At 46.7% G+C, this 144,179-nt stretch overlaps 2 protein-coding genes across 2 annotated transcripts; one reads left to right on the top strand and one right to left on the bottom strand.

Moving 5' to 3' along the window:
* Positions 1-9,520: 9,520 nt before the first annotated feature.
* exosc2 (exosome component 2) lies at positions 9,521-32,392 on the bottom strand. The gene is made up of 9 exons (XM_070863705.1): positions 32,249-32,392; positions 26,332-26,433; positions 24,561-24,606; positions 23,238-23,327; positions 22,146-22,211; positions 20,447-20,515; positions 18,499-18,675; positions 17,389-17,517; positions 9,521-15,395 (listed from the first exon to the last, which is right to left on the bottom strand). Exons 1-9 carry the CDS (start codon positions 32,362-32,364, stop codon positions 15,315-15,317), a joined length of 876 nt encoding a protein of 291 aa, XP_070719806.1. The 5' UTR covers positions 32,365-32,392; the 3' UTR covers positions 9,521-15,314.
* A 34,522-nt stretch (positions 32,393-66,914) lies between these two features.
* On the top strand, positions 66,915-137,504 carry ciz1a (cdkn1a interacting zinc finger protein 1a). The gene is made up of 16 exons (XM_070863704.1): positions 66,915-67,199; positions 77,698-77,858; positions 85,868-86,028; positions 92,105-92,231; positions 95,693-95,798; positions 97,279-97,379; positions 99,817-99,881; positions 102,174-102,353; positions 106,335-106,459; positions 108,967-109,054; positions 115,085-115,198; positions 116,635-116,805; positions 117,788-117,839; positions 122,305-122,426; positions 132,156-132,829; positions 135,256-137,504. The coding sequence occupies exons 1-16, from the start codon at positions 67,081-67,083 to the stop codon at positions 135,290-135,292; spliced, it is 2,403 nt and encodes an 800-aa protein (XP_070719805.1). The 5' UTR covers positions 66,915-67,080; the 3' UTR covers positions 135,293-137,504.
* Positions 137,505-144,179: the final 6,675 nt, after the last annotated feature.

Genomic DNA, 144,179 nt, shown 5'->3' with positions numbered 1-144,179 from the left:
ATCGCTCACCCCTCCTGCCCCATGTGAACTATTTTGCAAACATTACCATTCAGACTCGTGATTAAGTTACTGTTTATTTCCCCTCCAGTAACAAAATATGTTGAAACATTTTGATTTTATTTTTTTTAAACACACCAAGCAGGTTCTGCTTGTGGTCACCGGGATAAACTGTTGCTGATTTTTCAAAGGGGGCTCTTTTATATGCAATTGAGTTGGGGAATCGTTCGCCCTTGCTCGCCCAACCCCCTTGGCGAGCCAGTTTCACTGCACATCGCTGAGTCTTCTCAAAGCAACGCGCAATGTAACTATCCCGAGATGGCCATCACCAATGTTTACACACCCGTCGAAAAGACCAACCCAAATGAAAGGATACAGTAGCCATTTGCCAATGTTTACAGGGGCCAGAATAGCAGGAGGTTTGATAATCCACACACCAGATCCTGAGCCAGCAGGCACACTTGGCCTTTGGGCATGACAAAGGTGCAATGTATGCACTAGCTGTGAGTGGCTTAGTCAGTCATGTGATGTTCACAAGACTCAATAAAACCCCAGCCAGTTGGGTTCAGGGGGATCTACGATGAGGCAGGCGGTTGTGAGCCTGGTGGATGAACTGGTAATGTGTAGTCTGATTGTTAAACCTTTGCTAATAAACCAACTGGTTCTTAATAGCAATGTGTTGCTATGAATTCTTAAGCAAAGAACCCATGAAGCAAATACATTACACACGGCACGCCTATAGCTCAAGACAAGTCACCTGTGGGCAGTGCAGGTAACCTCTTTCCCCCACCCCCCCGGCAAAGTTCCTTTGTTGGATCACCTGCGGCGATTTTGATTGTATTATCCTGTATCATTGCTAATCGCCTCGGTTCCATTTATAGTTTAAAAAGAAATGATTTCAGTATTAGTGTTGTCAAGTTCTGACCTTGCTTCACCCTCGCCCTTACCGATTGCTGTGAGTTGGAATTGAAGAACCACAAACAAGTTGTCTTTTTGTTCAGACCAGAATTTGTTCTTTTTTTGCTACGGTACTGTTGTTTTTTTTTTTGTCGGTTTTATTTGGACAGCATATTGTGCCACTATTATCTTTGATCTTTCTCTCGATATTACCAGCATTGTGTAGGGTGATTCATGTATTCCTTTTTACGTGTAAATGTCTTTTTTGTTTCTGTAACATCTATGGTGCAATTTTAATTTTCCTGGTCAAATACAGTTTGTGTTTATGTATTTGTTGATTGAAGTCTTTTAAAAAAATCCACATTATTCAGAATTGAGCATTAGCAGCAAGTGATGCACACCTGAGGCGCTGGAAAACCCCAGTTGGTCCTGCACTCCAGCATTATGTCCTTATTATCATGGACACTTGGAAGCCACCCTCATGGTTTAATTCTTTGATAGGTGTCATCTGTGGCTCATTGGGTAGCACTCTCCACGAGAAGTCAGAAAGTTGTGGGTTCAGGTTCCCACTCCAGAGGCTTGAGCACATAATCCAGGCTGACACTTCCAGTGCAGTACTGAGGGAGCGCCTCACCGTTGGAGGGGCAGTACTGAGGGAGCGCCTCACCGTTGGAGGGGCAGTACTGAGGGAGCACTGCACTGTCGGAGGGGCAGTACTGAGGGAGCACTGCACTGTCGGAGGGGCAGTACTGAGGGAGCGCCTCACCGTTGGAGGGGCAGTACTGAGGGAGCGCCTCACTGTTGGAGGGGCAGTACTGAGGGAGCGCTGCACTGTCGGAGGGGCAGTACTGAGTGAGTGCTGTACTGTCAGAGGGATAGTACTGAGGGAGTGCTGTACTGTCAGAGGGACAGTACTGAGGGAGCACTGTACTGTCAGAGGGACAGTACTGAGGGAGCACTGCACTGTCGGAGGTTCCAGATCTAAGTTGATGCCTCTGTAGTGCTGAGGGAGTGCCGTGTTGTCCAATGTGCGGTTTCTGCTGTGCCATTATTCAAACAGGGAGCAAGAAGACCTCCCTCCATCCAGACCAGCAGTTCCTCCCTCAACCAATATCATCAAATGCCGATTCATTTCACTGCTGTATGTCAGAGATTTTACTGTTTTAAACTGCTCCATTATCTACTTAACAATATTCATTACACCTCAAAGCAGTTAATTGCGCAGGAAGCACTTTGAGACATCTCTGAGAGAGGTGAAAAGGTACTACATAAATATCTTTCAGGATTTGGCTGTATACGGTCACTGGAAGCAACAGTCACCGTCACTTACCAGCCAGTCTGTGGGGGGAGAGGCAGCCCTTTCACATCACACTGCAGCTTTTATATAGAATGACAGGATATGCAGCACAAGAAAATGCCATTCGACCCAACCAGTCCACACGAGCCTCCTCCCATCCTTGCTCCTCTAACTCTATCAGCATAACCCTCTGTTCCCTTCTCCCTCATAGGCTCAAGATTCTATACAAGTTTAGCATAACTTCTCTACGTTCCAAATCTATCCCTCTAGAAATAAAACCTAGTGCTTGGTTTGCTATTTTTATGGCTTTATTAAACTGCATGGCTACTTTTAGTGATTTGTGTATTTGCATTTCCAGATCCCTTTGCTAATCTATTCCATTTAGACTCCTATTTTCCAAGTAATATGTGACCTCCCTATTTTTCTTACCAAAGTGTAATACCTCACATTTATCTGAGTTGAAATTTATTTGCCAGTTACATGGCCTTTTTCCAGTGGGTTTTGCTATACATCAAGATTTGGTGGTAGTAGAGGTATTAGGTGAGCAATTTCAACTGTTGCCACACTGTGCTTATTCACAAAATGAAAATAAAATTGAACAAATTGTTTTATCAATCATGTTTTTTGGGGAAAAAAAGCTGTTGATCTAAGGAATATTCTCACCTGGAAAAGGAAAGTTGCCTCACGCCAAGCCTCAGCCCCAGAGCAAGGTAAGCTTTCAGTGACATGCCCAGAATAACACACACAACCTTTTCCTTATTTTTTTTCTACTGTAATTACTCTAATCCTCCATTGGATCTAATCCTCCTTCCCAACTTCGGTAAGTGGAAGAGCTTCAGGAATACTTTAGGTTTGGACTGGTGAATGAATTTATTCAACTAAGCGGGAATAGGTATCTAATGTATGTATTTAATTGTTTTCGGTCCATGCCACAAACTCCGTTCCCTAGCCACCGACTCCATCCCTCTCCCCAACTCCTGTCTGAGGCTGAAGCAGACTGTTCGCAAACTTGGTGTTATATTTGACCCTGAAATGAGCTTTCGACCACATGTCCGCAGTATAACTAAGACCGCCTATTTCCACATCGCCCGTCTCCGCCCCAGCCTCAGTTCATCTGCTGCTGAAGCCCTCATCAATCTTTTTTTTAACCTCTAGACTTGACTATTCCAACACACTCCTGACTAGCCTCCCACATTCTACCCGACGTAAACTAGAGTTGATCCAAAACTCGGCTGCCCATGTCCTAATTCGCACCAAGTCACGCTCACCCATCACCCCCTGTGCTCGTTGACCTACATTGGCTTAAGCAAATCCTCGATTTCAAAATTCTCATCCTTGTTTTCAAATCCCTCCATGGCCTCGCCCCTCCCTATCTCTGTAATCTCCTCCAGCCCCACAACACTTCCCCCCCCCCCCCCCCCCCGAGATGTCTGCGCTCTTCTAATTCTACCCTCTTGTGCATCCCTGATTATAATCGCTCGACCATTGATGGCTGTGCCTTCCGTTGCCTGGACCCCAAGCTCTGGAATTCCCTTCCTAAACCTCTCCGCCTTTCCTCCTTCAAGACATTCCTTAAAACCTGCCTCTTTGACCAAGCTTTTGGTCACCTGCGCTAATTTTTACTTGTGTGGCTCGGTGCCAACATTTTTTTATCTCCTAACACTCCTGTGAAGCACCTTGGAACGTTTCACTACGTTAAAGGCGCTATATAAATACAAGTTGTTACAGTAGAAATCCTGTCAATCACCTTGAAAGAAAAACAGTGAAGATCATAATCGTAACGATAATAAGCTGTTCTTTTGTAATTAGATGGAGTATTTTTTTGTATTTCTCATCACTGTGGGGGCAGTGCTACTCTGAACTGTGTCTCTTGTAGGATCCATGCTGACTATTGGGCTCGTAGCAGACCAGCTCTTTAAATATCTAAAAACTTCGGCTACCGAGACTTCCTAGATTTGCATTCCTGTCAGTCACGTTTGAAAATAAAATGCTGTCAAACAACACACCATAATACAGGAAAGGTGTGATTGCACTAGAGAGGGTACAGAGGAGATTTTCGAGGATGTGGCCTGGACTGGAGAATTTTAGTTATGAGGGAAGATTCGGTAGGTTGGGATTTTTTCTTTACAACAGCGAAGGTTGAGGGGAGACCTTATTGAGGTGTATAAAATTATGAGGGGCCTAGATAGAGTGGATAGGAAGGACCTATTTCTCCCAGCAGAGAGGTCAACAACCAGGGGACAGAGAGTTAAAATAACTGGTAGGAGGTTTAGAGGGAATTCTTCACCCAGAGGGTGGTGAGGATCTGGAACTCACTGTCTGAAAGGGTGGTAGAGGCAGAAACCCTCATCACATTTAAAAAGTACTTGGATGTGCACTTGAAGTGCTACAAGGCTACGGATCAAGAGCTGAAAAGTGGGATTAGGCTGGATAGCCTTTTCAGCCAGTACAGACACGGTGGGCCGAATGGCCTCCTTCCATGCTGTAAATTTCTGTGATTCTATATAAATGAAATCACACTGTTCAAAAGTATCTCGGATCCTCCCTCCAACTTTAGACAATTGACAAAAGTTACAACGTTACTGAGTTAATCCCAGGACAAGACTCAGCTGTAAGCTCAATATATTTTTTTAACTCCTAATGATGTCCTAGGATGTCAAGGCCTTGGAGAAGATGCAGAGGAGATTTACCAGAGTCATATCGGGGCCGAGGCACTTCTGTTAAGTGGAGAAGCTGGGGTTGTTCTCCTTGGAGCAGAGAAGGTTAACATAAGAATTAGGAGCGCGAGTAGGCCATTTGGCCCTTCGAGCCTACTCCGCCATTCAATGAGATCATAGCTGATCTATTTCAACTCCTGCACTGTCTCTCCCTTGATTCACTTCCCTTTATCCAAAAATCTATCGATCTCTGTCATGAATGTACTCAACGACTGAGCCTCCAAAGATTCACCACCTTCTGAGTTTCTCCTCATCTCAGTCCTAAATGGCCGACCCCTTATCTGAGACTGTGACCCCTGGTTCTAGATTCCCCAGCCCGGGGGAAACATTACCCTGTCAAGCCCTTTAAGTATTTTGCATGTTTCAATGAGATCACCTCTCATTATTCTTAACTCTAGAGAATATAGACCTAGTCTACTCAATCTCTCCTCGTAGGGCAATCCCCCCATCCCAGGAATCAGTCTGGTGAACCTTTGTTGCACTCCCTTAATGGCAAGTATATCCTTTCTTAGGTAAGGAAACCAAAACTATACACAAAACTCCAGGTGCGGTTTCACCAGAGCCCTATATAATGGCAGTAAGATATTGTTACTCAAATCCTCTTGTAATAAAGGCCAACATTCCATTTGCTTTCTGTACCTGCATGTAAGGGGTCATTTAATAGAGGTGTTCAAAATCATGAAGGGTTTTGCTAGAGTAAATAAGGAAAAACTGTTTCCAGTGGCAGGAGGGTCAGTAACCAGAGGGCACAGATTTAAGGTCATTGATAAAAGAACCAGAGGGGGAGATGAGATCTCATCACTTTATGATCTGGAATGCGCTGCCTGAAAGGGTGGTGGAAGCAGATTCAATAGTAACTTTCAAAAGGGAATTGAATAAATAATTTAAAAAAATAAAAAATGTTGCAGGGCTGTGGGGAAAGAGCAGGGGAGTGGGACTAATTGCTGTTTCAAAGAGCAGGCACAGGCACAGTGGGCTGAATGACATTCTCTGTGCTGTAAGATTCCATGATTATTGACTGAGTTAAAGGAACCTCTAAACTGGACAGAACTACTTCATTTTTGTTACCATTCACTGTAGTCCCAGTTACAGGAAACCGTCTTCAGGAACCCAGTCTATTGCCATGAAGCGTTTTTCTGGTCCACCATGCAGTGTTTAGCTTATAATTGATCAGATTCTTTGCATTACCCAATCTGGATTGTTGTCGAGGATGGAATAACTCCAAGTTAAGCTATTGACTGTAATGAAGCTTGCTGCTTTCTCTGTGTCCTTGAGCCTTACTGAGTGACCATTTAATCAGCCATGTTAAGCTAGATTGTCCGATTATGGGGCTGCAAATTAGTTCAAGAAATACCAACTGGCTTAAATCATGCTGCCCGTAGGATGTCTTTAGCTTTAGTCTTGTGCTGTAGGACATAATCTGAACTCCTTGACAAGCAGCTACTGTTCAACATAAAAAGTTCAAACAGCCAAGCCACACAAGGAAAAGATTTTACCCATTCCAGAGACTTGAGCATAAAATCCAGGCTGACATTCCATTGCAGTACTGAGAGAGCGCCGCACTATCGGAGGGGCAGTACTGAGAGAGCGCCGCACTGTCGGAGGGGCAGTACTGACGGAGAGCCGCACTGTCGGAGGGGCAGTACTGAGAGAGCGCTGCACTGTCGGAGGGACAGTACTGAGGGAGCGCCTCACTGTCGGAGGGGCAGTACTGAGGGAGAGCCGCACTGTCGGAGGGGCAGTACTGAGAGAGCGCCGCACTGTCGGAGGGGCAGTACTGGGGGAGCGCCGCACTGTCGGAGGGGCAGTACTGAGGGAGCGCCTCACTGTCGGAGGGGCAGTACTGAGAGTGCGCCGCACTATCGGAGGGGCAGTACTGAGAGAGCGCCGCACTGTCGGAGGGGCAGTACTGAGGGAGCGCCGCACTGTCGGAGGGGCAGTACTGAGAGAGCGCCGCACTGTCGGAGGGGCAGTACTGAGGGAGCGCCGCACTGTCGGAGGGGCAGTACTGAGGGAGAGCCGCACTGTCGGAGGGGCAGTACTGAGAGAGCGCCGCACTGTCGGAGGGGCAGTACTGAGAGAGCGCCGCACTGTCGGAGGGGCAGTACTGAGGGAGAGCCTCACTGTCGGAGGGGCAGTACTGAGGGAGCGCCTCACTGTCGGAGGGGCAGTACTGAGGGAGCACCGCACTGTCGGAGGGGCAGTACTGAGGGAGCGCCTCACTGTTGGAGGGGCAGTACTGAGGGAGCGCCTCACTGTCGGAGGGGCAGTACTGAGGGAGCACCGCACTGTCGGAGGGGCAGTACTGAGGGAGCGCCACACTGTCGGAGTTAATGTCTTTCAGATGAGATGTTGAACTGAGGCCATATCTGCCCTTTGAGGTGGATGTAAAAATCCACAGGCCTCTATCCGAAGAGGAGCAGGGGAGTTCTAACTGCATAATCTGTTCAAATGCACTTTTTAAATGAAATGCACATTAAGTTAAAGGCAATTTAATCTGGCACAATTGAGAATTGATTGGCCCACAGGAGCAATGCCGTGTGTCATGTGCTTCATGGAGCAAAATTCATCATAATTTATTTAACTAAATGCATTTATAAAAACTTTATGCATGTATTGCCTGTCTTGCCCGATACTAGACTCCCAAAACAAGCACTGAGCTACGTCACAGCAGGCAAGCCCCAGGAGGGCAGAAAAAACGCTCTAAGAACAGCCTCAAAGCCTCCTTGAAGAGAAATGTATCACCTTTGCTCAAAGTGAAGGAGAAGCATCCGAGAAGGCGGCAAACATTTCAAGTCCCTTCGTCGGGAGCACGTGGAAGCCAAGTACAAACAGCGGAAGGAGCGTACGACAAATCAAGCCGCCCACCCACCCGTCCCTCCAACCACCATCTGCCCCACCTGTGACAGAGACTGTAGGTCCCGCATTGGTCTCATCAGTCACTTTAGAACTATTTCCGTGTGGAAGCAAGTCATCCGGGACTGCCGAAGAAGATGATATTTCCAATGTCCCAGGGTTCTTCAGCCTGAGCAGCAATTAACCCAGTGTTTACTTAACACCATTTAGACTTCATAGCCTTCAAGGTCTAAATACGCAGTCTTTAGCAAAACGAAGAATATGTTTTTTTTATCTATGTTCTCCTAAGCTGACCTATTGAGACGAGAAAATCGACTTGCTAAAGGTAAATGCAGCCTAAGGTCATTCAGAGGTCAATTGTTGGTTGTTCAACGATCATTGCAGATTGGAATATGCTGGTCAGATTTTAAGATTTCTTTATTATAGAATCCTAGAAATTTACGGCACAGGAGGCCATTCGGCCCAACCTGTCTGTGCCAGTCGAAAAAGCTATCTTTTCCACATTACAACAGGGACTACACTCCAAAAGTACTTCATTGGCTGTAAAGCGCTTTTTAGATGTTAAGTGGTCGTGAAAGGCGCTATATAAATCCAAGTCTTTCTTTTATCCAGCCTAATCTCACTTTCCAGCTCTTGGTCCGTCGCTCTGTAGGTTACAGCACTTCCAAGTGCATATCCAAATACTTCTAAAATACGATGGGGGCTTCTGCCTCTACCACCCTTTCAGGCAGCGAATTCCCCCTCTTGGGTGCCAGGCCACTGGCCCGGCCGAAACCCTCACTGGTGGCCCAGTAGTCCGAAGTTTAAAAATTGCGGATTCTCTCCCCTTTAAGTGAAGGGGAGAGCCGTGGTGATGCGGCGCCGTGATGACATCATCAGCGGTGACTCCGCACTGTCCCCAACTTCCGCCCCTCAGTTGCTGTCACTGCCCGCGTCTTTGCCTCTCAGTTATAGTCATCGCCCCCATTCTGACCGACTTCCAGATCAAAACAAAGAGCCAAATGTCGCGCAAGAGTGACCCGAACCGCAGCTGCGGTAAAAACCATCGAAATGGGGTGGGGGTGCCCCTCTTCAGGCGGGGGACAATTTCTACCCCACTGTTTAATATATATATAGAAATTTAAAGTCACAGATCACAGCCTACCTGTAAGTAACGCCACAGATCCTTAGCGGTATTTTAATAGTATTTGGCAGGATACTCAGTGAGGTTCTGTTTACAGCTGGATACAATGATAATCTACTCAAGCTCTGTGGTTGCTGAGGATACAGATCAGCCACGATCTAACTGAATGGAGGAACAGGCTCGAGAGGCTGAATGGCCTCCTTCTGTTTCTAACGTAATATACAGTAGGACCACAGTAGTTGGGGAATTTAAATTCAGTTAATTAAATAAATCTGGAATTAAAAAGCTAGTGTCTGTAATGGTGACGATGAAACTACCGGATTGTCGTAAAACCCATCTGGTTCACTAATGTTCTTTAGGGAAAGAAATCTGCCGCCCTTACCCGGTCTGGGCCTATATGTGACTCCAGACCCACAGCAATGTGGTTGATTCTTAACTGCCCTCTGAAATGGCCTAGCAAGACATTCAGTTGTATCAAACCGCTACATGACCTTGACCACTCGGATTGCAGCGGTTCAAGAAGGCAGCTCCCACCACCACCTTCTCGAGGGTAATTAGTAATGGGCAGCGACGTCCATATCCCGTGAATGAATTTTTTGTAAGTCTACTGCAGAGATTTCTTCAAACAGAAAGCAAGCTAGCAAGTGCCTGACTTGCATCTCATTTACTGGAAAGTTAATTCACTCCATTCTATAACGCAGTTTTCATGCAATACAGTACACGGGCATAAAATGGTGCAGCAACAAAACATTAATACAGGTTTGGAGAATATTGAGAACAGACGAGGCAAATCTGATTATTTGGAGATGTCACCACTAAAGCATGTGATGTCTAAAAAGACTTGGTTTTATATAGCACCTTTCACAACCACTGGATGTCACAAAGTGCTTTATAGCCAGAAGTACTTTTGAAGTGTAGTTGCTGTTGTAATGTGGGAAACACGGTAGCCATTTTGCACACAGCAAGCTCCCACAAACAGCAATGTGATAATGTCCAGATAATCTTTTTTTTTTATTATGTTGGTTGAGGGACAAATATTGGACAGGACACTGGGAATAACTCCCCTGCTCTTTGAAATAGTGCCATGAAATATTTTACGTTCACTTGAGAGCAGACAGGGCCCCAGTTTAACGTCTCATCTGAAAGACGGCCCCTCCGACAGTGTGGCACTCCCTCAGTACTGCCCCTCCGACAGTGCGGCGCTCCCTCAGTACTGCCCCTCCGACAGTGCGGCGCTCCCTCGGTACTGCCCCTCCGACAGTGCAGTACTCCCTCAGTACTGCACTGAGAGTGTCAGCCGAGACTTTCTGTGCTCAAGTCCCTGAAGTGGAACTTGAACCTGTAAAGTCCTGTCCCCTCAGTACAGATTCACACGAGGCATGTAGTGAAGTCAAGGTCACTCTGGACCTGCACCGTTACTTCACAGCTCTGGAATGCTGCAGTTGCCTGAGACCTGTCCTTATATACCTGTCTCTTGCAAGTGCACCCCTAGTGGTAAGGTATGCTGGTGGTTACAGGTCATATCTTATTACAGTCTTGTATAGCATGTTAGGATACAGTTATATATAATGATGTAAGATACATAACATCCCCGAATTTAACTGCTCCACCATTGGAGGGCATGTTGTCAGCTGCCTGGGCCCTAAGCTCTGGAATTCCCTCCCTAATCCTCTCCGCCTCTAAACCCTCCTCTAAGAGGCTCCTTAAAACCGATCTCTTTGACCTTTAGCTCACCTGTCCTATTATCTCCTTGCGTGTCTCGGTGTCAAATTTTGTTTGATAATCGCGCCTGTGCAGTGCCCTGGGACATTTCACTACATTAAAGGCACGGGATAAATGCAAGTTGTGGTTGCGGCCTTTATTATGCGCCTCGGTGTCGCAGTGAGCGCTGCGGACAATGGATTAATTTGAAAGGCAGGCACTGTGACAGTGTCGGCATTCAAAGCATCAGCTGGGGTCACCAACTCTGGTTGGCTGTATTCATGGAGGATTCATCACATGGAAGGTTGTGACTGGAAGGCTGTTTCCAGTGGGGTTCACAAGGCTCAGTACTCAGTCCCTTGCTTTTTGTGGCATATATCAATGATTTAGACTTGAATGTAGGGGGTATGATTAATACGTTTGCAGATTATACTAAAATCGGCCATGTGGTTGATAATGAAGAAGAAAGATGTCGACTGCAAGAAGATATCAATAAACTGGTCAGGTGGGCAGAGCGGTGGCAAATGGAATTCAATCTGGAGAAGTGTGAGATAATGCATTTGGGGATGGCTAACAAGGAAAGGGAATACACATTAAATGGTAGGACACGGAGAAGTGTAGAGGAACACTGCGCTCCTCTAATTCTACCCTCAAGCATCCCTGATTATAATCGTTGAACCATCGGTGGCCGTGCCTTCTGTTGTCTGGGCCACAAGCTCTGGAACTCCCTCCCTAAACCTCGCCGCCTCTCTTCATCTCTTTCCTCCTTTAAGACACTCCTTCAAATTTTTTATGGCATAATACTCCTGTGAAGCACCTTGGAAGGTTTCCCTACATTAAAGGCACCATAGAAATACAAGTTGTTGTTGCTAGACATACCCGACCCATCAGCCGGAGGTGAGTGCTTGAAACATCCATCATTGGGAGGAGATATCCATTAAATAAAACTGACGGGATTCATACTATGAATGTAATATGTTAGTAAATTCCTTGAAATGGAATTTACTGTGGGCAAAGTTGAAAGAAACCTTGGTGCGTTAGTGTCAGCCGTGGCTCAGTGGGCAGCACTCTCGCCTCTGAGTCAGAAGGTTGTGGGGTCAAGTCCCACTCTAGGGACTTGAGCACAAAAATCCAGGCCGACACTCCCAGTGCAGTGCTGAGGGAGCACAGTGCTGTCTTTCAGGTAGAACGATCCTACGCCAACCACGTTCCCTCTAGTGCAGTAGCGGAGCTGTCTGCTGGTCCCGCACAGCCTGAGACTGGCTATTCCAAGGTGAAATTTCACATATGCACGAAACTGTGCATGAGCCGCACAGCCAGTTAAATGGACTGAAGAAATTAAGGGAACATTGCATGGCCCTATTTTGAAGAAGAGCAGGGGAGTTATCCCCAGTGTCCTGGGCCAATATTTATCCCTCAATCAACATCACAAACACATTATCTGGTCATTATCACATTACTGTTTGTGGGAGCTTGCTGTGCGCAAATTGGCGGCCACGTTTCCCACATTACAACAGTGACTACACCCAAAGTACTTCATTGGCTGTAAAGCACTTTGGGACGTCCTGAGGTCGGGAAAGGCGCTATGGAAATGCAAGTCTTATAGGGATATGTAAGAAAGCGTAAATCTAGAATACTTTGATATCGGCTGAACTCGGTGACACAGGTTCAGGGTTGTAAAGGCAAGTTTTGTTTAAATATAGAAAATGCCTGGGTTGTTGTGTAGGGTGGTTGAGAACAAGGACACAGCTGGATGGTGCAATGGGAAAACTGTAGGGTTAATCTTCTGGAAGGATGAGTTTGAATGGGCTTCGTTCATCTGAAACCAGTCATTTGTTTTACTCAGCAAGTTATGATCTGGAATGCACTGCTTGAAAGGGCGGTGGAAGCAGATTCAGTAATGACCTTCAAAAGGGAATTGGAGAAATACTTGAAAGTGAAAATTTGCAGGGCTATAAGCATCGTTCCCATTAAGCTACGCTGTGATCTTGCGGGCCCACGCAGGCCGCTCACTGGCTCTTGCATGGAGAAAAACCGCGCATGCGGGGAAATTTAAATGGGCCGCGCAGCCAGTTAAAAGGCCCGCGCCCCAGAAAGACAAAGAAGAGGGAACACTGGCTGTGATAAAGAGCATGGGAGTGGGATTCATTGCTCTGTCAAAGAGCCGGCACCATGGGCCAAATGGTCTCCTTCCGTGCTGTATGATTCTACCATTGTTCCTGGTTGTGGTTTATATTCATTTTTGAAACCAAAAATGTAGGATAGCAATTTTTTTTAAAAAAGGTGTAAACCAGGCGTGACGTCCAGCCTGTGCAAGGTTAAACACACAACAGAAGTTGCAGTGAAATCTCCGAGCAGAAGCCTTTCGGTGAAACGGTTTGTGCTGAAATGTCCCGATGACATCAATGTAAGTAATTGAATGCTGAATAATCAGACATATAGAATTGAAGGGCATTAACGAACAGTTCCTCACCCATCGCCTGGGGGGAGGGGTGTAGAGACAGGCAATGTCGGCCTCTACGCAAGCACCAATATCTCCTCTTGATTTTTGTTCGGCTGCATTACGTGGGATATCTCATTACTGCAACCCACAGGGTAGAGAGGATATCTGCAAAACATATCAGAGCACTTGGAGAAACTGTTTGTGGTTGGAGTCATCCTTTCAATAGTCTAACTGCAATCTGCATTAGAGCATATTAGCCCCAATTGTATAGAAGCTGCACCTTTTCTATACCCTGCCCTTGCAGAGTTGGGTACCCGAGGGTTTAACAATGACTCCACTTGCTCGCTGCTAATTAATAATCTTGGGCATCACTGACAGACTCGTCGAAATAGCATTTACCTCGCCATCTCCCGTGGCCTCTATCACAGACACAGCCATCTCAGAACACTCTCTTGTATCCCTCATTGACCACAGCCCCACATTCTGCATCTGCCTCGGGAATACCTTTCTCCTCCTTCCCCCCACCCCCCAAACTCGCGAGAATCTGGTTCTCCATTTGCCATGATACGTCTGATCTCTCAACTCCCAATATAGCCTGTACTCTCTCGGACCCAGCTGTGGCTCAGTGGGTTCAAGTCCAACTCCAGTGACTTGCACATAAAAATAATCTAGCACTGACACAGGGAGTGTTGCAATGGCGGAGGTGCCATCTTTTGGATGAGACGTTAAATTGAGCCTCTTCTGCCCATTCAAATGGACATAAAAGATCCCACGGCACTACTTTGCAAGGGAGTTATCCCCGGTGTCCTGGCCAATATTTATCCTGCAATCAACACAACAAAAAACAGATTATCTGATCATTATCACACTGATGTTTGTGGGAGCTTGCTTGTGCGCAAATTGGCTGCCGCATTTCCTACAACAGTGACTACAATGCTGTAAGTGGAAGCAGCCTAGCCCAGCAGTCTGTGTGGCCCCCTACCTGCGAGTACCATCGGAGCAGGCCGGGGAGCAGAAGGAGCAGTGTGGGGGCCCACGTGCTGGAGCAGGAGCAACAGCAGTGAAGAGTGATGTTATCAAGGTCCAGGTTGGTGATTGGAGCGTGGGCAGGACGAAGGAGCAGCAAGAGTTCGTAGAGGGACGTGATCAGGGCCCAGGAGAGGCGCGAGTTCGAGGCCCAGAAGATGCGAAAGCACGGGCCAGCCCAAACTGTGATATGCGTGCGCACTAGGTCCATGCAGCAGAGCAGGTCTCCAGTCGTCTTGATTAATCCTTGCTACTGGACCAAGACCTAGCTCTGTCAAGTCCGTGTGGTGGCTGGTGTGCAACGGCCACCCCACGTTAAAAAAAATCCACGCACAGGCATCTTCCACCCTTCAGGATGTAGTTCGGACCTGGAATTTTAGTTCATCGTTGAAACACCCGTGAACTTTTTGACGTGGAAGCAAGTCATCCTCGATTTGAGGGACTGCCTATGACACTTCGAAAGTACTTCATTGGCTGTTGAGCATCAAGACATCCGGTGGTCGTGAAAGGCGCTATAGAAATCAAAGCCTTTCTTCTCATCCTCGTTCCCGCAAGGCTCATCATCAAAGGCGAAATCGAGAAAGACTTGCTTCCACTCAAAGCGAGTTATCAGGTGACTGTATAGTCCAATGTGGGAATTACAGTCTGTGTCACAGGTGGGACAGTGTTCGAAGGAAAGGGTGGGTGGGGTGTCTGGTTTGCTGCACGCTCCTTCTGCTGTCTGCGCTTGGTTTCTGCATGCGCGAGGTGACGAGACTCGAGGTGCTCAGCGCCCTCCCGGATGGTCTTAGGCCAGGGAGTCCCAGGTGTCGGTGGGGATGTTGCACTTTATCAAGGGGGCTTTGAGGGTGTCCTTGAAACGTTTCCTCTGCTCACCTGCCGTGTCGGAGTTCCGAGTAATAGCCATTTATTACATTAAGCACCAATGGGCTTTGCTCTCCTCTGCAAAACCAGATACTATTCCAGAAGCGCAAAGATAACTCCCAGCTTCTTTTCACGACTACCCATTGTCTCCTTAAGACCTACCTCTTTGACCAAGATTTTGGTCATCTGTCCCAATCTCCCTTACGTGGTCCGGTGTCACATTTTGTTTGATAATCACGATGCTAAAGGCGCTATATAAATCCAAGTTGTTGCTGGTTCGTTAGAGGACGGTTACTTACATTTTCTGTGATCCAGAGACAAACCCATTTATTATAAATTTTAATTTGGAATATTTTTACAGGGAAAGTAAAAAAAGGAAGTCTGTGCTTGGCGTTATCCCTCCTGGTCGATGAGGCGCTGTCTGGTCTCCATAACTATCTCTTCCATTAATTCTGGCTTCAGAATGTCTTTAATCTGAAATCAGAACAGAAACAACTTGGGCACATGGGATTCATCATAGGCAGTCCCTCAGAATCAAGGAAGACTTGTTTCCACTCTCAAAATGAGTCCTTAGGTGGCTGAACAGTCCAATACGAAAGCCACAGTCCCTGTCACAGGTCGGACAGACAGTCGTTGAGGGAAGGGGTGGGTGGGACAGGTTTGCCACACACTCCTTCCGCTGCCTGTGTTTGTTTTCTGCACGCTCTCGGCGACGAGACTCGAGGTGCTCAGCGCCCTCCCGGATGCACTTCCTCCACTTAGGGCAGTCTTTGGCCAGGGACTCCCAGGTGTCGGTGGGGATGGTGCACTTTATCAGGGATTCACACCTATCAGACAAACCCTCACCTGCTTCTGTAGGACATTTCCCCCCCCCCCCTCCCAAAATGAACATTTAGTCATTAGGAATGGGGAGGGGGGGGGGGGGGGGAGGGGCGGAGGAAACGAGCGATAGGAGCAAAGCAATGGAAGACAAGAGTGCCCAAACTCTATGGAACTGAATACAACAGGATTAATCACTCTCAGGTACTTCAACGATTCAGAGAAAGCCTTAAAAAAAAAGTACATTATTGACATGTGTAATCCTGCAGTTTCACAGCGAACCATTAAAACGTGACTTTTCCCTTAACAGTTGCTGACTGACCCCCACACACCCAATATAGAAAGAAAGACAGTGGCTGGTCTATTCCTAACTCGCGTTCACCCCTGTGCACGTCGACCTACATTGGCTCCCAGTTAAGCAACACCTCGATTTCAAAATTCTCATCCTCGTTTTTAAATTTCTCCACAGCTCACCTCTCCCTATCTCTGTAATCCCCTCCAGGCCCCACCCCCTATCTCTGTAATCCCCTCCAGGCCCCACCCCCTATCTCTGTAATCCCCTCCAGGCCCCACCCCCTATCTCTGTAATCCCCTCCAGGCCCCACCCCCTATCTCTGTAATCCCCTCCAGGCCCCACCCCCTATCTGTAATCCCCTCCAGGCCCCACCCCCTATCTGTAATCCCCTCCAGGCCCCACCCCCTATCTCTGTAATCCCCTCCAGGCCCCACCCCCTATCTCTGTAATCCCCTCCAGGCCCCACCCCCTATCTCTGTAATCCCCTCCAGGCCCCACCCCCTATCTCTGTAATCTCCTCCAGGCCCCACCCCCTATCTCTGTAATCTCCTCCAGGCCCCACCCCCTATCTCTGTAATCTCCTCCAGGCCCCCCACCTGAGCATTCCTGATTATAATTGCTCGACCATTGGTGACCGTGCCTTCTGTTGCCTGGACCCCAAGCTCTGGAACTCCCTGTCTAATCCTCTCTACTTCTCTTTCCTCCTTCAAGACGCTCCTTAAAACCTATCTCTTGGACCAAGCTTTTGGTCACCTGCCCTAATTTCTCCTTCAGCGGTTCAGTGTCAAATGTTTTGACTCGTAACACTCCAGTGAAGCGCCTTGGGATGTTTCACTACGTTAAAGGCGCTATATAAATACAAGTTGTTTTTAAGATGCTCCTTAAAACTACTTCTTTGACCAAGCTGCCCTAATATATCTCAGGTGGCTTGGTGTCAAATTTTGTGAAGTGCCTTGAGACATTTCACTACGTTAAAGGCGCTATATGAATGCAAGTTGTTGTTGAATAAGTTTCTAAGAGATGCCCATCTGTAAATTACAGTGACCAAGGTGATCGTCCAAGAGCATGTTTGTATCAAATTCCTCCTCCTGCTATTTTAACAAAAGCATTTGTAGTAAACAGGTCAGAACAGCCCTTAAAACAGAGAGGGAGATTTGAAACGAGCGTATTTAGTGTTCAAAGAATGACTATTGCTGAGAGTCATTTTGAGCCTATTAAGAATGAAAGTCACAAATTGTAGCAAAGTGTGACACGATGAGTTAGACACAAACGGAGAATATGCGATGAATGCAAAGACGGAAGACATTTTAACGTTTCAGATCCTGTACAGCCAGCCTGTGAGTGTAATATTACCTGTTGATGCAGCGAAGCCTCGTAGCAATACAGGACACTGGTGTCATAGAGCAGCAACTTGTGGATATTCAGGGCTATGATGCAGTTGCGGAGTCGTGAGATCACCTCTCTGTCCGCTAACGGAACTGGCTGGAATGGGAAGCAAAAGGAAGAGCACGGACATTTTAAGGCGAAGTCGTGTTTATGAACACTTTTACAGTCGAAGCGACATTGCAGTAAATAGGCTCGCTGCCCAGGTTAGGACAAAGAGTCGCTCTAAAACAATTAAGTCTTACTTTAGAAACAAGCCTTCCATAGGTAGATGAAGTTCTGCAATGCGTTACATGGCTACACTGAAATGGAATTCATGACCCAAAGTTGACAAAACACAGAGGAGGCTGAAGACTTTATCTCACAGCCGTGGCTCAGTGGGTAGCACTCTCGCCTCTGCGTCAGAAGGTCATGAGTTTAGGTCTCACCTCCAGACATCCGAGCACAAAACAATCTAGGCTGACACCCCCAGTGCACTACTGAGGGAGCGCTGCACTGTCTTTCAGATGAGTTATTATTTAAATGGAGAAAGATTGCAAAGTGCCGCAAAGGCCCCATCTGCCCTCTCGGGTGGATTTGAAAGATTCCACAGCATCTGTGATGAAGAGCAAGGGGGAGTTATCTCTGGTGTCTGGTCAATATTTATCCCTCAATCAACATCACTAAAACGGATTATCTGGTCATAATCTCACTGCTCTTTGTGGGATCTTGCTGTGCAGAAATTGGCCGCCATGTTTAACGTCTCATCCGAAAGGCGGCACCTCCGACAGTGCTGCACTGGCGTCTCAGCCTAGATTTTTGTTCTTAAGTCTCTGGAGCGGGACTTGAACCCTCGACCTTCTGACTCAGAGGTCAGAGTGCGATCCATTGAGTCACGGCTGACACCTTAAGGAGTGCAAGTTGATCAGAAGTTGTATTGCAAGAAGTTATATCTGGTTTGTTTTCTTGGAGACTCACAGAACTCGCGCTACCTTGAACTCACCCAGCGCTGCTCGGGAGAGTGTCGCCAACTTTTATATGATAAGCCCCCTCCCCCTCCCTCCCTCCACGCCTGCACCAAGAATACACCTGGAGCCTCACCTCAAAATTTGTCACAAATCCTCCTGCCTCGTCCTCCTTTTGTTCAGCGATTGGATAAATCCAGATGTAGCCGTTATTCCCGAGGATGATGGCCGCTCCACAGGGCAGGTTGTGAAAGTGAGTCTTCCGACGTTTTACGAGGGAAGGGGAGACTTGGACCAGTGTCCCCTGTCCCAGCTGACACCAATGGTTGCAAAAAAAGGTTTTTTTTTAAATAAAGGAAAATGGATATAATACCCTTTGCACATGAGGATAACTCCAGTATAAATACATCGTACACCAGACAGGGACAGGGCCACTCATGGATACGGAAGCCCTGAGAGGTGATCTTATTGAAACATAAAAGATTCTGAGGGGACTTGACAGTTAGATGCAGAGAGGATGTTTCCACTCCTGGGGGAATCTAGAACTCGGGGGCATAGTTTCAGAATAATGGATCACCCATTTAGAACCGAGATGAGGAGTTTCTTCTCGGAGGGTCGTAAATCTGTGGAATTCTCTGCCCCAGAGAACAGTGGAGGCTGGGGCATTGAATATATTTAAGGTGGAGATAAACAGATTGCCAACCATTTATCGTTCAACAATCAGTAACTAGTGGGGTGCTGCAGGGATCAGTGCTGGGACCCCAACTATTTACAATCTATATTAACAACTTGGAAGAAGGGACCGAGTGTAACGTAGCCAAGTTTGCTGACGATACAAAGATGGGAGGAAAAGCAATGTGTGAGGAGGGCACAAAAAATCTGCAAAAGGACATAGCCAGGCTAAGTGAATGGGCAAAAAATTGGCAGATGGAGTATAATGTTGGAAAGTGTGAGGTCATGCGCTTTGGCAGAAAAAGAAATCAAAGAGCAAGTTATTATTTAAATGGAGAAAGATTGCAAAGTACAGCGGGACCTGGGGGGTACTTGTGCATGAAACACAAAAAAATAGTATGCAGGTAAGCAAGTGATCAGGAAGGCCTTATTGTAAAGGGGATGGAGTATAAAAGCAGGGAAGTCTTGCTACAGCTATACAAGGTTTTGGTGAGGCCACATCTGGAATACTGCGTGCAGTTTTGGTTTCCATATTTACGAAAGGATATACTTGCTTTGGAGGCAGTTCAAAGAAGGTTCACCAGGTTGATTCTGGGGATGAGAGGGTTGACTTATGAGGAAAGGTTGAGTAGGTTGGGCCTCTACTCATTGGAATTCAGAAGAATGAGAGGTGATCTTATAGAAATGTATAAGATTGTGAGGGGGCTTGATAAGGTGGATGCAGAGGAGGATGTTTCCACTGATGGGGGAGACTAGAATAAGGGACCGCCCATTTAAAACTGAGATGAGGAGAAATTTCTTCTCTCAGAGGGTTGTAAATCTGTGGAATTTGCTGCCTCAGAGCTCTGGAAGCCAGGACATTGAATAAATTTAAGACAGAAATAGACAGTTTCGTAAACGATAAGGGGATAAGGGGTTATGGGGAGCAAGCGGGGAAGTGGAGCCGAGTCCAGATCAGATATGATCTTATTAAATGGTGGAGCAGGCTCGAGGGGCCAAATGGCCGACTCCTGCTCCTATTTCTTATGTAACCATTTTACTTTGTGTTACAAGTTTCAGCCAGCAGCTGATTGACAGCAGCAATCTGTTCCAATTACTTGTCGCGCGCATGGCCAGTAGATTCAGGCAGGCCAGAGCTTTAGGAAATCAGTCAATCGTTCGAATGGAAATTTTGATAAAACAGAAGCACAACAAGACAATCCAAAATCATTCCTGTTCACCCATCACCCCTGCCCTCACTGACCTACATTGGCTCCCGGTCCAGCAATGGCTCAATTTTAAAATTCGCATCCTGGTGTTGAAATCCCTCCCCATCTCTAATGACCTCCAGCCCTACAACTCTCCAAGACCTGTGTGTTAAATTTTAATAAAAAACGTTTTGTCAATACCTGCATCATGACACATTGCCTTACCTTTCCGTACTTCAGGCTCCTGGTGTGCAAGGACAGAGCACCATCCGCAAACACAGCCTGTACCTCTGCCTGAACCTACGATAAGGAAAATCACCAACGAACAGAGAGCAAAAACCGACTGAAGTGAAAAATTTGGCTCGCTGATTTCAAATTACTTCTGTATTTAATAAATAAAATATTCATGGTATGTGACAATCGCCCTATTTACCCAATAATTTACACGAGGACAAAAGAACCAGAGGTGACATGCGGAATAAACAGTTTATGCCGCGAGCTGTTGTGATCTGGGACCCGCTGCCTGAAAGGGCGGTGGAAGCAGATTCAATAGTAACTTGCCAAAGGGAATTGGATAAATACTTGAAAATATCCTGGGCTGTAGGGAAAGATCAGGCGAGTGGGATTAATTGGATTGCTCTCCCAAAGAGCCGGCACAGGCACAATGGGCCAAATGGCCTCCTTCTGTGCTGTGGCATTATATGACGAGTTGCACAGACTAGGCTTGTATTCTCGAGTATAGAATGTTACGGGGTGATCCAATTGGGGTGTTTAAGATGATTAAAAGGATTTTGCAGGGTAGAGAGATAGAGAAAAACTATTTTCTCTGGTGGGCTGGGGAGGTCCACAGCAAGGAGGCGTAATGTTAAAATTTGAGCTAGGCCGTTCAGGGATGACATTAGGAATCATTTCTTCAGTGTGGTGGAAATCTGGAACTCTCTCCCATATAAAAAAGCTGCTGAGGCTGGGGGTTAATTGAAAAATCCAAAACGGAGATCGCTAGGCAAAGGGTATCAAAGGATATGGAACTAAGGCGGGTAGATGGAATTAAGTTAAGGATCAGCCATGATCGAATTGAATGGCGGAACAAGCCCGAGGGACCCACTCCTGTTCCACACACGGTATTGAAGGACTTGAGAGACGCTACATGATTATTCAGTCATACAGCGCTCGCTGATGAAGCCACTTTCACTTGCGTTGAATTGTCACTCTCTCTCTCTTGATTTAGAGTTCTTCCCCCTCCCCCTTCCCCTTCCCCCTCCCCCTCCCCCTCCCCCTCCCCCTCCCCCTCCCCCCCCCCCATCCCCCCTCCCCCCCACCCGCAGACAATGGGTTTCACGTTAGTGGCCCAAATCTGAATGCCAACCTCAACTCAAGATATCCCCCAGTGGCTAATTCATGGCTGGGCAACTGGACGGAGAGAAAGAGAAATAAATTAGCAATGGAGTGCTGGCCTTGCAAGCAGCCTGCCTTCCTGAGGTAGCTTCCCTCCACATGTCTAATTAACGAAGGGAGATCTCAGCTGGGATTGATGGGGGATGAACTAAAGTCACATAGTTTTTAAAACACAAAACTGTTCTCTTTAAAGTGAACTGATTTCATTTGTGTTCAATGCAAGTGGACTCCTTAAATTTCAATACCTTTTCCCATCGATTAGAAGCTCCTTGTACTGCAAGGGTGAATAAAGTCTCATTAAGTGCGCTTAAAATTCCTATTCTCTGCAGAGCGGATAGGGCGTCCCTGGTGAGGAGCGGCGCCGGGGAAATCGTAGCCTGCAGTCCTGACTTGCTGCCTGTTTAAAATCAGTGGGCAGAGAAACAAGGCTCCCAAGCCCACAGTTTACTGGGCAGTGCCACTTCACGTCGGGACTGCCCGATTGAGCAATCAGCCCAAAGAACTCCACGCTGGGCAGTGAAAAGGATACGCTGATCAGGTCTCCCTCTTGCAGGTAGTCCCTCATCATCAGCTCATCCTCAGCAGATCTTCTTCTCTGCAAGGAGATAAAGCATGTATCAGAGGAAGAAGGGTAGCCCCAGAGATATGTCTCATTATTGGGATAACCCGCACACACCATTGGACCAGGAAGCAAGACTGATCCTTCTGTATCCCGGGCCAGGAAGGATGGGAACGGGAACCGGAAGCAGAGTTCCTATAAGATAACTGGAATTAATTGCTCTTTCCTGCAGTGACCTGTATGGTATGCACAGTGCACTCAAATATCCAGTGTGCACAACATACTCCACTCCAGAAACACGAGCACACAATGCACGCCGACATCCCCAGTGCAGTACCGAGGGAGCGCCGCACTGCCGGAGGTGCCATCTTCCAGATAAGAAGTTAAGCCGAGCGCACAATCCACGCCGACATCCCCAGTGCAGTACTGAGGAAGCGCCGCACTGTCGGAGGGGCAGTACTGAGGGAGCGCTGCACTGTCGGAGGGGCAGTACTGAGGGAGCGCTGCACTGTCGGAGGGGCAGTACTGAGGGAGCGCTGCACTGTCGGAGGGGCAGTACTGAGGGAGCGCTGCACTGTCGGAGGTGCTGTCTTTTAGATGAGACGTTAAGCCGAGGCCCCGTCTGCCCTCTCAGGTGGGCATAAAAGATCCCATGGCGCTATTTAAAGAGCAGTGGAGTCCTGGCCAATGCCCTTTTTTTTGGGGAGGTGGTGCACGGTCCCTTTAACGGGCAGCGTGGCCCATTCAAAGTTTCACATGCGAAAAATCTCCCATTCAAAAGCTGGTAAGCGGCCTGCACGAGACCTCCAGACCGCTGTGCCACCGTGCAGCTTAGTAAGAACATTGGTCCCGAGCTAATATTTATCCCTCAACCAAAGTCACTAAAATGGATGATCTGATCATTTTCACATTGCTGTTTGTGGGCTCTTGCTGTGCGTAAATTGGCTGCCGCCTTTCCTACATTATAACAGCTACCACACTTCAAAAGTGGCTGTAAAGTGCTTTTGGACATGCCTAGGTCATGAAAGGCGCTATAGAAATGCAAGTCTTTCTTTTACTCACCAGTTCTCCTCCGGGCAGGTTAACAGACGAGAGAAGCAGTACAGAGTCTAGTCTGGAGTTGGTCTCCAGTTTCCATCGCTTCTGCTGCACCTACAATTATTCAGGAAGCTTCGGTTACATTTTTGAGAGACTCAAGCCGAGCCTTTTTACTCCCCAGGTCAGGGTTTTCTGACCCTGTGCCCAAGGGCGGGAGGGTGAATTGTACCCCAAAAGGTGGCCAACTAAATGAACATCAAACAGTTCTGCAGCAGCAGCATGCATGCATCCATGTTGAGAGAGAGAGATACCCGAGTACTTTACAGGATGATGTTAAAAAAGGGGACATCAATTGGAGTGGGGTGGGGAAAGCACAGTAAAAGGAATTAGGATTTTGAAGCCAGGAAAGAGGATGACAAGGTGGATTACCCAGGATATACGGCACAGATACAGGCCACTCAGCCCAAGCCGGCGTTTATGCCCCACTCGAGCCTCCTCCCGTCTTTCCTCATCTAAATCTATCAGCATAACCCTCGATTCCCTTCTCCTGCTTATGCTTGTCTAGCCTCCCCTTAAATGCATCGATACTATTCGTTTCAACCACTCCCTGTGGCAGTGAGTCCCACATTCTCACCACTCTTTGAATAAAGAAGTTTCTTCTGAATTCCCGATTAGATTTCTTGGTGACTATCTTATATTGACGGCCTCTAGTTATGCTCTTCCCCACAAGTGGAAACATTTTAGCCATCGAGCCTATGCGGACATTAGCTCTTCAATTGGTGTCAGCTGTGGCTCAGTAGGTAGCACACTTGCCTCAGAGTCATAAGGTTGTGGGTTCAAGTCCCACTCCAGGAACTGGAGTACAAAAAAAATCTAGGTTGACACTCCAGTACAGTGCTGAGGGAGCGCCGCACTGTCGGAGGTGCCAACTTTCGGTTGAAACGTTAAACTCAGGCCCTGTCTGCCCTCTCGAGTGGCACTATTTAGAAAAAGAGCAGAGGAGTTATCGCCTGTATCTTGGCCAATATTTATCCCTCAATCAACACAACAAAAACAGATTATTTGGTCATTATCACATTGCTGTTTGTGGGAGCTTGCTGTGCGCAAATTGGCTGCCGCGTTTTCCACATTACAACAGTGACTACATTCTCAAAGTACTTCATTGGCTGTAAAGCGTTTTGAGACGTCCGGTGTTTATGAAAAACACAATAGAAATGCAAATCTCGCTTTCTTTCTTTACTTATCCTCCCAAGATGTATTTAGACCGTCCAAAACGGATAGTGAATTTACAAGGAATAACTTCAAAGTTGAAAGGTCATCAAGCTCTGCCCAGCAGTTTTAATTTACCTCTGTGATTCTGCCCACGACAACATCTCCAACTTCTCCATTATATCTAGAGAAATAAAAGTTCAGATTAGCAGCATTAATCACACCGTGCTCGCAGACCGACATTGGCTCCCGGTCCAGCAATAGCTCAGTTTTAAAACTCACATCCTAGAGTTCAAATCCCTCGTCCCCTTCCCCATCGCTAAACTCCTCCAGCCCTCCGAGAACTCTGCACTGCTCCAAATCTGACCTCTTGCGTAACCCCCATTCCCTTCGTCCCACCATTGGCGGCCGTGCCTCTAGGCTTTGGAATTCCCTCCCTACACCTCTCCTCCTTTAAGATGCTGCTTAAAACCTACCTTTTTGAACAAGCATTTGGTCACCTGCCCTAATGTCTTCCATTGGCTCAGTGTCAAACTTTGTCCGATTACACTCCTGTGAAGCACCTTGGGACATTTTACTAAGTTGTTGTTGATTATCTTTAGAACTTAACATAAGAATTAGGAGCAGGAGTCGGCCATTCGGCCCCTCGAGCCTGCTCCGCCATTCAACGAGATCACGGCTGATCTTCTACCTCAACTCCACTTTCCCTCCCGATCCCCATAACTTTGATACCCATAGATCTATCTATCTCTGTCTTGAATATACTCAAAAGACTGAGCCTCCACAGCCCTCTGAGGTAGAGAATTCCAAAGATTCACCACCCTCTGAGTGAAGAAGTTTCTCCTCATCTCAGTCCTAAATGGCCGACCCCTTATTCTGAGACTGTGACCCCTGGTTCTAGACTCCCCAGCCTAGGAAACATACTGCCTGCATCTACCCTGTCAAGCCCCGTAAGAATTTTGTATGTTTCAATGAGATCACCTCTCATTCTTCTAAACTCGAGAGAAGATAGGCCTAGTCAATCTCTCTCCCCCCCCCCCCTCCCACCATCCCAGGAGTCAGTCTGGTGAACCTTCGTTGCACTCCCTCATTGACAAGTATATCCTTCCTTTTATGTTCCTTTCGATCACAATTGTTTCATTTTTCAAGTTTAAATGCAAGCTCATCCTTTAACTCATTCACATGGCCACAGCTTTCTGGTTTTAATGGCAATATGGATGGAATCGCAAGGCACAATCTCCAAACCACCAGTAAAACCCCGGAACCCCAACTATTAAAAACAGAATTTGACGTATGCAGTCATCATAAACCAATGACCTGATCAGCAGTCATCTATAGACCATTGTCCCTGAAGAGTATTAACACTGTCAGCTTGGCTTGTGGTCGCAGGGTCACATCTGGGTCAGAAGATGGTGGGTTCAAGTCCCACTCCCTGACTTCAGTGCATAATCTGTGCCAACACTCCAGCGCAGTTCTGAGGGAGTGCTGCATTGCTGGAGGTGCTGTCTTTTGGCTCCAAAGCTAATCCGGGTACCCCGCTTGCCTGTTCAAGTGGACAGAAAAGAATCCATGACAGTTTGAAGAAGAGTAGGGGTGTAGGCGAGGGGCTGAAAGATCAGAGATGCTCTTTCCATGGAGTTAAGTCACATTACAAAGGGAATTTACAACACAAATTTTAAAAAGACCTCAATATGACCCACAGGAAATGAGCGGGGGAGTGGGACTAATAGGATGGCTCTTTCAAAAGAGCCAGCACAGGCACAATGGTCCGAATGGCTTTCTACTGTGATGTAAGATTGTAATACAGCCACTGGTCATGAAATTGAAACAAAACTTCTTTAATTAAATGGTTCTGCCCTTTACCCGGTGACGACACGCACACCAATGATGATAAGTGTTAAAGGCCTGCCTTGTTTGAAGTGGCTTGACGCATATCAACTTGTTCACTCTTTCCACAGCTCCAGCGACTGAAGCAATAAGCTTCTCGTTTTCCATGTACGTACCATGGCCTCTGGAAAAAAAAGATTTAGACAGTGATAGGAGTCTGCACAAAGATCCAGCACAATTACACACTCGGGAAACATAAGATCACAAGAATTAGGAGTAGGAGTCGGCCATTCAACCCCTCGAGCCTGCTTCACCATTCAATAAGATCATGGCTGATCTTTGGCCTCAGCTCCACCTTCCTCTGCACTCTCCCCATATCCCTTGATATTCAAAAATCTATCAATCTCTGTCTTGAATATACTCAACGACTGAGCCTCCACAGCCCTCTGGGGTAGAGAATTCCAGAGATTCACCGCCCTGAGTGAAAACGTTTCTCCTCATCTCAGTCCCAAATGGCCAACCCCTTATTCTGAGACTGTGACGCCTGGTTCTAGACTCCCCAGCCAGGGGAAACATTCTCCCTGCATCTGCCCTGTAAGAATTTTGTATATTTCAATAAGATCACCTCTCATCCTTCTAAACTCTAGAGAACATAGGCCTAGTCTACTCAATCTCTCCTCATAGGACGATCCCCCAATCCCAGGAATCAGTCTGGTGAACCTTTATTGCACTCCCTCTGTGGCAAGTACATATTTCCTTGGGTAAGGAGACCAAAACTGTGCACAATACTCCAGGTGCGGTCTCACCAGGGCCCTATATAATGGCAGTAAGAAGTCTTTACTCTTATACTCAAATCCTCTTGTAATAAAGGCCAACATACCATTTGCTTTCTGAAGAGCCCATTTCAGTTGCTAGTATCCTCCCCCAATTAAGGTTCCCAACCCTCCAGGATTGCCCAGGAATTAAAGATTAATGTCCCGGATACTGCTGCAAGCTTCCCCAGAGAAAAAAATCATTGGAGCATCAGGAAAGTAAACTGTGTGCTGACGGAAGGTCATCGACCTGAAACGTTAACTCTGTTTCTCTCTCCACAGATGCTGCCTGACCTGCTCAGTGTTTCCAGCATTTGCTGTTTTTAATTAAAGAAAATTGTGTGCTTATTTTTCATTTTCTTAGTATAAAAATACTGGAACTGGGAGGAAAAAACAGGTGGTTTGATTAGAAGTCATAAATCATCCAATCGGGTAAAGAAGAGGATGTTCCCTTCCCAATTAAGAAAAAAAGACTTGCATTTAGATAGCGCCTTTCCTGACATCCCAAAACATTTTACAGGCAATTAATTACTTTTTGAAGTGTAGTCACTGGTTAATTTTAAATTGAAGATTGCTAGATTTTTGTTAACCAAAGGTATTAAGGAATATGGAGAAATGCAAGTGTATGGAATTAGGTCACAGATCTGCCGGGATCTGATTGAATGTCAGACCAGGCTTTTCTTTGGCAGCATCTCCCAAACCCACGATCTCCACCACCGAGAAGGACAAGGGCAGCAGGCGCACGAGAACACCACCACCACCTCCAAGTCACACACCATCCAGACTTGGAAATATATCGGCTGTTCCTTCATCGTCGCTGGGTCACAATCCTGGAACTCCCTCCCTAACAGCACCTTCACCCCACGGACTGCAGCGGTTCACCACCACCTTCTCAAGGGGCAATTAGGGATGGGCAATAAATGCCGGCCTTGCCAGCGACGCCCATGAACAAATAAAATAAACAGGCTCGAAGGGCTAAATGGCCTACTACTGTTCCTATGCCCCCAAAATTCAACGCATGTCAGTCTGAACTGCCCTACAAAACGTGTCGTTGGCTTTGACTATGATTTTAATAAGTTTTGACATTGTCAACCATGATTAATCCAAGAATTACCATAGCAAGGTGGCAGCCCTGATACCGGGGATAAGAGGGTTAAATTACGAGGCTTGTATCCCCTCGAGTATAGAAGAGTAAGAGGTGATCTTATCGAGGTGTTTAAGATGATTAAAGGAGTTGACAGGTTAGATCGAGAGAAACTATTTCCTCTGGTGGGGGGAGTCCAGAACAAGGGGGCATAATCTTAGAATTAGAGCCAGGCCATTCAGGGGGTGTTGTCAGGAAGCACTTCTTCACACAAAGGGCGGTGGGAATCTGGAACTCTCTTCCCTCTTCCCCCACCATAAAAAACTGTTGAAGCTGGGGGTCAATTGAAAATTTGAAAACTGAGATCGACACATTTTTGTCAGGAACATAGGAACAGGAGTAGACTATTCAGCCCTTGGAGTCTGTTCCGTCATTTAGCTCGATCACGGCTAACCTGCATCTTAACTTCATTCACCTGCCTTAGCTCCATATCCTTTTATACCCTTGGCTAACAAAAATCTATCGATCTCAGATTTCAATGTAATAATTGAGCGATCATCTACTGCTTTTCGTGTTTCCTAACTTCTCTTCTGAATGATTCCCCCACCAGCGGAAAGTGTATTAAGGGTTACGGAACCAAGCTAGGTAGATGGAATCAAGATACAGATCAGTCATGATCTAGTTGAATGGCGTGACAGGCTCCAGGGGCTAAATTACCTCCACTTGTTCCTATTTTCAGATGATCCTATGTCCCAAAGCCAGGTGTTACCAGGGAGTTGCACAGAATGTACAACACAAAAGCAGGCCTTTCAGCCCAACTGGTTCAATGGCTTCATCATAGGCAGTCCCTCGAAATTGAGGAAAACTTGCTTCCACTCTAAAAGTGAGTTCTCAAGTGACTGAACAGTCTAATACGAGAATTACAGTCTCTGTCACAGGTGGGGCAGACAGTGGTTGAAGGAAAGGGTGGGTGGGTGGGGAGTCTGGTTTAGAAACATAGAAAATAGGTGCAGGAGCCTGCACCACCATTCAATATGATCATGGCTGATCATGCAACTTCAGTATCCTATTCCTGCTTTCTCTCCATACCCCTTGATCCTTTTAGCCGTAAGGGCCGTAAAGCCCTTCCCGCTGTCTGCGCTTGATTTCTGCATGCTCTCGGCGACAAGACTCGAGGTGGTTTATGCTCCACACTGAGCCTCCAGCACCCCTCTTCATCTCACCCCATCAGCATAACCTTCTAATCCTTTCTCCCTCGTGTGTTTATCTAACTTGCCCTTAAAATGATCCCCGGTGTCCAGGGCCAATATTTATCCCTCAATCAACCTCACTAAAAATCAGATTATCTGGTCATCATCACATTGCTGTATGTGGGAGCTTGCTGTGTGCAAATTGACTGCCGTGTTTCCCACATTACAACAGTGACTACACTTCAAAAAGTACTTCATTGGCTGTAAAGCACATTGGGATGTCTGGTGGTCGTGAAAGGCAAGCCTTCCTCTGTCAGCTCACCCCTCAGTCTTATCTCTTCTTGAGAAAAGAGCCCCAGCCTGTTCAGCCTTTCCCGATAGGTATAACCTCTTAGTTCTGGTATCATTCGAGTAAATCTTGTTTTTTCACCTTCCCCAGTCCCTCAATATCCTTTTTTTAATAATATGGAGACCAGAACTGTTGACAATATTCCACGTGCATCACTGTCAAGGGCTCAAGTGGACAGTGTGGTAAGTTCCTGCCATCCATTAATTGACTTTTATTTCCAACACACCTCTGGCTGGCCTCCCAAATTCTACCCTATGTAAACTAGAGGTGATCCAAAACTCGGCTGCCCATGTCCTAACTCGCACCAAGTCCCGCTCACCCATCACCTGTGCTCGCTGACCTACGTTGGCTTCTGGTTAAGTAACGCCTCGATTTCAAAATTCCCAGCCTTGTTTACAAATCCCTCCACATCTCTGTAATCTCCTCCAGCCAACCCCCCCCCCGCCCCGAGATATCTGCGCTCCTCTAATACTGCCCTCCTGAGCATCACTGATTATAATCACTCAACCATCGGTGGCCATGCCTTCTGTTGCTTAGACCCCAAGCACTGGAACTCCCTGCCTAAACCTCTGGACCTTAAAACCTACCTCTGTGTCCAAGCTTTTGGTCACCGACGTTAATTTCTACTTATGCAGCTCAGTGTAAAATTTTTTTGTCTCATAATACTCCTGTGGAGGGCCTTGGGATGTTTCATTACAACAGTGACTACACTTCAAAAGTACTTCATTGGCTACAAAGCGCTTTGAGAAGTCCGGTGGTCGTGAAAGGCGCTATATAAATGCAAGTCTTTCTTTTACGTTAAAGGTGCTATATAAATGCAAGTTGTTGTCGTATTAGATCAAACCCCTCAGTTTTATCTTTTCTTGAAGAAAAGAGCCCGTGCCTGTTTAGCTTTTCCTGGTGGGTATAACCGCTCAGTTCTGGTATCACCCTTGTATACCTTGTTTGTGCACCTTCTCCAGTCCCTCGATATCCTGTTTTTTTTTTAATAATATGACCAGAACTGTTGACAATATTCCACGTGTGGTAGATCCCACATGGATCATGGATCAAGTGGCCAGTGTGTCCAGTTCTTGCCCATCCATTGATTGCCTTTTATTTGACTTAAGGCAGAGTTTGGGAAATATCCCCAGCTGCCTGAATGCAGAGTTTGGGAAATATCCAGAGAGGAAAACAAAAAGGAGACAAAAGCAAAAGACAGAAAGGGGATGAGGAAAAGTGGAGGGCAGAGAAACCCAAGGCAAAGAACAAAAAGGGCCACTGTATAGCAAAATTCTAAAAGGACAAAGGGTGTTAAAAAAACAAGCCTGAAGGTTTTGTGTCTTAATGCAAGGAGTATCCGTAATAAGGTGGATGAATTAACTGTGCAAATAGATGTTAACAAATATGATGTGATTGGGATTACAGAGACGTGGCTCCAGGATGATCAGGGCTGGGAACTCAACATCCATGGGTATTCAACATTCAGGAAGGATAGAATAAAAGGAAAAGGAGGTGGGGTAGCATTGCTGGTTAAAGAGGAGATTAATACAATAGTTCGGAAGGACATTAGCTTGGATGATGTGGAATCTATATGGGTAGAGCTGCAGAACACCAAAGGGCAAAAAATGTTAGTGGGAGTTGTGTACAGACCTCCAAACAGTAGTAGTGATGTTGGGGAGGGCATCAAACAGGAAATTAGGAGTGCATGCAATAAAGGTGCAGCAGTTATAATGGGTGACTTTAATATGCATATAGATTGGGCGAGCCAAACTGGAAGCAATACGGTGGAGGAGGATTTCCTGGAATGCATAAGGGATGGTTTTCTAGACCAATATGTCGAGGAACCAACTAGGGGGGAGGCCATCTTAGACTGTGTGTTGTGTAATGAGAGAGGATTAATTAGCAATCTCGTTGTGCGAGGCCCCTTGGGGAAGAGTGACCATAATATGGTGGAATTCTGCATTAGGCTGGAGAATGAAACAGTAAATTCAGAGACCATGGTCCAGAACTTAAAGAAGGGTAACTTTGAAGGTACGAGGCGTGAATTGGCTAGGATAGATTGGCGAATGATACTGAAGGGGTTGACTGTGGATGGGCAATGGCAGACATTTAGAGACCGCATGGATGAACTACAACGACTGTACATTCCCGAGGAGAAACTTCTTCACCCAGAGAGTGGTGAACCTGTGGAATTCTCTACCACAGAAAGTTGTTGAGGCCAATTCACTAAATATATTCAAAAGGGAGTTAGATGAAGTCCTTACTACTCGGGGGATCAAGGGGTATGGTGAGAAAGCAGGAATGGGGTACTGAAGTTGAATGTTCAGCCATGAACTCATTGAATGGCGGTGCAGGCTCGAAGGGCCGAATGGCCTACTCCTGCACCTATTTTCTATGCCTGAATGCAGAGTTTGGGGATATCCCCAGCTGCCTGAATGCAGAGTTTGGGAAGTATCTCCCGCCCGCGGCCCACACACACAGGCCGACAGAGCGCGCCGTGCACGCGCCTCGATTTTCCCCGCCTCTCGGTTCACCGCCACCTTTTTACACCGCGCTTTAGCTCAGTTTTTATCCAGTTTTACCTCATGAAGCCGGTGTCGGTGGTGATCGTGTCTCCCGGCGACACCAGATGTTTATTCACCTCCGCCGCTAAAGAGACGCGCTTTCGCGCCGTTGCCAATCGGATGTCCACCGCCATCTTTACTACTGGCGAACCAACTTCAGCCCCTACGTATAAACTACATTCGCCATCTTTACTACTGGCGAACCAGCTTCAGCCCCTACGTATAAACTACATTCGCCATCTTTACTACTGGCGAACCAGCTTCAGCCCCTACGTATAAACTACATTCGCCATCTTTACTACTGGCGAACCATCTTCAGCCCCTACGTATAAACTACATTCGCCATCTTTACTACTGGCGAACCATCTTCAGCCCCTACGTATAAACTACATTCGCCATCTTTACTACTGGCGAACCATCCTCAGCCCCTACTTATAAACTACATTCGCCATCTTTACTACTGGCGAACCAGCTTCAGCCCCTACGTATAAACTACATTCGCCATCTTTACTGCTGGCGAACCAGCTTCAGCCCCTACGTTTAAACTACATTCGCCATCTTTACTACTGGCGAACCAGCTTCAGCCCATACGTATAAACTACATTCGCCATCTTTACTGCTGGCGAACCAGCTTCAGCCCATACGTATAAACTACATTCGCCATCTTTACTGCTGGCGAACCATCTTCAGCTCATACCCTGTGACTGCTTTTCGCCATCTTTCATGCTGGCAACCCGCCATCGCCTGCCTGCGACCACAGCGGCCATGTTCTCTGTTGGCAAACCGCCTTTCGCCTGACTTCAGCCCCGTTATCCCTGGGAGACGATTGGTTCCTTCTCACCGCCGCCATGTTACTTGCTGGCAACCGGCTTTTCTTTGCCCGCTTTTGCCGGCCGGCCGGTCGGCGCCATTTTGTTTTATTATTTGACACGACCGTGGTGTTTGGGGACCGGGAGGGAGGCTGCTCCACGCTCCGTACCTCCAGGCAGTGCAAAGAATCGCTGCTCTTTATTTCAACAGGTTTTCTACTCTTGGTTCATGACAATAATGTCTGAGGTAATCCGGGAGCGGGTTCCCCCCGCCCCCCTGGAAATGATGGAGGGCGCCACCATTCTGAGTTTTGTGTGTCCAGACAATCCAACAACAAACTCTTCGGTTCTGACTTTCCTTTCCGGCGACACACGCTTCTGGCAGTCAGACCCCATAAAGTATCACAAAAAAAAAATCACAACAATGCTGGAAATCTCAGTGTGGGGGGGGGGGTCAGGCCGGCAGCTGTGGGGAGAAACAAAGAAAGACCTGGATTTGTATAGCGCCGGTCTCGAAACACTTTACAGCCAATGAGGCACACTTCTTGGAGCGTCGTCACTGTTGTCATCCGCGAAGCCAGGCAGGCGCCTTGCGCGCACAGCAAGCTCCCACAACAGCAGTGCGACGACTGAGCAGATCACCTGTCTTCGTGGTGTTTGGTTGCGGGACAAATGTTTGGCCAAGGACACCGGGGATAACTTCCCCCCCCCTGCTCTTCCTCAAAATACTGTGGTGGGAGCTTTTTACATCCACCGGAGAGAGAGCAGCCGGCGCCGGGGGCGGGGGCGGGGGCGGCCTCGGTTTAACATCATCCACAAGATGGAACTTTCGATAGTGCGGCATTCCCTCAGCACTGCACTGTAACGTAATGAGGGAGGATTCATTCGCAATCTCGCTGTGCGAGGCCCCACCCCCCCCCCCCCCCCATGGGGGAAGAGTGACCATAATATGGTGGAATTCTGCATTAGGATGGAGAATGAATCATTTAATTCCGAGACCGTGGTCCAGCACTTAAAGAAGGGTAACTTTGAAGGTACGAGGCGTGAATTGGCTGGGATAGATTGGCGCATGATACTCGAGGGGTTGACTGTAGATGGGCAATGGCAGACATTTAGAGACCGCATGGGTGAACTACAACGACTGTACGTTCCCGAGGAGAAACTTCTTCACCCAGAGAGTGGTGAACCTGCGGAATTCTCCACCACAGAAAGTTGTTGAGGCCAATTCACTAAATATATTCAAAAGGGAGTTAGATGAGGTCCTTACTACTCGGGGGATCAAGGGGTATGGCGAGAAAGCAGGAATGGGGTACTGAAGTTGCATGTTCGGTACTGAAGTTGCATGTTCAGCCATGAACTCATTGAATGACGGTGCAGGCTAGAAGGGCTGAATGGCCTACTCCTGCACCTATTTTCTATGTCAGCCAAATTTTTTTGCGCTCAAGTCCCTGAAGTGGGATTTGAACCCCCCCCAACCTTCTGGCTGAGAGGCACAAGTGCTACTACCCATTGAGCCACAGCTGACACTCCAGAAATGCTGCAATAAATTGGAATCTTCGTCTCCTGCAACTATGTAGAAAAACATATTGGGCTGGAAATTCGGTTCCGGACATTTGTTGCGGTGTTATTCATGTGGGGGTGGTAAATATAGTGCCCTCTAAAAGTTTACGCCTCCAACCAGGAAATTTGTTGGAAACGCAGCTTGATTGAAAGGGGGCTCTAAATCAGGCATTCCACACCTGTGCTCGGCCGCACCAACCGAAAACCTCGATGCAAAAAAAGCACGATGAAATGCGCATGCACGGAGGCCCGCAATAGATCCCGGGCCCAGCCAAATCTTAAAGGCGCGGCACTATAAGTATGCGCATGCGCAGTTCCACCGGTACACTTTGAGCAGAGCGGGAAAATGGAGGAGCAAGAAGGGCCGCCATCGTGCACGCCGCTTCTCTGCCACAGCCGCTAAAGCATTGATAGAGGCTGTAGAGAGGGGGTGGCGTGTCTTGCGTCTTCCTGGATGAAGGAGGCCCATTCCAGGAGTTTCTCGGAGGTTTTGGAGGGAGGTGGCACAGGGCATCGCCGCTAACTGCGACACACAATGTCACAAGAAGTTTTAACGACCTCACGAGGGTCGTCGGGGTGAGTACCCTTTATATTAATGCACTAATGCCATGATTTCAAACTCACTGTCTCACACAAGGTAAAGCCTTTGCAGAACGTGCTGCTGCTCTATGTGTTCCAGACCATGGTCTTGGTGGGTGAAGCCACCTGAAAAGGTGAAGGCTCAGATCACCAGCCATGCCCTGTGCATGCAATCGTCGCGCACCCTCTTGTTCCCTAATCAATCTCACCCCTCCCCTTATGTTCTTATGTACCCTTTGATTCTGGATATGCATTTGCCAAACGCCACCCTGGGCCGCAATCCTAGGTGGCTCTCACATCATCCCAACCTTCCTACATGCCCTGACCGCAGCCACGCAGATTATAATGGACATCTTTATACTTCCAGACAGTAGCAGCTACTCTACTATGGAAGCTTACACGTGCCTCACAATGAGCTGCACACTCACTCACACCTTTTTATTATTATAGGCAAAATTGGCGTATAATCGGCGGGAGCAGCAGGGCACCGGAGGTGGGGAGCCTGATCTACAGGAGCTCACTGAGGTCGAGCAGCGAGCGTCAGCCCTCGGCACCCCCAGTTGGTGCAGTGCTGGCCGGAGAGGTGCTACCTACTCAAATCCCAGTCCCATCTGCTCCCGTACATTTATATATTTAGAAAAAAATACTCAATTCAGTTTTAAGTGATTACAACCAATGTTGTACTTTTTAAAGTGCAGTAATGTAGCCATCCTGTTTGGCTCTGTCAAACAGCTATATCAATCCAGCTTTGATTCCATCGATATTCCTGCCCAGTGGCTCAGGCTTAGGCCAGCTATATATAACCTATTTTTACAACCCGCCTCACCTCCCCTCTATTTATTTTTCTCTCTTTCCCACGGCGGCTGGTGGTGATTCCACCATTCACACCCCATCTCGACTCATCTGCTGCTTCCTAACTTGTGCCATTACCATCTCATTTTTGCCGATCATCCCTTTTGTCATTCAATCACTCCTGCCCTCCACCCTATCACAGGCCTGCCCTTTTGTTCTCTACCCCTTCCCCCTTTCAGTGCCCTGCATCTCCTTAAGAATCTGTTACATCTCAAACTTTCCCAGTTCTGACGAAGGGTCCCAATGTGCCACGGGATCTTTTACATCCGCTTGAGAGAGCAGACGGGGCCTCGGTTTAACGGATGGCACCTCCGACAGTGCAGCGGCCGGTGAGGCAGAGCCCCTGTATGGATAGTGACGGTATGTGAATGGCGCTTGTGACTTATGTGAGTCCCGTGACCCCGATATCAAGTCGCCTACCCCCTTTACATATAGATGTCCAATAGCCACCTTCCTCTGATCTCCCTGCCCCCCTCTCCTGCTGCTAACCACACGTCTGTTGCTTTGTGCTTGCAGATGATCAGCCAGAAGCACGGAAGCCTGCCCCCGGACCGTCAACATCGGGCGACGACGAAGGAGGGGACGACAGTTTGATAACTGAGCAGGTCACTCCCATCAGTCCCATCGAGTGGGGACACCACATCGGTGGAGGAGCCTGAGTTCGCGGGGTTTGAAGAGCCTGAGGCACCTGGCCCCAGTGGCCTACAGCAACGCCCAGCGGGAGGGGAGTTGCCCCAGGAGTCCTGTTGAGAGGCAGTCAAACATTGTCAGACATAGACAACTACTTATCATCGGTGGAAAGCCCATTGCTCATACGTAGTCAGTGAGAGTTCGCATGGATTTGTGAAGGGTCGGTATTCTCTGACTAATCTAATAACCTTTTGGAGATGATCACTAACATGGACAAGGGACTATCCATGGATGTTATCTATGTGGACTTCCAGAGCGTTAAATTATGAGGACAGATTGCATAGACCAGGCGTGTATTCCCTCGAGGACAGAATATTAAACAATGATATAATTGAGGCGTTTTAAGATGGCAGAACAAGAGGGCGTGACCTTAAAATTAGAGCTAGCCTGGTCAGGGGTGATAGCAGGAAACACTTCTTTACCCAGAGGCAAGTGGAAATGTGGAACTCTCTCCCCCTAAATATATTGAGGCTGGGGGTCAATTGAAAACTTTAAAAATGAGATTGGTCGATTTTTGTTAGGCAATACTATTAAGGAATGTGGAACCAAGATGAAAAATTGGATAGGCTGGGTTTGTTTTCTTTTAAACAGAGGAGGTTAAGGGGAGACCTTATTGAGGTATATAAAATTATGAGGGGCTGAGATAGATAGCAGAGGGGTCAACAACCAGGGGGCATAGATTTAAAGTAATTGATAGGAGGTTTAGAGGGGATTTGAGGGGAAATTTCTTCACGCAGAGGGTGGTGGGGGTCTGGAACTCACTGCCTGAAAGGGCGGTAGAGGCAGAAACCCTCACCACATTTAAAAAGTGCTTGGATGTGCACTTGTGCTGTAACCTACAGGGCTACGGACCAAGAGCATAGTGGGATTGTCAGCCGGCACGGACACGATGGGCCGAAATGACCTCCTTCCATGCTGTAAATTTCTATGATTCTAAGGCGGGTAAATAGAGCTAACATACAGGTCAGCCATGGTCTAGCGAAACAAGTCTTTGTAACCTCAGTGATGCCCAGAGGTTTTTTTTACCAAATATGGTATCAAGGTGAGGCCCCTTTAACTGGACGGGTAGCAGTGTGACATCACAGGGCAAGCCTGAGCCTCGTGTTGCGCATCACAGTGAGATCAGACATGACGATGGGTATATAAACCAGAAAGGGAGGTGGGACTGGGACAAACTGGCAGGTATGTCTCAGAATGAATGTGATCGGCTTGAAGATTGAACAGGTTTGAACCGGTTCATCTTATCGTTGGTCGGAGAGGAGTTTCCCAGATTTATTTTTCCCAAATTGGCCTGTGTTTTTATGTCTGGTTTTAAATAAAGCAGTAATTAATATGAACAAACGCACTGTGTTTCCTGATTTGTGCACGCATCGATCGCAGCAAGGAGCAGAAAGGGGAAGAGATGATTTCTCCGATGGGGTATTGCAGACGTGTAAGATAAAACTTTCCTGCATGTTGTGATAGTGTTTTAATAATGCTGAGCTAACCCATGGTAAAAGCTGAGAAGCAAAGCAATATGGTACTGTGTAATGAGGCAGGATTAATAAGTGATCTCGCAATAAAAAATCCTCTTGGAATGAGTGACCATAATATGATTGAATTTCAAATTCAGTTGGAAGGAGAGAAAGTTGGTTCTCAAACCAGTTTCCTAAGCTTAAATAAGGGAGGGTATCAAATTGAAAACAAAGGCACACAATGTGGCCAAGATTAGTGGAAGCCAGAGGATTGGGAAACTTTTAAAAGCCAGCAAAGAACGACTAAAATATGATTGAGAGTGAAGATAGATTATGAAAGTAAACTAGCACAAAATATAAAAACAGTAAGAGTTTCTACAGCTACATAAAAAGGAAAAGAGTGGCTAAAGTAAATGTTGGTCCCCTGGAAGATGAGACTGGGAAATAATGGAGAACAAGGAAATGGCAGAGACGTTGAATAAATATTTTGTATCGGTCTTAGACACTAAAAACATCCCAATAGTGGATAATCAAGCGGCTATAGAGAGGGAGGAACTTAATACTATCACTGTCACTAATGAGGTAGTACTAGGTAAAATAATGGGACTAAAGACAGACAAGTCCCCTGGACCTGATGGCTTACATCCGAGGGTCTTAAGAGAAGTGGCAGCAGAGATAGTGGATGCATTGGTTGTAATCTACCAAAATTCCCTGGATTCTGGGGCGGTCCCAGCGGATTGGAAAATCGCAAATGTAACGCCCCTATTTAAAAAAGGAAGCAGACAAAAAGCAGGAAACTATAGATCAGTTCGCCTAACATCTGTCGTTGGGAAATTCTGGAGTCCATTATTAAGGAAGCAGTAGTGGGACATTTGGAAAAGCATGATTCAATCAAGGAGAGTCAGCATGATTTTATGAAAGGGAAATCGTGTTTGACAAATTTGCTGGAGAAACAGTGGATGTGGTGTATTTGGATTTCCAGAAGGCATTCGATAAGGTGTCACATAAGAGGTTACTGCACAAGATAAAAGCTCACGGTGTTGGGGGGGTGATAGAGTATTCAAACAGGCTCATTTAGACAGACTGAAAATTCACAGACCCCCAAGTCAAGGCTGCTACATGCAGTTCGGCATGTTGCATTAACTCATCAATCAACTTGACATTTTCGGACCTTGGGTAGCGAGCCAATAAAACGTTAAAAGACTTTCAATTGAGCCAATAAGGTCAAAGAAGGCGAGTTATTTTCTGTAAATTGATCCAGGCATAAATACAGCCATTTTGACTATGTGTCTCAGTAAGAACAAAGACCTGGCTTGAAGCCAAGAAGTTTGTTACTCTCTGCCAAGATTAAAAAGTTAAAACTACAATCGGAGTTCGTATTTCATTGGAAATTAAGAGATCTAACAATTTTGGCGCTGCGAACAGGATCGCTGAATTTTGGACATCGGACCTACATATTGAGGTAAGGACGCCTCTTTTTTTTTAAAAAGTCCTCGGTCAAAAGTCTAAATTCGCCTCTCCTACGCGATTCCGAAAGCCTCCGGTTTGCGAACCCTCCGGTTGGTAGTCGGCTCGAGGTCCCATAGACGTCTAAACTTCGGCGGTGTGTTAGTTAATTAATCACCAACCTATTGATCGGCTAGCAAGCCTACGACTCGAGACCCCAGTAAAGAACTCAGTAAAGAAATGGCGGCAGGAGACAAGAACAAAGAATTGCCTACAACTGTTAAAGGTGGGCAGGCACCACCTCAAGTTTCGCTAGATTTAATTCTCGAACAGTTGAAAGAATACATAGAGCAACAATTCAACTTATCTAAAACCTGTATTAAGATCGAACAAAAGTACGGAACCTCCAAAGGACAATGGTCCTTGGACGAGATTAAAAGGGTCTGGGGAAAAACTACCCGTATGAAAAATAAAGAGCGAACTAGATGGTCCCTAGCGGTTATGGGCCAGATCCGAAACTGGAATGAAATTATAATGCATTCCCAACATGATCGAGAACTGACCAGTACAAAGGATCAATTGCAAGCTGTTTGTGCACAGCTGTGACAGAAAAAGCTTGAACTTGAAAAGCTGGAAGCGGAAGTTAAAGATCTTAAAGGTAAAATTAAAGAATGGAAAAAATCATTAGGTCAAGAGACAGTAATAGGAAAAGGAAAATGTATTGATCAATTCCCAGGGTACCCATGTTTGGATAAATTAAAAGAGCAAACCCGAAGACACGACCGAGGAATAGATACGGTTTCTGAATCCTCCGACAATATAGTGTCGGAGGATGATGAAGAATTAGGGGTGCGCTTTGCCCCGTTTAAAAAAAGACGAGTTGTAGTCAAATCAGAAGAGACTGCGGATGAGGGCGGAACCAAAAAAACAAAGAGAAGGGTGTATGCAGAATACTTAGTTCATGCTCCGGCAGACCCAGAGAAAATTGATAAAAGGTCCAAGGAGTTGCCCAATCCAAAGAAAGGGGGAGTGAAAACGTGGGACCAATTGGACCGCTTAAGAAATATATATCAACTTCATCCCTGGGACGGAGTGCAAATTTTGACCATAATGGTGCCAAAAACACAGGGAAGAAAATTGCACGACAAGGTAGATGAAGCTTTGGAGCAGAAGGAGCAAGAATTAGACGCAGGATGGAAGGCAATTAAACACTGGCTGCAAGCCTTCAGTCCAGCTAAGACAGACTGGGGAAAAATTGCAGCCTGCCAACAGAAAGGAACAGAGGAGGTCCTGGAGTATGACGAGCGGTTTAGATGCACGTGGCTAGAACATTCGGGTATGAATAATACGGATGAGGAAATGGATGAACAAGTGTTTGGACCCCTGAAAGCAGCTTTCGTGGCAGGTCTAAAGCCAGAACTGTCCAAAATGCTTAAGGTAGTGTTACCGGACTGGGAAGGTAGAGGAACTACCTTTGCAGCATTGGTGGATCAATGTAACCAATTAGATCGGGATATGGGAGCTAAAGTCCGAGCTGTACAGGCTATGGGATGGAAATCCCAAGATTCCGATAAACAGTCATTCGGAAAATTACCCGGAAAATGTCATTATTGTGGGAAAGAAGGTCACTGGGCCAAGACGTGCAGGGCCAAACAGCAAGGTCGTGGCTGGGGAAGAGGACGCAGCCAGGGATACAATTCAGCCAACAAGCCAGGCTTGTCACAAGATAACGACCTCATAGAAGCATTTAAGCGACTGACAATACAACAACAGAAGGAGTTACTTGGGATAGCAAAAAACGATTGGAGCCCACCCTGGCCCCCCTCCTCGCACTAATACAACAAAGGGGAGATGGGCTATATATAACTGTGAGGATGGGCGATAAGGATGTGGACTGTCTTTTAGACACAGGGGCGGAATTAATATGCTTACCCCTTCAATATGGAGACTTTTTGCCGTTGGATGGTAGGGCACGTACAGCCTATGGAGTTGGGGGCCATAAAATGGAAATTAAAAGGACACCACTGGTACTTATAGGGCTGGATCCACATGAACTAACCACACCGGTCTGGATAGGCCCAGTAGATCAACCCCTTTGGGAATGGACGTTCTAATCCAAATAGATTCATCGTTGCATTTCGAGGATGGTCGGGTGACATGGTCAATTAGAACTTTGAAGAAAGAATTGAAGGAACACCCGATATGGGCTAAAGATAAGAACGATTGTGGCCTACTCCAGATGGAGCCTGCGTCATTTACAGGGACCAAGCCTCCATGCACTAAACAGTATCCCATCAGTCCAACTGCCATCGCGGGAATCTTACCGGTTATTCAGCAATTGGAGAAACAAGGGGTGCTTATTAAAACGCATAGCAGCTCCAATAGCCCCGTGTGACCAGTACAGAAATCTAATGAGACTTGGCGTTTGACTGTCGATTATAGGAAAGCTAACCAGTGTATTGATCAAAAAGCTCCTTTGGTCGCAGATCCCTCCACCATTTTTAATGCCCTCAAACCGGAACATGAATATTTCTCGGTTATAGATATGGCCAACGGATTTTGGTCGGTGCCTCTGGCACCGGAGGTTCGACAGTGGTTTGCTTTCATGGTCCATGGACAACAGTATACTTGGACCCGGTTACCGCAGGGTTTCCACAACAGCCCTACAGTATTCCACATGGCTTTACAAAGCCATTTGTGAGAATTACCTCCCCTGTCATCCACAGTCATCCAATATGTAGACAATATATTCAAACATGGAAGAACAGCATGAACAAGATTTACGAACTTTGCTGGATCACCTTCGGCTGAAAGGACATAAAGCCAGCATCGACAAAGCACAAATATCCCAAGAAGAGGTCAAAAGGTTTCACAAGGAAAGAGAGAACTTACCCAGGATAGAACTGCAGCCATTCGGGCTGCTAAAAAACCCACCACTATTCAGGAACTAAGGTCTTTTTTGGGATTGTGTAACTTTAACAGCAATTGGATTGACTCCTTCACACAGCTTGCTCAGCCACTGAATGATATTTTAAAGGGGAAACGTGCCTCTAAAGAAGCCATCACCCTCACTAATGAACATCAAGAGGCCTTCCTGAGTTTGAAAAAGGCTTTGTATTCGGCACCAGCTCTGGGAATCCCCGAAAGTGGTAAGCCATTTACCCTGTTTGTCCATGAGAAAGAAGGATATATGACAGCTATACTGACACAAGAACATGGGGATCGGCAAAGACCTATTGGCTATTATTCGGCAAAACTGGATGCGGTAGCCCGCGGATGGGGAAGTTGCCTAAGGGCCATGGAAGCTACATGTCGAGCGGTAATAACCACTGCGGGTCTAGTCCTCGACCAAAAGCTGATTGTCAAGTGTCCCCACACCGTACACGCTTTGCTGTCTATGAATAGAATGTCTCAGGTGACGGCAGCAAGATGGACCCGCTGGACAGCAGTTTTGGAAGCTCCTAATCTCCATATCGTCCGGGCCAGCCCGGTTAATCCCGCAACTATGCTCCCGATGTCAGAATCGAGGGAGCAAGAGGGGGGAGAATGTGAAGAGCATGACTGCGTGGAGATTTTAAAAGAAACAGAAGAAGCAGCCTTAGCAGCAGAGGAGCCTCTGCACAACCCAGACCTCATCCTGTTTACAGATGGTTCCTCCTTTGTTGACAATGGTACCAGAAAAGCAGGATGGGCAGTTACACCCTTATGAGGTAGTGGCAAAAGGATGTTTACCCTCAGGAACGTCAGCACAACAGGCCGAGTTACGGGCTCTGTCAGAAGCATGTCGAATAGCAGAAGGACAGACAGCTAATGTCTACACAGATTCGCGTTATGCTTTTGGAGTCGCTCACGACTTTGGTATGTTATGGCGGAAAAGAGGATTCCTCACTGCTGCTGGTACACCTATCCAAAATGGAAAAGAAGTCCGAGACTTACTGGAGGCCATACAATTACCTCAGGAAGTGTCCATCCTGAAGTGTAAGGACCATACCAAGGAAAATACCACAGAAGCACAGGGAAATGCCCTAGCCGAACAGGCAGCTAAAGATGCCGCCTCACAGGGCGTTCCTCCAGAAGAACCAACACAGATGTGCAGATTGAAAGCACTCAGGACTCTGACACGAGACCTTCAAACAATGCAAGGCGAGTGCTCCCGAGAGGAAAAATGGACATGGATTGAGGCAGGAATTAAGCTATGTGAAGATGGTGTCTGGAGACAAAGAGTTACCGACAAGCCAGTCGCGCCACAAGCGCTTATGCCTTTTTTAGCCCAACAGATCCACTCGTGGGGACACTTGGCCTCACAACAGATGACGGCACGATTCCAGAAAAGCTGGTGGGGTCGGGGATTTAAAAAACATGCCCAGCTGGTAACAGACCGCTGTGTGATCTGCCAGAAAAATAATTCTGGACCCATCACGGTAATGCCCCAACTGAGGCCCCCTGCCCCTGTCGGACCATTCCAGCATCTGCAGGTTGATTATATATCTCTTCCTTCATGCCAAGGATACACTAACATTCTTGTCATGGTCGACAGATTCTCTAGATGGGTAGAAGCTGTCCCAACTAAAAGAGCCACAGCCAATCACACTGCAAAGGTCTTGTGTAAGGATTACATTCCCCGATCGGGAGTTCCGAGTAGCATTGACTCAGATTAGGGAACACACTTCACAGGTGCTGTCTGCCAAGAAGTTTGCAGGTTACTGAACATTACGTGGGATTTATCATCCACAATCATCAGGACAAGTAGAACGAATGAATCAAACTCTGAAACAACGGCTTGCCAAATATCACCAAGAAGGAACACCATGGCCCCAGGCACTACCAATAGTGCTATATATCATTAGGGCAACCCCGAACAGAAGTACTGGTCTAAGCCCATTTGAAATTATAACAGGAAGACCCATGTCGCTGCCTGGAACTATCGATTTACAGAAAGCTGATGTTCACTTAATGAGTGACACTTTGTTATCATACTGTCAGAACTTAACCAATGCTATTAGTTCTGTTTCCCGACAGGTATCGGCAGCTTGGGGTAATCCACCCGAAGGAGGACACGACATCATCCCGGGAGTCTGGGTGTATGTGAAAAAGTTGCATAAAGAACCTTTGGGTGCCAAGTGGGAGGGACCTTATCGAGTGTTATTGACCACCCAGGCAGCTGTTAAAGTCCAAGGAAAGAAAACCTGGATCCACGCTTCACACGTTAAACGAGCACCCGTAACTGAAGCTGAAATCTAATAAGGACAATTACTTTTCGCGAAAATGTATAAATTTACTGTAGTATTGATTGTAGGTATTCTAGGCATAGGCCTACTTCTTACTAGCCGACCCTCTGCACCAAAGGGATAGTAGGGTAGCAAGGGAATTACATGTAAATACCTTTTACTTTGATATTGTTTGTTTATGTTGATTAAATGTTGTTGCGACCAGGCGGCTGTAGCTGCTGTCCCGCAGGTGAGACACCTTGCAGGTCCCAGCAGACCACCTGTACGTGGCACAGGGGTATGTTATGCTTAAGGAAAGGTTGTTTACTGGTTGAATTAAGATATTGATTTGGATTAAATTGGAATAAGGTTAATTAACCTACTAAAACCAGACTTCCATTGTGGCCACGATGGAACTCGGGTTGGTGTAAATTTGTGTGGAAGCTACTAGTCCGGATATGTGGCAAAACACACCAACAAATTTTAGAAGGAAACTCTATTAACATGTATGAAATTATTTTATAGAATGTTTAACCAGTGATACCTGATGTTTTATGATTCAGTTTGTGAAAGAATCAAAGGGGGGATTGATAGAGTATTCAAACAGGCTCATTTAGACAGACCCCCAAGTCAAGGCTGCTACATGCAGTTCGGCATGTTGCATTAACTCATCAATCAACTTGACATTTTCGGACCTTGGGCAGCGAGCCAATAAAACGTTAAAAGACTTTCAATTGAGCCAATAAGGTCAAAGAAGGCGAGTTCTTTCCTGTAAATTGATCCAGGCATAAATACAGCCATTTTGACCATGTGTCTCAGTAAGAACAAAGACCTGGCTTGAAGCCAAGAAGTTTGTTACTCTCTGCCAAGATTAAAAAGTTAAAACTACAATCGGAGTTCGTATTTCATTGGAAATTAAGAGATCTAACAGGGGGAATATATTAGCTTGGAGAAAGGAGATTGGCTAACTAACAGAAAACAGAGAGTCGGGATAAATGGGTCATTTTCTGATTGGCAAACAGTAACTAGTGGGCTGCCACAGGAATCGGTGCTGGGTCCTCAACTATTTACAATCTATATTAATGACTTGGATGAAGGGACCGAGTGTAATGTAGCCAAGTTTGCTGATGATACAAAGATGGGAGGGAAAGCAGATTGTGAGGAGGACACAAAAAATTTGCAAAGGGATATAGACAGGCTAAGTGAGTGGGCAAAAATTTGGCAGATGGAATATAATGTGGGAAAATGTGAGGTTATCCACTTTGGCAGAAATAATAGAAAAGCAAATTGTAATTTCAATGGAGAAAAATTGCAAAGTGCTGCAGTACAGAGGGACCTGGGGGTACTTGTGCATGAAACACAAAAAGTTAGTTTGCAGGTACAGCAAGTAATCAGGAAGGCAAATGGAACGTTGGCCTTTATGGCAAGGGAAATAGAGTATAAAAGCAGAGAAGTCCTGTTACAACTGTACCGGTATGAAGCCACACCTGGAGTACTGCATACATTTTTGGTCTCCATATTTAAGGAAGGATATACTTGCATTGGAGGCTATTCAGAGAAAGTTCACTAGGTTGATTCCGGAGATGAGGGGGATGAAGATAGGTTGAGTAGGTTGGGCCTATACTCATTGGAGTTCAGAAGAATGAGAGGTGATCTTATTGAAACTTATAAGATAATGAGGGGCTCGTCAAGGTGGATGCAGAGAGGATATTTCCACTCAGGGGAAACTAAAACTAGGGGAGAAAGTCTTAGAATAAGGCTCTGCCCATTTAAAACTGAGATGAGGAGAAATTTCTTCTCTCAGAGGGTTGTAAATCTGTGGAATTCTCTGCCCCAAAGAACTGTGGAGGCTGGGTCATTGAATATATTTAAGGCAGAGGTAGACAGATTTTTGAGCGAAAAGGGAGTAAAAGGTTATGGGGGGGGCGGGCAGGGAAGTGGAGCTGAGTCCATGATCAGGTCAGCCATGATCTTATCAAATGGCGGAGCAGGCTCGAGGGGCTAAAAAGCTCCTATTTCTCTTGTAAATTGAGCCAATGTTATGTTAACCATTGTAGCTGCTGAAGTAGCGTTATGTTAGAGCCAGGATGGTCAGGGTCAGAACATTAATTAGCCATGAAATAAAACATAGGTCCACAACGCATTTCTTATCGCTAAAGCTACAGACCCAAACTTGTTTATATCGAAGTGCTGCAAAATACCAGATAAGGTGTTGAAGATCGAAAGCTAGAAATTAATAGCAAGAGTTGAAACCCAGGCAGCTGCAAGCTGTGTGTGCGCGCGGGGAGAAAAGATACAAGGAAAGCAGCTATTGAACCCTGAAGGCAGCGCAAACACAGAGGAAGACTGGAAGAGAGACCTACAGTCAACAGAACACAGCAAGAGACCACGCTGCAGTTGCCCGGGATGGGCTTCCACTGAGGTTTCAAGGAAACTGTCGCCTATCACCTTGTTAAAAGTATTATTTCTTTGTACTGGAAGTAAACCACTTTATAAAATCTGTTGTGCTTATAAACAATATTCCTGTACCCAGCGTGATTTGTTGTGGTCACATTTGTTTATGTCAAATCTTACAGACTGGGGATTGCCCCCTGGGCTCAGCTACTGACTGTGGGTGAATGAGACTCTGAGACACATGCCACTGCTCCCTGTAGCTGGCAATATCCTCTCAGGAACTTGTCAAGTTCCCCTTTAAAGAACTGGAATGACTCCCGTGGGAGCACAAGCCGGCATTTCTGAACGCTTTGCTTCGGCTGCGGTCTGGAAATATCGAAAGGGTTAAAAGTTAGAAGATTCAAGATTGGATCGAAAGAGGCTGCTCGACGATATGGTGCCTTTTAGCCACTGAAATGTTAAGTATTTGGGTGTAACTTGTTACTATGCCAACTCATGACATTGTATGTTAAGTATTTGAGTACCTTGTTACTATGTGAATAATAGTAATTCATGACATATCTGTATTTGAGTGTACCTTGTTACTATTTGATGACATCATCCTATATTAAACGATGTTAATTATTTGAGTGCACCTTGTTACTATAATAGTAATTCATGACATTGTCTGTATTTGAGTACCTTGTTACTATTTGATGACATCTGTATGTTAAATAATCTGTTTTGTGTCAAGTAATTCAGAAAGCAGTTAGCCGTGATTGTCTAAATGCAAAGAAATAAGAGTTCAAAGGCCTTTTACACACACACACACACACGGACACCAGTGACACTGGAATCTCGAAAGCTGTGTCACTGCCTGGAGAGCTGCATTTGCATGCAGAGAGTTTGTTTAGTATGAATGTCTAAATAAAAGACCCAATCCTGCCTTTACTGCAACTGAGTCTGTGCGTAATTCGACATTTAAAGCAACGAAGCGAAAAGAGCGAGACAGCCTTACAACAACCCCCAGCCTCACCACACGTTGCACACGCTTGTTCATACAGCACAGGAGGAGGCCATTCTGCCCATCGTGTTTGCTCTTTGAATGAGCGATCCAATTTGTCCCACTCTCCTGCTCTTTCCCCATAGCCCTACAAATGTTTCCCTTTTCAAGTATTTACCCAATTCCCTCTGAAAGTTACAGTGGATGGAACTATAAGTGAATGGAATTCTGCCATGTGATCCCAAAGTTCCTGTAACTAAATCCCCAAATCCCCTGTCAGTAAAAACTGGATTTGGCTTATTCAGTCACCAGTGGCACTTTCAATGTCCCAGATCACGTCACGGAACCCCTCCAATGTACGATTGAACAACAAGGTTGTGAATTGGTACAAAAGAATACTAGTGGGGAGGGGGGATGAAGAATTGAGTGGGTGAAACAAGACATGACAAGACTGGCATCCTTACCCAACCATTTTCTTTTAAACACTTTCGATTATGTCTCAATCAGCAAAGCAGCATGGTCTGCAGCAGCTCGGATTCCTCTCAATACAGGCCCCACTTCTGGTTTCAGGTTCGGAGAGTTCGGGACGGAGGTTTAGGGCTGGACTTTCCACTTTGCTGTCTATCGCCCCAAAAAATGGCCGATGGACCAGCGATGTACCATGTCTCAGCCTCACTGATCGCTGGGACATAAGCCTATTTTTTGGATATCGATTTTCCACTCGGCGATAGGCCAGTGATGTGAAATGGGCGATGCGAAAGGTCAGCGATATGACGTTCACCCATCGAACAGCCAGAGACGTGGAAGGCCAAAGTTTTCCTAGCAACAGCCTACCTACTGCGCATGCGATTTATAAAAAAACCTTTTTCTTGACTGGTTTTCCCGCGTTTCGGGAGGTCAGGGGTCATCCACACATGCGCAGAAGGCACAGGGACGGGCAGAGAGAGAGAGAGAGGAGAGACAGAAGGTACTGGAGCAGCGAAGAGCAGAGAGTAGCAGAAAAGAGAACAGAGCAGGCTTGAAATCATAATTTAAACTTTATATAAAACGTTATAATAGTTTAAAGTAATGTCTGAAATGCATCATGATGCTGAGGGGGTGGCGGGGGGAGAGGAAGAGGGCAAAGCCCTTTAGTGACGAGACGAATGAGGCCCTAGTAAATGAGGTGCATTCCCAGTGGGGCGAACTGACTAGGGGTGTGCACGGGACACCCCCACCCCCAGTTTATAGAAAAATTTGGGCAGCGATTGCTGCGGTGGTATCCTCCACATCCCTGAGGGCAAGGGGGTCGGACCAGTGCTGGAAACGCTGGAACAGCTTGGTAGCTGCAGCAAGAGTAAGTTGCATTTTATATTGTACTGATGCAAATTTTAATTATAATAGGAAACAGCAGATGAGTCGAGATGGGACGTGATTGGTGGAATCATCACCAGCCGCCATGGGAAAGAGAGAAAAATAAATAGAGAGGGGAGGTGGGTTGTAAAAATAGGTTATATATATAGCTGGCCTAAGCTTGAGCTACTGAGCAGGAAGATCCTATTGTGCCATTACTGTTATGTCTCAAATAAAGCAATGTGACTGAGTACTGTAGACTTGAGTAAGTGTGACCTTAGTCTCTTTATTCTGACTCCAGAGTGCCGGCACAGCATGGGAGGCCTGCTTATATATCGTGCTCCCAAGGGATGCTGGGATCCATTGGGACTCCAAAAGATGCGCCCTCTGGTGGCGGTAGAATGCTGGTTACAAGGTGTTGCATACATAACAATTACCATCTAATTTTTGCCGATCGTCCCTTTTGTCATTCAATCACTCCTGCCCTCCACCCTATCACAGGCCTGCCCTTTTGTTCTCTACCCACCCCCCCTTCCCCCTTTCAGTGCCCTGCACCTCCTTAAGAATCTGTTACATCTCAAACTTTCCCAGTTCTGATGAAGGGTCCCAATGTGCCACGGGATCTTTTACGTCCGCTTGAGAGAGCAGACGGGGCCTCGGTTTAATGGATGGCACCTCCGACAGTGCAGCGTCCAGTGAGGCAGAGCCCCTGTATGGATAGTGACGGTATGTGAATGGCGTTTGTGACTTATGTGAGTTCCGTGACCCCGATATCAAGTCGCCTATCCCCTTTACATATAGATGTCCAATAGCCATCTTCCTCTGATCTCACTGCCTCCCTCTCCTGCTGCTAACCACACGTCTGTTGCTTTGTGCTTGCAGATGATCAGCCAGAAGCACGGAAGCCTGCCCCCGGACCGTCAACATCGGGCGACGGGGGAGATGACAAGGAAGGGGACGACAGTTTGATAACTGAGCGGGACACTTCCATCAGTCCCACCGAGGGGTTTGAAGAGCCTGAGGCAGCTAACCCCAGTAGCATACAGCAACGCCCAGCAGGAGGGAAAGCTCGGAGGCCAGCTCCCCAGAGGGTGATTTGGCCCAGGAGTCCCGTTGAGAGGCAATCAGACATTGTCAGATGTAGACAACTACTTATCATTGGTGGACCACCCATGCCATTGCTCATACATCAGTCAGTGAGAGTTGGCATGGAATTGTGAAGGGTCGGTCATGTCTGCCTTATCTAATAACCTTTTGGAGGAGGTCACCAACATGGACAAGGGAGTGTCTATGGATGTTATCTATGTGGACTTCCAGGGGGTTAAATTATCAGGACAGATTGCATAGACCAGGCTTGTGTTCCCTCGAGTATAGAATAATAAACGGTGAAATAATTAAGGCTTTTAAGATGGCAGGGGAAGTCCAGAACAAGAGGGCATGACTGTGCAAGTGGAGTAATTGATATAAAAACTCGACTACTCTTTGACCTGGAATCAGCAGGCGAACACCTCGGATAAGTAAGAACATGAACTTTATTCAAGCCGGCAGGGGAATCATCTCACTTCTCAGACTTCTGAGAACGGATCTTCGATGTGCAATACATTTCGCACACGTTTTATACTGTTTTACCCGATAAGTACATAATTACTGTTGATTAGTTTCCCATCACGCATATGCATCATGCTCAACTGCCATTGGTTGTTTCCTATAATGTGTTGCAGCTGTCTTTGCACAATTTCTGTTTTTACAAAGGTTATCTGATCAAGGGGGTTTGCTTGTTAATGTGGTTTAAAACTTAACAATGTCCAATGTATTACAAGACCTCGCAGTACATTAGCATTTATATCTGAACTTTAAAGAGGTTAAAACATAACATTGTCCATGTTATGTATGTAATAACTCGATAGACTGAACACTGTAAACTAACACAAGTACAAACCTGGCTCTGCTTTATTAGGGCCAAAAGTGATTACATTACATGATGGCGTGCCTTTTATACCTGGGGCCGCACACACGTGCTACAGCCCAATGACCTCCGGCAGTGGCATCATCTGGTGGCTAATAACCCCAAGCATGCATACATGACAGTCCAAGGAGTCACAAACCTCTCAGTACATTACTATATTCATTCCCGTGTTATTTATTTTCTCCATATTCAATTTTATTCTAACAATCCCTCCTTTTGGCCCCTGGCAAACTTGACCCAAGGTAGGCCAATATTCCTGGAATGGCGAGTTGTTGGTCCATCGGTTTCAGGTGGCCAATCTGTACTTCAGCACCATCAGTCAAGCCCCCATTCCTAGACTAGGTGTTTAGGTGGTTCAGATTTGTCTTTAATTAAAGATTGGTTTAGCCGTCTGTTCCTGCGGTGTCTACATCTCTTACAACCTTCTATCAGCAAAACCATCATTACGAGCACCTGCACAGCTACCACTACATGTGATATTATTCTTATCCAGGGATGGATTTGAACATGAGTTCCCCAGTTCCATATCCGTAAGTACCTTGGTATACTAGCCAGGGTATTCTTTGTCTTCTCTTGTGTTGGTCGATTTCCTTCATCAATTTCACATATCGCACTTGTTGCTCTGCTATGTCCTTGCCTAGTGAGGTCAAATTCTCCTCGACATCAGGGCTAGGTTTCTCCTGGGGCTCTTCGAAACCGCTATAACTGTTCTTCAAGTCATTGTTGGTGGTACCGCTGAGTGTCTCCCTCTTCAGCCTGGGATGGAGGGTATATCCGTCTAATGTGGTCCTCACGCTCACGCTCATGCAGAAATTGAATGTGGATACATTACATCGAGTGCCTTCTGTCAGTGTCATATGTTGGGTGGTTGTGCTCACACACCATTCTCCGGACCCTCGTCTGGCCAGTGTTGTAGGTACATCGATTGTGAGTGGTGTGACCCTCACTACGCATCCTCCGGTTCTTCCAATTCCGCATTCAGCTTGGTTTCCTGGCTTCGTATCCGGGCACAAAATAACGTTATTACCTTTATAACAATTCGGGATTAGTACACCCGTGGTAGAGTTACCCTCTTTTATCACATACATTGGTGTACCCTGGTAGTGCATTCTTGTATTATTTCTTATCTCTCCTATGTTATTCACATAATATAAATCATATCCCTGTTGAAAGTCATATTGTGGTACAACTAATAAAAATCCCAGTATGGTATCATGTGACACCACACATTTCTTCTGTGATGTCCATACATGACTATTTTTTCTATATTCACAAGCATCGGTTTCATTTTTACTCATGGTCCAATCCTTAAAAAACCTTGTTAGTTATACAATCAGGTATTTGACCATTCTCTATCTGTCCTAAATTGTATGTTGTGGTGGATAGCAACCAGGCTCCATAATCACTCCACACAAGTTGTGTCTCCATGGTTTTACTTATATTGACCAAATTGAACATTTTCGCAAGGTTTTCTAGTATGCGAGAGATGGTAAGCAGCTCTTCTCCAGTTCTAATCCCTCGGCTAGTCAGTTCCTTGGTGGCTTGCTCGCCTTCCAACAATAGTTTCTTCATGGTTTCTCGTAACTCCTGCACCCCTTGTGATACCCCTTCTATATCTATCGTATTTACCGTAGCCATCCCTGCTGCATACCCTGTTCCAAATGTTTCTACTATTCCCCGTTTCCGCCATGTACGCATTTTACTAGCTTTCGTATTTACCTGAAACTTCAATGTTTTAGAGTCTGATCCTTCAAGCAATCTCTGTGTCAAATTTTTATAGGGGTTTATGTGCCTCTGTCTGCATTGATAAGGGAGCGTTAAATCAGACAAATTAAGGAATACTTTAATGATCTTGTGATCCACTCCAAAGTATATTTTTTGTTCTACCCTTTCCATCACCAGACCACCTATTGCTCCCAGGGTTACCTTAGGGCATGATGGCGGTGCAGGGGTTGTGGTTGTAGTGGCTGGGGTTGTGGTCGGCTTCCCTGCAGCATTTGGTAGTCCCCCTCAGGACTGGCGCAACAGCACCCTTCAGTATACCTCCCAATCTGCTGTTGGTGTCTAGGTACTTCCCAAACGTGGGAGTCTCCACACTTAATGGTTACCCCTGATACATCATGCCTCAGAACCATCATCAGTTAGTTTTAAGTAATATAGGTGAGTCCAGGTTGCTAACACGGTTTTCATATCCCGGTTGGAGTAGCTGTCATCAGTATCCCAAATCTCCATTCCTAATTGGGACCCGCCAGAGTCTGTACAGGTTAACTGGTTGATTTCGGTGTAAATTATGAAGTCCATTCCACACTCAACGCTGGGTACCACTTTCAAAATGATGCCTTTCCTTGGTTCAGTCCATCTTCCCGTTTTATCAAAAGCTGCATCGATGCTTTGGTCGGGAATCGTTAATATTCTCGAAATGAGCCAACATCTGTAAAATATATAAATTCCCGTCATCACCGATTCATTAGGCATCTTATCATGTGTATCGCTTAAACTGTGACCAATGTTTCCACTTCCATCTCGAGTATCTACACAGGCACATGCATCGCTTATCATTATTACCTCATGCGGTCCTTTCCATCGGGGTGACATACCTGGTTTTTCTGGGTTTATTTTTACCATAACTTTATCTCCTATTGTTGGGATATTTATCCCTTGTTTTTGGTATTGGGCTTCCCAGTCCTTTATTAATTGTTGGTCTCTCGTTTGTCCCTTTAGATCATGTAGTTGAGTACATAGTCTCGAAATGTATCTCCTAATTTTATCTCTATAAGGCCCTATGTTTTCACTTCCGGTCACAAACACTTCTGGCAGTCGTATTGCTCATCCAGTCATTAGTTCGAAAGGAGTCAGTCCAGTGATACAGTTAGTGTTATATCTGAAATAAAGCAATGTGACTGGGTACTGTAGACTTGAGTAAGTGTGGCCTTAGCCTCTTTATTCTGACTCTAGAGTGCTCGCACAGCATGGGAGGCCTGCTTATATGCAGTGCTCCCAAAGGATGCTGGGATCCTTTGGGACTCCAACAGATGCGCCCTCTGGTAGCGGTGGAATACTGGTTACAAGGTGTTGCATACATAACATCACTCCCTCCCAAAGTCAATAGTACACTTATTTACAGGGTGAGACGATCTGGGGCTTTCCGCTCCCTAGTCGATCATCTCGGTGCAAACACAGGTGCAGGTGAGTTGTTTGGGCCTTCGCTGGGCTGCTGCGCAGCCGGCTTTGCTGGGCTGCTGGTGATGATGAGTTCAGCTTCGTGGTCAACCGTGATGTCGGTTGCCACTTGTGTGTGTATCAGAGGGTCGAAGTTGGTGGTGTCCTCTTCAGGTTGCTGGTGGCTGTCTGTGAATCACAGTTTGGTTTGGTCCAAATGCTTTCTGCAAGTTAATCCATTTGCAAGTGTGACCTCAAACACCCTACTCCCTTCTTTGGCTACGACAGTGCCAGCAAGCCATTTGGGACCATGTCCATAGTTGAGTACAAATACAGGGTCATTGACTTCAATATTGTGTGAAAAGTTTGCGCGATCATGGTACATGCTTTGTTGATGCCGCCTGCCCTCGACGTGATCATGGAGATCAGGGTGGACAGGAGAAAGCCCTGTTTTGAGCGCCCTTTTCACGAGCAGCTCGGCTGGAGGAACCCCGGTGAGTGAGTGGGGTCTGGTGCAACAGCTGAGCAGGACTCGGGACAGGCGGGTCTGCAGGGAGCCTGGTGATACACATTTCAAGCTTTGCTTGGTGGTTTGGACTGCCCGTTCTGCCTGGCTGATGGATGCGGGCATGAACGGGGCAGATGTGACGTGCTTGATCCCATTGCGGGTCATGAATTCCTTGAATTCAGCACTGGTGAAACACGGCCCATTGTCACTGACAAGGACATCTGGCAGGCCGTGTGTGGCAAACATGGCTCGTAGGCTTTCGATGGATGTGCTGACAGACATTATTACACACTCAATCCAATTTGAATAAGCATCCACAACAACCAAGAACATTTTGCCTAGAAATGGGCCCACAAAGTCAACGTGGATCCTAGACCACGGTTTGGAGGTCCATGATCACAAACTTAGCGGTGCCTCTCTGGGTGCATTGCTCAGTTGAGAGCAAGTGTTGCATTGACGCACGCATGACTCGAAGGCTGAGTCGATGCTGAACCACCACACATGGGATCTGGCTATGGCTTTCAGCATTACTGAGCCTGGGTGGGTACTGTGTAGGTCGCGTATGAACATTTCCCTGCCTGTCTTAGGCAAAACCACGTGATTACCCCACAAAAGACAGTCCGTCTATATGGACATTTTGTCTTTGCGCCTCTGGAACAGCTTGACCTTTTCCTGCATCTCCGCTGGGACGCTGGACCAGCTCCCATGGAGGACACAGTTTTTTTTACCAGGGACAGTAAAGGATCCAGGTCCTGATCTAGCGGGCTGTAACAGGTGACTTTTCATTTTCGAATGCATCCATCACCAAGAGCATGTCTGCAGGCCGTGCCATTTCCACCCTGGTGGTGGGCAATGATAGCCGACTGAGGGCATCAGCGCAGTTCTCTGTGCCTGGTCTGTGGCGGATTACATAGTTGTATGTTGACAGCATGAGTGCCCATCTTTGGATGTGGGCAGAGACATTGGTGTTAATCCCTTTGCTCTCTGAGAATAGTAATATGAGCGGCTTATGGTCAGTTTCTAGCTCAAACTTGAGACCAAACTGATGCATTTTTTTTACTCTGTAAACGCATGCCAGAGCTTCTTTTTCAATCATGCTGTAGGCCCTTTCGGCCTTGGACAAACTCCTGGATGCACAGGCGACCGGTTGCAATGTTCCCGATTCGTTAGCCTGTTGTACACACACCCGACCCCGTATGACGACGCATTGCAAGCGAGCACTAAACATTTACATGGGTTATACAGAACAAACAGTTTGTTGGAACATAACAGATTTCTGGCTTTCTCAAAAGCAGCCTCTTGTGATTTCCCCCATACCCAGTCATCTCCCTTGCGCAGTAGCACATGTTGGGGTTCTAGCAAGGTGCTTAAACCGGGTAGGAAATTACCGAAATAGTTGAGGAATCCCAGGAACGACCTCAGCTCCGTCTCGTTCTGTGGTCTCGGCGCGTTCTTGATGGACTCCATCTTGGCGTCGGTGGGTCTGATGCCGTCTGCCACGATTCTTCTTCCTAAGAACTCGACTTCTGGCGTCAGGAAAACACACTTCGAGCATTTCAACCCGAGTCCCATGCGATCTAGCCGACTTAGAACCTCTTCCAGATTCTTCAAGTGTTCGATGGTGTCCCGACCTGTGACCAGTATGTCATCCTGGAAAACCAACTTTAGCAGGCTCTCCATGTTCCGTTGGAAAATTGCCGCGGCTGAATGAATCCCAAATGAGCATCTGTTGTAGATGAACAGACCTTTGTGCGTGTTGATGCAGGTGAAGCCTTTCGAAGATTCCTCCAGCTCAATTTTCACTTTCTCTCGCATCATGTACGGTACCGCCCATTGTCTTGTGATGGATGGGCCGTGTACCGGAAACCAAGTGGATCTGCACCTTCGTCCCTGAGAAACTTCCAACGCCTGGCTCAAACAACGACGGGAATCTGCTCAGAACCTGGGCACATCGTTGAGGGACGAAAACGCTCAGATGTCATCCCAGTTCCAGCGGATTTTTCCCAACCAGCTTCTGCCGAACAGTGTGGGGCCATCCCCTGGCACAATCCATAGTGGGAGTTCGTGCACTGCTCCATCATAGGAGACTTTGACTTCTACACTGCCAATAACAGGGATGAGCTCTTTGGTGTATGTTCTTAGCTTGGTGTGAATGGGGCTAAGCTTGGGCCTGTGTTCCTTGTTACTCCACAGCCTGCCGAAGGCCTTTTTGCTCATTATAGACTGACTCGCACCCGTGTCCAGTTCCATGGATACTGGAATTCCGTTCAGTTCAACTTTTAACATGATCGGTGGACATTTCGTGGTGAAGGTGTGTACCCCGTACACTTCTGCCTCCTCGATTCGAGTCTCTAGTTCAGCCTGATCCGCCATGGATCGATCTTCCTCTGCAACGTGGTGGTTTGCAGGTTTGCAGCTCGTCTACACATTCGCTGGAGGTGTCCCATTGCCCTACAGCCTTTGCACACATAGTGTTTAAAGCGGCATTGATGGGCCCAATGATCACCTCCACAGCGCCAACAAGGTATTAACTGCTTCGCATTAACGGTTGATGGCGGACTCTGGGTCAACTGAGGTCTTGCAGCTGCCAGCGTGTACGTTCTGCCATATGCATTCCTGCTTGAAAACGACGTTACTTTGTGTACAGTATTAGCCGAAACCTCTTTATGCTGCGAAATTTGTTTGGTGTTATCGATAGTGGACATAAGTGCCTGGGCTATCATTATGGCTTTGCTCAGATTCGGTGTATCAACAGCCAATAGTTTGCGAAGGATAACCTCATGGCCAATGCCAAGCTCAAAAAAGTCTCTTAGCATTTGTTCAAGGAATCCATCGAATTCGCAATGTCCTGCAAAGCGCCTTAGTTAGGCAACGTAGCTCGCCACTTCCTGGCCTTCCAACCGTTGATACGTGTAGAACTGATACCTCGCCATCAAAACGCTTTCCTTCGGATGTAGGTGCTCCCGGACCAGCGTACACAGTTCTTCATAGAATTTGGTTGTTGGTTTCACCAGAGCTAGGAGATTCATCATGTGGCCATGGGTTGTTGCCCCTCAGACGTTAAGGAGGATCACCCTTCGTTTTGCAGCCTTCCCCTTCTTGTCCCCTTCCAGCTCGTTGGCCACGAAGTATTGGTCGAGTCACTCCACGATGGCCTCCCAATCGTCCCCTTCTGAGAATTTCTCCATACCAACAGTTCTTTGCATTTTTGCGTGGTTCGTTATCTCGTCGCCAATTGTTATGCTCATAATAAAGTGATAAAACTGAGTACTGTATGCAATGAGTAAGTGTGACCTTAGCTCCTTTAATTGAACTCCCGAATGCTGGTACAGCATGGGAGGCCTGCTTACATTCAGTGCTCCCAAGGGATGCTGGGATCCCTTGGGACTCCAATAGGTAGGCCCTCTGGTGGTGGTGTGATACAGGTTGCTAAGGGTTACATACATAACAGTCAGGAAACACATCTTCACCCAAAGGCTCGTGGAAATGTGGAACCAAGATGAAAAATTGGATAGGCTAGGTTTGTTTTCTTTGGAACAGAGGAGGCTGAGGGGAGACCTTATTGAGGTATATAAAATTATGAGGGGTTGAGATAGGGTGGATAGAAAGGACCTATTTCCCTTAGCAGAGGCGTCAACAACCGGGGGGCATAGATTTAAAGTAATTGATAGGAGGTTTAGAGGGGGTTTGAGGGGAAATTTCTTCACCCAGTGAGGGTGATGGAGGTCTGGAACTCACTGCCTGAAAGGGTGATAGAGACAGAAACCCTCACCACATTTAAAAAGTACTTGGTTGTGCACTTGAAGTGCTGTAACCTACTCTGCTATGGACCAAGAGTATAGTGGGATTGTCAGCTGGCGCGGACATGATGGGCCGAAATGGCCTCCTTCCATGCTGTAAATTTCTATGATTCTAAGGCGGGTAAATGGAGCTAACATACAGGTCAGCCATGGCCTAGCGAAACAAGTCTTTGTAACCTCAGTGATGCCCAAAGGTTTGTTTTTACCAAATGTGGTATCAAGGTGAGGCCCCTTTAACTGGACGGGTAGCAGTGTGACATCACAGGGCAAGCCTGAGCCTCGTGTTGCGCATCACAGTGAGATCAGACATGACGATGGGTATATAAACCGGAAAGGGAGGTGGGACTGGGACAAACTGGCAGGTATGTCTCAGAATGAATGTGGATCGGCTTGACGATTGAACAGGTATGCACCGGTTCATCTTATCTTTGGTCGGAGAGGAGTTTCCCAGATTTATTTTTCCCAAATTGGCCTGAGTTTTTATGTCTGGTTTTAAATAAAGGAGTAATTAATATGAACAAACGCACTGTGTTTCCTGATTTGTGCACGCATCGATCGCAGCAAGGAGCAGAAAGGGGAAGAGATGATTTCTCCGATGGGGTATTGCAGACGTGTAAGATAAAACTTTCCTGCATGTTGTGATAGTGTTTTAATAATGCTGAGCTAACCCATGGTAAAAGCTGAGAAGCAAAGCAATATGGTACTGTGTAATGAGGCAGGATTAATAAGTGATCTCGCAATAAAAAATCCTCTTGGAATGAGTGACCATAATATGGTTGAATTTCAAATTCAGTTTGAGGGAGAGAAAGTTGGTTCTCAAACCAGTGTCCTAAGTGTTAAGTATGGAAGAACTCCACAAGACAGAGTACTGTGAGCTAAAACTGATGTGACCTTAATCTCTTTAATACAACTCCAGAGTGCCTAAGCAGCATGGCAGACAACCTTTTCTACTCCCTTGCCTTCAACAGTTGCGCCCTCTGGTGGCAAGTCTTACAGTTACAATGTTTACATACATAACATCACTCCCCCTCCCAAAGTCTTTGATACAAATTATTTACAAGTTGAGACGATCCGGGGTCCTACGCCCCCTGGTTGATCATCTGATTTCAAACTCTGGCATGGGTGAGTTGATCGGACTATTACTGCACTGCGGCACGGCTGGTCTGACAGGACTGTTGGGAATGGTGGGTTCATCCTCTTGATTGACAGCGAGGTCGATTGCTGGTTGGGTGTGTGTTGATGGATCGACCAGGTTGTTCCTGGTTGTCGGTGAACCGCAGTTTGGTCTGATTCAAATGCCTTCTGCACGTTTGTCCATTCAATAGTTTGACTATAAACACTCTATTCCCCTCCTTGGCCAAGACAGTGCCAGTGACCCATTTAGGACCATGACCGTAATTAAGGACAAACACATGATCATTAACATCAATATCACGCGATACAGCCGCGCGATCGTGGTACATGTTTTGCCGGTGACGCCAGGTTTCCACATGATCATTTCGATCCGGGTGGACTAGGGAGAGTCTGGTTTTGAATGCTCTCTTCATTAACAATTCTGCAAAGTGAACCCCAGTGAGCGAGTGAGGTTGCGTCTGGTAGCTGAGCAGAACCCAAGATAAGCGGGTCTGCAAGGAGCCTTCTGTCACGCGTTTCTAGCTCTGCTTGATAGTTTGGACTGCCCGTTCCGTTTGACCGTTGGATGCGGGCTTAAACAGGGCAGCCCTGACATGCTTGATGCCATGCAGGTCATAAACTCATTGAATTCCAAGCTGGTGAAACACAGTCTATTGTCACTGACAAGGACGTCAGGCAAGCCATGGGTGGCGAACATAGCCCGGAGGCTTTCAATGGTGGCAGTGGACGTGCTGGATGACATGATTACGCATTCAATCCATTTAGAGTAAGCGTCCACTACAACTAAAAACATCTTTCTGAGAAAGAGGCCAGCAAAATCTACGTGGGTCCTGGACCACGATTTGGAGGGCCATGACCACAGACTCAGTGGAGCCTCCTTTGGTGCAATGCTCAATTGTGAGCATGTGTTGCACTGGTGTATGCATGACTCTAAGTCCGAGTCAATGCCAGGCCACCAAACATGCGACCTGGCTATAGCCTTCATCATGACTATGCCTGGGTGGGTATTGTGTAGGTCGCATATAAATGTTTCCCTGCCTTTTTTGGCAAAACCACGCGATTATCCCATGAGACAATCCGACTGGATGGACATTTCATCTTTGCATCGGTGAAACGGCTTAATTTCATCTTGTATTTCCCCGGGAACGGCCGACCAGCTTCCATTGAGGACGCAACTTTTTACAAGTGATCGCACAGGATCTTGATCTGGCGAGCAGTGACCGGTGACCCCTCGCTCTCAAAAGCATCCATGACCAGAAGCAAGTCTGCGGGCTGCGCCATTTCCACCCCGGTAGTGGGCAACGGTAGCCGACTGAGGGCATCAGCACAGTTTTCCGTGACTGGTCTGTGGTGCATAACATAGTCATAGGCAGACAATGTTAGTGCCCATTTTTGGATGCGGGATGAAGCATTGGTGTTTATATCTTTGCTTTCTGAAAACAGCGAAATGAACATTTTGTGGTTGGTTTCAAGCTCAAACCGAAGTCCAAATGGGTATTGGTGCATTTTCTTAACCCCATATACATATGCTGATGCCTCTTTCTCAACCATATTGTAGGCTCTTTCAGCCTTAGACAGACTTCTAAACGCGTGTGCAACCGGTTGAAGTTTGCCCGATACATTGGTTTGCTGTAACACACAGCCAAACCAATACGAAGATGCATCACAAGCTAGTACTAATCGTTTACACAGGTCATACAGTACAAGTAACTTATTAGAACAAAGTAGGTTTCTGGCCTTCTCAAAGGCTGTCTCTTGAGATTTACCCCAAACCCAGTCATCACCCTTACGTAGCAACATGTGCAATGGTTCCAGCAAAGTGCTTAACCCGGGTAGAAAGTTACCAAAATAGTTGAGGAGTCCCAGGAACGCAGCTCCGTCACATTCTGTGGTCTGGGTGCATTCTTGATGGCCTCTGTCTTTGAGTCCATGGGTCTGATGCTGTCTGCCGCAATCTTTCTCCCCAAAAATTTGACCTCTGGCACCAGGAAAACACACTTGGAGCGTTTCAGGCTGAGTCCCTCTCTGTCCAGTCGACTTAGAACCTCTTCCAGGTTGTGCAGGTGCTCGGTGGTGTCACGACTGGTGATCAGGATGTCGTCTTGAAACACAACGGTGCGCGGAACCGATTTCAGCAGACTCTACATGTTCCTCTGGAAGATGGCAGCAGCCGAGCGAATCCCAAAAGGGCACCTGTGGTATATAAACAGTCCTTTGTGTGTGTTGATGCACGTCAATCTTTTTGAAGATTCAGCCAGCTCCTGTGTCATGTAGACGGAGGTTAGGTCCAACTTGGTGAACGACTTCCCTCCCGCTAATGTTGCGAACAGGTCATCCGCCTTGGGTAGCGGGTACTGGTCTTGTAACAAGACTCGGTTGATCGTTACCTTGTAATCTGCACAGATTCTGACCGTGCCATCGCTTTTCAACACCGGAACAATCTGCTGACCTACTCATTGAACTTGACTGGCGATATGATTCCCTCTCGTTGAAGTCTGTCCAGTTCGATCTCGACTTTCTCCCTCATCATATATGGAACTGCTCAAGCCTTGTGATGAACGGGCCTTGCATCGGGGACTAGATGGATCTGCACCTTGGCACCTGTGAAGTTGCCGATGCCTGGTTCAAATAGCGACGGAAGCTTGCTCAGCATTTGGGTGCACGAGGCATCATCCACTGAAGATAGTGCTTTGATGTCGCCCCAGTTCCATCGAATCTTTCCCAGCCAGCTTCTGCTGAATAGCGTTGGGCCATCGCCTGGTACAATCCACAGTGATAAATCATGCACAGCTCCATCGTACAATACCTTAACTGTCGCACTGCCAATGACTGGTATTGAGCTCTTTGGTGTAGGTGCGCAGCTTTGTCTGAATCGGGCTCAGTTTGGGCCTTTGTGCCTTGTTGCCCCACAGTTTCTCAAAAGCCTTCTGGCTCATAATTGACTGACTCGCCCCGTGTCCAACTCCATTGATACCGGAATACCATTCAATTTGACTTTCAGCATGATAGGAGGGTTCTTGGTGGTGAAGGTGTGTACCCCATACACTTCTTCCTCGGGTTGAGTTGCCTCTCTTGTTTGTTCTGCGTGATCCACGCCGGATCGATCATCCTCTGCCGACTCTGCCACGTGGTGAATCGCAGCACTCTTGCACATTCGCTGGAGGTGCCCCATTGTTTCACAGCCTTTGCACACGTGGTGCTTGAATCGACATTAATGGCCTCGATAATTACCCCTGCAGCGCCAACATGGTGCTAATGGATTTGCATTCACGCCCGTTGGCGGACTCTGAGTCATCCTCGGTCTTGCAGCTGCAGACGTGTAGGCCCTGCCATATGCAGTTCTGCCTGCTAGCGGCGTTATTTTATGCACAGTACTTGGCGGTGAGCTTCGATGCTGGGAAGATATCTGGCTGGTATTATCGCTCGTGGATATGAATGCCTGGGCTATCGTGATGGCCTTGCTCAGGTCTAGGGATTCGGCGGACAGCAGCTTGCGAAGAATGACCTCGTGGCCGATGCCAAGCACAAAAAAGTCACACAGCATTTCCCTCAAAAATCCAGCAAATTCCGACAAGGCGTCTCAGGTTGGCGACATAACTCGCCACGTCCTGGCCCTCGGAGCGGTGGTGCGTGTAGAAGCGATACCTGGCCATTAAGATGCTCTCCTTCGGCTTGAGGTGGTTCTGAACCAGCGCACACAACTCTGTATATGTCTCCTCCGCTGGTTTCTCCGGTGCTAGCAGATTCTTGATGAGGCTGTATATTGTGGACCTACACACGGTGAGAAGAATCGCCCTGCGCTTGATCACTTTATCGTCTCCATCCAGCTCGTTGCCCACAAAGTACTGCTTGAGACGCTCAACAAAGGCTTCCCAATCATTACCCTCTATAAATCTCTCTAAAATACCAACGGCATCCATGACCGCGTGAAAGTTCGTAATCTGTTACTCGTCGCCAATTGTTACGTATGGAAGAACTCCACAAGACTGAGTACTGTGAACTAAAACTGATGTGACCTTAGTCCCTTTAATACAACTCCAGAGTGCCTAAGCAGCATGGCAGACAACCTTTTATACTCCCTTGCACGAGTTGTGCAGGTGACCCTTGAGCCTCCAACAGTTGCGCCCTCTGGTGGCAAGTCTTGCACAGTTACAATGTTTACATACATAACACTAAGCTTCAATAAGGGAGGGTATCAAATTGAAAACAAAGGCATACAATGTGGCCAAGACTAGTGGGAAGCCAGACGATTGTGAAAATTTTAAAAACCAGCAAAGAACGACAAAAAATGATTAAGAGAGGGAAGATAGATTATGAAAGTAAACTAGCACAAAGTATAAAAACAGTAAGAGTTTCTACAGGTACATAAAAAGAAAAAGAGTGGCTAAAATAAATGTTGGTCCCCTGGAGGATGAGACTGGGGAATAATGGAGAACAGGGAAATGGCAGAGATGTTGAACAAATATTTTGTATTGGTCTTCACGGTAGAAGACACTAAAAACATCCCAATAGGGGATAATGAAGCGGCTATCGGGAGGGAGGTACTTAATACTATCACTATCACTAATGAAGTAGTACTAGGTAAAATAATGGGACTAAAGACGGACAAGTCCCCTGGACCTGATGGCTTACATCAGAGGGTCTTAAGAGAAGTGGATGCATTGGTTGTAATCTACCAAAATTCCCTGGATTCTGGGGCGGTCCCAGCGGATTGGAAAACTGCAAATGTAACGCTCCTATTTAAAAAAGGAAGCAGACAAAAAGCAGGAAATTATAGACCAGTTAGCCTAACATCTGTCGTTGGGAAAATGCAGGAGTCCATTACTAAGGAAGCAGTAATGGGACATTTGGAAAAGCATGATTCAATCAAGCAGAGTCAACATGGTTTTATGAAAGGGAAATCGTGTTTGACAAATTTGCTGGAGTTCTTTGAGGATGTAACGAGCAGGTTGGATAAGGGGGAGCCAGTGGATGTGGTGTATTTGGATTTCCAGAAGGCATTCGATAAGGTGCCACATAAGAGGTTACTGCACAAGATAAAAGCTCACGGGGTTGGGGGGAATATATTAGCAAGGATAGAGGAGATTGGCTAACTAACAGAAAACAGAGAATCGGGATAAATGGATCATTTTCTGATTGGCAAACAGTGACTGGTGGGATGCCGCAGGGATCAGTGCTGGGTCCTCAACTATTTACAATCTATATTAATGACTTGGATGAAGGGACTGAGTGTAATGTAGCCAAGTTTGCTGATGATACAAAGATGAGTGAGAAAGCAAATTGTGAGGAGGACACAAAAAATCTGTAAAGGAATATCGACAGACTAAGTGAGTGGGCAAAAATTTGGCAGATGGAGTTTGTGCATGAAACACAAAAAGTTAGTATGCAGGTACAGCAAGTAATCAGGAAGGCAAATGGAACGTTAGCCTTTATTGCAAGGGGGATAGAGTATAAAAGCAGAGAAGTAGCGGGTATTGGTGAGGCCACACCTGGAGTATTGCGTACAGTTTTGGTCTCCGTATTTAAGGAATGATATACTTGCATTGGAGGCTGTTCACAGAAGGTTCACTAGGTTGATTTCGGAGATGAGGGGGTTGACTTATGAAGATAGGTTGAGTAGGTTGGGTCTATACTCATTGGAGTTCAAAAGAATGAGAGGTGATCTTATTGAAACGTATAAGATTCTGAGGGGGCACAAGGTGGATGCAGAGAGGATATTTCCACTCATAGGAGAAACTTAAACCAGAGGGCATAGTCTCAGAATAAGGGGCCACCCATTTAAAACTGAGATGAGGAGAAAATTTTTTTCTCAGAGGGTTGTAAATCTGTGGAATTCTCTGCCCCAGAGAACTGTGGAGGCTGGGTCATTGAATGTATTTAAGGCGGGGATAGATTTTTGGGCAATAAGGGAATAACGGGTTATGGGGGGGCGGGCAGGGAAGTGGAGCTGAGTCCATGATCAGATCAGCATGATCTTATTGAATGGCGGAGCAGGCTCCTATTTCTTATGTTCTTATTGTCTTATCGAAACATAAAAGATAATGAGGGGTCGCGACAAGGTGGATGCAGAGAGGATATTTCAACTCATAGGGGAATCTAAAACTAGGGGACATAGTCTCAGAATAAGGGGCCGCCCATTTAGAAACATAGAAAATAGGAGCAGTAGTAGGCCATTCGGCCCATCGAGTCTGCACCGCCATTCAATATGATCATGGCTGATCCTCTATCTCAACACCATATTCCTACTTTTTCCCCATACCCCTTGATGTCTTTTATGTCTAGAAATCTATCTATCTCCCTCTTAAATATATTCAGTGACTTGGCCTCCACAGCCTTCTGTGGTCGAGAATCCCACAGGTTCACCACCCTCTGTGAGTGATTTAAAACTGAGATGAGGAGGAATTTCTTCTCTCAGAGGGTTGTAAATCTGCGGAACTCGCCGCCCCAGAGAGCTGTGGAGGCTGGGTCATTGAATATATATTCATAAGACAGATTTTTGAGCGATAAGGGAGTAAAGGGTTATGGGGAGCGGGCGGGGAAGTGGAGCTGAGTCCATCATCAGATCAGCCGTGGTCGTATTGAATGGCGGAGCAGGCTCGAGGGGCCGGGTGGCCTGCTCCTCATGTTCATCCCCGATAGGAGGGACCGCCTTTGCTGATGATAAGAGCATAAGAAACAGGATTGGAGTTGGCCATTTGCCCCCCTTCCGCACCCCTCCGGAGCCTGCTCCGTGGGTTGCAGGATGCCCTCCCGGCCGCTGGCGGCGCTGTGGCCGGAGGTCTCCCCCCGCCCCCGAGCTGAGCCGCGAGGGACCGGAGCGAGGCGGGCGACGAAATCCTTCTGTCTCTTGTCTCCCGCGAACAAAAAAAAAAGCGAAGCCTTCGCCTCACAAACAACAATAGAATTTATTATTTTAATTATTATTATTTATCATTCAATCATTTAAAACCAAAAAAACAAAAGGCTTTTTTCGGCGCGATGTTCCCTCAGCAGCAGCAGCATTTCCAGCAGCAGCTGCTCCAGCTCCAGCAGCTCATCCACCAGCAGCGGCAGCAGCACCACCCCCCCCCGCACCCGCATCCGGCGGGCCCCGGCCGGTAAGTGCGTCAAATCCAGGCCGGGGATGCAGGCTCGGCCCATCTCCCCACGCAGGGTGAAAAGGTGTGGGGGGGGGAGGGAAAGAAGGAGGAAACCCATCCTCGGACAAGAATATATATATGCCGTATAATAAAAGAAAAGTAGAGGCGATAAACAAAAATTTGATCGAAATATATATATATATATAAAAAAAAGAACAGCAGCTTTGTAAAAAAATGTTTAGTTTTATTCAGAATGTGTCTTGCCTGAAAAGCCATTGGTCCCTTTCAATCTAGAAACACTAGATTTTGAAACACAATCAGCCTGTGGAACTGAATGGGAATTCTTGCTTTGACAAACTTGAGCCAATGATAATGAAGGACTTGCATTTATATAGCGCCTTTCCTGACCTCAGGACGTCCCAAAGTGCTTTACAGTTTTGGCCTCCTTATTTAAGGAGGGATGTACTCTTGAGGGTCGTGAATCTCTGGAATTCTCTCCGCCCTGTGGGGGCTGGGTCATTGAATATACTTAAGGCAGAGAGAGACAGATTTTCGAACGATAAGGGAATAAAGGGTTACGGGGAGCGGGCGGGAAATTGGAGTTGAGGCCAAGATCAGATCAGCCATGCTCTTATTGAATGGCGGAGCAGGCTCAAGGGGCGAAATGGCCTACCCCTGCCCCTGCTTCTATTTGTTTTGTTATGTTTACAGAAAATGAAGCACTTTTATGAAGTGCGGTCACTGTTGTCAGTGCCGGCTGTGGCTCAGTGGGCAGCACTCTTGCCTCTGGGTCAGAAAGTTATGGGTTCAAGTCCCCACTCCAGAGACTTGAGCACTCCCAGTGCAGTACTGAGGGAGTGCTGTACTGTCGGAGATGCCGCTTTTCGGATGAGACGTTAAACCGAGGCCCCGTCTGCTCTCTCAAGTGGATGTAAAACATCCCGTGGCACTGTTTCGAAGAAGAGCAGGGGGAGTTATCCCCGGTGTCCTGGCCAATATTTATCCCTCAACCAACATAACAAAAACAGATTATCTGGTCATCATCGCATTGCTGTTTGTGGGAGCTGGCTTGTGTGCAAATTTACTGCCGCGTTTCCTACATTACAACAATGATTACACTCCCAAAAGTACTTCATTGGCTGTAAAGTGCTTTGAAACATCTGGTGGCGTGAAAGGCGTTCTATAAATCTTACGTCCTTTCTTGTAATGTAGGAAATGCGGCAGCTCAATTTGCACACAACAGGCTACCACAAACAGCAATGCAATAATGACCAGATAATCTGTTTTTTAGTGACGTTGATTGAGGGGTAAATATTGGCCCCAGAACACTTCTAAATAGTGCTGTGGGATCTTTTACATCCACCTGAGAGGGGGAGACGGGGCCTCGGTTTAACGTCTCATCCGAAAGATGCCACCTCCAACATTGCGGCGCTCCCTCAGTAGTGCGCTGGGGGTCTCGGCCTAGATTTTTTTTTGTGCTCAAGTCTCTTGAGTGGCTGACTCTGAGGCGAGGGTGCTACCCACTGAGTGCTGCACTGTCGGAGGTGCCGTCCTTCGTTGAGATTTCACACCGAGGCCCCACCTGTCCTCCCGGGTGGACATAAAAGATCCCATGGCCACTATTTTGAAGAAGAACGGTGGAGTTCACCTCGATGTCAAAAGACTACCACAACAACTTGGAAAACATCCCAAGGTGCTGCACAGAAGTGCAATCTGACAAAAACTGGCATCGTGCTAAAGAGAGATATTAGGATGCATGACTAAAAGCTTGGTCAAAGAGGTTATTTTGAAGGGCAGTCTTAAAGGAGGAGAGAGTCGGAGAATTTTAGGGAGGGAATTAGGGCCTAGACAGCTGAAGGCACGGCTACCATTGGTTTGGGCGAAGGGAGTGGGGGATAAGTAAGAGGTCACAGTAGGAGGAACACAGTTCTTGGAGGTTTAGGGCTGGCGGAGGTTGCAGAGAAAGGGAGGGGTGAGGCCATGGAGAGATTTGAACACGAGGTTGAGAATTTAAAAATCAAGGCGTTTGGGGACCAGAATCGAATGTAAGACAGTGAGAATGGGTGACGGGCTATGTATGACCTGCTGCAAAATTGGCTCTGCACTGTATTGGTAACCTTGCATGCAAGCCAGTGTGCTAACAGTTCTGGTCACCACATTACAGGAGAGATGTGATTGCACTAGAGAGGGTACAGAGGAGACTTGTGAGAATGTTGCCTGGACTGGAGAATTTTAGTTGTGAGGAAAGATTGGATAGGCTGGAACAGAGGAGACCTTACTGAGGTGTATAACATTTTGAGGGGCCTTGATAGAGTGAATAGGAAGGACCTATTTCCCTTAGCAGAGGGGGTCAACAACCAGGGGGCATAGATTTAAAGTAATTGGTAGATTTGAGGGGAATTATTTTCAATCAGAGGGTGTTGAGGGTCTGGAACTCACTGCCTGAAAGGGTGGTAGAGGCAGAAACCCTCATCAGATTTAAAAAGTACAGGTACTTGGATATGCACTTGAAGTACCGTAACCTACAGGGCTATGGACCAAGAGCAGAACATGGGATTGGGCTGGATAGCTCTTGGCTGGCCGGCGCGGACACGATGGGCCGAAATGGCCTCCTTCTGTACTGATTCTAGAACAGCTCCTATGTGCATGTGATAAGAGTGCATGCAGCACATGCCAGGGAAGGAAACAGTGGAAATTGTGCACTGAGTGAGCAACTTGAGATAATTGGTGTCCAACACAGCAGCAGTTTCTAAGGGCGGCGGGGGGGGGCAACAGAACTCTGTGTCAATCAGGTGCATTGCAGCTAGGACGCAACAGTCTTTTGGGTTAATGGGCTAACCCCCCCCACCCCCCGACCAGCAGATCAGACCAGCGACAGCAATTAAACAACAGATGACCAGTCCGTGAAACGGACCACAGGCTGGCTGCAAACCCGCATTCGGGGTGCATTTGCTGCTAATGTGCTCCCAAGTACTCGGTATGAATGTATGAAGTTATTTAATCTGCAGAAAGGGATTAAAACATATATCTCCTTGCTTATAAAATGTTGGTACATATTTTGAGATTTTTATCTTGCACCTGAAACAACTTCATGTGAATCGGTAACTGAATGTGAATTAAAGAGCTTTTATTGCCTGTTGGCACAATAAATGATTTAGGGTAACCAAATGTACAAAGCCTTGTGGATTATCCTGAAGTGACTGGCTGGTAGTTTTGAATAACCAAGACCCAACAGAGCACGGAAGATAAATTAGACACTGCAATAATGCCGCAGAGTGCTGTTGAAAGTATTCTAAACATTAGCTATAAACGATTCAAATGCTCTCCTGGCTGGCCTCCTATCTTCCACCCTCCATAAGCTTGAGTTCATCCAAAGCTCTGCTGGCCTCCCAGTCCCTGAAGGCCGTGATTTATAAAAATGTTCATCCTTGTGTTCAAATGGTTCCTCCTCCGATCTCTGCGCTCCTCCAATTCCGGCCTCTTGTGCATTTCCCCGATTTCCTTCGCCCCACCATTGGCGGCCGTGCCTTCAGCTGCTTCGTCCCTGAGCTCTGGAATTCCCTCACTAAACCTCTGCGCGCCTCTTTCCTCCTTCAATATACTCCTTAAAATCTACCTCTTTGACCAAGCTTTTGTCCTAATGTCTCCTTCTATGGCTCGGTGTCTTATTTTGTCTGATTGCACTCCTGTGAAATTTGGGACGCTTGACTACGTTAAAGACGCTTTGGAAATGCAAGTTGATGTTGAAAGATGGAAAGCTTACCTATACAATGCTAATTGCACCCCTGTGCACAGTGTTGTGCTTTTGATTTCTTGGTGTCAGCTGATTGTCCTGGGTCCCATTGATGAGCCACAGGTAGCGCTGCAATTGCAACCTGTCTGGATCGAGACGTTCTGAAAGATCAAACCCAGACAGAAACTTTTCTAGAGCACTGCGAATGGACACCATGTGCTCAAAAGTAACCCCCGGATATCCTTTTGCTGTTTCAGCAGCGTTTGGTATAGATAGACAAGTGTAGGTCTCCGGGATCCCCCCTCTGTCTCGTCATCTTCTGCAAGTGAGATATTCATGATCGGCAGAATCCTGCTTTACATAAGAACATAAGAATTAGGAACAAGAGTAGGCCATCTAGTCCCTCGAGCCTGCTCCGCCATTCAATAAGATCATGGCTGATCTGGCCGTGAACTCAGCTCCACTTACCCGCCCGCTCCCCGTAACCCTTAATTCCCTTATTGGTTAAAAATCTATCTATCTGTGACTTGAATACATTCAATGAGCTTTCTGACTAGTTCCACAATATAACCAATTTCTATCAGCCAGTGGTAGCACTTTCATCTCTCAGTCAAAAAGTTATGGGTTCAAATCCCACTCCAGAAACTTGAGCACAAATATCTAGGCTGACACACCCAGTGCAGTACTGAGGAGCTCTCCGCTGCACTGTCGGAGGGTGCCGTCTTTTGGTCCAGACATTAATCCGAGGCTCCTGTCTGCTCTATCAGGTGTTCGTAAAAGATTCCATGGCGCTATTCGAAGAAGAGCAATGGAGTTCTCCCTGCTGTCCTGGCCTATATTTATCCCTCAACCAACATCACTAAAACAGATGATCTGGTCATTATCACATTGGTGTTTGTGGGAACTTGCTGTGCGCAAATTGTCTGCCGTATTAACCCACATTACAACAGTGACGACAGTTCAAAAAGTAGCTTATTGGTTGTAAAGTGCTTTGGGACATCTGGTGGTCATGAAAGGCGCTATATAGATGAAAGTCTTTCGCTCATAATCCTTTTCAGTTGCGCTTTTATCAATGTAGATACATTTTTACAATATCTGTCATGAACATGAATCACCACCACCCACATCTATGTTTATACAATGCGATGGGATACCCTTTTGGCTGCTCTAGGTGTGTTCGAAGGTCGGGAGAGGGTATCAAATGTCTTGGGGACCCCCATCTTCACCTTTCCACTCGTGACGTACCTCGACTCTGTAATTTGTGTCCCATTTACTTCCATATGTACTTGCATATCACCTTCGTTACGTCTGTGTTTTGAAAACTAGATTTTTAATTTGAAAGGAATTCTATCTGCAGAATGGATTTTCAGTTTTGTACATAAGTTCAGAAGGCAACCTGAAATCCAAACCTCCGGATCGCTGCTCTTTTTAGCGCACTAATGAGCAAGAATTCCTCGGAGTATGAAAGTTTGTTGATGTGCTGAAACATCAAAGTGCGACACTCAGCTGATAAAAGCAACTTGTAGCCAAAGAATCACCTGCAATGGCTTCTCTTCCTTGTGCTTGCTGGCCTACCTCGGTTAAACAACGCCTCGATTTAAAAATTCTCATCTTTGTTTTCATATCCCTCCATGGCCTCACCCTTCCCTATCTCTGTAACCTCCTCCAGCCCTACAATCCTCACAGATCTCTGCACTCCCCCAATTCTGACCTTTTGTGCCTCCCCGATTTTCAGCGCTCCACCATTGGCGGCCGTGCCTTCAGCTACCTAGGCCCTAGGCTCTGGAATTCTCTTCCTAAACCCCTCTGCCTCTCTACACCTCTCTCCTCTCTAACTCTCCTCCTTTAAGACGCTCCTTAAAACCTACCTCTTTGACCAAGCTTTTGGTCATCTGACCTAATTTCTCCTTGTGCGGCTCGGTGTCATTTTGTTTTATAATGCTTCTGTGAAACGACTTGGGTAGATTTACTGCGTTAAAGGCACTATATAAATACGTTGCGACTATGTACAGTAGGCATCTCAAAGTACCATCAACGCTGCCTCTGCAAAATCCTGTAAATTTATTGGCATATTAGGCACACCAACGTCTGCGTTCTCTCTCTGGCCAGCATTGACCACGCTCGACCTGCTCCGATGGACGGGCCACATTGTCCTCATGCCTGATACTGGACTCCCGAAACAAGAACTTTACTGCGAGCTACGTCCCTGCAGGCGAGCCCCAGGAGGACAGAGAAATCACTTCAAGGATGCTCTCAAAGCCTCCTTGGAAAAAATGTAACTCCCTCACTGACTCTTGGGAATCCCTGGCCCAAGACTGCTCAAAGTGGAGGAGGCGCCGAACACCTTGAGTCTCCGCCGGGAGCACGTGGAAACCAACAAACAGCGGAGGAGTGTACAACAAATGAAGCACCCCACCCACCCAACTATCCCTCCAACCACCATCTGCCCCACATTCGACAGAGACTGTAGATCCTGTATTGGTCTCATCTGTCACCTTAAGAGCTCATTTTAGCGCGGAAGCAAGTCACCCTTGACTTCAGGGGACTGCCTAAGAAGAAGATATAAATCAAGTTATTGTTGTGGACTGTTCTTTCACCCTGTTTAACAGTTTGTTTAAGTCCCACTGACTTTTTTTGACATAAGTTGATTCACGGAGAGAAGCCGGGGCTTTATCCCACGGTGCCAACGGGCGATTTTGTTTTAAGTAGTTAACCCCTCCACTCCTCGGTCCATGAAACTTTCCAGGCTAAATTTAATGGATGAGAGGGCAGTATGATGAATTGCTGCCCGAGTTCTGCCGACGGATAACCAACTGCTGTGGTCTGCAGATCAGCAGCCCCGACTGATGTTCCGTTCATTTTAATCTCACTTTCCTTTGCAGAAGTTGCTGTCTTTTTATTAAAAAAATGTTTTTACAGCAAAGGTTTTGAAAGTTTCCATGCGTGGAACACCGGGAAGAACTCCACTGCTCTCCTTAAAAACAGAGCTGTGAGATCTTTTATGTCCCCTTGACGGGGCAGACGAGGCCTAGGGTTAATGTCTCATCCGAAACATGGCACCTCTGACGATGGAGCTCTCCCTCAGCACTGCACTTGAGTATCAACCTTGATTATGGGCACACGTCTGTGGAGTAGGACTTGAACCCACAACCTTCTGATTCAAAAGGCGAGCGTTCTAACCACTGAACCATGGCTGTAACCCATTGACAGGCTCCTGGTTCTAATGTCGAAATGACACCGGAAAGTGGTGCTATGACAACTTTTTATTCATGTATAGAAACATAGACATAGAAAATAGGAGCAGTAGTAGGCCTTCGAATCTGTACCACCATTCAATATGATCATAAGAACATAAGAAATAGGAACAGGAGTAGGCCATACGGCCCCTCAAGCCTGCTCCGCCATTCAATAAGATCATGGCTGATCTGATCATGGACTCAGCTCCACTTCCCCGCCTGCTCCCCATAACTCCTTATCCCCTTATCATTTAAGAAACTGTCTGTCTATTTCTATCTTAAATTTATTCAATGTCCCTGCTTCCACAGCTCTCTGAGGCAGCGAATTCCACAGATTTACAACCCTCTGAGAAGAAATTTCTCCTCATCTCTGTTTTAAATGGGCAGCCCCTTATTCTAAGATCGTGCCCTCTAGTTCTAGTCTCCCCCATCAGTGGAAACATCCACCTTGTCAAGCCCCCTCAATGTTGTACGTTTCGATAAGATCACCTCGCATTCTTCTGAATTCCAATGAGTAGAGGCCCAACCTACTCGACCTTTCCTCATAAGTCAACCCCCTCATCCCCGGAATCAACGTGGTGAACCTTCTCTGAACTGCCTCCAAAGCAAGTATATCCTTTCGTAAATATGGAAACCAAAATTGCACGCAGTATTCCAGGTGTGGCCTCACCAATATCTTATATAGCTGTAGCAAGATTTCCCTGTTCATTTGAGCCAATATCGTTTCTTACTATTGCAGTGATTCCATCCTTTTATCAATAGAGCTACCCCACCTCCTTTTCCTTTCTGTCTGTCCTTCTGGATTGTCAAGTACCCCTGAATATTTAATTCCCAGTCCTGGTCACCTTGCAACCACGTCTCTATAATGGCTATCAGATTATACTCATTTGTCTCAATTTGTGCCATTAACTCATCTATTTTGTTACAAATGCTATGTGCATTTAAAGTGCCCTTCAAACTCACTTTCTTTATTTTTGCTTTCTAATTCCAGCTTTACTCCCCTCGCTACTGAATCTATTTTCAGGTTCCCATCCCTCTGCCAAGCTAGTTTAAACCCCCCCCCCCCCCCCCCCCGCGAGGATATTGGTCCCGGCTCTGTTGAGGTGCAACCCACCCGGCTTGTACAGGTCCCACCTTCCCCAGAAGTGGTCCCAATGCCTCAGGAAACTAAAGCCCACCCGCCTGCATCATCCCTCCAGCCATGTATTCATCTGCTCTATCCTCCTATTTCTGTACTCACTAGCTCATGGCATTGGGAGTAATCCAGAGATTACTACCTTTTTGAGGTCCTGCTTTTTAATCTCTCTCCTAGCTCCCTAAACTCTGCCTGCAGGACCTCATCCCTCTTCCTACATTTCATTGGTACCGATGTGGACCATGACCTCTGGCTGTTCACCCTCTTCCCCCCCAGAATGCCCTGCAGCCACTCAGTGACATCCTTGACCCTGGCATCAGGGAGGCAACATATCGTCCTGGAATCATGTCTGTGGCCTCTGAAACGTCTGTCTGCTCCCCTGACTATTGAATCCCCTACCATTTATAGCTCTTCCATTCTTCCTCCTTCCTCCTCCCCCCCCCCCCCCCCCCCCCAGTGCAGCTGAACCACCCGTGGTGCCGTGGACTTGGCTCTGGCTGCACTCCCCAGAGCCACCATCGCCCCCACCGGTACTCCGAACAGAGTACCGGTTGGAGAGCGAGGTGGACTCGGGGACTGCTACACTACCTGCCTAGTCCTCCTCTCCTGTCTGGTGGTTACCCACTCCCTTTCTGCCTGCACAGTCTTAAGTTGCGGGGTGACCGTCTCTAGAAACGTGCTATCCACGTTACTCTTAGTCTCATGGATGCATCGCAGTGACCTCAGCGGTCACTCAAGCTCTAAAACGCGGAGCTCAAGTTGGTGTAGCTGGAGACACCTCCTGCACACATGGTCACCCCGGCTGCGCAGAGCATCCAGGACTTCCCACATGTCACAGGATGTGCAATCCATGGGACTGAGCTGCCCTGCCATCCTTCTAGTTACACTCACAACTATCGAGTAGAACTAAACTCGAAACCTTAGCATAACGCACCCAGCCGCTACTCAGCAAACAGCCGATTTAATTATCCAACTCTCCTTAGTAAATATATGTGATCTTTATTATCTAACAGCAATGCCAAAGGTTTCCTACTGAAAAGAAAAAGAAAAATACTCCCCAATCCACCAGCCAATCACTTAAACGCTTGGCTGTGACGTCACATTTCAATTTCGATTAAAAAAAAAAACCTTTTTGTCCCTGCACCAGCTGGCTCCTCCCGACACTCGGGCTCCTTTATCTGGGCCTGGAACTTCTGCTCCTGATCCTCTATTTCAACACTATATTCCCGCTTTTTCCCCATACCCCTTGATGCCTTTTGTTTCTAGAAATCTATCTATCTCCCTCTTAAATATATTCAGTGACTTGGCCGCCACAGCCTTCTGTGGTAGAGAATTCCACAGGTTCACCACCCTCTTGAGTGAAAACATTTCTCCTCATCTCGGTCCTAAATTTCCTACCCTGTATCCTGAGAATGTGACCCCTTGTTCTAGACTTCCCAGCCCGGGGAAACATCCTCCCCGCATCCAGTCTGTCCAACCCAGTCAAAATTTTATACGTTTCAATGAGATTCCCTCTCATTCTTCTCAACTCTAGTGAATACAGGCCTAGTTGACCCAATCTCTCCTCATACGACAGTCCTGCCATCCCAGAAATCAGTCTGGTGAACCTTCGCTGCACTGCCTCTATGGCAAGTATATCCTTTCTTAGGTAAGGAGACCAAAACTGTACACAATACTCTAGATATAACAACACAAAAACACACTAGTAAATCAAGTACAGATGAGTACTGAATCCTTGAGTTGCTGTGTTTGCTGCACACAGTATGGACAAAAATCTGACCTTGTGGGCACCAGTTTTGGAAAGCTGTGCTTTAAAACCCTGAAGGATTCACAATGTGGGGAGACTGTGGTCTTGCATGTTAATGGAAGATTGTCAGATTCAGTTCCAGGCGGCATGGGTGGAACGTTAATGATGTGACTTTGCCGTGGGGTTTTGACGCATGATGTGATGACAGGATTGTAGCATGAAAATGTTGTCCTTTGCAAGCGGCGCATCGCAAATGGCGCTGGCTGCTTCCTGTCCCGAAGCACCAACTACTTGTCCACACGTGCACTTACCCGATTTAGTATTTATTTCCAAGCCTTGCTGTCAAACTACCCAAAGGATGCACGTCATATTAAAATGCTCGTCTTCAAATCGGGAAAACCACAAGAATAAATAGGAGCAAAATAAGTCCCATCAGAGAATTGGAATTCGAGATCAATTAGGAGCACATAGACAGATGGTTGGGTAACGCAACACTGCAATGAATTGTTACTGGACTCATTAAAGATTAAAATTGTTGGTGTGCCTTATTATTGTGCATCAGATAACCCATATCTGTTCTATCTTTTACCTCAATCCCATGAATATTTGTGTCTGTTTGGGAAATATTTATCTTATTTTTAATATATGGCTCATTTTCTTTGCAGTGTCTTGCAGCAGCAGCAACATCACCATCCGCAGCAGCAGCAGCAACAACAGCAGCAGCAACAGCAGCAGCAACAGCTAAACCTACGTCCAACCAGTCAACCTTCACTCCTTAATCCTAATCCCATGCTGCAGCGGGCCCTGATCATGCAGCAGATGCAAGGTAGGTTTATGCTATCTGTATCCTTCTTTATTTATTTATTTATTATTTATTATTCTCATCCTTGTTTTTTAATCCCACCATGGCCTCACCCCTCTCTATCTCTGTAATCTCCTCCGGCTCCACAACCCCCCCGAGATGTCTGCGCTCCTCTAATTCTGCCCTCTTGAGCATCCCTGATTTTAATTGCTCAACCATCGGTGGCAGTGCCTTCTGTTGTCTAGGTCCCAAGCTCTGGAACTCCCTGCCTAAACCTCTCCACCCCTCCCCATCTCTCTTTCCTCCTTCAAGATGCTCCTTAAAACCTATCTTTCACCTGCCCTGATTTCTACTTGCGCAGCTCGGTGTCATTGTTTTATCTCATGATATTCCTGTGAAGCGTACTTGGGACATTTCACTATGTTAAAGGCGCTATATAAGTACAAATTGTTGTTGTACGTTAGTAGCAAGTATACAATGCAGTTAGAGGGTAAATTACGTTCTTAATACAGTAATAACTTTTGAAACATTCACATCCTAACATAAGAAATAGGAGAAGGAGTCGGCTATTTGGCCCCTCGAGCTTGCTGTGCCATTTCAATAAGATCATGGCTGATTTTCAACCGCAACTCCACTTTCCCGCCTGATCTCCATATCCCTTGATTCCCCCTAGAGTCCAGAAATCTAGCGTTGAATATACTCAATGACTGCATCTGCAGCTCTTTGGGGTAGAGGATTCCGAAAATTCACAACTTCTGAGTGAGAACATTTCTTCTCATCTCGGAGACTTAAATGGCCGACCCCCCTGTTCTGAAACTATGCCCCAAAGTTCTAGACTCTCCAGCCAGGGGAACCAGCCTCTCAGCATCTACCCTGTCAGTCCCCCCTCAGAATCTTGTATGTTACAATGAAATCACCTCTAACTAAACTCCAGAGAATTTAGGCCCAATCTACTCAATCTCTTGGTAATCTTTTTTGAATCTAATATTGTGAAGTTTACTATTTGTGACATTATTTCAGGAAGAGGCTAAAATAATGCTTAACACTAGGAAGAAAAAGAGGCGCAGGTGCCCTTTTTAATGAGTCTGTCTGCATCTACCCGAAGCCTTGCATGTCTGCAGTATACCTCTGTGTTTATGCTCGTTTTTTGGTTCGTTGCATACATTAATTAAAATAAAAAAATGCCCTGTGTCAGTGAAGCATACACAGACGTTCCAATAACGCTTCCTGAGCAGTTGTTTAAGTGCGCGAAGAGGGCGTTCTGGTAGCTATAGCAATTAGAGTCACGGGCTACTCACCCAGTGTACTGTTGAGTTTAAATCCCAGCCTCAGTCAATGTATGTTGTGGTTCTGCTAGGGCTTTTGCCAATTCTCAGCTGTTGTGTACAGCAGTGAAGTACACTGCTACTTCCAGTTAAGGTTGGTCATCTGTAATGGTATAATAATCATCTCTGCCCTTGCCTCAGCTCATCTGCTGCTGAAGCCCTCATCCATGCCTTTGTTACCTCTAGACTTGACTATTCCAACGCATTCCTGGCTGGCCACCGACATTCTACCCTACATAAACTAGAGGTGATCCAAAACTTGGCTGCCCGTGTGCTAACATGCACCAAGTCCTGCTCACCCATCACCCCTGTGCTCACTGACCTGCATTGCCTCCCGGTCAAATTCTCATCCTTGTTTTCAAATCCCTCCATGGCCTCGCCCCTCCCTATCTCTGTAATCTCCTCCAGCCCCACAACCCCCCCCCCCCCCCCCAAGGATGTCTGTGCCACTCTATTTCTGCCCTCCTGAGCATCCCTGATTATAGTTGCTCAGTCATTGGTGGTCTTGCCTTCTGTTGCCTAGGCCCCAAGCTCTGAAACTCCCTGCCGAAACCTCTCTGCCTCTCTACCTCTGTTTCCTCCTTCAAGACGCTCCTTAAAACATACCTCTTTGACCAAGCTTTTGGTCACTTCCCCTAATTTCTACTTATGCGGCTTGGTGTCAAATTTTTTATTGCATAATACTCCTGTGAAGCACCATGGGACGTTTCACTGCATTAAAGGTGCTATATAAATACAAATTGTTGTTGTGACAAATCTTTTCATATATTAGCACAAGCATGATTTTGCCTCCAGCAGATCGATGATTTTTTTTCCCCCCTCTCTTTAAAATTGTGACGTCTATGGGATTTATGTTTTTAAATCGATCACTGAATTTCATTAAGTTGTATCTTTTTAAGATAGAAACAGCAGGATCATCTGTGTACTGTATAACAACTGTCGTGGTGCAGCACAGTATTGCCTGTGTACTGCAGCTGATATTCCAGTTGATCCTGACACTCGCATTTAAAAGCGTACTGTCTTAAAAGACACGCCGAGCAAATTTATTGATGGAACAATAGGAATTTCTAGATGGAAAAAGACTAAATTCCGTCTCGTTCACCTCTCATCCTGCGAGTCGCGAGACAACGATAATGTTGTTGACTAATCACAGCAATGAATCTACAACAGACCCAGACACTAGGTACAGATACCTCCAAGTGGTGGAGAGCTTTGGGAACCACAAGCACGCGACACTCACCACGCGCCACGTCTCAAATTACTGTGTCCCAAAATGTTATTTCTGAAAGATATCCAGTTTCCATTTGAATGAATCAATACCAACAGCTTCCACCGTCACCCCTAGGGTGATTGTTCCATAGGTTGCCCACTCGCCCACTGAAATATTGTTTCCTCAGCTTAGTTTTGAATTTACCCTGCTTCAAGTGCAGGCTGTGTCCTCTGGTTCTACTGTTCTGCTCCTGGTGAAACAGCTCATAATCATAGAATGATGCAGCACAGAAGGAGGCCATTTGGCTCATGGTGCCTGTGCTGGCTCTTTGATAGAGCTGTCCAACTAGTCCCACTCTGCCACAAACCCTGCAAAATTCCTCACTACGTATTTATCCAATTCCCTTTTGAATGTTACCGTTAAATCTGTTTCCACTGCCATTCCAGATCACAACAACTCGCTGTGTTTTAAAAAAAAATATATATATATTTTCTCACTCCCTCTTTGGTTCTTTTGCCAATCACCTTAAATCTGTGTCGTCCAGTTACTGACCCTTCTGCCACTGGAAATAATTTCTCCTTCTTTACTCTCCTTGTTTACTCTATCAAAGCTGTTCATGATTTTGAACACCTCGATCGTCACAATCTACATTATCCAGTCCCTTTAGAATCCTAAAAACAGCAATCAGATCATCTCTCATCCTTCTCTTTTCTAGTGAGAACATGCCCAATTTACATCATCGCTCCTCATAATTGAATCCCTCCATCTCCTCAATCATTCTGGTTGCTCTCTTCCGTATCCTTTCAATAATAGCAATATTCTTTTTGTGCTGTGGCGACCAGAACTGTACACAGTATTACAAATGCAGTCACACCAATGGTTTATAAAGTGGCAGGGTTACCTCATTATTTCGGCTCAGTAGTAACCGTTGTAATATATCCCAATGTCCTGATGTGCATTACTCGCTGCCACTGCGCGCTGTTTTGATTGCAGCAGATTTAGAAAATGATTCTATTTAGAATCGCTATGCTAGCTTTCTGCCAGCACCAAAGCATGTTATAGCAAAGGTTGCTAGTGAAGCAGGCTCCTGCACCAGCAAAAATACTGGCATAATAACTATTGGGGATTTTTAAGAGCATAACATAAGAATTAGGAACAGGAGTAGGCCATTTGACCCCTCAAGCCTGCTCCGCCACTCAATAAGATCATGTCTGATCTTCTACCTCAACTCCACTTTCCTACACCATCCCCATATCCCTTGATTCCCTTAATATCCAAAATCTATCGATCTCTGTCTTGAATATGCCCAATGACTGAGCCTCCACAGCCCGCTGGGATAGAGAATTCCAAAGATTCACCACCCTCTGAGTGAAGAAATTTCTCCTCATCTCAGTCCTAAATGGCCGACTCCTTATTCTGAGGCTGTGACCCCTGGTTCTAGACTCCCCAGCCCGGGGAAACATCCTCCCTGCATCTACCCTGTCAAGCCTTGTAAGAATTGTGTATGTATCAATGAGATCACCTCTCATTCTTCTAAACGCTAGAGAATATAGGCCTAGTCTGCTCAATCTCTCATAGGACAATCCCCCTATCCCAGGAATCAGTCTGGTGAATCTTTGTTGCACTTCCTCAATGGCAAGTATATCCTTCCTTAGGTAAGGAGACAAAAACTGTACACAATACTCCAAATAACCTAATCAAATTTGTTAAATTTACCAAACCTTACCTCGAGTGCATTGGCTGTATTGAAAGAGATTTTGTGTATTAATTGTCGCATCTCTGTGGACGTTTCAGGGCAGCGTTCCCTTTAAGCTGGGCAGCAGTTCAGGGATCCCGCACTGCTGGCTTTTCAATGTAAAAACCGCGCCCACGTAGTATTTTGAATGGACCCCACAGCTTTTTAAAGCGGCCGCTCGGCGCCAAAAAAATAAGAAGGAACATTGTTCATAAGTACTACACAGCCATTGAGCACTTTTGAAGAGTAGTTACCACTGTTCAGTAGGCAAATGCAACAACCACTTTACACACATCAAGTTCCGCAAACGGTGCTGAGATAAATGACACATTAATTGCTTCATCAACAATTGCATTTCCCAGCGTATCTATTTCAGTGATTACAAATTAGAGATGTGCAATCTAATGTAGTACACAGACTGTAGTCCTCCTGCTGTACTGTGACAATATTGAACTTATCATCATAAGCGGTTCCTCGTAACGAGGATGACTTGCTTCCACGCCAAAACGGGATGAGTTTGCAGATGTTTCAATGAAGGACCCAATATTCCAGATCCCGAACTACATGTTGAAGGGTGGAAGATGCCTGTGTGTGGATTTTTTTAACGTGTGGTGGCCATTGCACACAGCCACCAGAGGGGCTTGACAGAGCGAGGTCTTGGTCCAGTGGCAAGGATTAACCAAGACAACTGGAGACCAGCTCTGCTGCACAGACCTAGTGCGCACACATTTTGTAGTGTGGGCTGGCCTGTGCTGCCCCTGGGCCCTTGAACTTAATGTGCTGTAGCACTTACATAAACTGAAGCCTCGTACATAGTGTTGGTAGGGATGAGGAATAAAACTTGGGAAGAAAATCTATCTCGGCTGCTACCTCCTTTCAGTCAAATAACATGGACATTGGCTGTGGATTGAAACGTGGCTGCTCTCATGGCTGAAGGACAAAATGTGTTGGAAGGAAAGGGTAGTTGGTAAGCCAAGTTCCTGGATGCGAGAAAGAAACCCTATGCCATTGCTGTAGAACTTGATCATTTGTCGAGATATTGCCTGAAAAATATTTTTAAAATAAATAGATTTTCTAAGAACAGGAATCTGCCCAGAGTCTGCTCGAGTTTACCACAGCATGCGCTGTCTCACAACTCTGTTTTTACTTGGAGCCAGTTGCTGTGAGCTGGGACCCTGTGGCTGCAGTCGGACGAACCCTCCAGAATGATAGCTCCAACAGCTAAGCGTCTGTACTCCCTCAGGCCTGCCCACATGACATCCCTGTGTATTTGGTTCCCTGCAGCTGGATGTTTACTTGTGGGGAGGCACCAAGATCCCACCTCGGGTTTGATGGTGGAACACCTCTGGGCAGTTTATTGGCGGGGGGTTCTGTGTTTCGCCTTTGTTTAGTGAATAAGGTGACAGCTTCGACGACCAGCTTTTCTCTCGCATCCTAGTCTTTCCTGGTTTTAGCATGCACGGGGGTGCTAGATAAGTTCAATACATACAAGAAGCTACATAAAGCTCCATGGCCTCACCCCTCCCTAACTCTGTCATCTCTTTCAACCCAAACCCCCCCCCCCGAGATGTCCGAGTTCATCAAATTCTGCCCTCTTGAGCGTCCCCCGCTCAACCATTGGTGGCCATGCCTTCTGTTGCCTAGGCCCCAAGCTCTGGAACTCCCTCCCTAAACCTCTTTGCCTCTCTTTCCTCCTTTAAGACACTCCTTAAAACCTACCTCATCTATCATTTCTTCTTATGTGGCTCAGTGTCAAATTTATTTGTTTTGGCTTATAACTGCTGTGAAGTGCCTTGGACGTTTTACTACGTTACAGGTAACTCTCGTAAATAAAAGTTGTTATAAATAGAAAGAAAGACAGAGAGCCTTTTACGACCACCGGATGTCTCAAAATGCTTTACAACCAATGAAGTACTTTATGGAGTGTAGCCACTGTTGTAATGTGGGAAACACGGTAGCCAATTTACGCACAAACAGCAATGTGATAATGACCAGATAATCTTTTTTTTTTGTTATGTTGATTGAGGGATAAATATTGGCCATAACACCGGGGATAACTCCCCTGCTCCTCTTCGAAATAATGTCATGGGATCTTTTACGTCCACTTGAGAGAGCAGATGGGGCCTTGGTTTAACATTCGAAAGACGGCACCTACAGAATTGCAGCCCTCACTCAACACTGCACTGGGAGTGTCAGCCTAGATTTTTTTGTGCTCAGGTCCCTGGAGTGGGACTTACAAAGGGACGCTAGATAAGTACATGAGGGAGAAAGGAATAGAAGGATATGGTGTTGGGGTGAGATGAAGAAGTGTGGGAGGAGGCTCGTGTGGAGCATAAACTCCGGCACGGACCTGTTGGGCCGAATGGCCTATTTCTGTGCTGGAAGAGTCAATGAAAGGTCTTTGATGTTTTATAGTTGGATTTCTGTTTCAAAAGCAATTTAGAGCATTTTTTTAAAATCGTGGTCTTCGTGGTGTCAGTTATTCAGAACCGCTGCCCCCTGGATCACTGTCTCAAGGGTTATGTGGAGCGGGCAGGGAAGTGGAGCTGAGGCCAAGATCAGATCAACCACGATCTTATTGAATGGTGGAGCAGGCTCGAGGGGCCAAATGGCCTACTCCTGCTCCTGTTTCTTATGTCTCGTATGGTGTCAGTTTGACCAGCTTAGCTTCTCGGCAAAGAATGCAATTTGTGGGCTTTCTCATTTAAATCATTTGTGTTTTTGGTGACACCTATTGCACATCAAGTGTTGACTTTTACAGCCATCAGTCTATGTTTATATCCTTTATGCATTCTCACCAAATTAAAGTTCCTTTAACTTGAATAAAATGATGACGACTCCACTCCAACTTAAATATTTTAGATATATTTTCAATAGAATTATCTTGTTACTATTTCTAATCTACTATCTGATCTCCTGTGGCATTACTCGTAAGATGGGTGTTGTAATGTTTAACTGCTAACCCAACTTGTTCCTCCAATGCCACTGCTCAGATATTTCTGTGGGGAAGTGATCTAATTAGCGCCAAAGTAAATTAGAGGCTAGTTAGTGTTGGATAGCTCTCTAGATTCCCAATTACTTTTCTCCTCCATGTTATCTCAACAACCTGTCCAGATTATCAAGTTCAGAAAGAACCTACTTTAGGATTGTTTACTCGTGATCTTTTGGTGTTTTATGTAAGCGAGTGACTGCTGACAACGAACCAGAATGCTATCAATGAACCGGAATGCTGTCACTGGAACTGCACGTGCGCAAGTAATTCATTTTGTTGGCAGCAGTTGTGTCCTTTATATAAAGTGTGGCATCTGCCGTGTGATGCACTCAACCTTTATAGAGATGCTGATGATTTGCCCAATATGTACATAAATTTAGATCTCTTTTTTTTGTAATACAATATTGTAGTGCACGTCGTTTCATCAAAATGCATTTTCTGAATTCTGAGTTGTAATGGGACTATTTTATTAAACCTTTCTATTCTTGGTGAAACTAACATACCGTTGTTAATGCTGAATGTAAAATGTTGTGTCCACAATTGATGTGTCGCGCAATCCAATATTCCCTCTAAGCTGCGCAGCTCTCTGCCAGTCCCGCGCAGCCAGGGACCGCCTTTTCCGATGTTAAATTTTGCGCATGCTCGAAACTTTCAATGGGCCGCGCAGCCCCTTAAAGGGATCGAGCACCAAAAAAAATGCAGGGGAACATTGCTGGTAACGGATCCCGTCTCCTACATCTCGCTGATTCTCACACGGATTACATTTTGCAGGCAGTTTTCATGGATACAGCATGACTACCCCAGGTCTTCAGCCATTCTTCCCACCAGGATCCAGAGCATCAATTCTGGGCACCCCTCCCATCGGCATCCAGCTGCAGACACCTCGCATCGGATTTGGGAACCAACTCTTCCAGCAGCGGGGATTCAACAAAGTAAGAGGAAAGCTCATTACAATGGGGTTAATCAGACCTTCCTTGTGGGAACACTGTCGTATAGAAATTGAGTTAGCCAATGTGACAAAAATGGTGTGTTAGAGCCAGACAGGTAAATCTTGCTGGCAAATGTGTGAATATCTGTTTTTCACATTGCATAGTTAAGATTTGTAGCCAACTGAACGGCCAAAATATCAACTGGCCTAGATATTTTTAATCTGGAAAGAAGGTTCTCCGACACCAGGTTAGTGTAGGCTACTTGAATTCATTCAGCTAAAAGTAGCGGAAACTATCAATGTCCTCCAGGCAGTCTGTGAGAAATGAGCTAAACTGGGGAAATGTAAGCTGTCGTTCCATTGCTAAGGTTCGACTGTTAAGCCTCTGGAGAGGTACTGTACTGCATCTCTGTGTGAGATAAATGCTTGATGGAAGACCCTTTGGATCTGCTGGGTTTCTGTAAAATATTTTGGAAGACATTTTTGATAGCTCCTCTCAAACCTGCATGCTCCACCACCTAGAAGGACAAGGGCAGCAGGTGCACGGGAACACCACCACCTCCACGTTCCCCTCAGAATGACACACCACCCTGACGTGGACATATAATGCTGTTCCTTCATCGTCGCTGGGTCACAATCCTGGAACTCCCTCCCTAACAGCACTGTGGATGCACCTGCACCCCACGGACTGCAGCGGTTCAAGAAGGCGGCTCACCATCACCTTATATTCAAGCCTGTGGTTTTGTGGATCTTCAGACCTTGTGACCTGTGTAGTCGATGCATTGTTATTTCTCTTGTGGGGAACTTCATTCAGACAAACGCTTAGCATGGAGCATACTTTCCTGAAGTTCTATCTGGCTTTTTTGTTAATTCATTCATGGGATATGGCTGTTGCTGGCAAGGCCGGCATTTATTGCCCATCCCCTAATTTCCCTTGAGAAGGTGGTGGTGAGTCACCTTCTCGAACCGCTGCAGTCCGTGTGGTGAAGGTACTCCCACAGTGCTGTTAGGGAGGAAGTTCCAGGATTTTGCCCAGAGACGATGAAGGAACAGCTGATATATTTCCAAGTCAGGATGATGTGTGACTTGATGGAGGTGGTGGTGTTCCCAAGCACCTGCTGCCCTTGTCCTTCTCGGCAGTAAAGGTCGCGGGTTTGGGAGGTGCTGTCGAAGAAGCCTTGGTGAGTTGCTGTGGTGCATCTTGTAGATGGTACACACTGCAGCCACGGTGTGTGGTGGTGGAGGGAGTGAGTGTTTAAGATGGTGGATGGGGTGCCAATCAAGCACTTGGCCTGGTGATCATGCAGTAACTTTTTAAAAACCAATTAAATTATAATATTTTTATCAGTGACATTGTATTTTTGGTACCGTAACTTGTTGCCAAAATGAACACACTAGACAAGAATTTAAAGTACATTATTGAACGGCGATAGTTTGTTGGGTCACTAGTCAACTTCAGATTGGCATTTAAGATTCTGCCTGAGCAGCTGTAGTCGTCTAGGCTGCTTTTAATCGGCAGTATCTTGATCCTTGTAAACTTCCCTTTCAGCTCCAGTTACATTCTCCCTTGCTCATGTTTTATTTTGCTCTAATTTGTAAATGGGTGCAATAGTCTGATTGGAGGTGTAAGCTGAGGCAGGTGATGACAGAATCGCTTCATTTTAAAAAATATTTATTCGTTCTCGGGATGTGGGCGTCGCTGGCAATGCTGACATTTATTGCCCATCCCTAATTGCCCTTGAGAAGGTGGGGGTGAGCCGCCGCCTTAAACCGCTGCAGTCCTTGTGGTGAAGGTGCTGACTTTGTTGTACAAGTTGAACCTCCCTAATCCAGCACCCTCAGGACCTGACCTGTGCCGGACCAGAGAATTTTCTGGACCATGGGAGGTCACACCGACCCTCGACTTACCGGGTCCTGATGACGGCGCTTGTACCCCTGACTGCCTCTGCCACGTTCCGGCTCCAAAACTCCCGCCTTGCTCCTCTGCGCTGCTTTGTTGAACGTTGCCTGACAAGGTGGCGTCCCGACCCCGAAGCTGGATTTGCGCATGCGCTGCACAGAAGGCTACTGCGCAGCACTTGGTCCAGAATCACTCGTGAGACTGAGGAGGACACAAACAACCTTCCGGATATAAAAGGGATCGGAGGGTCTAGTAAGGAGGAGGAACTGAGGGAAATCCTTATTGGTCGGGAAATTGTGTTGGGGAAATTGATGGGATTGAAGGCCGATAAATCCCCAGGGCCTGATGGACTGCATCCCAGAGTACTTAAGGAGGTGGCCTTGGAAATAGTGGATGCATTGACAGTCATTTTCCAACATTCCATTGACTCTGGATCAGTTCCTATGGAGTGGAGGGTAGCCAATGTAACCCCACTTTTTAAAAAAGGAGGGAGAGAGAAAACAGGGAATTATAGACCGGTCAGCCTGACATCGGTAGTGGGTAAAATGATGGAATCAATTATTAAGGATGTCATAGCAGTGCATTTGGAAAGAGGTAATATGATAGGTCCAAGTCAGCATGGATTTGTGAAAGGGAAATCATGCTTGACAAATCTTCTGGAATTTTTTGAGGATGTTTCCAGTAGAGTGGACAAGGGAGAACCAGTTGATGTGGTATATTTGGACTTTCAGAAGGCTTTCGACAAGGTCCCACACAAGAGATTAATGTGCAAAGTTAAAGCACATGGGGTTGGGGGTAGTGTGCTGACATGGATTGAGAACTGGTTGTCAGACAGGAAGCAAAGAGTAGGAGTAAATGGGGACTTTTCAGAATGGCAGGCAGTGACTAGTGGGGTACCGCAAGGTTCTGTGCTGGGGCCCCAGCTGTTTACACTGTACATTAATGATTTAGACGAGGGGATTAAATGTAGTATCTCCAAATTTGCGGATGACACTAAGTTGGGTGGCAGTGTGAGCTGCGAGGAGGATGCTATGAGGCTGCAGAGCGACTTGGATAGGTTAGGTGAGTGGGCAAATGCATGGCAGATGAAGTTTAAGTGGATAAATGTGAGGTTATCCACTTTGGTGGTAAAAACAGAGAGACAGACTATTATCTGAATGGTGACAGATTAGGAAAAGGGGAGGTGCAACGAGACCTGGGTGTCATGGTACATCAGTCATTGAAGGTTGGCATGCAGGTACAGCAGGCGGTTAAGAAAGCAAATGGCATGTTGGCCTTCATAGCGAGGGGAATTGAGTACAGGGGCAGGGAGGTGTTGCTACAATTGTACAGGGCCTTGGTGAGGCCTACACCTGGAGTATTGTGTACAGTTTTGGTCTCCTAACCTGAGGAAGGACATTCTTGCTATTGAGGGAGTGCAGCGAAGGTTCACCAGACTGATTCCTGGGATGGCGGGACTGACCTATCAAGAAAGACTGGATCAACTGGGCTTGTATTCACTGGAGTTCAGAAGAATGAGAGGGGACCTCATAGAAACGTTTAAAATTCTGATGGGGTTAGACAGGTTAGACGCAAGAAGAATGTTCCCAATGTTGGGGAAGTCCAGAACCAGGGGACACAGTCTAAGGATAAGGGGTAAGCCATTTAGGACCGAGATGAGGAGAAACTTCTTCACCCAGAGAGTGGTGAACCTGTGGAATTCTCTACCACAGAAAGTTGTTGAGGCCAATTCACTAAATATATTCAAAAAGGAGTTAGATGAAGTCATTACTACTAGGGGAATCAAGGGGTATGGTGAGAAAGCAGGAATGGGGTACTGAAGTTGCATGTTCAGCCATGAACTCATTGAATGGCGGTGCAGGCTCGAAGGGCTGAATGGCCTACTCCTGCACCCATTTTCTATGTTTCTATGTTTCTATAATGCATTCATCCGACAATCTTCTGTCCGCTATACCTGTACACATTTCACAGTAAAAGGCAGTCAATTTGTTCTCGTACTGAAACCCCCTTCCTTGTTCCTGTGTTGTTACTCTCCCCTCTCAGCCTTGAGTTCTCATGACGAGTAACTAAATAAAAAAAATCCAAATTTATCAGTACTTTACCAGGTACTGCTGACAATGCTGCTGTCAATAACCAGGCCGCATTCTGCGCATGCACCTCGGTCGGGAATGATGCCGGACCAGGGAGGTTGCTGGACCAAAGAGTGCTGGATTTGAGAGGTTCAATCTGTAGCGGTTTGATATAACTGAGGGGCTTGCTTGGGCCATCCAGAGGGGCTGTTAAGGGTCATTGCTGTGGGTCTGGAGTCAGATATAGGCCAGATCAGGTAAGGACAGCAGAATTCCTTCTCTAAAGGACGTTAGTGAACCACCTGGGATTTTTAACAACAATCCGGTAGTTCCATGGTCACCATTACTGATGCTAGCTTTTTAATTCCAGATTTATTTAATTAACTGAATTTAAATTCCCCAGCTGCCGTGGTGGGATTTGAACTCATGTCTCCGGATCATTAGTCCAGGCCTCTAGATTACTCGTCCATAACATAACCACTATGCTACCGTTCCCTTACAGTTATGCCCATTGTGACAAATTTCAGGTTGAATGTAAACCAAATCTTTGTAAAGGTTTGTACTGCAGCAGGTGTAGTGTGGATGCTCACTTATATTATTTGACTATGTTTAAATAGCAATTTAGATTTCCATAGCATTCATTGTGTACAAAACGACATCTCCAAGTGCTTTACGGGGTGGTGCGTAACGAGTGAGGTTCAGGGGGAAGGCAGTGGGGTCAGGAAGTTTCCGAGAGGGATTTCCAGGAAGCTCCCCAAAACTGTTCTGTCCCTTCCCAGGTGCAGCTCTTCCAACAAAGCGAGCAGGTAGTAAGGAGGTGCATTTTCTCCTTGGAAGTATACATCGGAGAAATTTGGGTCATTGGTAACTTTATGGTTTAGGTGTTTTAAAGCACCATTTTCTACTTCAGTGCTTTCAGCTTCCACCTCCAATCAGACTATTGTACCCATTTACAAATTAGAGTTAAAAAAATCATGAACCAGGGAGAATGTAACCGGAGCTGAAAGGAAAATGGACAAGGATCACGAATGGACCTCGATTGCAGTCATGTGCATTCACTGCTTACGATCAACTCGGCATGACTGGACAACAAGGAGATGAAAGCTTTTAATTTTCACTTCAAAGGATGCAAAGAAGTATCCGAGATAGGCTTGGGTAATACAAGAACAAAACCAGAATCAATTCTCAATGTTCACAAGATGGTTACCGAAAAAACTTGTTTTGGAATGGTTTACTTCGGGGAATCAAAAACAAATTTAGGTCGAAGCTTTAGGTGATCTGTGACAAAAAATGATCATGTGTCCTGTTACGGTCTTGTACAGAAAAGTAAAATGTGCCGTTGAATCTCCAGTGACATTGTTCACTGGTGTTGCCCTTTTTCGACCTGCTGATGGAAAAAGTGAAGAAAAAGCTATTTTGCTATGCCAAATTTCTGCTGTTAATGAAACCTCAATTTTTGCATTCCTGCAGGTTTAATTTGTTAGGATTTCTTTTGATGTTTGACTTCCAGTCGAGCTTTGACAATAGCAACGTTCACACACACACAGTAGACAGTGAGCGATTGGGGATGGTTGGTGGGAATGGGACGAGCTTGCATCCAGACAACAATTAACAATGCGTGATGTATATCCCGTTACGCAGAATCTCTTCACCAAATGTTGTACCAATTCCAGACATTCAGAAGTATGGCCACTGACTTCATTCGCACAGTTGCTGTCATCTGGATATGACGGTTAAAAGCAACATCCCAAGTTTCCCCAAAGAACTCCGAGCTGTCGGACATCTTGGCTTAAAGGCACAGGGTGGGAAATATTAACTGCTAAATGGCTTGGCACCAGTACCACAGTTGTAGTGTGAATGTGCGCTTAGACTAGCACTTCTGGGATTTGGCTTTTAAGGAGATACTCCGCACCATTTACAAGTCTTTTTCTTCAGCCTGCAATTCAGAACCATGCATATGTTGTGAAGAAATGCAGCCAACAACATTGTACCCGGGGGCACCTTTACTACAGCTTCATCTTGCATGTTGAATAATGTGTGATGACTGAGTCAGTGTTTTGATTTTGGTGCATGACATTCCACTGAACACACAATAATGTTGTGACGTGCAGGATTTTAAGAGAATGCAGGATATGAGAAGGGACCGCTACCCTCCTCGGGAGCCATTCCACGCAAAAATGGACGAGAAACGGGATGCCAATAAAACCAGCGCAGAGCCTGTAGCGAAGGAATCAACAGGCAAGTATGCAAAACAAAAAATTTATGTGTTACTACAATCAAAAGCCTTGAAATCTCCTGCAAAGTAATGAAATAGGAAGATGTAATGTGTTTGCTTCATGGGTTCTTTGCTTAAGAATTCATAGCAACATATTGCTATTAAGAACTAGTTGGTTTATTAGCAACTGCTTAGCAATCACACGACACATTACCAGTACATCCACCAGGCTCACAAACCACCTGCCTCATCGTGGACTCCCTGAACCCAACTGGTTGGGGTTTTATTGAGTCTTGTAAACATCACGTGACTGGCTAAGCCACTGCCAACTCAACAGCTCTACAACTCTTTTAGTTGTGAAACAAAATTAAACAGTTAAATCAAGTGCCCCCTGATCTGGGGGACACTCCAAACATTTTTCAAGGCCCAACATCTCTACAAACCTATGAGCATACTCACAGGTGCATACATTACAGAAGGCAAAGCAAATCTTTTTCATGCTGACTGCCTAACCACTTTATTTGCCCCTTCTGTGCTTTGGTTGTGGATATTTACTAATGCCATTTTAAAAATAGCTCTGAGAAAAGTACTCTTTTGAGTAAGAGCTACACCAACCAGGTTTACCGTGGAATTCCGGCAGATCTAGATACGATGGCTCATTTCATGTAGGCATGATTTAACATGGATAAATGGAGCATCATGCACGTGGGCAGGGGCATTGCCAGGTATTTTTAAAAAAGGAGGAGAGAAAACGGGGAATTAGCCTGACTTCGGTAGTGGGGAAAATGCTGGAATCAATTACTAAAGATGTAATAGCAGCACATTTGGAAAGCAGTGACAGGATCGGTCCAAGTCAGCATGGATTTATGAAAGGGAAATCATGCTTGACAAATCTTCTAAAAAAATTTGAGGATGTAATTAGTAGAGTGGACGAGGGAGAACCAGTGGATGTGGTGTATTTGGACTTTAAAAATGCTTTTGACAAGATCCCACACGAGATTAGTGTGCAAAATTAAGGCACGTGGCATTGGGGGTAATGTATTGATGTGGATAGAGAACTGGTTTGCAGACAAGAAGCAAAGAGTGGGAATAAACGGGTCCTTTTCAGAATGGCAGGCAGTGACTAGTGGACTACCGCAAGGTTCAGTGCTGGGATCCCAGCTATTTACAATATAAATGATTTAGACGAATAAATTGAATGTAATATCTCCATGTTTGCAGATGTCACTAAGTTGGGTGGCAGTGTGAGCTGTGAGGAGGATGCTAAGAGGCTGCAGGGTGACTTGGACAGGTTAGGTGAGTGGGCAAATGCATGGCAGATGCAGTATAATGTATATAAGTGTGAGGTTATCCACTTTGGTGGCAAAAACAGGAAGGCAGATTATTATCTGAATGGTGACAAATTAGTAAAAGGTGAGGTGCAACGAGACCTGGGTCATTGAAAGTTGACATGCAGGTACAGCAGGCAGTAAAGAAAGCAAATGGCATATTGGCCTTCATAGTGAGAGAATTTGAGTATAGGAGCAGGGAGGTCTTACTGCAGTTGTACAGGGCCTTGGTGAGACCACATCTTGAGTATTGTGTGCAGTTTTGATCTAATATGAGGAAGGACATTCTTGCTATTGAGGGAGTGCAGTGAAGGTTCACCAGACTGATTGCCGGGATGGCAGGACTAACATATGAAGAAAGACTTGATCAACTAGGCTTATATTCACTAGAATTTAGAAGAATGAGAGGGGATCTCATAGAAACATATAAAATTCTGACGGGATTGGACAAGTTAGATGTAAGAAGAATGTTCCCGATGTTGGGGAAGTCCAGAACCAGGGGTCACACTCTAAGGATAAGGGGTAAGCCATCTAGACCAAGATGAGGAGAAACTTTTTCACCCAGAGAATTGTGAACTTGTGGAATTCTCTACCACAGAAAGTTGTTGAGGCCAGTTCGTTGGACATATTCACAAGGGAGTTAGATGTGGCCCTTACAGCTAAAGGGATCAGGGAGTATAGAGAGAAGGCAGGAGTAGGGTACTGAAGTTGCATGATCAGCCATGGTCATATTGAATGGTGGTGCAGGCTCAAAGGGCCATATTGGCCTGCTCCTACATGTATTTTCTTTGTTTCTATGTATGTGCATCCCACGCTGGAGATTGCACGGCTGGTGAATGGGGATGATGGTGTGTAGGAATTACATCATGACGGTATAGGACAGATTGGATGGATCAGCTGGTCTTTTCCTGTCTGTGTGACGCAAGCAGTTGAACTTGCCAACCACATTGCTCTTCAAACTTCTGCAAGAGTAGCTGCCTGTTTAATTTCCCACTATCAAAAGTCCTTTCCTTGTTAATGCACTTGAGGATTGAACCAGAAATGGGTGATGCAGGCTTGTTGAGCTAAATTGACTTCCTGTTCCTGGATTTTCCATTGATTGCTCTTTTACTCTAGCATTCTGTAACATTACATTGCAACGTCCGGTGACTCCGTGACGTGCAACATTAACACCATAAACCTCTTGCGTGCTGTTCAGCTCAAGTACCATTGAATTGCAATGAGTTGCACTATTTTAGAAGTCAGATGATGAGCTGCTGAGTGTCATTCTTGCAGCTCATGATGTCTTATCACCTCCCTAAACAGTTAGTCTCTAAACACTTCTCATCCTCGCATCGAGACTATTTCAGTATTTACTGAAGAACTTGGATCCTACGAGATATTGTGATTCTTTCGAGCTTATAATTTGTAAAAGATGTTTAGTAGCTAACTCTCGTCCATGTTTTTAAAACCCATAAGTGTTGCACACTATACTCCATGCACACATTAATATTTTATTGTGACTAATTGTTTGTTCCAAGAGACTACTTGTTAATACAAATATTATGTTAGCAAACATTGCTTTAAACACATTATGACTGCTTACTTTCACTTACACAATATTGCTTGCCTCCTGCACTGACACTCAAACAGTTAATTGCTCAGTGGGAAGCACTCCCCTCGGTGAGTCAGAAGGCTGTGGGTTCAAGTCCCACTCTAGAGCCTTGAACACAAAAAACTAGGCTGACACTCCAGTGCAGTGCTAAGGGAGTGTTGCAGTGTCAGAGGTGCCGTCTTTCAGATGAGATGTTAAAACCGAGACCCCGTCTGCTATCAGGTGGATGTAAAAGATCCCATGGCACTATTTCGAAGAAGAGCAGGGGAGTTATCCCCAGTGTCCTGCCCAATATTTATCCCTCAATCAACATCACTAAAAACAGATTATCTGATGATTATCACAAAGCTCTTTGTGGGAGCTTGCTGTGCACAAATTAGCTGTTGCTTTTCCTACATTAGAACCCGTGACTACACTTCAGAAGCACTTCATTGGTTCCAAAAGTAGATGAGCCAAGGAGATTAGTGTAGTTGCCATTTTTTGAGATCAAAATGTTGGGAGAGTAAGCAAGTTTCAATTGTGGCATTTTAAGTAGAATTAATTAAGTTTTATTTTTCCTCAGGTAACACACTTGCTGACACTAAAAAGGCAGCTGATTTTATATCTCTGGAAACTGAAAACACTTCACAAACTGATGAACCAGAAGTAAAAAGGAGAAGGCTTGGGAGGTATTTAGAAGTTTTTTAAAAAATTGCCTCTGCTTTTCCCACCTGTCACTGAGAACATAAGAAATATGAGCAGGAGTAGACCATACAGTCCCTCAAGTCTGCACTGCCATTCAGTAAGATCGTAGCTGATCTTTGATCTCAACTCCACTTTTGTGCACGATCCCTTGATTCCCTTAATATCCAAAAATCCATCGATCTCGTCCTTGAATATACTCAAGGACTCAACATCCACAGCTCTCTGGGGCAGAGAATTCCAAAAATTCACAACCCTCAAGAAATTCCTCATCTCTGTCTTAAATGGTCAGCCCCTTATTCTGAGACTGTGTCCCCTGGTTCTGGACTCTCCAGCCAGGGGAAACAGCCTCTCAGCATATATCCTGTCAATCCCCCTCAGAATCTGTGACTATTGTTGGGGTATGGTACCATCCGCACCACCAGTTACCCAGTGCCTTGATCAAATGCATACTCTTCACATGCGAGCCTGGATAGTCCGGGCTTTATTGAGGGCATCACAGCCGTTTCTTTGCTGCAACTTCGCCACACGCCCTTTCCAGCAATGCACCACAACGGGCGCCTGATTTTTCTCCAGTTTCCCCCAAGCAATTGCAGTATCTATACTTCTACCCCAGCTCGGATCATCTAAGCAGTGATTTTAATTAGGGATTTTTTTCCCCCTTGTTCCCTGTGTGTCTTATCACACTTGGTGCATTTCCCCGCTGAACCATCGGTGAGTTAACTTTCTTTTCCAAGTGATTTTCTGTCCTCTTTGGCTTGCCGTCACATTCCCCTGGTTACGCTGCAAAGTTAACCTCTGGTGCAAACTTCAACAACAACTTGCATTAATATAGTGCCTTTTAATGTAGTGAAATATCCCAAGGCGCTTTACAGGTGTGTTATGAGATGAAAAGCTGCGCAAGTGGAAATTAGCACAGGGCTTGGTCAAAGAGGTAGGTTTTAAGGAGCGTCTTGAAGGAGGAAAGAGAGGCGGAGAGGTTTAGGCAGGGAGTTCCAGAGCTTGGGGCCTAGGCAACAGAAGGCATGGCCACCAGTGGTTGAGCGATTATAATCAGGGATGCTCAAGAGGGCAGAATTAGAGGAGCGCAGACATCTCGAGGAGTTGTGAGGCTGGAGAACTGCTCAACCATCTGTGGCCATGGCTTCTGCTACCTAGGCCCCAAGCTCTGGAACTCCCTGCCTAAACCTCTCCGCCTCTCTTACCTCTTTCCTCCTTCAAGATGCCCCTTAAAACCTACCTCTTTGACCTGCACTAATTTCTACTTGTGTGGCACAGTGTGAAAAGAAGCACACCTCAACATCTCATTCATGTTCAGTTACATTGGGGAGTGGGTTTGTAATTCTCTGCCCTGTCTCGTTGCTGAAGGGAAAGCAAAATGTGGACATGTTGCCATGTGTTGTCTCTCGCTGTCTTTAATTCATTATTGGGTTAAGTTTGAACCAAGTTAAATTCTTCTGCCAACAGTGAAAATGATGATGACGATGATGACGATATTATTGAACAACCTGACGCTGGGGAGCCGACCACATCCAAGAGCAACCAGGAGGAAGAAGATTTGGAGAAAGGTACTGTGGCGAGTGAAATTGACTTTAATTGCCAGAGGCCAATTGGCCAACACATCATCGACATTTGACGGCCAAATGTAGCACTGTATTTCGGTTACAGTGGTGCCGACGATGACCCCAATACCCTGACCTCAACAGCAATATTTTGAGGTTCACAAGGCTATGCTGCTCCCTGCCCTCCCCCCACTAAAGAGATGGGCTCCGTTGGCATCTCCCAACAATGTTCCTTTTAAGCTGCGCTCTGCAACTCCCGTGCAGTCGGCTCATCGGCTTTTAAATGAATAAGAAAGAAAGACTTGCATTTATATAGCGCCTTTCATGACCACCCGGCCGTCTCAAAGTGCTTTACAGCCAATATAGTACTTTTGGAGTGTAGTAACTGTTGTAATGTGGGAAACGCGGCAGCCAACTTCCGCACCGCAAACTCCCGCACACAGCAATGTGATAATGAGGGATGGACATTGGTCAGGACACCAGGACCCCTGCTCTTCTTCGAAATAGTGCCATGGAATCTTTTATGCTCACCTGAGAGGGCAGATAGGAAAGACCGCGCCCCCGTGAATGGGCCCCGCAGCTCGTTAAAGGGGCCGTGCACCCCAAAAAAAAGTTGGCGAGTACGTTGATCTCCAGCGTAATCAGTACCACAGCTCAGTGGCAATAGACATGCTGCGACTGGAAGTGGAGACTGCCCATCAAGGCCAGCCGTGCAGCCACTGTGAAAGTTCCAAATCTGCAAATTGCAATTGAGCAAATTAATGCCCGACTAGTTGATCTATTGTACTCGGTTAGCTGAGGGAGAATGGTGGCCAGGTTGCTGGGAGAACTCCCAGCTCTTCTCTGAATAGCCACTGGGGTAATCTTAAGGCGCCACATGAAGTCCGAGTGTAATGTCTCAACTGAAGGACGATGCTCAGTGCTGCAGTGGCATGTTGGTTTAGATTATGCACTCAATCGGCACCCCACCACTGTAGCAAAGCTCACAAAGAATCATTCAAATAGTCAGGAGAAGAGAACCAGCTGAGGTATTAAAGCTTACAGTATCATTAGAGTTTTGCTCATTAATAAGCTCTCTTTCATTGTCGTGCTCCTCACTTCACCTGCACTTGAGGTTCTGCATGTAGCAATATTTATTGAGTATTTGGTAATTAGCTTGACATTTGTGGTTTGTGCTAGCCATACTAATGTACCGTATAGTCAAAATCGGACTTGCCAATATGTTTGAGTGATACAGTACTTAGTGGCGTTACGGTATTGTTGAGCCCTGTGGAGCAGATCCAGCAACATTGATGTGTAATTTCTTGCATTAATAGTTAATCAACGATGAAGTAAATGATGCAGCCCCTGATACAAATTTAAGTGGGGGGGAGAGAGAGAGAGCATTTGTACAACACAGTATCATATCCTCAGGGCATCCCCAAGTGCTTCCAGTGAATTACTTTCGAAGCTCAGTCACTGTTATCTAGGCAAATACAAGAGCAAGTCTGCACACGGCTAGATCCTGAAACCAACAAATGAGATGAATGCTACTGCCTATATCCAAGATTGTGCTGAGCTGAATATTGGATTTTAATGAGGCACTTTTTTGTTTTATCATTTTTGCTACGTTAGTAATTCACTTGCCAAACTGGCTGCTGTTTTGCAGCATTGCCTGGTTTTAGCTCCCTGTGACAGTCAGTGAATCCTGGGGTAACTGTATTAGAATCGTAGAAAAATTACGACACAGAAGGCGGCCACTCGGCCCATCGCATCTGTGTTGGTTGAAAAAGAGCCACCCAGCCTAATCCCACCTTCCAGCTCTTTTCAAATGTGGTGAAGGTTTCTGTCTCTACCACCCTTTCAGGCAGTGAGTTCCAAACTCTCTCCACCCTCTGGCTGAAGAAAAGTTTCCTCACCTCCCCTCTAATCCCTCTACCAATTATTTTAAATTTATGCCCCTGGTTAATGACCCATCTGCTAAGGGAAATAGTCCTTCCTATCCATTCTATCTAGGCCCCTCAAAATGTTATACACCTCAATAAGGTCTTCCAAGGAAAACAAACCCCAGCCTATCCAATCTTTCCTCATAGCTAAAGCTTTCCAGTCCTGGCAACATCCTCGTAATGGAATAAATCAGATTGTTGAAAGTAGCTCTTATTATCTGGTTTTAATTGACTTTACGTTTTTTCCAGTACCCTTGCCTGGGTGTGAGGCTGCTGAGCTCTGCACTGCCTGTTTCGATTAAAAGGACAAAGGGGTTGCAAATCTTTTCTAACCGTTTCACATCTTGTTTCACAATTAGAAACACAGTTTTAGTGGAAAGCTGTGCCACGTTCTGTCTAGTGGCCTGTCCCAGTGCTGTCCCCACAGTGGCAGGGGGGGGATTCAAATAAGACAAACAATCGTGGAACTGCGTTGCTCAGAAGACATGTTCATTTTTTAAAATGGTGTCTATTCACAGAAACTGGTGAATGTGAAGAGAGTGGAGCTGAGTCGAATTTGGAGCACAATACAGCTAATACGGAGGTGAGAATCACTGCGTTTTTCACTGAAACCCTTAACGTGGAGCCTTAATGAAGCACAAGAAGAGTAAAGATGTTTTACTGCAATTATATATGGCCCTGGAGTATTGTGTACAGTTTTGGTCTCCTTACCTAAGGAACATAAGAAATAGGAGCAGGAGTTGGCTATTCGGCCCCTCGAGCCTGCTCCACCATTTAATAAGATCATGGCTGATCTGAAAGATATACTTGCCATTGAGGGAGTGCAACAAAGGTTCACCAGACTGATTCCTGGGATGGGGGGGGATTGTCCTGTGAGGAGAGATTGAGTAGACTAGGCCTATATTCTCTAGACTTTAGAAGAATGAGAGGTGATCTCATTGAAACATGCACAATTCTTACAGGGCTTGACCGGGTAGATGCAGAGAGGATGTTTTCACCCGTGGGGGAATCTAGAACTAGGGGCATAATTTAAGAATAAGGAGTCGCCCATTTAGAACTGAGATTAGGAGGAATTTCTTCTGAGGGTCATAAATCTGTGGAATTCTCTGCCTCATAGAGCTGTGGAGGCTGGGTCATTGAATATATTTAAGGTGAAGATAGACAGATTTTTGAACGATAAGAGAGTCAAGGGTTATGAGGAGCAAACAGGGAAGTGGAGCCGAGTCCAAGATCAGAACAGCCATCTTATTAAATGGCGGAGCAGGCTCGAGGGGCCAAATGGGCCTACTCCTGCTCCTGTTTCTTATGTTCTTCTGTCTTTGAGTATATTTAAGTCAGAGATCGATAGATTTTTGGATATTAAGAGAATCAAGGGATTATGGGGATAGTGCAGAAAAGTGGAGTTGATATAGAAGATTGGCCATGATCTCATTGAATGGCGGAGCACTGTCGAGGGGCCGCATGGCCTACTCCTGCTCCTAATTCTTATGTTCTTCTGAAGCCAGAATGGTTTAATGGAAGCCAGAGCTGCCCATGAGGATGAGCCCCTTTCGATTGTTCCCCGGTGGAAGTGACTTTGGACGATTCTGCCCCGTAGTAAGTGGTTTAATGAGCACGGAGCGACTTGACCAATTCTCCGTGGAGCCTGGCTAGAAGGTCATGAATTCAAACGCAAAGGTTACTGGTCACGTCTACAAAAACATTCCTGAGTTTTTTTTTGTTTTATTTTTTGCAGGCTGCAACGAAATGTGTGGAAACTGCAGCCTTTTCAGTAGAGAAACCAACAGCTAAGGTCCATAGTGCGGGAAACCACTTGAGTTGATAAGAGTAGCAGAGAAGACTCGGTCATTCAGATTGTAGCGAAGGCAAGCTTGGATTTCAGAAGCCTGTAATTTGTAGAACGAGGGAAAGGCTGAGAGTGATGAGGATTTCCAGCTTTGAGGTCCTTAGAAAGAATGACACTTGGGGGAAAACAACGTTTTTTTTTAAAAAAAAGCAAACATCGGCAGCATTATCCAGTGAAGAAGCATTGCTGGAATTATTTGGGAAATCTTCATTCCACATAGGCCTCACCCAACTGCTATAAAGAGGGCACAAAATGGGGATCCGCAGCGAGAGAAATGTTAATGAGACTTTATCCCAGTAAAGTTATGTACGAGTGGATCTCCCATTGAGTTGCAGGGAGACGACACTGGGAATTAGATTTCGGTCACCAAAAGCATGGCGCCCAGGGACATTAGGTGGAATTAATTGACCCTGCACATGCGCAAAACTCTGGGAAATATTTTTTTTTTCTGTGCATTATTTCAACTTTGCTATGTTTTCGTTTATTTTGGAATTGAGTCTGTTGGCTCGGGGCAACTGCAAGGCCGCTGAAAGAAATGGTGATTTGTTTGATTCTGTGCTACTTGTGGTTCGCGAGTGGTAGCTTTGGAGACCAGTGATTTCATTACTCGGTTGCTGATGGTTGTTCGTTCCTCATTGGTACTTTCTGTTACTTTGGCATTTGTTCACATTTAGGCAGTGGGATATTTGTTAATTTAACATCTAAAGTGGTTATTTGAGCTCATCGCACTTTTATGTTTTGCCTCGTGCTCCTGTGCCACTTTGGAGATGTGACAGCTGAACGTGCGGTCTCCAATGAGTGAAAGACATAAGGCAACAGACAGGTGCTAGATGCTTAATGTGGCTCTATCGTTATTTGACCTTTGCATGTCCCTTCATCGTGGTCCGCTGACAAAATCAGCATTCTGCCCTTCAAGGCTCTTCCTCTCTCTCCTCTTTACCCCCTTCCCCAAATTGGTGAGGATTTCCCTCTGAATGAACATGGTTTATTGGCGTGCTGAGCTGACGAGTGTCAATGTGTACCTTGCAGATGCTGAGCACCATGAGTACGCTGAAAGTGACAATCCAGCAGAGCAGCGAGAGTCGGGCAATCAGTACGTCCGCACCAGACTCTGGGGCCAAGGGCAGCGAGGACTCCACCGAGGAGATGGATTCCATACCTACCAAGTTCATCTGTTACATCTGCAATGCTAACTGCTGCAATCAAAAGGTAAAGAGAGCAGCGATGGCTCTCACTGAGTGAACATAGGTGAAGCGAGTCAATGGTCAGTGGCCCAATGCACACCTTAAGATAACTATTCAACTCAAAGGCTACGACGGGCAGACATATTGAGTGTATCTAGCCTCCACCTAATGACCGCCATAAGAATTAGAAGCAGGAGTAGGCCATTCAATGAGATCTTGGCTGATCTTCGATCGCAACTCCACTTTCCCACCCGATCCCCATATCCCTTGATTCCCCTCGAGTCCAAAAATCTATCTCATCCTTGAATATATTCAACAACTGAGCATCCACAGCTCTCTGGGGTAGAGAATTCCAAAAACTCACCATCCTGAATGAAGAAATTCCTCCTCATCTCAGTCCTAAATGGGCGACCCCTTATCCTGACTCTCGAGACTCTCCAACCAGGGGAAACACCCTCGGCATCTACCCTGTAAATCCCTTTAAGACTTTGATATTGCCATGATTGGCTCATGAAATATTTTGGTTTTCTTGAATCAGTGAGCTAATGAATGGAGAAAAGAAAACCTTTTCCAATATTTCCATAAAGGAGGAATTTTCTGGATGTTATTAACAAATGATTTTAGTAACTGGTGCTTGTAATGGAAGCAGGGCTCTGCCTCAAATAGGAAACTACCTGTATTCTGAGTAAGTGGCCAGTAGAATAGAGTGAGCGTAGTCTGGTGCTGATGCACCCACATCCGGGGCAAGACCATCTGTTTCTAGAGAGCAAGAGCGTCAGTCTTCAAGGAATGATTGAAACGAAAGGTGTGCCCTTGTCCATAGTGTAGCTAGAGTGTCTGATTTGGACAAATGGAAAGCCTTAGAATAGAATATCATAAGAACATAAGAATTAGGAACAGGAGTAGGCCATCTAGCCCCTCGAGCCTGCTCCGCCATTCAATAAGATCATGGCTGATCTGGCCGTGGACTTAGCTCCACTTACCCGTCCGCTCCCCATAATCCTTAATTCCCTTATTGGTTAAAAATCTATCTATCTGTGACTTGAATACATTCAATGAGCTAGCCTCAACTGCTTCCTTGGGCAGAGAATTCCACAGATTCACAACCCTCTGGGAGAAGAAATTCCTTCTCAACTCGGTTTTAAATTGGCTCCCCCGTATTTTGAAGCTGTGCCCCCTAGTTCTAGTCTCCCCGACCAGTGGAAACAACCTCTCCGCCTCTATCTTGTCTATCCCTTTCATTATTTTAAATGTTTCTATAAGATCACCCCTCATCCTTCTGAACTCCCAACGAGTAAAGACCCAGTCTACTCAATCTATCATCATAAGGTAACCCCCTCATCTCCGGAATCAGCCTAGTGAATCGTCTCTGTACCCCCTCCAAAGCTAGTATATCCTTCCTTAAGTAAGGTGACCAAAACTGCACGCGGTACTCCAGGTGCAGCCTTACCAATACCTTATACAGTTGCAGGAAGACCTCCCTGCTTTTGTACTCCATCCCTCTCGCAATGAAAACAAATTACAGCACAGGAGGAACCATCTGGTTTTTTGAAAGAGCTATCCACTTAACTGTATTAATTTTGCCTTTTCTCTGTGTCCCTTCAAATCTTTCTTTCTGAATATTTATTTCCCTTTAAAAAGCTATACTCTCAGCTCTGTTTCCTGTAGGCCATTCCATGTCTACGATTCTTAAGAAACCATCTAACCTTTCCCTTCCCGACCAATGGAAACAGTTTTCTTTGTTTACTTGAAATCCTTCATGATTTTCAGCACCTCTATCAGATGTCATCTTAACCTTTTTTCCTTGTGAAAAGGGCCCCAGTTTCTCTCATCACTGCTCATAACTAAAGCCTTGCATTCCTGATATCGTCCTAGTAAATCTCCTCTGTACCTTCTCCTGGACCTTGGCATCCTGCTGAATATAAGGGGCCTAAAACTGGAAAAAGTTATTAATTTCAGTTTCCTGCTGTATGATGCATTGACTAGAAATGATATGAATAATGTTGAATCTGCAACCTGTGTTGTAACTGAGGGGCAGGTTACGCCTGGAAAAGGGGCCAGAGCTGTGCAGAATCTGCAGCTGGCTACACTGGCAATGTATGCAGCAGTAAAGGCCACACCAACCGGAGCCGGGTCAGGTGGCCAGACTGGAGAGAGGGATTTGCTTGCATGAACTCTGCGGATAGATATCGAGTCAGCCAACTCTGTCTATGGCGTAAACTAGAGGTGATCCAAAACTCGGCTGCCCCGTGTCCTAACTCGCACCAAGTCCCGCTCGCCCATCACCCCTGTGCTCGCTGACCTACATTGGCTTCTGGTTAAACAACATCTTGATTTCAAAATTCTCATCCTTGTTTTCACATCCCCCTCCACGGCCTCGCCCCTCCCTATCTCTGTAATTTCCTGCAGCCCCACAACCCCCGAGATGTTTGCGCTCCTCTAATTCTGCCCTCCTGAACATCCCTGATTATAATCGCTCAACCATTAGTGGCCGTGCCTTCGGTTACCTAGGCCCCAAGCTCTGGAACATCCTGCCTAAACCTCCCCGCCTCTCTACACCTCTTTCCTCCTTCAAGATGCTCCTTAAAACATACCTCTTTGACCAAGCCTTTGGTTACCTGCGCTAATTTCTACTTATGTGGCTTGGTGTCAAATTTGTTATGTCTCATAATACTCCTGTGAAGCGCCTTGGGACGTTTCATTACGTTAAAGGCGCCATATAAATACATGTTGTCCGGGGCATACCATGGCTAGTATGGGCTGAGCAGGACTGGTATGCAATGTTCCCTGCGAGCTGCGCTTTGTTCTGTGCTGCCTTTAACCCGTGGTCCCTTCAAATTTCTGCACATGTGTGACATTTACAATGGAAAAGCCAGTGAGCGGCCTGCGCGGGACCGTTCCCATTGCTGTGCAGCTTAGTGGGAGCATTGCTGGTAAGACACTGACGCTACATGAGAGGCCACTGGGATGCAGGCGGTGAGCATGGTCTGGCAGCACGGTCTGAGCGTGTGCCCCTTTACTCTGAGAAGGCACCCGTTCAGGGTCCCCTATGTGATGTGATAACGGTTCAGCACTACACCTCATCCCGACGAGCTAGTCAGGTGCTTTGCCTGTTCAGTGGGGATACACGGGGTGGCAATCGCGATTATTGGCGCACTAGCCGAGAGCTGAACGATTTCCATGGGGGGAAAAGGGGTGCGGAAGTTGCTGTAGTTACAACAGGTTTGACAACCAGAGTAACAGGGTTGAATGATTTTAGCCGCTGTCGGTGGGTAGATCCGAACGCGTGCGACAGCCCGGCGGCAACTATTGTACGAGACTGCAACATTTGCAAAGCGCAGGAAAAATGCATCGTTCTGCAAGGATTCTATACGGATGGAAACGGTAGCACAGAGGTTATGTTACTGGACTAATAATCCAGCGGCCTAATGATCTGGAGACGTGAGTTCAAATCCCACCAGCTGGCGAATTTAAATACAGTTAATTAAATTAAATCTGAAATAAAAAGCTAATATCAATAATGAAACTACCAGATTGTTGTTAAAAACCCATCTAGTTCGCTAATGTACTTCGGGAAGGAAAGCTGCTGTCCTTGCCCAATCTGGCCTATATGTGACTGCAGATCAATGTGTTTGACTCTTAACTGCCCTCTGAAATGGCTGAGCAATAGTATAGAGATGGGCAATAAATGCTGGTCCTGCCAGCGACATCCACATCCCATGAATTAATTTAAAAAAAAATGTCCTGTGGAGTGCTCTGTCTGCCAAGAATTCTTAGCTTTTGTTTCAAGCACTTTGGGTAAGACATGAGGCAGGTTCACACAATAACTATTATATGATGGAAGCTATACTCCTCATCAAAATTGTGTTTGAAGAAAACCTATGATTTTTTTTTAAAGTTCAATATATGCAGAGATTGGATTCGTGCACCTCAGTTTGACTGCAATATCGTTGCTGTCTAATTTTCTTTATTGTAAATCTGTACATTGTTTTCATTTTCTTTAAAGAACTTTCAAAAACACATGAATGGGACTCGTCATCATCAGCGACTCCTAGAGATTCAGCACATGAGTAATGCTTGTCTGGCCAAATTGATTCCAAAGTCAGGCGCACTGGGAAGAGGCAGAGAGGGGTAAGTGCCTATAACTGGAGCTTGAATTTAAAACCTCCACTAGTTTGTGGTCCATAAACATAGAATTTTCAGCCAAAAAGCAGCCCATTCGACCCAACTGGTCCATGTTGGTGTTTATGGTCCAGATGAGTCTCCTCCCACCCCTCTTTATCTAACCCATTCAGCTAATCCTATTCCTTTCTCCCTCATATATGCTTATCTAGCCTTCCCTTGAATGCATCTATGCTATTCGCCTCAAATACTCTCTGTGGTAGCAAGTTCCACATTCTCACGATCTCTGGATAAAGAAGTTTCTTTTGAATTCCCTACTGGATTTATTAGTGACTATCATATTTATGGCCCCCTAGTTTTGGTCTCTCCCACAAGTGGAAACATCTTCTATAAGTCTACCCTATCAAACCGTTTCATAATCTTAAAAGACCTCTATCAGGTCACCCCTCCATCTTCTCTTTTCTAGAGAAAAGAACCCCAGCCTGTTCAACCTTTCCTAATAAGTATAACCTCGCAGTTGTGGTATCATCCTAGTATCTTCTCTAGTGTGTCTATATCCTTTTTATAATATGGAGACCAGAACTGTGCACAGTACTTGAAGTGCGGTCTACCCAGGGATCTATAGAGGTTTAACACCGCTATAATTCTATAAAGAAGGTGAGGAAACATCCACTCGCATGCATGTCCAACTGAATAACATTCCTGTTGATCCTGACAAATCGGCATGTTTAACCTGTATATAATCCTTTGCATAATCTCTAAATCAGGGCTCTCTAAATTGTAATCCCTGTAGCCCTCGTAATCCAGTATTCACAACCCAGGCAACTCCATTCTCCTTGTGCTTGTATTTTTTTTTATATTCACTGGTTTGCCCTGTTTCGGCATTGTGCGACCTAGGTATCATATTGACCCTGAAATGAGCTTCCGGCCACATATCCGCTGTATAACTAAAACCGCCTATTTCCACCTCCGTAACATTGTCCCTCTCCGACCCTGCCTCCGCTCATCTGCTGCTGAAACCCTCATCCATGCCTTTGTTACCTCTAGACTTGACTACTCCAACGCACTCCTAGCTGGCCTCCCACATTCTACCTTACATAAACTTGAGGTCATCCAAAATTCGGCAGCCTGTATCCTAACTCGCACCATCACCCCTGTGCTCGCTGACCGACATTGGCTCCCGGTTAAATAACGCCTCGATTTCAAAATTCTCATCCTTGTTTACAAATCCCTCCATGGCCTCACCCCTCCCCATCTCTGTAATCTCCTTCAGCCCCACAATCCCCCAAGATGTCTATGCTGCTCAAATTCTGCCCTCTAAAGCATCCCTGATTATAATCGCTCAACCATTGGTGGCTGTGCCTTCAGCTGCCTGGGCCCCAAGCTCTGGAACACCTGCCCCAAACCTCTCTGCCTCTCTTTCCTCCTTTAAAACGCTCCTTAAAACCTACCTCTTTGACCACATTTATTGTTTTATCTTCTAGCACTCCTGTGAAGCGCCTTGGGATGTTTTACCACGTTAAAAGCGCCATGTAAATACAAGTTAGTATAGTATCGGTTGCCATTGTTATATGCCACTGTTGTTTTTGTATGGCTTGGTAACACAATGAAACACATGTATAGATGGGAAGAAACTTAATTCTTTTCACTATTAAACCTAGACACACCCTGATAAAAGTTAAAGAGCGCACGGGAGTGCAGCATTGGAAACCATTGAACCATTTGGAATACCAGAGGACCATTCTGAAATAAGAGAATGCTATCGGGGCTCAGAGGGTTAAATTATGAGGAAAGGTTGCATAAACTTGGCTTATAGTCACTTGCGTATAGAAGATTGAGGCGAGATCTAATTATGCTGTTTGAAATGTTAAAAGGATTCGGTAGGGATAGCGAGAAACTTGCCTCTGGTGAGGGAAATCCATAACAAGGGGACATAATCTTAAAATAGGTGGAAATGTAGAATTCTCTCTCCCCTGGATGTCGGCGGGGGGGTGTCAGTTGAAATTTTCAAAACTGAGATCGCTAGATTTTTGTTGGATAAGGGTATCGAGGGATATGGAGCAATGGTGGCTAAATGGAGTTGAGGTACAGACCAGCCATAATCGAATTAAATTGCGGGCTCGAGGGGCTGAACGGCCTCCTACTGTTCCTAACTGTTCCCAAAGAAAGATATTGCGCTGATGAAGCCTTGACCAATATTTGTCCCTCAATCAACATCACTGGAAAAACAGATTATCTGGTCATTATCACATTGCTGTTTGTGGGATCTTGCTGTGCTCGAATTGGCTGCTGCATTGCAACAGTGACTACATTTCAAATTGGCTGTAAAGCGCTTTTGGACGTCCTGAGGTCATGAATGGTGCTATATAAATGTAGGTCGGTCTTTAATCTGTGAGATGAGGAGTGAAGGCCAAATATCTTTTCGGAGAGAGGAGAGGAGAGGAGAGGAGAGGAGAGATGAGATCCGAGGGCAGGCCACCTCAGCCCGTTGTAAATAACCAACGTTTGTCTTGCAGTGACAAGAAACGGCCCAGGTGGTGCAGCACCTGTCAGCTCCACTTCAGAGGGAATGTCATCGAGCACCGCAGGACACAGAGACACAAGGTAGACCCAGGACCCTTCCGCAGAAATTGCTGGAGTCGGGCAGCCATTTAATCGTTGTCTCAAAGAGAAAAATAGCTTGCCATTTGAGTAGAGAGGTCTCATCTGAACCGTCTAACTACCTTTCAGGCGCTGACAAACATCTGCTGTGCAGCTGTAGCATTTTCTGTTTTGATTTTAGATTTCCAGCATTTGCTAGTTTCCGTTTTGCAACTGTGCTTTTTACATAGAATATACAGCACAGAAACAGGCCATTTGGCACAACCAGTCCATGCCGGCGTTTATGCTCCACTCAAGCCTCCCCCAGTCTAAATCCATCCGCATAACCCTCTTATTCCCTACTCCCTCATATGCTTGTTTAGCCCCCCCCTTAAATGCATCGATACTATTTGCTTAAACTGCACCGTGTGGCAGCGAGTTCCACATTCTCACCACTCTCTGGGCAAAGAAGTTTCTTCTGAAATCCCTATTGGATTTCTTGGTGACTATCTTATATTGATGGCTTCTAGTTATGCTCTTCCCCACAAGTGGAAATGCCCTCTCTGTATCCACTCTGATCAAAATCTTTTAGAATTTTAATAACTCTTAGGTCACCCCTCAGCCTTTTTTCAAGAGAAAGAGACCCAGAGATAACACATTTTTGCTGCAAAATTTATGCAGGTTCAATAGGTGTTCGTACTTTGCTCGAGCTCTGCAATATAAACTGGGATGGGTAGGTTTCTTATACCCACACATGATTTAAGGACATAAGAAATAGGAGCAGGAGTAGGCCATTTGGCCCCTCGAGCCTGCTCCGCCATTCAATAAGACCATGGCTGATCTGATCTTGGCCTCAACTCCACTTTCTTGCCCGCTCCCCATAAACGTTTGACTCCCCTATAGTTCAAGAATCTGTCTATTTCCACCTTGAATATATTCAATGGCCCAGCCCTCCACCGCTCTCTGGGGTAGAGAATTCTAAAGATTCATGACCCTGTGAGTGAAGAAATTGCTCCTCATCTCCGTTTTACATGGGCGACTCCTTATTCTGAAACTATGCCCCCTAGTTCTAGATCCCCCAGGAGGGGAAACATCCTCTCTGCATCTACCCTGTCAAGCCCCCTCAGAATCTTACATGTTTCAATAAGGTCATCTCTCATTCTTCTAATCTCCAATGAGTATAGGCCCAACCTGCTCAACCTTTCTTCATAAGACAACCCCTTCATCTCAGGAATCAATCTCGTGAACCTTCTCTGAACTGCCTCCAGTGCAAGTATATCCTTCCTTAAGTGTGCACAGTCTGACTCTTGTGGGAAACAAGCACCAGACAGCATGCAGCATCTGCTGATTCCAAACTGTTGGTGTCATCTGCATCGAACTATATTCGTGTGTTACAGAACATTGCATTTTTTAATTTTAGTTCGGTGTCAGGAATTCAATTTAATTTCAACACGCGAGAGCTTAACTTAAAAAATCTCCTTGTCCCTTTTAAGGCACTTTTTTTTTGCTTGATATGTGTCTCTCCCGTCCCTTTCTCCTTTATATCTTTATTTTTATATATCTTTTATGTCTAGTGTCAGCTGTGGCTCAGTGGGTAGCACTCTCGCCTCCTGAGTCAGAAGGTTGTGGGTTCAAGTCCCACTCCAGGGACTTGAGCACAAAAAAAAAATCTAGGCTGACACACCAGTGCTGTACTGAGGTAGTGCTGCACTGTCGGAGATGCCGTCTTTCAGATGAGACGTTAAATCGAGGCTCCGTCTGCTCTCAAGCGGAGAAGAGTATTTAGAAGAAGAGTAGGTGAGTTATCCCCGGTGTCTTGGTTAATATTTATCCCTCAACCAACATAACATAAAAAACAGTTTATCTGGTCATAATCACATTGCTGTTTGTGGGAGCTTGCGTGTGTGCAAATTGGCTGCCGCGTTTCCTACATTACAACAATGACTACACTTCAAAAATGTACTGCATTGGCTGTAAAGTGCTTTGAGATGTCTGGTGGTCGTGAAAGGTGTTTTATAAATCTTATGTCTGTTGTCTTGTTTTTTTTTAATCCTTCGTCTGCTCTTTCAGTTTGCTCTAAGTTCTGCAGATTGAGTCTAAAAGCACCGAGTGTTTGGAATTTAGCCCTTCAGTCTCAACAAAGAGTGCAACGAGTCCATGTTGACATTAATAGTGAATGTCCTCTGTGTTTTGTAATGTTTGCTGACAATGTGATCTTAACAGTAGCAGCCTACAGGTAGAGGAAGATAGATGGGTGGACATACATGGCACTTGCCCAGGAACCCCAGCCAAATATGGGTCTCGCTCCCCCCCCCCCCCCCCCATAAAATGCACCATAATACATAAAAGCTGCATGCAGCCATTGGATCAGTTTTATTTAAGCGTATAGCCCCTACCGCTTAAAACGTCCACATTTAAAACGGGCAGTCGCTTAGATCTGCCAAAAAGTGATGGCCATTAACCATTTGCAACTGGTCAAGCAACACCTCGATTTAAAAATTTGCATTCTTGTTTTCAAATCTCTCCATGGCCTCGCCCCTCCCTATCTCTCATCTCTTCCAGTCCCACAATCCCCCAAGATGTCTACGCTCCTAATTCTGCCCTCCTGAGATTCCCTGATTACAATCATCACTCAACCAGCGGTGGGCCGTGCCTTCTGTTGCCTGGGCCCCAAGCTCTGGAACTCCCTGCCTAAACCTCTCCGCCTCTCTCCCCCTCTTTCCTCCTTCAAGACGCTCCTTAAAACCTACCTTCTTTTTGACCAAGCTTTTGGTCACCTGGGCTAATTTCTACTTATGCGGCTCAGTGTCCGATGTTTATCTCGTAACACTCGTGAAGCACCTTGGGACGTTTCACTACGTTAAAGTTGCTATCTAAATACAAGTTGTTGTCGTCTTAAGGGCTCCGGCATAAACGGCTGTGCTTGCTCCCTAGTTCACACCTGGTTTAGGTGCGCCGAATGCAAGCACAAACAGAAATAAATAACATCTCGTTAATGTTCAGTTACCTTTTGTGCACTTAAACCCTTCTAGTTCCTCTTGTGGTGTTGGATTACAGTTTGCACTAAGCACTGACTGCAGTTTAAATAAAGCTAGTTGCATCACATGCAGTTTTTTTAGTGTATTCAGTGGTGCTCTATATGAAGGGAATGCCCTATGAAGGAACGTTGAGCAGGTTGGGCCTATACTCATTGCAGTTTAGAAGAATGGGAGGTGATCTTATTGAAACATAGAATCTAAGGGGGCTTGACAAGGTAGATGCAGAGAGGATGTTTCCCCTCATGGGGGAATCTAGAACTAGGGGGCATATTTTCAGAATAAGGGGCCGCCCATTTAAAATGGAAATGAGGAGGAATTTCTTCTCTGAGGGTCGTGAATCTTTGGAATTCTCTACCGCAGAGAGCAGTGAAGGCTGGGACGTTGAATATATTTAAGGTGGAGATAGATTTTTGAACGATAAGGGAGTCTAGGGTTATGGGGAGCTGTCAGGGAAATCGAGCCGAGACCAAGGTTAGATCAGCCATGATCTTATTATATGGTGGAGCAGGATCACGGGGCCAAATGGCCTGCTCCTGTTCCTATTTCTTATGTTCTACTAACATTGTTGCTTACTGTCATAACACTACACTGCCCATCGCGTACAGCAGGCAAATCTTGTTCGCATGAACATGTGTGCTGTAAGCGGTGGGGACTGCTGTATATTGTGACATGGTTAATGCAGTGTATAAACATTCTGTAGGGCGATTTTGTTCATGCATTTTATTACACATTTGTGATGTATGTGGGTAGGAGTGGTGGGGAGAGGACACGAATGTTCATAGCGCCCAGGGACCCAAGAATTCTTAATCTGGCTGTGCCTACCTGGAAGTAAAAAATGGCTGTTGAATGCAAATTTGATAATGGCTGGCATTGTGATAGGCATGTGTAAATTCTGGGTACATGATGTCAGTGGGAACCATAAATGTTGCTCATTGTTACATGATCATGAGACAGGGAGTGGACACAGTTCACGCCTGCAGCTTATGTGGCCTGTAGCTGCTTACAGATCCTTGCTCCGCTACTCTGACGTGCACATTGCCTGAGAAACTCGAATGACACAAGAATGCGGAGTGGAAAGCTGTGTTCTCGTGGCACTTTATTCTGGAGTAAAGCTACATGGCCCGATAGGACAGCAGTGTGGCTTATCTCTTGAACAAACTCCTAGGATTGCCTGCTGCTGGAACTTATCCTACCATTCAGGGAGCGTGTCTGTCTGCTGTTGCTGTGGGATATTTAGCCCTACCTGTCTGCACCCATCCTCCGATCTTCCAACACCGACCTACTGTGCATTCAGCTCTGCAGTCAATGGTGGAGCCGTCGGCCATCTTGCCCCATGCTTTTGCACACCATCACTAAACGCTTTCTTTTACTGGCTCTCCAACATAAAACCTAACTCTTCAACACCACCGTTGGGCACCTCCTGTTTCCCCTCCTACTTGGGTCGAATTTCCAACTCTGGGGGCATTTTGCTACTTTAAGGGCGATATATAAATATCAATTGTTTTTTTTTGGTGGTCGTTGCCATCACCAGCTGATATGACAACGATTCAAGACCTAACCTTCAAGGAGCAATTTGTCTTTAGAGGTTAAGTGCATCGGTGTTTTGATTTTAAATTAAATACATCCTTTAGAGTATTAGACTAAATATTCCATTTATTTAACTAGCGCTCCCTTTAAAGGGACCATTTGGATTTTTTTCAGATCAGGGTACTGTAGGACTGTCTGAAATGGCAGATTCAGTCGTAACTTTCAAAAGGGAATTGGGATATATACTTGAAAAGGCAAAATTTGCAGTGCTATGGGGAAAGACTGGGACTAATTGGATAGCTCTTTCAAAGTCAGTGCAGGCATGATGGGCTTCTGTGCTGTAACTTATATAGTGATAAACAATAAAAAGGGTTCGATAGAAAGCTGCTTCACTTTGAAAGCCAGACCAAAAAACAACAAGGCTGCTTATACTGGTGCTGTTGCATTTGATGCTGGCATTCGTACCCCAGCAAGCAATCCCAATTATTGATCTCCGGATAGGGCAGCATTTATTGCCTTGACTGGTGATGGGCCCGCCTTTTGCAACAGTTGGGTTTTACAATGGAGCAGCTTGCTGAGCAATTTCAGGAGTCAACCACGCACTGTGGGCAAGTGAGCCATGTCATGTGACACTGGAGCGGTGCGCGGGCCTGACCAGATAGGGAAGGGAGCTCACTACCCCTGAGTGACTTCAGTGAGCCCTGCCAAAGCTGTGTCACTAGCTTCTTTACGCCATAAAACCCAACTGGTGCAAAAACAGCCGGACAGCGATTGTGGGCATTTTTCTGGTGTCGGCACACAAGTTCAAATTTACCATGGTGGGACTTGAGCTCATTATCTCTGGGCTGCCGGCACAGTACCACAAGCACTACATTAATGTACCCCATCATCTTTGAGCTTGCTAACCAAAGAGGTGAATGCAGTTAAGAAAATTCTGAGGGGCTTGACAGGGTATATGCAGAGAGGATGTATCCCCCATCATGGGGGAATCTAGAACTACGGCATAGATTCAGAATAAGGGATTGCCCATTTAAAATGGAGATGAGGAGGAATTTCTTCTCTCTGAGGGTCGTGAATCTGGAATTCCCTGCCCCAGGGAGCTGTAGAGGCTGGGTCATTGAATATATTTAAGGTGGAGATTGACAGATTTTTGAACAATAAGGGAGTCCAGGGTTATGGGGAGCGGGTGGGGAAGTGGAGTTGAGGCCAAGATCAGCTCAACCAGGATCTTACTGAATGGTGGAGCAGGCTCGAGAAGCCAAATGTCCTACTCCTCCCATTTCTTATGTAGCCCTGGCCTGGTGGGGCTGTGTGTGTGAATTGCACAATACCCGAGAAACCAACGCACCATTCCAAAGCCCCCGCACTCTGTACTGTTGTCTAGCTTCAGCTGGTCCTTTACTTTTTGAGGGCGGGCCAGCTGGAGATGGCTGGCCACACCTCACACCGTACTGTAGCTGTGTCATCTGTGTTCTCTGTTTTTTACCAGCTGGCTAAATACTCTCTGCGGCCTTTCTGCACTGTCTGCAACCGACATTTCAAAACCCCCCGCAAGTTTGTGGAGCACATGAAGTCGCCGGAACACAAGCAGAAAGTGGAAGAGGTACACTTAAGCTTTTTCTCGGCTTTTCACTTGTTTCCATAATGGAATACAGGGGAAATTAAAAAAAATAAGAAATTGTTTACATCTTGTTTCTGAATGGCCATCCTCATCCCCGAATAGCTAACTGCCGAAACTCTCATCCGTGTCTTTATCACCCTCGGGCTTGACTATTCAGTGTTCTCCTGGCCACCATCCCATCTTGCGCTCATCCAAAACTCGCTGCCGGTATCTTATCCCGCAACGAGTCCCGCTCATCCATCGCCCCTGTTGCTCGCTGACCTACAGTGCCTCCTGATCTCCCAACTCCTCAAATTTAAAATTCTCACCTCCGGAAATCTGAAATTAAATGGGAAAATACTAAGAGCACACTGCAAGTCGAGCAGCCTCTATGGAGAGAGGAAGTTGAGATTACTGTTTCAGATCAATTACCTTTCTTCAGACAGTATATGCCGTTTGTCCACCTGACCTCTTACCTTGACGCTGACGCAATTCGGGCATCAAAATCAGACGGTCAGATAGCACTGCTGCACTTGTGGGGAGGGATGGCGGTGGAACAACTTCACATAGGCAGTTTCTGTTATAAAGGTAGACTGAGGAATTTGCAGATGCGAGACATTTAACATGTAGATGTCCTGCTTCTGTAGATAATATTTGGCACACAATCCAGATATTTATGCCATATGTTGTTCAGAGGAACCTGGGTGTCCTTGTACATGAATCACTGAAAGTTAACATGCAGGTACAGAAAGCAAATGGTTTGTTGGCCTTTAATACAAGAGGATTTGAGTATAAGAGTAAAGACGTCTTACTGCAATTATATAGGGCCCTGGTGAGACGGCACCTGGAGTATTGTGCACAGTTTTGGTGGTCTTACCTAAGGAAGGATATACTTGCCATTGAGGCAGTGCAACGAAGGTTCACCAGACTGATTCCTGGGGTGGAAGGATTGTCCTATGAGGAGGGATTGAGTAGACTAGGCCTATATTAATGAGAGGTGAGCTCATTGAACCATACACACTTCTTCCAGGGCTTGACAGGATGGATGCAGGGGAGGATGTTTCCTCTGGCTGGGTAGTCTATAACCAGGAATTACAGTATCAGCATAAGGGGTCAGCCATTTAGGCCTGAGATGAGGAGAAATTTCTTCACTCAGAGGGTGATGAATCTCTGGAATTCTCTACCCCAGAGGGCTGCGGAGGCTGAGTCCTTGAGTAGATTCAAGACAGAGATCGATAGATTTTTGGATATTAAGGGATTTGGGGGCAGTGCAGGAAAGTGGAGTTGAGGTAGAAGATCGGCCATGATGTTGAATGGCGGAGCAGGCTCGAGGGGCCGAATGGCCTACTCCTGCTCCTAATTCTTATGTTCTTATGAGCGTATTACCATCACTCACCTGTGTAACAATCCCACGTCAATGAACTGCTTTGTGTTTCCAGGTTAAGCTGCAGCGTAGCTCCCAGGATAAAGACCAGGCTGGGCAAGACGACCCCGAGGACATGATCACCGTTGATGCAGTGGGTTGCTTTGACGAGGATGACGAAGAAGGGATGACCGAGGAGGACGATGACAGCGGTTCTGATTGTTTAAGTGATAGGGATTCTCAGCAGGTTTGTCCATACGCTGTTAGAACGGTTTGTATTCCCCCGCATTCTCTCACCAGTCTAAATAATCTCTCTTGCTATATGAGTTGGTTGGAAGCTACAAATGCTGTACAGCTTTATTTTTAACGGCTGTAGAATTGCCATCTTGGCATTTTGCAGTGTCATCTCGCCGTGTAGTTAGTCGTTGAGACTTTTTTTTAAAACTGTGATGAAATGTCTTGACAATTGCAAAAAATGTAGTCCAATGATCCCTTTTTATTTTTGAAAATTAAGCACCTCTGTTTAACAACTACTATGTGCATTTGTATAGCGCCTTTAACGGCAAAATGTCTCCAGGCGCATCGCAAGAGCATTATCAGACAAAATTTGACTCCAAGCCACATGAGGTATTAGGACAGGTGACCAAATGCTTGGTCAAAGAGGTAGGTTTTAAGAAGCGTCTTAAAGGAGGGGAGGGAGAGGCAGAGAGGTTTAGGGAGACAGCTGAAGGCACGGCCGCCAATGACGGAGTGAAGAAGATCAGATTTGTGCAAGAGGCGAAAATTCAGAAGCCCCGAGCAAGGTAAACAATAAGAAAAAAACATACCCAAAGGACGGTGGACATGTAGAACAGGTGCTCCTGAGAAGGGAGTTTACTTTGGGGTACAGTTGATGCCTAGTAAAAAAGGAACTGGATAGAAAGCTATTGAGAAGGGGGATTAAGGGTTATAGAGGGATCACTACCTGACTTTGTTTTCAGGGGAGATTGGAGAAGGAACTCAATGCCCCTTAAATTTGGGGATGAACAGATATTGCGGGAGAGGGTATCCATGATATAATGGACTCGGGATGGGACGAGCTTGATGGGATGAACAGCCTTTTTTTTTGGACTGGATTTTGTGTTGTCATTTACTTGGCTTCCTTGAAATGGCATGGAGTTTTACAACCTCTTGAATAAAGTGTGAATTTTAGAAAGGGGGGGAAAAGTAAACCTATGCTTTACATTTAGGCTTTGCTGTCAGAATTTGAGAAGGAGCCATACAACGCAGAGGCTGTGTATGGTGAGTACTAAAGACGTAAGCTACTGTATTTCACTCAATACTTTTCTTTCATTAAAACCTATTAAATTTTGCCAAATAACGCGTTAAAGAATTAACGATACCTTAGTTTGCCTGTAAAATAGCTCTAAGTGTCAGCCTGTGATTTAATGAGATATTCAGTTAGGTCAAATTGATTTCTAGTAACAAATCAGTTGCATTTATATAGCACCTCTATTGTAGGAAAATGTCCCAAGACACTTCACAAACTTATTCAGACAAGGATTGACACCGAGCTAAAGGAGATATTAGGAGGGGTGATTAAGAAGCTTGGTTAGAGAGGTAGGTTTTAAGGAGGGTCTTCAAGGAGGAGAGGGAGATGGAGAGATTTAGGGAGGGAATTCCAGAGCTGAGGGCCTAGACAGCTGAAGGCACGGCCACCAATGGTGGAGCAAAGAAAATAGGGGATGCACAAGAGGCCAGAGTTTGAAGAATGCAGAGATCTCGGAGGGTTGTAGGGCTGGAGGAAATTATAGTGATAGAGAGGGACAATGCCATGGAGAGATTTGAGCACAAAGGTGAGAATGTTAAAATCGAGACATTGGTGAATTGGGAGCCAATGTAGGTCAGCGAGCACAGGGGTGATGGATGAACGGAACTTGGCGCGAGTTAGGACACGGGCAGCCGAGCTTTAGCTGAGTTCATGTTTACGGAGGGTCTAAGGTGGGAGACTGGTCAGGAGAGCATTGGAATAGGCAAGTCTGGAGGTAACAGAAGCAAGAATGAGGGTTTCCGCAGCAGATGGGCTGAGGCAGGGGTGGAGATGGGTGATGTTACGTCGGTGGTCTTAGTGTTCGCCGAGGTAGCGGACAGTCTGGTTCCGTCTGAGACGGTGGCGACAGAACGTGGTTTGTGGTGGAGGCCTAAGCCAGACTTAAAAGGCAGGGGAGGGAACGGTTTGCAATATCCATTAGCACGGAGGACAGGAAGGAAAATTAGGTGGTCAGCAGTTTAGTGGGAATAGTGGGAGCGCAGCTGGGTCTCGGGGGCAAGATACCCCTGGAGAGGACACGAGGGGAGCTGGGAGGGAAACTTGAGAAAGATGTCGGTTCAAGGCTAGGGCAGGGGCAACCTTGAGGGAAGCTTAGCTTGGTGGGCAAGGAGAAGGGAACTGAAGGGTTGGTCTCAATTTTAGTGACCGAGAAGTCCATGAGCTCGTCACACTTATTGGAGGAGGCAGGAGAGAGGGGTTTAAGGAGACGGTTGGTAATAGAGAAAAGAAGCCAGAATTATCTTATCCGGGAGTCTCCCTTAAACTTCTCTCAATGTTTGTTGCCGAGGGAGTCGGGATACTTTTTTGTGCATTGCTCCATCTACTAAGGTGTTTGTTTCTCGGAGATTGTTGTGCACTGTGGTTAACATCAGTGTTTTTGCATGGTCGCTTTCTGATTTCCCCCGCCCTCTGTTTAAAAAAATAAAAAAAAATTTGTCTTTTGAACAGAACCCAGCAGAAATGGACTGGCATCAGTTCATTTGCCGCAAACTTACTAAGCAAAATGAGTTGGACGGAGTCCGCAGCATGCAACTGCTTTCAGGATTTGTTCATTGCTGTTAGCAATTCATTCGTTCTCTCACGCAGAATGATACTGGTGATATACTGAGCACAAATGTTGGGGCGGCACATAGAATCATAGACATTTACAGCACGGAAGGAGGCCATTTCGGCCCATCGTGTCCACGCCGGCTGACAAAGAGCTATCCAGCCTAATCCCACTTTCCAGTTCTCGGTCCGTAGCCCTGTTGGTTACGGCACTTCAAGTGCACATCCAAGTACTTTTTAAATGCGATGTGGGTTTCTGCCTCTACCACCCTTTCAGGCAGAGTTCCAGACCCCATCACCCTCTGGGTGAAGAAGTTTCCCCTCTAAACCACCTACCAATTACTTTAAATCTATGCCCTTTGGTGGCTGTTGACCCCTCTTCTAAGGGAAATAGGTTCTTCTTATCCATTCTATCCAGGCCCCTCATAATTTTATACACCTCAATAAGGTCTCCCCTCAGCCTCCTCTGTTCCAAAGGAAACAACCCCAGCCTATCCAATCTTTCTTAGCAACAGCCTCGTAAATCTCCTGTGTACCCTCTCTAATGCAATCTCGTCTTTCCTGTAATGTGACCAGAGATGCACGCTGTGCTTGAGCTGTGGTCTAACTAGTGTTAGGTTAATATGAAGAGAAGCAAACTCCATGCCTGCTTTGATAGGTGAGCTATGATTGCTTCAAGCCGTCTGCACGCATAGTCGAAAAAGTTCCATTTCCTAAAAGGGGAAGAAAAGTATAGATGTGTACTACTTGTTCTCAGTCTTCCCTTCCCATGTCTACATCTTTTTATAATTATGAAATATTCCTTTTTATTTTAAACTTGCAATTTTCTTCTCCTTTCTTCCCCCCCCCCCCTCCCGCCCCCACCACACCCACAAGTTTCCCAGTTCAGACTTCTCGGGTAACATCCCTGACTTGAGGAGATGCCTGCATTCTGCAACGGCTGTATACATCCAAATAGGATCACCACATCGGGCCAATCTAGGATGGATCCAGGACTGCTCAGTCCCAAACACCTGCACAAGTGTCCGGTTGTACTGGCTCCTGTAGTGCACGCTGCCATTGCGTAGCCTGTTTCGGCCTCCACTTATCCTTCAATATAATGCAATTGGCGAGGCCTTCCTGAAACCATTAACTGCTCAGGACCAGGAGTTGGCCATTTGGCCCCTCGAGCCTATTTCTAAGCCCTTCACTTGTAGCGTGACTGATCTGTACCTCAACGTCCAGTGTCCCGCCTTTGATCCATATTCCTTCAATACCCCTTCCCTAACAAAAATCTATCGATCTCCGTCTTGAATATTTCAGTTGACCCCCCCCCCAGCAACCACAGCCTACTAGATGCAGCGGGTTCCAGATCTCCACTGCCCTTTGCGAGGAAAAAGTGCTTCTTGATTTTGTTACTAAATGGCCTAGCTCTAATTTTAAGATTGCGCCCATTTGTTCTGGATTCCTTCACCGGAGGAAATAGTCTCTCTCTAACTACCCTATCGAATCCCTTAAATGTTTTAAACGCCTTGATTAGATCACCCTTTCAACCTTCTAAACTACAGACCAAGTTAATGCAACCTAGCCTCGTAACAACCCTTTCAGCCCCCGGTATCAAAGCTTCATCTTTGCCTTTGCAAGAACTTTGTAAGCTAATCATCCTCAAGACCCCAAATTTTTCCCAAGTACAAGTTTAAAAAAAAAAAAATTAGAGCTGATCAGTGAACATAACAAATAGGAGCAGGAATAAAAACATAGAAAATAAGAGCAGGAGTCGGCAATTCAGCCCTTCGAGTCTGCACCACCATTCATGGCTGATCATGCAACTTCAGTACCCCATTCCTGCTTTCTGTCCATACTCCTTGATCCTTTTAGCCGTAAGGGCCACATCTAACTCCCTTTTGAATATATCTAACAAACTGGCCTCGACAACTTTCTGTGGTAGAGAATTCCACAGGTTCACCACTCTCTGGGTGAAGAAGTTTCTCCTCATCTCGGTCCGAAATGGCTTACCCCATTATCCTTAGACTGTGACCCCTGGTTCTGGACTTCCCCAACATCGGGAACATTCTTCCTGCATCTAACCTGTCCAGGCCCATCAGAATTTTATATGTTTCTATGAGATCCCCTCTCATTCTTCTAAATTCCAGTGAATATAAGCCTAGAAGTAGGCCATATGGCCCCTCGAGTCTGCTCCGCTATTTAATAAGATCATGGCTGATTATTGACCCCAACTCACTTTCCCGCCTGATCTCCGTATCGGACAATGAAGCTTTCAGCTTAACGATCATGGAACAACAAACATTGAGTTCACACACTGCACAACAAAAACTGTTGTAAACAAGTTTGAGTGAGGATTTTCTTTTTACAGTTCTATCTATTTTTTTTCTGTCGAGATTTGAGATTCCCAGCGGATTGCCTGTTACCTTTATTTCGAACCATTGTGTTCACAGACGTTAGATCCCAGGTCTGAAAGTTACACACTCATTGTTTAGCCCACTTTAAGTGCCCAGTTTATGCCTGCTTAGCGCAGGTGACTAAACTAGTTCTTGCAGCCTAACTACATGTCCAGACTCGTTGCTGTGGCTTTCCATTATGGTATCATTGCAAAGCTTTCCTCTCTCAAACCCACCTCCATATACCTCTGAAGTCTGGAAGGTGATTTCTTCCTTTTGCACGAAGCCATCGATCTTAAAAAGCTAATCACGATGACGGAGGCTGAAAGCCGGTTTTCTGTTAACTCTTGTACTGCTGACTTTTATTTTTTGTTTCAAAGCAAAGTTCTTGTATGCATTTCCTTTTTATTTTTTTTTACTTTTGATTTGTTTTGTGTGTTTTGATGACAAGGGCACGTTCAATGTAACCTATGTAACATAGTGATCGTCTTGGTTCCCCTCCCCTCCACAGGCCAGGAGTTTGTGGTCCCTGTGGCCGGTTTCCTCTGCAAGCTGTGTCACAAATTCTACCATTCTGAGTCCACTGCCAGATTTACCCACTGCAAGTCACTGATGCATTTTCAGAACCTTCAGGTTAGATGGTTGTTCCATGATGTGGCCTGTGTTTCATTTTCTTTACTTCTCCTCGAGACCTTATTTTTGTCTTTCTCTACCTCTTCTCCCTCTTTCCCTCATTAGCCTTCATTTCTACCTCGCTCCCCCTCTCCGTCTCTGTCACTCCCCCTCTCCGTCTCTGTCGCTCCCCCTCTCCGTCTCTGTCGCTCCCCCATTGATCTCCGTCTCTGTCGGGGCTCCCCCATTGATCTCCGTCTCTGTCGGGGCTCCCCCATTGATCTCCGTCTCTCTCTCGGGGCTCCCCCATTGATCTCCGTCTCTCTCGGGGCTCCCCCATTGATCTCCGTCTCTCTCGGGGCTCCCCCATTGATCTCCGTCTCTCTCGGGGCTCCCCCATTGATCTCCGTCTCTCTCGGGGCTCCCCCATTGATCTCCGTCTCTCTCGGGGCTCCCCCATTGATCTCCGTCTCTCTCGGGGCTCCCCCATTGATCTCCATCTCCATCTCCCCCCTCTCCTCCCCGCCATTTCTCTCCCTCTACTCCTCTCTATCTCCCCGTCATCTCTGCAAAGGACTATAGACAGGCTCAGTGAGTGGGCAATGATTTAGCAGATGGAGTATAATGTGGGAAAATATGAGGTTATTTACTTTAGCAGGAAAAATAAAAAAGCAAATTATTATTTCAATGGAGAGCAATTACAAAGTGCTGCAGTACAGGGGACCTGGGGTCCTTGTACATAAAATACAAAAATTTAGTATGCAGGTACAGCAAGTAATTAGGAAGATAAATGCAGTGTTGCTCTATATTGCAAGGGGAATAGCATATTAAAGCAGAGGAGTTTGCTATAGGGTATTGGTGAGGCCACACCTGGAGTACTGCGTACAGTTTTGGTCTCCGTATTTAAGGAAGGATATACTTGCATTGGAGGCAGTTCAGAGAAGTTTACTAAGTTGATTCCTGAGATGAAGGGTGTGTCTTATGAAGAAAGGTTGAGCAGTTTGGGTCTATACTCGGAGTTTAGAAGAATGAGAGGTGATCTTATTGAAATGTATAAGATTCTGAGGAAGATTGACAGGGTAGATGCAGTGAAGATGTTTCCACTCGTGGGAGAATCTCGAACTAGGGAGCATTGTTTCGGAATAAGGGGTCGCCCATCAAAACTGAAATGATGAGGAATTTCTTTTCTCAGGGTCGTAAATCTTTGGAATTCTCTGCCCAAGAGAGCTGTGAAGGCTGGGTCCATTGAATATAAGGTGGAGATAGACAGATTATTGAACGACAGGGGAGTCAAAGGTTATGGGGAGCGGGCATCGCAGTGGAGTTGAGGCCAAGATCAGATCAGCCATGATCTTATTGAATGGCGGAACAGGCTCGAGGGGCCAAATGGCCTACTCCTGCTCCTATTATGTTTTATTTTCTCTAGCTCGCCCCTCGATCTCTCTACTTTGCCCCTCACAATCTCTCTACCTCTCCTTGCCCCCCTCCATTCTCTACCTCTCCTTGCCCCCCTCCATCCCTTCCCCCCTCTCTTCTCCCCCCCCCCCCTCCATCACGCCTCTTCCCCCCCCCCTCTGTCTCTCGCGCTCCCACTCGGCCCCATCATCTCTCGCGCTCCTTCTCACCCCCACCACCCCTCCATCTCTCGCGCTCCCTCGCCCTCCCCTCCATCTCTCGCGCTCACTCTCCCCCCCTCCGTCTCTCGCGCCCCCTCTCTCCCTCCCCATCTCTCCCTCCCCATCTCTTCCCCCCCCCCCCCCCACCGTCTCCCTCGCTCGCTCTCTCTCGCCCCCTCCACCTCTTTCGCTCGCTCTCTCTCGCCCCCTCCTCCATCTCGTTCGCTCGCTCTCTCTCGCCCCCCTCCATCTCGTTCGCTCGCTCTCTCTCGCCCCCCTCCATCTCGTTCGCTCGCTCTCTCTCGCCCCCCTCCATCTCGTTCGCTCGCTCTCTCTCGCCCCCCTCCATCTCGTTCGCTCGCTCTCTCTCGCCCCCCTCCATCTCGTTCGCTCGCTCTCTCTCGCCCCCCTCCATCTCGTTCGCTCGCTCTCTCTCGCCCTCCTCCATCTCGTTCGCTCGCTCTCTCTCGCCCCCCTCCATCTCGTTCGCTCGCTCTCTCTCGCCCCCCTCCATCTCGCTCTCTCTCGCCCCCCTCCATCTCGCTCTCTCTCGCCCCCCTCCATCTCGCTCTCTCTCGCCCCCTCTCGCCCCCCTCCATCTCGCTCTCTCTCGCCCCCCTCCATCTCGCTCTCTCTCGCCCCCCTCCATCTCGCTCTCTCTCGCCCCCCCTCCATCTCGCTCTCTCTCGCCCCCCTCCATCTCGCTCTCTCTCGCCCCCCTCCATCTCGCTCTCTCTCGCCCCCCTCCATCTCGCTCTCTCTCGCCCCCCTCCATCTCGCTCTCTCTCGCCCCCCTCCATCTCGCTCTCTCTCGCCCCCCTCCATCTCGCTCTCTCTCGCCCCCCTCCATCTCGCTCTCTCTCGCCCCCCTCCATCTCGCTCTCTCTCGCCCCCCTCCATCTCGCTCTCTCTCGCCCCCCTCCATCTCGCTCTCTCTCGCCCCCCTCCATCTCGCTCTCTCTCGCCCCCCTCCATCTCGCTCTCTCTCGCCCCCCTCCATCTCGCTCTCTCTCGCCCCCCTCCATCTCGCTCTCTCTCGCCCCCCTCCATCTCGCTCTCTCTCGCCCCCCTCCATCTCGCTCTCTCTCGCCCCCCTCCATCTCGCTCTCTCTCGCCCCCCTCCATCTCGCTCTCTCTCGCCCCCCTCCATCTCGCTCTCTCTCGCCCCCCTCCATCTCGCTCTCTCTCGCCCCCCTCCATCTCGCTCTCTCTCGCCCCCCTCCATCTCGCTCTCTCTCGCCCCCCTCCATCTCGCTCTCTCTCGCCCCCCTCCATCTCGCTCTCTCTCGCCCCCCTCCATCTCGCTCTCTCTCGCCCCCCTCCATCTCGCTCTCTCTCGCCCCCCTCCATCTCGCTCTCTCTCGCCCCCCTCCATCTCGCTCTCTCTCGCCCCCCTCCATCTCGCTCTCTCTCGCCCCCCTCCATCTCGCTCTCTCTCGCCCCCCTCCATCTCGCTCTCTCTCGCCCCCCTCCATCTCGCTCTCTCTCGCCCCCCTCCATCTCGCTCTCTCTCGCCCCCCTCCATCTCGCTCTCTCTCGCCCCCCTCCATCTCGCTCTCTCTCGCCCCCCTCCATCTCGCTCTCTCTCGCCCCCCTCCATCTCGCTCTCTCTCGCCCCCCTCCATCTCGCTCTCTCTCGCCCCCCTCCATCTCGCTCTCTCTCGCCCCCCTCCATCTCGCTCTCTCTCGCCCCCCTCCATCTCGCTCTCTCTCGCCCCCCTCCATCTCGCTCTCTCTCGCCCCCCTCCATCTCGCTCTCTCTCGCCCCCCTCCATCTCGCTCTCTCTCGCCCCCCTCCATCTCGCTCTCTCTCGCCCCCCTCCATCTCGCTCTCTCTCGCCCCCCTCCATCTCGCTCTCTCTCGCCCCCCTCCATCTCGCTCTCTCTCGCCCCCCTCCATCTCGCTCTCTCTCGCCCCCCTCCATCTCGCTCTCTCTCGCCCCCCTCCATCTCGCTCTCTCTCGCCCCCCTCCATCTCGCTCTCTCTCGCCCCCCTCCATCTCGCTCTCTCTCGCCCCCCTCCATCTCGCTCTCTCTCGCCCCCCTCCATCTCGCTCTCTCTCGCCCCCCTCCATCTCGCTCTCTCTCGCCCCCCTCCATCTCGCTCTCTCTCGCCCCCCTCCATCTCGCTCTCTCTCGCCCCCCTCCATCTCGCTCTCTCTCGCCCCCCTCCATCTCGCTCTCTCTCGCCCCCCTCCATCTCGCTCTCTCTCGCCCCCCTCCATCTCGCTCTCTCTCGCCCCCCTCCATCTCGCTCTCTCTCGCCCCCCTCCATCTCGCTCTCTCTCGCCCCCCTCCATCTCGCTCTCTCTCGCCCCCCTCCATCTCGCTCTCTCTCGCCCCCCTCCATCTCGCTCTCTCTCGCCCCCCTCCATCTCGCTCTCTCTCGCCCCCCTCCATCTCGCTCTCTCTCGCCCCCCTCCATCTCGCTCTCTCTCGCCCCCCTCCATCTCGCTCTCTCTCGCCCCCCTCCATCTCGCTCTCTCTCGCCCCCCTCCATCTCGCTCTCTCTCGCCCCCCTCCATCTCGCTCTCTCTCGCCCCCCTCCATCTCGCTCTCTCTCGCCCCCCTCCATCTCGCTCTCTCTCGCCCCCCTCCATCTCGCTCTCTCTCGCCCCCCTCCATCTCGCTCTCTCTCGCCCCCCTCCATCTCGCTCTCTCTCGCCCCCCTCCATCTCGCTCTCTCTCGCCCCCCTCCATCTCGCTCTCTCTCGCCCCCCTCCATCTCGCTCTCTCTCGCCCCCCTCCATCTCGCTCTCTCTCGCCCCCCTCCATCTCGCTCTCTCTCGCCCCCCTCCATCTCGCTCTCTCTCGCCCCCTCTCGCCCCCCTCCATCTCGTTCGCTCGCCCTCTCTCGCCCCCCTCCATCTCGTTCGCTCGCCCTCTCTCGCCCCCCTCCATCTCGTTCGCTCGCCCTCTCTCGCCCCCCTCCATCTCGTTCGCTCGCTCTCTCTCGCCCCCCTCCATCTCGTTCGCTCGCTCTCTCTCGCCCCCCTCCATCTCGTTCGCTCGCTCGCTCTCTCTCGCCCCCCTCCATCTCGTTCGCTCGCTCGCTCTCTCTCGCCCCCCTCCATCTCGTTCGCTCGCTCTCTCTCGACCCCCTCCATCTCGCTCGCTCGCTCTCTCTCGACCCCCTCCATCTCTATCTTTCCCCCTGTCTATCTCACTTTCCTCCATCTCTCTACCTCTTTCTTGTTCACTCTGGTTTGCATCTTCTAATTCTGGTGTTTGGTGTTGTCTCAGACTTGCTTTAAAGTCCCTTCACTTCTCCTGAATGCAGTTCAATTATTGTGGAAGCAACTAGGATTTTTCCAGTTTAAGCAAAAACGCCCTGATCTTTTAGTCTTCCCAGTGCAGCTGTTTGATATAAAGTTGGTCACACATACTTTGTTGCTGGACACCTGTGCCATACTGCTTTTAAGTTTTGCCCTATTCAGTGTACCTCTACTCATTAACTGATCAAGGTGACCAGATTGTTTAGATTTGATGAAGACAATCTTCTCCTCCCTTTGGAAATGAGCAGTTTTCAGTTTAGATCTAGAAACAAACTAGAAGTGGACAACCTTTTCGGGAACTCATTTCCAGCCACCTCAGTTCAGTTCCTTTTTGTAAAAATGAATCAACAGGGAAGACTGTTGGATTTGGGACTGAAATGGTGTTGCTCAGAGAGGTTGTGGGAGCAGAGTGGGAAATGTAAACGGTTGCATCATTTTGAGTTTGGGATGGAGAGGTACATTGTTTGGGCAAACTAGGTTAGCTCTGCTTGTGCATCTGCCCTTGTGCAAGACCCGGATGTGTTAAATGCTGTCACTGATTGATTGTGGAGAGCTCCCCCTCAGTGAAAAATGCTGAAAAATTAAAACCTTTTGAAGGAAAATTGGAGCAAGTCTGTGACCTATTGTGCATTCACCTTTTATTGAACTGTTTGCGTTGATGTTGGTTTACATTGTGCTGCTTGTGCCATTTTGTTTATCTGTCGGCGTCTTGTTGCACTCTCATTGTCACCTGTCCCCATGTTGCTTCTGTCTTTCATTTCACCGCTCTCGACTAGTTTGTAGCCTGTCGCTGCCGGACCGCATTCCCGCTCTTTCGACTTGCTAATCCATACGGTTTCACATTCCTCTCTCTCTTTCAACCTGACCATGCAGCATATCTCTCTTTCAACATGTTAACCGTTCTACAGAAAGTAATTAAGCAAAACAAAGTTGTGTTGTCAATTTTACATTTCAATTCAGGACTGATTTTGCTGCCTCTGCCCTCCCCCCCCCCCCCCCCCCCCCCCCCCCAAGCACAAAACTAGGGAATGACTCCACCCATAGAATCAGGGTTTAGATTTTTCTTTTGTGTCCCTGTCGTGTTAAATGTAAGGTGCACCCATGACATTGAAGCAAAAGGTGGCTTGCACTGATGCCTTTTGACGCACCCCCCAGTTTTTGCAGGTCAAGCAAATGTGGCTTATTCATCCCATTTTTTAAGTAACTTTGTTCCCCGGACTCGGGCAGCGTTGATTTGTACCCCGAGGGCTTCATATTTCACTTTTTCGGGTCCATGTCGTTGAAAAAAAATGCCATTTACTTGTGTTTTGGTGGCCATGCAGTATGTTTTAAACTTTCATATGTCATTTGAGGTTGGCGGGAAGTGTTTTTTTACATTTTCTATACTGTATATATATATATATATATATATATATATATATTTTTTTTTTTTTTCACCTCATTATTGGCCCGCTTTTATAGACTCAATAATTCAGATCGAAGCCCAATTCGAGAGAAAAGATCTCCAGCCTTTTCTGATCTTTTAACCTTGCTGGATCACAGATGCTCGCATAGCAACACTGGGACATGGCCAATGGTTCAATTCACCCGTGGCTACATCTCGTCACTAGGGCGGGTGAAAGTACAGGCCGGAGTAGCACGCAACCAACCCCTGCTATGGTTCCATGGTACCGCAGTCTCTACTTTCACAGTGTGACGCTGCTGATGGCTAGAGTCACCTGGTGCTCGGGTCCCTGGTGGTACCTCTCTCACCCATGGACAGATTGGAAGTCACCTCCTTTTAGACTCTATTATCAAACCAGCTAGAATGACCGGAGCTTGCGTTGGTGCACGCTTTAAGTAGTTTCGTCGTGGATCTGTTCCTGTGCAGGTCACTCACATTTGCTATGGAGGCTGGGTCATTGAATATATTTATGATGGAGATAGACAGATTTTTGAATGATAAGGGGGGTCAAGGGTTATGGGGAGCGGGCAGGGAAGTGGAGTTGAGACCAAGATCAGACTACCCATGATCTTATTGAATGGCGGAGCAGGCTTGGGGGAGCCAAATGGCCGACTCCTGCTCCTATTGCTTATGTTCTTAAAAGTGTTTGACCACAAGCTCCCAACAGATCCAAAATGTATTTTGTGGGTTCCTCTGCTTGCAATTGTTTTTTGTGTGTGAGCTTCGAGAAAAGGTGATAGTGATATCATGGAAGAGTTTCGCCAACCCCACTTAGCAGGTGTTTTTTTTTTTGCTGCCAGTGTCATAGAATATTACGACACAGAAGAAGGCCATTCAGCCCATTGTGTCCATGCTGGTCGAAAAAGTTAGCCAGCCTAATCCCACCTTCCAGCACTAGCTGTGGGTCACAGCTCTTTTAAGTGCTCATCCAAGTACTTTTTAAATACAATGAGGGTTTCTGCCTCTACCACCCTTTCAGGCAGTGAGTTCCAGACCCCCACCACCCTGTGGGTGAAAAAATTCTTCCTCATCTCCCCTCTAACCTACTACCAACTACTTTAAATCTATGCCCCCTGGTTATTGACCCCTCTGCTAAGAGAAATAGGTCCTTCCTATCCACTCTCTAGTGCCCTCATAATTTTATATACATCAATTAAATCTTCCCTCAGCCTCCTCTGTTCCAAGGAAAATAACACCAGCCTCTCCAATCTTTAAAAGCTTTAACCTATTCTGTATAAATTGCTCTGGTCTTCCGATGCCACCTATTTCTGCAAAATTGGAGTTCAAGTCTATCTCCATGGAGGTCTTTTTAATTTAAAAAAAAACTAAATCTGTGTTTCTATCATAATGGAAGGGTTATCTTGTGGCTTTGCCCATCACATCTATTACATGGTCCAAGAGCTAAGCAGTTCCTGGCCAGACTCTTCATAGACACAAGTTAAAACGGAGGGACATGATATAGTCTTTATCAGTAGTTGGCTTCAGCTGCAGCAAAAACTGTGAACTGGTTGATAGACTCGGTGTTTAAAATGATGAAGGGTTTAGATGGAGTAAATAAAGGGAAACTGTTTCCAGTGGGAGAAGGGTCAGGATCCAGCGGGCACAGATTTAAGGTGATCGGCAAAGGAACCAGAGGCGACGACATGTGGGATATGTGGAACGAGTGGTTAGGATTTGGAATGCACTGCTTGATGGAGGGTGGATACAGAGTCAATGGTAGCCTTCAAAAGGAAATTGGATAAATAATTGAAAGAGAAAAAGTTGCAGGGATATGGGGAAAGAGCGGGGGGAGTGGGACTAACTGAATGCTCGTCGAAAGAGCTGGGCCGAATGGTCTCCATCTGTGATTTACTATTCTATGATTCTAAATATTCGCCGCTATAAAATTTTCAGGAGAGGTAAGATTTTCAGAAGGAATAAAGATAGGGAGGAGGATTAATACTTGCCTTTATTAACCGAGGCATAGAATACAAGGGCAGGGAGATTATGCTAGAACTGTATAAAACACTAGTTAGGCCACAAAGAGTAGTGCAGTTCTGGTCACCACATTACAGGAAAGATGTGATTGCACTAGAGAGGCTACAGAGGAGATTTACAAGGATGTTGCCTGTGAGAGTTTTAGCTAAGAGGAAGGATTGGATAGGCTGGGTTTGTTTTCTTGGGAACAGAGGAGGTTGAGGAGAGACCTTATTGAGGTGCATAAAATTATGAGGGGCCAGATAAAGTGGATAGGACAGACCTATTTCCCTTAGCAGAGGGGTCAACAACCAGGGAGCATTAGATTTAAAGTAATTGGTAGGAGGTTTAGAGACGATTTGAGGGGAAATTTCTTCACCCAGAGGGTGGTGGGGGTCTGGAACTCACTGCCTGAAAGGGTGGTAGAGGCAGAAACCCTCACCACATTTAAAAAGTACTTGGATGTGCACTTGAAGTGCCGTAACCTACAGGGCTACGGACCAAGAGCTGGAAAGTGGGATTAGGTCTTTGTCGACTGGTGCAGACACACTGGTCCAAAATGGCCTCTTTCCATGCTGTAAATTTCTATGATTCTATTTTATGATTGGCCTTGTTAATGAAACACATGATTTGCAACCAGATCAGCAGTGGTGTTCAGACAGAGTCTGTCGAGGTTGACTGTGAGATCTGTTACCATATTGGGAGTATATTAAAGACCGGAGCGTTGTCAAACAAAAGTTGATACCGAGCCACATGAGGTATTGGGACAGGTGACCAAAAGCTTGGTCAAAGAGGTAGGTTTTAAGGTGGAAAGAGATTTAGGGATGGAATTGCAGAGCTTGGGGCTCGGGCAGCTGAAGGCATGGCCGCCAACGATGGAACGATTAAACCAGGCGATGTGCAAGATGGCAGAATGAAGGGAGCACAGAGATCTCGGAGGGTTGTCTGGCAGGAGAGATGGGATGGGGTAAGGCCGTGGAGGGATTTGAAATCCTTTGGAATAATATCTAAGGATTAGCGAGGTGCATGAGTGGGCAGCTGTTTGTGATGGGGTGTCAGCTGATAGCATTGAGGTTCTTTGTGTAACCAGTTGTGCTACTGAGCTTGTAGAATTCCGGCTCCTCCCCAGGTAGTGGATTGTGATGTTGGTTAAGGTGCTAAGCAGAAACAGAGTAGTTCCCTACAAAGTGCGAGGGAAAGTCGGATGGTGAGTAACGTTCTCTCTGACTTTGTAGCATCAGTTGCAAGGCAGCTCAAGCTTTGGGAGCAGATCACCTCCCCATGCCCTTAACCAGGGAAGGGCACAGCACTGGAACTTGAAAAGGAAGGCGCTGCTTTTTATAAATTTGCTAAGTGCTCCACTTAGTATCGGTTCGACTGCGAGTATGTATTTTGTTACAGTGACTCCCAAAGGTTTTGATGCCTTTACCTTTTTTATTTTTGTGTGTTTGTGAAACAGAGTTACAAAGCACAAAGAGCCCAAGATTATTTACCTGCGTCTGCTCAAGAGCCAGCTCCTTCCGGGGTGAGCAGCCTTGGTTCAACAGATGATCCCAAGCCGGCAGGCGGGAAGGAGGCGGAGACTGGCGCAAAGTCTCTCGACACCGACACCGGCAAGCCCAAAGCAGAGGGGGCGGGCACCAAACCCGAGGCCCCGTCGGCGTCTGGCGAAGGCACCGTTCCTCCCGCAGCCGGCGACGGCGACGGCAAAGGCAAGGACAGCCCTCCCCGCTCACAGAGCCTCCAGCTCGAGGGAGACGGTGACGGGGCGATCCCTGGCGGCGCGCCCGTCGCCGAGCTCGACTGCGAGTCGGCCATCGTGGCCCCCCCGAGCGAGGAGAAGGGGGCGGAGCACGCGGCCGGCCCAGACAAGTGCGAGTCGAGCTCCCTCGCCGGCAGCGAGGCGGCGGGCGAGGAGCAGGACGGTGGCGAGGAGGGCGACCTCGGCTCTGCCAAGGCCGAGGAGCCCAGCGAGGCGGAGGACGGCGATGAGGAACAGCCGGCCGAGAAGGAGGCGGACGTCAAAGGCGAGGAGAACGAGGAGGATGAAGGCGGGCACCTGGAACACAACAGCCCCAAAACCAGATCCGGGAGGGCAGCCAGAGGCCGCCGCATCTCCGCCAGACGAAAGAAGTAAATTTAAAGATCCAAATCCTTTTTTTGTAGGGTAAATTATACCGTGGTTGCGCTAAATCTGGGTGGCCCCCCGGTCTGTCTGCCACCATGTTAGGTTCACAGTGGGCTGTCCATCAGTGGTTATGTATTTTTCTTTCATCAGTGAGGGAAGAATCATGTGCGAATCCACAACTGATTATTAACTGTAGTGTCCCAATGCGGTACCTATTTTTCCACCCTCTTCACAGATTATAAAGTAGAGATAAATGCACTGCTCCGAAGATTTTAGTATTGTAACTTGAGCCATCGCCTTCAGTGTTTGTTTTATTTGGGGGGTGGGGGGTGGGGGGGGTGGGGAGTGGGGGGGGAAGTCACATCACTGCAGCCTTTACTTCATGTACTGCAGCGGGCCGATACCGTTTGTTTGAACACTGTCCCTTCACCACTGACTGAACCCTGGCTATTGTAAAACAAAATAATTCCTTGTAGGTTTGAGGCCCCTAATTCATTTATATATTGTAAAAAAAAACTTTCAAATCGGCAATCAGTTGTGGAAGGAATTGAAATATCGCAAGGTAGAGTGGAGTTGCTCCTGCTTGTGGGGGGGGGGAGGGGAGGGGTCCTTTATTAAGTGATCATTGCATTGCAACTGGTGGCAAAGAACCATTTCCGCAGGTCCTTAAAGTGTATATCACTTTTTTGTTTAAAAAAACTGTATGTGCCCCTCACTTGGTGTAAGATAGACAACTCTGATTTTCACACTGGGCAGTGATCGATCATCTGCACAGTGCGTGAGTTGCCCGCCTGCGTTGACACAGACATGCCTACCAAGGCCGTCGCACAATTGCCGATAACTACTCCGAAGACTCGCACGGCTATTTGCCCTTCTCTCTTGAAGCACGGGCGGTGGGGGGGGGGGTTCCCAGCGGAAGCAGACGGAGTGGAAAGTGAGCCCCTTCTGTAAAAGCCTCTCTGCTTGAGCAGTGGTTGAAGTGGAGCGGCTCGATGGCCATTCCTTTTGCGTGGCCTCAGTCATCGAGCTCCGTGTCCAGGTGGATCAAAGCAAGGCTGTGTGTGTGTGGAGGGAGCAAGTTTTCTGACAAAGGTCTTTTCAACAGCCACGCCAAATCTCCTTTCCTCGCATCAGTTCTTGATAATGCGTGATGCCCACTAAACTACATGTAGAAACATAGAAACATAGAAAATAGGTGCAGGAGTAGGCCATTCGGCCCTTCGAGCCTGCACCGCCATTCAATAAGATCATGGCTGATCACTCACCTCGGTACCCCTTTCCTGCTTTCTCTCCATACCCCTTGATCCCTTTAGCCATCAGAGCCATATCTAACTCCCTCTTGAATATATCTAACAAACTGGCATTAACAACTCTGTGGTCGAGAATTCCCCAGGTTAACAACTCTGAGTGAAGAAGTTTCTCCTCATCTCGGTCCTAAATGGCTTACCCCTTATCCTTAGATTGTGATCCCTGGTTCTAGACTTCCCCAACATCGGGAACATTCTTCCTGCATCTAACCTGTCCAGTTCCGTCAGAATTTTATGTGTTTCTATGAGATCCCCTCTCATTCTTCTACACTCCAGTGAATACAGGCCCTTCTACACTCCAGTGAATACAGGCCCAGTCGATCCAGTGTCTCCTCATATGTCAGTCCCGCCGTCCCGGGAATCAGTCTGGTGAACCTTCGCTGCACTCCCTCAATAGCAAACATGAGATATACGGTATTATACGCTTCTCTGTATTAGTGGCGTTTGCCATTCAACCAAAATAGCACTTTTTTAAAAGAAAAAAGATTTGGGACATGGGTGAAGCTAGCACGGCCACATTTATTGCCCACCCCTAGTTACTGAGAAGATGGTGGTTGGCTATCTTCTTGAACAGCAAGCAGTCCCTGTGCGTGTGTTCCCACAGCGCTATTAGATGGGGGATATCCAGGAGATTGACCCAGTGATGGTGAAGGAATGGGAGTACATGTCCACGCCAGGGCGGTGTTTCCTTGACGTGTCTGGTGTTTCCTTGACGTGTCTGCTCGCGTCCTTCTGGGTGCTCAGGTTTGCGGGAGGGGGCGAGTGGGGCGGGTGCTGTACAAGTAAGTTTGGTAAGTTGCTGCAGTGCATCCTGTAGATGTAACAGTGCCAAATCTGCTTGGACAATATTCCTGGAGGTTTCATCACGTGACCTCCAACCGCCCTGCCCCCCCATCCCTCCCGCCATTGGTCTCCAACCCATCCAACCTCACGGTGCCCCACCTTCCCGCGGCCAATTGGAAAGCAAACACTCTTCCTTTACCTGATTGGATGATTCTTGGCTGTCAGTCAAGCACATCGTTTTTCCCTGCCTCCAATATTTTTATGACTAATTGAAAATATTCAAAGAAATTTATTTTTTTAAATGGCTCAGTTTTTTGAATGCGCCTCTGATTTTTCTCCAGGGTTGCTCCCCATTGTGTCCTGGAGATTAATCTTTAATTTCTGGAGACCAACACAGTCCCAGAGGGATGGCAACCCACTGAGATGGTGTCTACTGCAAGCAGGGTGCGATGATGGTGGAGGGGCGGCTGTTGAGTGCAGTGGCAGGGGGCACTGATCAAGCAAACTGCTCCATACAGGATTCTACCAGAACCATTTCAAAAGTCGCTTCCTAGACATTTTGAAATGTGGAATATTAGAAATAGACGAGGGACGGAATTCTTCCTCTTGGGTTAACCGGTTGTCATTTTCTGTATCCTTTTATTAAAACTTCTTTAAAAAATTTGTTTTATTAAATAGTCGAGGTAATTGTAAAATGTTAACTTGTGCTTGAAAATCGAAACCAGGCCTGTCGGCGTTTGTACAGAGAAAGGAAAAATGTATTTGCTTCATGGGTTCTTTGCTTAAGAATTCCTAGCAACACTAAAATTAAAACAGAAAAGGCTGGAAATCTCAGCAGGTCAGGCAGCAGCTGAGGAGAGAAACCGAGTTAACGTTTCTGGTCTGTGACCATAGGGCCCCTCGAGCCTGCTCCGCCATTCAATATCACGGCTGATCTTCGACCTCAACTCCACTTTCCCGCACTATCCCCACGTCCCTCGATTCCCTTAATATCCAAAAATCTAGCGATCTCCGCCTTGAATGCACTCAACGACTGAACCTCCACAGCTCTTGGCGGTCAAAGGTCAGCTAAGAGGTGGAATCTGGGTCGTTGGATTCAGCCAGTCTGTTGGGTTTTCTCGAGTCAGAGTTTGTACGGGGTGGGGGGGGGGGTCCTCAGTCCCTCGTACAGTACAAAACTGCCTTCACCCCCTACAGTCTGAAGTGTACGATAGCCATGTGATGGTTTGGGGATAACCTATCCCCCGCAGCCTGTTTGATTTGACACAAGTCATGCCATTATAAAGGACAGATTTATTGGGCAGGACCAGAATCGACAGCAGCAAGGTTTTAGGGGCCTGTTTGCACTTGGCAAAGCCGCCTTTCTATTCCCTCCCCCTCCCCCCCCCCCCCCTCCCCCAAAACCCCAGGTCCCTTCAGTGTTTTCCCCCATCAGACAGAGCAGATCTTCATTTTGGGAGGGATTCAAACAGGCGAAAGGATGGTGTGTTTGCCTCACAGCAGTGCTGCTTCTAACCACATCAGTATCCCACTGTATTCCACATCAATAGCCCACTGCATCACCCTCCACACACAGCAGTCCGCAAAGACAGAATAGATGTCTTATTTTTTTAAACTTTCAAGTCACTGCCTGATTAGTCACTGGAGAATCTCGTGTCACTCACACTATTGAAATAGATGCAGTGTGCAGAATCTCTCAGCGCTCCTGCCCTGTATTGAGTTGGGCTGCCCCTATTTAGAAGAGGAAAAGCAGATTACTTTGTACTCTAGCCAACATCCAGCGTGACCGAATGCCATTCATAACCTGTGTGGGTCTTTTCTATTTTATTCCCCCCCCCCCCCCTGCCCCAGTCCAGATTTAATTCAAACTCTGGTGTCAAGCGGAGGGAAAATGTGTTCAAATCAGTCACCCTGTTCCCACCAGATCTTCATTCCATCTGTCTGGGGATAGATTAAAACAAAGGTTTTAAAAACATTTTTAAAAAGAGGTCCCTGGCTCGTGGAGATCCACTTGTGTATTAATACCACTAAAGCAATTCTGGGGGCGGGAGGGAGAAAACAAGTGACAATTGTGCTGAAACTTTTTCAATAAAGTCTCCTAGCTCATCTTGCAATGACATCCTCTTAAGTTGCTTCTATGGTTCACAGCCGCCTCACTCACTCAATCGTTTGAGGGGGTGGAATAAACACTGCAGAAGGTGAGGCGGATTTACTCTCTCCCTGTTTTACATGCATCCTTTGACAGTGCTGATCTATAAACCACTGCAATAAACTCATCGTCAGCAGTTAACTCTTAATTCCTTACAAATCCGCTAAGAAACGGTGACATTGGGATTGTAGCAAAAAGGGTATTTTTGGATGGACAGTGTTCGGTGTACTTAGGGTAATGGGACATTTAAAAGCTAGGTTTTTTGGAGATGGAAGTCCCTTTTAATGTTGAATACTTTTTTTTTTAAAGTCATTCATGTTGCTGTTTGTGAGTACTGTCATTTTTTGCCCTTGCTCTAAATAAAATGCTGTTTCCAGTGTAGTTTGAGAAATATGTTTGCTGTTTTCAGACAGATTTCAAAAATAAAGCTTCAGTCACAAACTGTTTCAAATGAGTTTTAAATGCGTGCTGGTCGTGGCTTAGTGGGCAGCACTCTCGCCTCTGAGTCTCAAGGTTGTGAGTTCAAGTCCCCACTCCAGAGACATCAGCACAAAAATAAAGGATGACACTCCCAGTGCAGTACTGAGGGAGCGCTGCACTGTCGGAGGGGTAGTACTGAGGGAGCCTCTGCTGCACCGTCGGAGGGGCAGTACTGAAGGAGTGCTGCAATGTCGGAGGTGCCGTCTTTAAACTGAGACTTTAAACTGAGGATCCATCTGCTCCTCTCGGGTGGACATAAAGGATCCTACAGCACTATTTTGAAGAAGAGCAAAGGCATTATCCCAGGTGTCCTGGCCAATATTTATCCCTCAATCAACATAACAAAAACAGATTATCTCGTCGTTGTCACATTGCTGTTTGCGGGAGCTTGCCGCAAATTGACTGCTGCGTTTCCTACATTACAACAGTTACTACACTTCAAAAAAAAAGTACTTAATTGGGTGTAAATCGCTTTGGGACGTCAGGTGGTTGTGAAAGGTGTTATAGAAATGCAAGTATTCTTTTTAAAAAGATAGACGGTATTTTTGCAATTTCTTCACTCTTAGGAACTCCTCACATCATCAGATTTCTTGCTACCTAATTACATCTGCACCCGGAACAAGAGCTTCAGGTTGCAAGTTAACCTGCCAACACTCAATTTCAATCGCTTCCTCATCTGATCTTTCCACCAATGCCTCTGGCCAGCAGCTGCGTGCTCTAGCACTTGAACAATTAAAGATCAATTTACGGTAATTGCCAAAAGAGCGGGAAGCAACGTGAGGGGAAAACATGTTTACGCAATGAGTTGTTGTGATCCAGAACGTGCTGCCTGAAATGACGGTGGGAGCAGATTCAATAAGTGATTTTCAAATGAGAATTGGATAAATACTTGAAGGGGGAAAACATTTCCAGGGATTTGGGGAAAGCGCAGGGCAACTAATTGGATAACTCTTTAAAATGGTCAGCACAGGCACGATGGGACAAATGACCTCTGCTGTATCATTCAATGAGAATGTTGTTAATCTCTGCCTCAGTAGCCCTTGTGGGCAAAGTGTTTGATGCTTCAATTGCCCTGTATGTGGGTTAAAAATTCTAACTCCGCACCTTGTTATTCTAGTGATCATCCTGATTCTATTACCGATTTGCCCACCACCGGAAACAGCCATTTAACTACTTACTGTCTCAAAACCTTCCTTAATTTTGAAAATGTCTTATGCTGGAGGGAGTCTAATTTAGACCTTGCAATGAGGAATGGAAGTCCTACCTCATGAACCCATTGTGACTCCGAAGTCTGCCTTCATGGGAAGAGACATTGGGCTGTCATTCGTGGCTCAGTGGGTAGCACCCTTGCTTCGAGTCAGAAGGATGTGGGTTCAAATCCCACTGCAGCACAAACGTCTCGGCTGACACTCCAGTGCAGTACTTTCGTCGGTACTGCCTCAGTTAAGACATTTAGTGCTTACTATAAAATGGAATTATCCTTCCTTAATTAATTAACAAAAGTTAGAATACTGCATGCAGTTCTGGTTACCACATTACAGGAAAGATGTGATGGCACTAGAGAGGGTACAGAGGAGATTTACAAGGATGTTGCCTGGACTGGGGAATTTTAGCTAAGAAAGATTGGATAGGCTGGGTTTGTTTTCTTTGGAACAGAGGATGCCGAGGGGAGATCTTATTGAGGTGTATAGAATTATGAGGGGCCTAGATAAAAGGAGATTGGAAGGACCTATTTTCATTCGATGGGGTCAATAACCAAGGAGCATAAATTTAAAGTAATTGGTAGATGATTTGAGGAGAATTATTTTGACACAGAGGGCGGTGGAGGTCTGAAAGGGTGGTAGAGGCAGAAACCCTCATCACTTTTTTTTAAACAGTACTTGGATGTGCAGTTGAAGTGCTGTAACCCACAGGATACAGACCAAGAGCTGAAAAGTGGGATTAGGCTGGATAGCTCTTTTGTCAACCGGCATGGGCCGAATGGCCTCCTGCACTGTAAATTTCTCGGATTGTTTTCTGTCAGAGTTGCAGATACCTTGGTCATTAGAAACAATACATAGAGGATTATACTATTAAAATCCGGTGCCTGAAATGGTATTCCAGCTCCATAACGATCACCCAAACATTCTTGTTACTATGCGGTCAGCTCGATTCACCCCATGTGCTCAACATCCAATAAAACATTTGCCAGCTGATGAGGTTAGATTGATGTGCAATACATGTGGTAGAATACATCTGTGACCTCTACAGCCTAGAAGGTCAAGGGCAGCAGACGTATGGGAACACTACCACTTGTGAGTTGGAAATATATCGGCCGTTTCTTCAGCGTCGCTGGGTCACAATCCTGGAACTCCCTCCCTAACAGCACTGTGGGAGCACCTTCACCACACGGACTGCAGCGGTTCAAGAAGGCGGCCCACCACCACCTTCTCACGGGGCAATTAGGGATAGGCAATAAATGCCGGCCTTGCCAATGACACCCACATCCCATGAATGAATATAAAAATACAACACAGCCTCAGCCATTTGTCAGTTTAATAGAACTTTGTAGAAAGCATATTAAATTAAGATGTACCACAAAACAACAATGGAATCAAGTATGTATATTTATATCCTGCATAAGCTGAGAAACGTACAAGACGGGAATAATTCATCCCCTGCACATTTCTAACATCTGGATCTCCAGGTTAGTATATGATACATTATCATTTATACAAATTGTGCATATAGTCACTCCTATTCAGGCTGGCTCCTGATACTTTCATACTGCTCTGTCGCCGAATAACTACACCCACTGACTGAATTGTTCCCGAAGCAAACCAGGTTATCATTTCTTTTTAAATATTTTATGTGCTTTATTTACTTCAAGGAAACAGCAAACTGTACAGCAGCCACAAGTTGTAGAGAAAACCAGTCACTCATCATCAATATCCCCGTTACAGGCAATGGTAAATTATTGCACAATTCTATGGGCCTAATACATCTCCTTCGAGTGACGGAATCGATTATCTTTAACAGTGTGTTGTGGAAGAGGGATTGCCTCTAAATTATAATCCATCATCATAGGCGGTCCCTCGAATGAGGATGACTTGCTTCCACAAGAATTCACAGGTGTTTCAATGAAGGACCCGATGTTCCAGTCCTAAACTCCAATTGAGTGGGTGGAAGATGCCTGTGCATGTATTTTTTTAACGTGTGGTGACCGTTGCACATCAGCTACCATACGAGCTTGATAGAGCTAGGCCTTTATCCAGTGGCAAGGGTTAACCAGGACGACTGGAGACCTGCTCTGCTGCACCGACAAAGCAATGTGGACAGGCCCGTGCTGCCCCTGGGCCCTCAGCTCTTCTCGGCACCGTACCCTCATTTGCCCACAATGTTCCAGGGCCCAGCGCGCCAGCTCTTTTTATAGCCCCGACCTGCGGAGATATTCCCACACAGATCGGGGCAGCCCACGATGTTCCAGGGCCCAACGCGCCAGCTCACAATACCACAGTTGATGACCATACTGCAATTGATGGCCATGGACAGCAGTAGAGGCCCCCGACAAGGACTCGACAGCATCATCGGCTGCGGCATCGCGGCGATGGGGGCCGCTGACAGGCTGCTCCGCCATGGCTTCACCCAGGTAAATTATAAACACTCAGTAGTTGTAATATTTTCTCCCTCCGTTCAAGCAATTTTCGACCCAGTGCAAAATCTTCATTGAGAAATTCTACGTCAGGACCAAGCTTTGAAGTAAGAATTGAATTTATATGGCGCCTTTCACGGCTACCGGACGTCTCAAAGCGCTTTACAGCCAATGAAGTACTTTTGGAGTGTAATCACTTATGGAATGTGGGAAACGCGGCAGCCAATTTGCGCACAGCAAGCTCCCACAAACAGCAATGTGAGAACGAATAGATAATCTGTTTTTGTTGTGTTGATTGTGGGATAAATATTGGACAGGACATATCTCCCCTGCTCCTCTTCGAAATAATGACATGGGATCTTTTACGTCCACCTGAGAGCGCAGATGGGGCCTCGATTTAATGTCTCATCCAAAAGACGGCATCTCTGACAGTGCAGCTCTCCCTCAGCACTGCACTGGGAGTGTCAGCTTAGATTTTGTGCTCAAGTCACTGGCGTGGGACTTGAACCCACAACCTTCTGACTCGGGCGAGCGTGCTACCCACTGAGCCACGGCTGACACATTCAAGTAAAATGGCAGAGGTGAGTCACCAGACGTCCTTCAATTCAGAGTGACTTGGTATCGATTCAATGTTTTTCCAAACCATTTTCTTATTGCTACATCACCCAGGGCTTGATGGATTTTACAAGACAGAAATTGCATTTTGTCACACAACAGACTCATGGAGTAACATGCGTCTTGCACACACACAGAGGCTGAACTCCAGGACATAGTCGACGTATTTACTGAGGCATATGAAAGCATAGGCCTTACGCTAAACGTCAGTAAGACAAAGGTCCTCCACCAGCCTGTCCTCGCCGCACAGCACTGCCCCCCCCAGTCATCAAGATCCGCAGCATGGCCCTGGACAACGTGAACCACTTCCCCTATCTCGGGAGCCTCCTATCAACAAGAGCAGGCATTGACGACGAGATCCAATACCGCCTCTAGTGCAGCCTGAGGAAAAGAGTGTCTGAAGGCCCTCAAAACTGTCACAAAGCTCATGGTCTATAGAGCTATAGTAATACCAGCCCTCCTGTATGGATCAGAAACATGGACCATGTACAGCCGACACCAAGTCGCTGGAGAAATACCACCAACGATGTCTCCACAAGATCTTACAAATCGCCTGGGACGACAGACGTACCAACGTTAGCGTCCTCGACCAGGCCAACATCCCCTGCATTGAAGCACTGACCACACTTGATCAGCTCCGCTGGGCAGACCACATAGTTCGCATGCCAGACTCGAGACTCCCAAAGCAAGCATTCTACTCGGAACTCCTTCACGGCAAATGAGCCAAAGGTGGGCAGTGGAACCGTTACAAGTACACCCTCAAAGCCTCCCTGATAAAGTGCGACATCCCCACTGACACCTGGGAGTCCCTGGCCAAAGACCGCACTAAGTGGAGGAAGTGCATCCGAGAGGGCACTGAGCTCCTCGAGTCTCGTCGCTGAGAACATGCAGAAATCAAGCGCAGGTAGCGGAAAGAACGTGCGGCATACCAGTCCCACCCACCTTTCCCTCAATGGCTATTTGGCCCATCTGTGACAGAGACTGTGGTTCTCGTATTGGACTGTTCAGCCACCGAAGAACTCATGTTAAGAGTAGAAGCAAGTCGATTCCAAGGGACTGCCTATGATGATGATGGAGTAACATAACTTTAAACTGTTGATTACAGCAACATTCAGGAGCGATTAACAGAGGAAGAGAGCACAAATCTAAAGGACTGAGCCCTAGTCTGGCCCTACCTCGAGAACCGGGTACAGTTCTGGTCACCACATTATGAGAAAGACATTCAGGCATTGGACACAGTATAGCAACTAAAACTGCTCTGTTTTGGTCTCATTTAAGGACGGATATACATGCAGTGGAGGCAATTCAGAGAAGGTTCACGAGGTTGATTCCTGAGATGAAGGGGTTGTCATATAGAAACATAGAAAATAGGTGCAGGAGCAGGCCATTTGGCCCTTCGAGCCTGCACCGCCATTCAACAAGATCATGGCTGATCACCTCCCCCACACACCACGACCCCCCCCAGCCGCAAGGACCACATCCATCTCCCTCCCGAACACATCCAATGAACTGGCATCAATAACTCTTCCCACAGGCCAGCAACTCCGAGTGAAGAAGTCTCTCCCCAAACAGCCCATCCCAAGAGCGTGCCCCCACCCCCGACTCCGGACCCTCCCAACACCAGGAACACTCCCCCCGCACCCAACCCGCCCCGTCCCGTCAGAATCCTTCCCAAATGCCGAACACCCCCGGATGTCGAGCGCCCAGCCCCGGAGCCACGCCCCCGCGACGCCAACCACACCACATCCACCAACCGCCATCTGCGCAGTCAACCCGTCCACCCCACTCCGAACACTCCCCACACCGAGCCCCCAGGCCCGCCCCTCCAACACACTTCGCCCCCCCCCAGACCTTCGCTGCAATGTGGCCCCTCCCATCCCCGCCCTGGGTTTCTCCGCCCCCCCCACCTCCACCACTCTCCCCTCCATCCCCCGCCTCCCCTCCACTTCCCTCTGCCTCCCCGCACAGGCTCCCCCCCCCCCCACCCTGTGCGGGGCAGTAACCTTCTGGGGCAGGGAATTTTAGCCCCCAGCGTAGAAGTCCTGCTCCCGCCGCAGAATTGGCCTTACCCCCCCTCAATGGAAGCGGAGTGCAATATCCCACACTCCACTTCCCTTGGGGGCAGTTACCGGGGCACGACTGGATGCTCCTGTGACAGTGGGAACTGGTGCTCTCCACTCTCCCGTCCTGTGACAGTGGGAACTGGTGCTGGTGCTCTCCACCCATCCAAGGTTGGGCCTATACTCATTGGAGTTTAGACGAATGAGAGGTGATATTGAAACATACAAGATACTGAGGGGGCTCGACAAGGTAGATGTAGAGAGGATGTTTCCCCTTGTGGGGGAAGCTAGAACTAGGGGGCATAGTTTAAGAACTGAGATGAGGAGAAA

This window comes from Pristiophorus japonicus, chromosome 20 (assembly GCF_044704955.1).
Source record: "Pristiophorus japonicus isolate sPriJap1 chromosome 20, sPriJap1.hap1, whole genome shotgun sequence".
Classification (NCBI taxonomy): Eukaryota; Metazoa; Chordata; class Chondrichthyes; family Pristiophoridae; genus Pristiophorus; species Pristiophorus japonicus.
Note: the sequence above shows the minus strand (reverse complement) of the source record. Positions and strands in the feature narration are given on the sequence as shown.

Excerpts from the sequence above, each read along its gene's own strand:
- exosc2 (XM_070863705.1), bottom strand. The coding sequence starts at position 32,364 with ATGGCGGTGGACATCCGATTGGCAACGGCGCGAAAGCGCGTCTCTTTA. Across the intron at positions 26,434-32,248 it reads ACCGACACCGGCTTCATGAG|AGGCCATGGTACGTACATGG; the intron begins GTAAAACTGGAT and ends TTTTTTTTCCAG. Across the intron at positions 18,676-20,446 it reads GGAGCCTGAAGTACGGAAAG|CTGGGACAGGGGACACTGGT; the intron begins GTAAGGCAATGT and ends CATTGGTGTCAG.
- ciz1a (XM_070863704.1), top strand. The coding sequence starts at position 67,081 with ATGTTCCCTCAGCAGCAGCAGCATTTCCAGCAGCAGCTGCTCCAGCTC. Across the intron at positions 86,029-92,104 it reads AGCAGCGGGGATTCAACAAA|GATTTTAAGAGAATGCAGGA; the intron begins GTAAGAGGAAAG and ends TGTGACGTGCAG. Across the intron at positions 92,232-95,692 it reads TGTAGCGAAGGAATCAACAG|GTAACACACTTGCTGACACT; the intron begins GCAAGTATGCAA and ends ATTTTTCCTCAG.